General features: G+C 40.2%; 1 protein-coding gene across 1 annotated transcript; it reads left to right on the top strand.

The window, feature by feature from the left end:
* Positions 1 to 43,468: 43,468 nt before the first annotated feature.
* gria1a (glutamate receptor, ionotropic, AMPA 1a) lies at positions 43,469 to 113,844 on the top strand. The gene is given in 17 exon segments (XM_006781718.3): positions 43,469 to 43,782; positions 43,936 to 44,070; positions 61,947 to 62,186; positions 69,420 to 69,604; positions 73,991 to 74,044; positions 77,225 to 77,383; positions 77,644 to 77,811; positions 78,731 to 78,835; positions 79,597 to 79,704; positions 84,853 to 85,059; positions 85,740 to 86,185; positions 100,359 to 100,557; positions 101,293 to 101,540; positions 104,397 to 104,511; positions 111,491 to 111,625; positions 113,510 to 113,665; positions 113,667 to 113,844. Coding segments are annotated over 17 exon segments (2,793 nt in total). The 5' UTR covers positions 43,469 to 43,694; the 3' UTR covers positions 113,712 to 113,844.
* Positions 113,845 to 144,179: the final 30,335 nt, after the last annotated feature.

Here is a 144,179-nt window from a genome sequence, read left to right as displayed (position 1 = left end):
GCCATGGGAGACCCTACCAGGAGGCAAAAAGCCCCCTGAAAACATAGCCCCTTGGATCCCTGGAACACACAAACCCCTCCACACAAACCAGGGTAGCAATTCATGGAGGGAATACAAGGAGCGGAAAGGATGGCTGGCCTCTTCTTTAGAGATAGGTTGAGAAGCTCAGCCATTCGGGAGGGGCTCAGAGTAGAGCTGCTACTCCTCCACATCGAAAGGAGCCATTTGAGGTGGTTTGGGCATCTGATAAGGATGCTTCCTAGGCACCTCCTGGGGGAGATATTACGAGTATGTCCCACTGGGAGGAGGCCTCAGAGCAGACCCAGGACATGCTGGAGAGGTTATATCTCTCGGTTGGTCTTGAAACACCCAGAAAAGCAAGAGGAGGTGACTGAGGAAAGGGAGGTCTGGGCTTATGGGGTTCTTTGCTGCTGCCCCAGTGACCTGGATAAGTGGAAGAAAATGGATGGATATGTTTAGGTTGAGTTAACATTACATCATAGACAAAAAGAAAAGACGAACAAGGGTGAGTGTAAATGACAAACTAGAAATAAGCATATTATGGAATGGAGTCAGTATTGATAAACCAACAGAAGATTGCATTATAAAAGCCTGATGGCTAACATGCCTCTCAGGGAAAATAGTGAAATGAGTGATAACCTAAAAAGAGAGGACATCCTTCATTTTAGTCCCTTGGCACGCTAAGATAGGAGATAAATCTTTTTAATGTTTCAGTATTCACTCAGGTTCAACATCTGTCTTGTGAGAAGCCCTATTCCCTGGGGAAATTGTATTCATATAGAAGTAGCTAGAGCAATGTGTTGATTTAGAAGAAGAAGGACATAGTTTGAGCTTGGGCTTTTAAATACTCGTACTGTTCTAAACACAGAAAAAATTGTCAAAGAAAGAAAATCAAAGATCATGTACATTCACAGTAGTTAATGAAAAAAATCAATTTTTTTTCATGTTCATGGACACAAATTGTGCGTGTGTGTCAGTGAACATACATTTGTAAGGAATGCATTTCAGCAGGAAAAACATTTCATATCATAAGCACATCATTTTTGGAGACAAAATTACTTAAACTTGGGTCTCTGTCATTAATGTGTGAAGCTTTTGTGTCTTTTAATCACCTACATATGAGAAAGATGAATTGTTGCGTTCAGGGACAAAAAAAATCTATTTTGAGAAAGTTGGAAAAGACCCTGGAAATCCATATGCAGTTAGTATAATCATTAAATTAAACTTTGTTTCGAGTCTCGGGCAGGTTTGATTTACTTTAAAAAGTACTTTTCATTTTTACATCACAAAATTATTTAATCAAGTGAGATTTAAATTAAACATGGTTATAATTTTGACTGTAGCTCAGGTGGTAGAGCAGGTCATCTACTGATCGGAAAGTTGGTGGTTCGATTCCTGGCTTCGCCTAGTCTGCATGCCAAATATCCTTGGGCAAGATACTAACCCCAAATTGCTCTCCGATGCATCCATCGGAGTATGAATGTGTGTGAATGTTAGCTATAAAAGCACTTAGAGAGATGTGCTTGTGCGAATGGGTGTGAATGGGTGAATGCACAAGTTGTGTAAAGCGCTTTGAGTGCTCAGATGAGTAGAAAAGCGCTATATAAGAACCAGTCCATTTACCATTTACCATTTACCAATTTTAAGTGTGCAGTATTAAAATATTTGTTCTTTCTTCATTTCTTTGAATTTCTCACTTTATATCCAATGCTGGGAGTAACACAGTGGAATTACACACAAATATAGTTTAACTGGTTGACTATTATATTATACTGATTATTTACTCTTGTACAAAGAAAATCAAATCTTTTGCCCGAGTAAAAGTTCTGTGTTTTGAAGTGAGTTGCCAGAAGCAACGTATTTAATAAGCGCTAAACTAAATAAATACACAAAAAGCCAAAATAATGAACTCTTATTAATAATTAATCATGCTTACACAGCCACACACATTCCAACAGTATCTGGTTAAAGACTTTTGTGTACCCACCCTTGATGAGTCTGACTCATAAAAAGGGCTAATTATTTACCTTGAACTCTGACTTACTGCATTGCTGGCTCTTGAATTGACAATAATGCAATTTAAAACCCCTTCAAAAGGTTACCTCACTTAACCCTGAAAAAAAAAATCCACATTAGTTATCATTACAGTATATCAGCTTCACATAAAATTTTAACTGGTTGCTACTGACAGAAAATAAAATTGCAGTATGATATTGAGTAATATTCACAAACACCACAAAACAACGCTCTGGAAAAAAATGTCAATTTCTTTTTCTCTGTTTTCAGCTTTTGCTTCACCTTTGTTTCTTCTTTGTTCTGCCATTTCAATCTGATGGTATTTGGCGTTTTTCTTCTGTAATCAAACACACAGATTCATCTCTGTCATCCTCAGACACGACCTAAATCAATTTCCCAGCACTCTCACATCATGGAGGGTCGCTGTCAGGGATGGCACCTTGCAGCTGAGACACACCTATATCGATACACCTACACAGACACTTTCCATTTCATTCACATTCACCCACATGGTTGTTAAAGCACAGAGACAGGTACCTATCTATCCACATACACGCCACACACACACTCATACTGGTGATTCACCACATCACTGTTCTCTAATGTCTTACTTGCTTCATCTTTGCAACTTCCATTTGTCACTGCTGACAGGTCCTGGCAGCAACATCTATCCATCCTACCTTTATCCTTACTCTGTCAGCCCACACTGTTTCTCTCCACCGTGACCTCAGTCTCTTTCTTAACTTGGAGGAAGAATTGAGGCTAGTACACAAATACCACACTGATGCAAGGCCAGGGTGGTGATACCAGTCATTGTGTTTAATCCCAACATGGGGCTTTGTGTTGAGCTGTAAGCCAAGCGTCCAGTCGGCTGTGATCAGTGGCGCAGAGGAAAGCATGTGATGCATTAGCAAGGAGGACTCAGCATAGGATGGCACCTTGTTGAGAATCACTTAGACATGGTATCATGATTTGTGTGCGTGTGTGTAAGTGTGGTTTATAAGGGGCTATTGTGGAGCTTACAATACTGTGCAAAAGTATCGAGCCACCTCTCATTTCTGCATATTCTGCTAAAAAAAACGGGGAAATAAAAGATTTATTGAAAAGTACAAACATTAATGCAAATATAGTAAATCATTCAGAGTTCAATTCAGTTTGAGCTTGAAGTCAGTACTTGGTACGACTACCTTTATTGTTCAACACAGCTTGAACTCTCTTAGGAAAGCTTTCATGTCATTTTTTGAATATTTCTCAAGGTTTTTCTATCCAAGTATGCTTTTATTGTATTGGCTGTGTGTTGGGGATCATTGCCATCCTGAAAAATTCCACTGTTGCCAACCAGAAGCTTTCCAGACAGTTTTACATGGTAGATCAACATCTGATGGTACTTTGCTGCGTTCATAATTCCACCAATTAGGCAAGATCATCAACAACACTGACTAAGATGCAGCACAAACCATAGCAGAGATTTACAGATGTTTGTAGACAGTTGTATTTCTTTCCGGCGCACCTGCAGGAAGCAAAGATTTCAAATTTGCTTTCACCACTACAGAACACCTTTTTGATTTTCAATCTACTTCTGGCGTAACCTTTTCCCTTCCTTAAGATTGGGTTCTTGACAGAAACCCTTACCTTGAGACCATTTCTGCTGAGGCTTTGGGAAATGGAAGGGCCAGCGGCCTCTCTCAGGTCCTGTACCAGGTCTTTTTTCCAATTTCTTCTGGAGGTGACTTTGATACTGTTCATGTGCTGTAGATATCTAGCAATTCTATTGTCCTCCACCTGTTTGGTTTCCTTAAACTTATGAAAAATAGTTCCCCGAGGAAACACATTGTTAGTGTAAAACCACTCTTTTATAACTCTGTTATCATTGGTTATCTTTCATAGATTCAACTATAGAGAAATGGGAGCAAATTGTATGTTTACCAAACAAACTGCAAGTAACAAAGTGCCTAAAATACAGTTTAAAATTGATTCTCCACTAAGTTTACTTTTATGTGTAGACACAACACTGGTTTGTCCCTTAGGATTAAGACATTCCTCTGAAAATGGTAAAGGACAGGACTGAAAATGAAATAAGAAAGCATCTTTTTCTAGACAGGAAATGCAGATCTGATGAATCATGACATTTTATACCAACATTCATAATCTAAAATGAGGAATCTAGTCGCATATTCATATTCCCTTTAGGTTAACCAGTACCTTAACCCTTTAAACCGTAACTCGTCGCCAGTGATGGGTTAGAGTTTAAAGCACAGGCGAGCAACAGGCCTTGAGGGCCAGTGTCCTGCAGGTATTAGATATCACCCTGGGTCAACACACCTGAATCAAATGATTAGTTCATTACCAGGCCTCTGGAGAACTTCAAGACATGTTGAGGAGGTAATTAGGCCATTCAAATCAGCTGTGTTGGATCAAGGACACATCTAAAACCTGCAGGACACCGGCCCTCGAGGCCTGGAGTTGCCGACCCCTGCTTTAAATGGTAAATTAGGTTGGGGTTTAAAGGGTTAAGTGATTTATTTGCTTTTAATCTACTACACATCATGAAAGCCATCATTTTACTTTGTCCCTTACGTCAGTCTCTGAATAACAAACCAGCAAAAAGTGTATCATTGTCATCACCAGCACCTTTACTCTGTGTTAAGATTTAATTTTCAAATATTAGCACATTAAATGGATATGGTATCATTAGAATTGTCCTAAAGCATGCCAGGCCAACTCCAGGCCTCGAGTGCCGGTGTCCTGCAGGTTTTAGATGTGTCCTCGATCCAACACAGCTGATAAAATTTGCTAAATTACCTCCTCAACATGTCCTGAAGGTCTCCAGAGGCCTGGTAATGAACTAATCATTTGATTCAGGTGTGTTGACCTAGGGTGAGATCTAAAACCTGCAGGACACCAGCCCTCGAGGCCTGGACTTGGACACCCCTGATTTAGATCAAGCGTAGTAACTTTCAGGTGTGATGCAATCCAAGCAGTATGTCCATGTGCTTATGGCAACACAACAACAAGCACACGCCATACTTCAGAGCAGAAAACTTAACCACCCATTGCATGAACTGTTTTCAGAGCAGCTAGATAAATGAATTTGCATTTTAATGGGGGTACATTTTTTTTTAAATGACTTTCAGCTCTTTAAAATACAAAGTTTTAATTTATAGATCCCATGAGTTGTACGAAGTCATTAAAGTATTTGTTAATTAATGCATTGTATGGCTAAATGAATGACCTTATTACCATAGCTGATTAGGTATAATATATCATGCTGATTATGCCCGCACATTAATAAGATCAAAATACCTTGTTAGGGTCGTGTACAGGAGGTGCATGATCCTGGAGAAAATACTGTAAGCAGAGAGGGATTGTGTGAACAGATAGTGAAAGATGTTCAGTTATCTGCAGTCTGGACCTAAAGAGTAGTCCCTCTCTGCCAGCTCATCTATCTCTTCCTAGTTCTTCTGTTGTTTTCCCGTCACTGCCACAAACAGTGTGTGTGTGTTTGTGTGTGTCTGTGTGTCTGTGTGTGCGCGCGCGCATTTGTGTGTCTCCACTGATCCAGCTAGACTTCTTATAATCAAATATTGATCTGTAGATCAAAAGCAGAAGGAGGTAAAGTTATGGCTTTACCTATACTCATTCCATAAGTCAGCATCATGGGCAAATAAAAAATGTAATAGTTCCTTTTTACTTTTTCCTAGTCAGCAAGATAACAGATGCTGTATTTTCCTTTCAAGTTTTAATTCCATGTTCAGGCCTTTCTTGGCTTTTGGGTGTCATCTTTATTGATGTATGTTTGATTATTTACTGCTCTCCATAGTTCTTTGCAACGCTGGTGACAGTTGCTTTGTCTTGTGCCTTGCTAAGGTCCTTTTAAGTATACATGGAGGCAGTGTTGTGGTTATAGTTGCCCTCACAACTTTGAACAGTTTCAAATGTGTGGCATCAAAATTCACTTCAGTAAGCCAGTGAGTCATCACTGTGTGCTGAATGAAATCTGTCTACATGGCTTTTCAATTCTGCTCACGGTCATAATACTTGTCAACAGTGGGGCATTTAACAAAGGAGCCTTGCCTCTTTCTGACAGCAGGAACAACAACAGGGTACTATCTAGTCTTTCTGAACACACTGCTAGCCTGCTATGCAAATCAAATATATCATTTTTATATGAGAGCTGCTGCTTTTCGAATATATATGTCAGAGTTTTCATGTTGATTTGGATTGGACTGTATGGCGTCTAAAGGAAAAAGAAAAGCAAACATGTATTTAACCTGTCGAGGGATAGGCCACATGCAATGCAAAGTAACGGCCAGTTATTGTGGTAATCGTGTTGACAGTTATTGATAGCGATGTGTTGAGGCAAAGAAAAACCCATCAATCACATGTGACAGTAGTCATGGAGCATGGCTGAAAAACGCACAAGAATGAATGCATCTCATATCTTCAGATGCTGTTGGGCAGTGTGCTGTTTACCCTCTTTATTGCAAAATTGATCCTGTGACCCATGGAAGCTTTTTGGTACCAATCAACAGGAATCTCAGTTCTTGTTTTTTTGTGCTGATAGCCAGAAGTCTTGTAGCTCTGATGTCAGAAGTCTGTATTCTTCAGTGTCAACAAGAGAAAGGCGTTGTGAAGAGAGCACAATTCAGATTCAAATTGATGATTCATCCCGATGTTTTTTTCCTCTTTGGCAAAGAGGCTGGCAATTTAAGTAAGCACATATTTGTACTTATTGTTTATGTTTACAAACCTCAGATGGCTGGCAGATGAATTTCTCTCTGTGTGTATAGAGTCTCCTGTGTGGGAGAAGGATACACTTTTATCCTTGTTGTTAATGTAACAACAAGATTATCAAGAAGCGCTGTAGCGTACTCATGGCTCAGGGTGCCAATGTGGTCTATCCCTCCACGTGTGCTTTAAGATAAAAAAAAACTCACCAAACTCTATTCTACCTCACAATCCTCTCATCCCCTGTAAAGCTGTGTTCTGGAACAGTGATCAAGATAAGTCTGGCAATTTTACACAGCAACGCTCCAGCAGAGCCACAGGAGGATACATTTTTACATGTTGTCTGACCAATGTTCTCCAAAGACTGAGAGCTGAGGAAACTAAAAGACATCTGTGAATTAAGTATGCAGTTCTCTTTAACTTATTAGCTGAGGTTCAGGTCTAGGTTTTTATACAACAATAATATAAAGCACACAAAGAGCTTTTGTGGTGTGAGTGACAGCTCTCAGAGCTATATTTGTAGTGGTGACCTTGATGTGAGACTATTATTCTCTATTGTGACTGTATTTTAAAGGGCTCCAAAAGTTTTAATGCCTTAACATGCAACTGGTGCATGAAACCTTTCTCTTCAAAACCAGATGATGTGAAAATGCTGCCTCTTTATTATCAGCTTCTCCATTCATGGAATGGGACTTGTGTGCCTCATTGTATTGCATGGCAATAGACGTTCATGGGTAATTTCACACACTCATAAAAATGTTAATCTACAATGATAATACTGCAAATGGAGCTCAATAATTTGATGTGGCACAGTAAAACATCTTTATCTGCTCAGCCTTCCCTTCTGTCAGTTGGTGCACTCCACTGCTGGTTGCTGTCTTTTTCTCTCCTGTCATGTTCCCTTAAAAGAATGTTAAGGAAAATGCGTGAGGTTAATGTTTACCATGCTGCTTCCGGGTCCTCACCTGAGTCCCTCCCTGCTGATGGTGGCTGGTGTCCCTGTGTTTCATGTCACTGGCTGAAGTCTGAGTGTGGCAGCCAGTGGTTGCGCTCCAAGGCCTGAATAAGTTGCTTGAAGATACACATTGGGGCCTTTGGCCATTTTTGTGTGTGTCAGAATGTCACATGTTTCTGGCGGCGCTGATAGCCTTGCTTTGTTTGACTGTCTTTTTTATTAGCCTTATGTTTCTGGCTAGCTTGATTTTGGTTGTACCCCACTTTGATTTGTCATTTGTCCTCTACCCTATGTTACAGTGTCCAGAGGAAGCTTGTAGGGGAGAGCTGCCATTTTCTTTTGATAGCCACCCTTTCCCCCAGTTTTTCTTTGGTCAATAGGAAGTTGAGATGTAGGTTTGTAATCTTCTTTTTTGGCTAAGTTAATCAGTTGATGGAGTTTTGTTTTAAGTAAGAGCTGTTTTGTATGTTGTTTGCTGGCCTTGGCTCTCCCTGAAGTTAAGTATGCTTCCCTCTGATAACATCTCGGTGATAAAACCTTTCAAACAGACCCAAACAGCCTCCTTATATTTCTCTTTCCAGTTTTATTTTACTCCCCTCAACCCCTACACCTTGGTGGGGTTTAACATTTGGGACACAATGTTGCACAGAGGTCTGTGCAAATGAAAGGTCACTTACACAGACCTCTGTTGTGTATGAAATTACATTAGGTGTTAGCTGTTTCTTCCTGGCTGCTGCCAAGCTCCAGATGCATCAAATAGAAGCTTTTATGCAGAGTAACTTTAGGGTTTATTTAAGCTGTATATACAGGTTAGCCAGGTTCTAAACATGTGGCTTACAAGGGATGATGATCATAGAGAAATACTGTAAACACTCGAGGGCAGTCAAATAAATAAAATGTTGTTTACATTGTTTTCTACTAGTACACGCCTATGCTACAGACATTTAATCACAATGAGAAAAGTGTGAAACAATGCATGATATATGTTGTTTATACGCTAGAAATCATCAGTCAGGTCATTTTAGCCTGTTGCTAGATAGTTGCTTGGAAAGTATTATCTGGCTTTTGTGAATATAAATTAGATGCGGTTGCTCTGAAATTTAAACTATATGATTCTCTTATAAGTTGCTAAATAAATAAAGGCACAAAAGAGGTCATTTTAGTACATTGCTAGTCAAGTCAAGTCACTTTACTTGACTTGACTAGCAATGTACCGAAAAAAAGAAGATTTATTCATAACACACGTGAAAAGACCCAGGAAAACCGAGTTAACGATAAAAACGATAACAAAATAACGCTCAACTCTCGCGGCCCGGTACCAAACGACTCACGGACCGGTCCGAGGTCCGGGGGTTGGGGACCGCTGGTCTAGGAGACATTTGTGGGTAAAGAAATAAAGACACAGACAGAGACAGTAAGTAATATGATAAAAAAAATTGTCCTTTATATTTGGATAGTTTTTTAGAGACATTGAAAAGTTAGTGGATGATTATTGCATCGTTCATAGAGCAGTACAATGTATCTTTATGTGCAACATCTGGGATGTGGAATGTTCCGTGTCAAAGGGACCTAATGCTTTACTTCATACTTCAATCCTGCTCTCAACATTAGCGCTCTAGCCCATTGTTTCCCAACCACTGTGCCATCTGATTAGTACTTTAAGTGATCGGTGTGAGTAACGGCAGAACAATTACATTCTCTTCCACTAGGGGGCAGTACAACTACCTGCACTAATTAAATAAGTTGTCAATGCAAGTAAAGAAGATGAAGAACAAATTATATAATAGTCATGTTGTGAGATGACACAGTGCATAATAGCAATAGATAAATATTTGAAAAGAAAAACTAGTCAATCTGACCTGGGTCCTGGAGAAAATTCTGACCCTGATGAAGGCCCTAGCATGAGTAGTGGTCAGAAGAAAGCAAAAAAGGTATACTCGGGACAAACCGAGCCAATTCCACTATATCTGGTGCACGGGGAAAAATTATCAATATGCTTTTTGTGACATTTTTGTTTAGTGGTGTGCCATGTGATTTTTTCTAATGTGAAATATGTGCTGTGGCTCCAAAAGGTTGGGAAACACTGCTCTTTTCCAAAAGAAACAGTTCTCAAGCCCACCATATAAATATATGAGGGAAATAAAAACATGCAGCCATTTAATTTAGTTACACAATTTCTACTGTATTAAGTTCCAGGTTACCCAGTGTAGTATATTTTGGGCTACATCCAAATGTCATAATATATCTCAAATTTGGTCCATATAAGAGGTACCAGTGGCTAAGTGATATTAGCTTACTGTAGACTCACCTGGAGTTAATGTTATCAGTCAAAACCATATGTAGCCCAAACACTTGTATCTGAGTACTGTGTTTGAAGCTAGGTCAGTGGACCGATAGGGTATTCTGCATTATTTGCTCCTTTAGTGAGTTAATTCATTGTGACTCACAGCCAATGGCATCAAGTGAACAGCTCTATCGATTTACTTCCACAGAATAGCTTGACATAACTGAATTACCTAAGAGAATCTGTCCTCCTACTTTTAGACATTAGCAAACACTGTTGTTTATGTTGAGCACACGGACAGCACAAGGCAGCAGCACATTATGTGGTGTAATAGACAATGAATTGGCCCACCAACAACATGCTTTCATTCCCTGTGTTTGTGTCTGTAGATGAGTCAAATAGACACACAAGTTCTGCAGAGACTGAAGGCTGAGAAGCACATCCAGTCTATCCAAATAATGGCATTGTCTTTAGTCACAAAGCACAACAACAGAGGTAAACCGCACCTCTTTGGATTACACAGTAATGAGCTAATCAGGTTTTCTCTTAATTAATTATTTATTGTGCTTTTTTGACATCTATGCAGAGATTTATTTTCATGACATTGCTGTCACAGTCAGTTATTCGTTTAAATCACTGGTCCGTAAATGATAAATGAGCATAGGAACATACTGTAGAGCTACAAGTGAAAGAAAAGAAAAATGATGCTTCTCTGGTGATTTTGACATTAGATCACTGATTCATACATTGCTTGAGGAATGGTTGCACATCAATTGTATTATCTCAATAATATGTTAGGTATTCAGAAATAAGACATGGAAGATGACAGAAGAATTTGCTATTGCTGAACATTAAAGGCCGCAAGAAGGTCTTGGGTTCAATTCTAGGAAGGGGTCATTGTGTGTTGAGGTTTCATGCACTCCCCGTGTCTGTGTGTTCTCTCTGTCTTCCTCCAAAGACGTGCATGAGGTTAAGTTAACTCGTCATTTAAAATTGGCTGTAGATGTAAATGTGATCGTGAATGTTTGTCTGTCTCAATGTGTTAGTCCTGCGACACATTGGTGACCTGTCCATCTGTGCTGGGTATAACCCGCCTCTCACCCTATGAAAGCTGGAAAAAGCTCCAAGAATATGACCCAAGAATAGTTTTGCTATTCTTGGATCATATGATTCATCCATAAACTACGGACATGGATAAAGTCATTAGTCAGTGAGAAACTTTGAACTAGACAGTTGTGATACTGAAGAGATTATAAAGGGGGAAGATATTAGATGTTTTTCTGAATGCCAAATTTTAATTGGACTCGGGGAATTATTTACTGATATTTTCCTTTGGACCAAATGTTGTATAGAAGGACGCACTATGACTAAGTTTAGCCACAGAGTTGGCAGTCTCGTCATTTGTATCTTTTTTAAGTTCTCATGCATTACTGTGGGTAAGCCCTCATGTCTGAGATTGACTGAATTGAAATCTTTTCGTCTGGCCAAATATTGTATGACAGACTAAGATTGGCTGTGAGTAACCAAGCTGTCTTTCTTCCTGAGAGGTTGGGTTGCATTGCTTAATGAAAGCTTCTCCAGAACTCGGTGTCTAGAGCAGCAGCATGCCATAGAGTCACAGGTGTGTGACCCTGGCATACAGCGGACTTGTAACTTTGGCTTTCAAAAGGAAGAAATTAAGACTCATTTTCTCAAGACAAAAGAGGAGACGTGTAAAAAGAAACAAAAATACAAAAGTCAAGAATTGGAAATATTTTGCAAGAGATGATTGATGAGAGAAAGGATGAAGGACAGACAATATAAATTTTATCTCCTTCAGTCTGCCAGTGGCTTGCAGAAAAGAAGTGAAGCTACAGGGTTAAGGAGGTGAGAAGTCTCCCATTGTGACAAGAGTGCGGCTATTATCACGCAACAGCCATGGGTATTAAATTGAGTTATTTCTACCACGTCCAGCTGCCAGCTGGAGATAAGCACTGTTTGGATGAACCTGTGAACTCACCAGCAACTCTTGGAACCTGTTCTTACCATGTTAATTGATGTATCCACCTTCAGCACTGCTGCCTCATAATAGCGAATGGGCAAAATGTGATTTAAAGTCAAAGTGAATTACTGTAATGTATTGGTAATGCATATTAGGATGCACTGAGAATTTAAAAAATACAGACACAAGGAAAGAATCAGGCCTCCAAGCATTTTTGTGTGGCAAAATTGAAGATAATTGAAGGGTTTTTATTACTCTTGGAAAAATCCATGTACTTTATATCTACTTATTTGATGGGGCTGCTTACAGATTATATGTTTGCTAAAAGAGTATAATATATATACTCCTATATAAAAAGGATCAAAGGCGAGTCTGTGTTTTAACTGTTTAAACTGCTGATGTTACATGATGTTGAACAAAATATATACATACATGCTCATATTTAACACGTTAAAGTGAGTTATACTGTCTTTATGTTAATTATGCTATATGGAAATTTACATTTTTTTACTCCATAAAAACATGCCAACAAATAAGTATTGTGCAAAAGTCTTGAGGCACACATCAATCGTTTATAGTTTGCTTCAAAGGGGGGTGGGGGGGGGTGGGGGGGGGGGGGGGTTATTTAAGCACTCAACATTGACCTATGAATCATCCAAGCATAAAAAAGAAACCCAACCCAAGGGATGGACCCACATAACAGGCAACTTAGCAAAGAACTAATTTTAAATTGTATCTTTCAGCACTATGTTAGAAGTGGACTGTCACAAAAACATATAATTTGTTCTCATTTCTTTAGCTGAATCCATGAAAAATGCCAAAGATAACACAGTTTGACAAGCATAACACATAATTTTCAACCAACAAAGTGATTCCCAAAGAGCTATTAGCCAAAAACTTGGCATATCTTGGGATGGTGTGCAGCGTATCCTTAAAATTGAGGAAACTGGACAAAACTGAAGAAAAGTAGAATAAAAGCATACTTGGATAGAAAAGCATGTGATGGAATTATTGGTCATGGATTGGCCTCCCCAGCACCCGGACCTCCAAATTATTGATGCATTGTGGGAAACCAACATCCATCCATCGAACAATTCCTGAGGACTACTTAAAGAAATTATAAGAAAGCTTTAAATGTGTTGAAGAATAATTTTGGTAATACCAAATATTAGCTTTCAATAGAACTTGAGAAACTCTGTTTTTGCCCTATATGTTGTAATTTGGAACATGTTTTAATAAATCCCTGCACCTATTTCCCATTTCCCTAGAAAAATATCAACAAATTAAATTTGTTCGTTTAATACTGTATAAACTACAGTGTCTCCCTAATGCTGCTTAGGTAGTCTGCCAAAGATTTAATGAAAAATTTATGGTACGGTTATAGTTTGGTTATAGTTACATTACTCATTACTATAGTAATGAATGACAGGACTGAATGATTTAGGTGCTAAATTCCAACAATGTCAACACTGGGGGTGAGTCAACACAAGAATTGTGATGGTGAACCATCTATAATCTCAATAGCAATATCGAATTTTCAGTTAATTTTTTTTTAAAACTACTTTATATCCATCCAAAAGGTTTTGTATACTTGTGTTTACTAAGCTCTAAAGCATCACAGTTGATCTGCTAAACAGAGATGGGCAGTAACGCGTAATCCGATTACTTTTTTCAAGTAACGAGTAAAGTAAGGGATTACTATTGCAAAAACGGTAATTAGATTACCGTTACTTTCCCATAGGAACGCTGTGTTACTGCGTTACTAAAACCGTGAGTTTTTTGCGAGAATGTCTCATGACAGTGACGTAAGCGAGTGCGACATTCGTGACAACAGCTGTGTGCAGATCAACAATGGATCATATATCAAGTGCGGGAGAGAGTATGAGGTGCAGCATTTAATGCCTGAAAGTACTGATCTTACTTTGAGTTTGATTCCGTAAAAAGTGACAAAAACATTAGCGTCCGTTGTGCATGGGAAGAAAACTTCTCTTTACAGCGAAAAAACCCCCCTAAACTTCCAAACAAGCACTGAGTGCGCTACAACGTAATGGGAAATTCACAGAGAAACTCGCGGATTCTTCAACTGACCGCTGCGGCACACCTGCACCAGGGCAAACCTCCGCCTTTCCCACTCCTGCTTTACAGGTGAAAATAGAGCAACAGGACACTAGTCTTTGACTTTATTTATTTTCTGCTGTGTTTTACTTGCATCTATTTGAAAGAGTGAGTGTAAACACAAAAAAAATTCTATTTTATGTGCTGTCTGTGAAGGTTCTCAGTCATCCAGGTCATTGTAGTCAAAGGAGCTTGCAAAGAAAAGCGTCTGGACTTCTTTAAGTTGCTTGAAGACGTTTCACCTCTCATCCGAGAAGCTTCTTCAGTTCTAAGGTCAAATGGTGGAGAGTCCCAGATATAAACCTAGTGGGAGTATCCCCCCAAAGAGGGACAAAAGGACCCCCTAATGATCCAAACCATCTCTGATTGGACAGAGAGGACAGATGGTTTGAAAGAGGAGTGAAAGAAGCCATCTATGTCCACTGTGAGCGACCATCTTTGAACAGAGGCGGTGGTTTACGACACCAACTCTCTGCCATCTATAATCCAGTTTTGAGTTCCCTCCCCAGACGCCTGAACGCCCACTCACATCCTGGGCCATCTGACCTCAGGAATTCGCATGATAAGGTGGGGCCAGGTTTCACAATGAACTCACCCGAAACTCTGGCTGATTGGGACCCACACCCAGTTTCACACCTTGGCTCAGGCGATTAGAGGATCATCAGGGGGTCCTTTTGTCCCTCTTTGGGGGGATACTCCCACTAGGTTTATATCTGGGACTCTCCACCATTTGACCTTAGAACTGAAGAAGCTTCTCGGATGAGAGGTGAAACGTCTTCAAGCAACTTAAAGAAGTCCAGACGCTTTTCTTTGCAAGCTCCTTTGACTATTTTATGTGCTGGAATGTGCAGAAAATAGGTTTAAATATTAAACAAATTTCTTCCAGTCACAGAATGTTGCATATAATTAAATTTTTGCTTGATGCATAAAGTTAAAAGATTAAAACTAATAAAACAAGTTTTAAAAAGAGACTTTTTCATTTGATTACATTTTGTATGATGGATTATGCAGAAAAAGTAGAATTGGGCTGAAATATCTATCGCTTTATCACCTATTCAGGTTGTAAATCATGTTTTTAAAAAGTAACTAAGTAACAAAGTAATAAATTACTTTTTTGAATAAGTAATCAGTGAAGTAACGGGATTACTTTTTGGGGGAAGTAATCAGTAATTAGTTACTGATTACTTTTTTCAAGTAACTTGACCAACACTTCTGCTAAATACACTATATGTTACATGTGCAGTGTTTCCATCTGTTAATTTTTTGGGATAATGGTGTGCTACTGCCTACTGCTCTCACTTCTCAGAGTTACTGGTCTGTAGCAAGCAATGTGGATTAACTTAGTCATTACATTTTACAGATATGGTTCAGTGGAGAGTCCTGCGCTTCATGATACAGAGAATATAAACTCAGTTGTAAATTTACATCTAATTAAGGGGAATTGATTGATTGATTAATAGTTAGTCAATAGATGTAACAGTGTATGCACTTATGTTTGTGATTATCGATTATGAAACGCCATAAAAATAGAAAAGTAAGTGGTTTCATATATCAAAGTAACACTATTTTAGTAAAATCCCTTTGGCCTCCACCTCAGAACGTATCCTTGAGTGTCTGTTACTTTAAAGGCTACATGGCTTTTTAAAATGTAATGAGGCATTTATCCTTTCTGCCCTGATTCGTGTTATATTTCCTTGAGTTAGGCTGCACTTGATTTTCAAAGAGCCCCTTGTTAAAACGCTACACTCACTGGGTTATAACCTTCACTCCCTGTTGTCAGCCTTAGAAGACAGACATCAAAGTAACAGTTTTGTTTTTAATTTCCATTCTATTAAACACCCTCTTGATTGGCCCTGTACAACCAGCAATTACAGCCATGGCTTCAAATACTATTAACTATTTCATACTTGGTTAAGCCACAGGGAATAGGAATTTGTGAATACAGTTGGTAAGTAAAACAATTTACGCCTCAGATCTGTAATGTGTGCATATTTGAAATTATTCTTAAAATGGTTTGAGGAACAATGTTGCTTTTGAGGTTTGAGGCCAAGGCTAAGCCTCGGGATAAGCCAAGTCAAGATTGAGGATTTTCTTGAAAGCAAGCATAGCTATGAAGTTAGTAACCAAGGCTAGTTCAAATTAGAAGGGAGCAATTAGAAGCTAAAAATAACACTAATGATTATCAGGTTGAGTTTCAGCAATAGCAACATTAAACTTATTTATGGGCCGTCATCAAAAACACTACAGGGCCTAATAATATTTGGCAGTGAATTTTTGGCCTAAATGCTTGTTTTCTTGTTTTCCTCTGCACTTGAATAATATGCCAATAAAATGGTGTAAGTGTTGCTAAGCAATCTCTTGACCTTGATAAGGCAATGAGCCATGATGAGGGGCTAGAGGGGATTAAAACATCAGCTTATCTCAACAACTCACTACTGATGGTTTTCACAGAGCTAAGAAAGGAGGAAACAGAGAAAGGAACGCAAAAATAAACAAAAAAGTGTAAAAGGAAGCATAAAAAAATAAAAAAGAACACATCTGTGCATTTAAAAAGACAATGGAAAAACAAAGTCTGTGTCACTGCAAACGTTTATTAGCACTGTATTACACTTGCAATGTGCGATGTCAAAATTTGGGGAAAAAATAGAAGAGAAACAAAGAGAAAAGACTGAGGTATGCCAAATCACATAAAAAAATAAACCGAGAATCAATGGCAACAGCTCTTCTGGAGTGACAATCCAAATTAGAATAAAATAAAATATGTCAATATGTATAGAGCGAATCAGAAAAGAAGTAAAACAGTGAGCATCTTCAGTCATGTGTAGGGGGCTGCAAAAGATTGATGAATGTAATACCACATGAAATACAACTGACCCACATCTGATCTGATGATCACCAACACTCTGCCAATGCAGTATACATATATCTGGATAGAAAAATACACAATGGAACATTATGAGTTATGGACTGGCCTCACCAGAGTCCAGATTTCAACATTATTAAAACAGAGTGGGATAATCTTGACAAAACAGAATAAAAGGCATGTAACATCCATAAAGAGCTTTAACTGTCCTTAGAATTGTTGTACAAACTCTGTGTAATCCTAGTCATGACATGTAACACTTGTGGTGCTTGAGATTTGTTTTTATTAATACTGAACAGAGTTTTGTCTTCAACGTCGCTGTGGAGCAGCTTTCCAGCAGACTCCACACACACCTCTTGCTCCAGGCCCCGGTGTCACTGAAGGGGTAAGAGTGTGATTACTGGATGCAATGCAGCTGTCCTACCACCCTCCCTGGCACTGCCCCTCAAGCCTGCTGCACCAACCCTCCCCTGCAGTGGAGCCATAGACTACACCTCATGCCTTATTTACTGTTTTCCATGTTTGCACATTTCAATAAATCACTGCACTCCTTTCCCCATTTTCTTAGCACAGTATAAAGAAACGTGGGGTAACTCAACATGTTTGCACACTACTCTGTGTAATAGCATTAATACATCGTTTTTAAGAGTTCATTTGAAGTTATTTATTTTGTTTTTTGTTTGTATATGTTTGCACGTTTCAATAAATTTCTGCAAGTATATCTCATTTTTCTAGCAGAGTATAAAAATGAGGGGTGCTCAAGGCTATCGCACAGCACTGTATGTGTGAAAGTGATTTTCAGGAGTGTCTTCCTAAGGCATTCAGCATGGGCATTTTCTGGGTTGAAGTCTAAAACCTTTTCATGGCTCTTTTTCTTAGGTATGAAAAATATATATTTATTGGATTGTGTTATTATGTATTATGTATTATTATGCAAGAAGGTCCTGAGTTCAATTCCACCATCAGGCCGGAGTCTTTCTATGTGGAGTTTGCATGTTCACCCCGTGTTTGCGTGGGTTCCTTCCGGGTACTCTGGCTTCCTCCCACCGTCCAAAGACATGCAGTTTGTGGGGATAGGTTAATTGATTAATCCAAATTGCCCATAGGTGTGAATGTCTCTGTGTGTTAGCCCTGTGACAGACTGGTGACCTGTCCAGGGTGCACCCTGCCTCTCGCCCTATGACAGCTGGGATAGGCTCCAGCGCCCCCCGGGACCCTGAAAATGATAAGCAGAAGAGCTGAAAAGGATGGATGGATGGATTATGTTAATTAGCATCAGTGTATAGTAGCTGAAAATCCAGTAAAATCGCACCTAATTTATCAACATAAGAATTTCTGGGAATACAAGAAGACTAGGAATCTAGAACTGAAAACTCTTATATATCCTTCTTTATTACCAATTCCAGTGGCTTGGACACTGAAAGCACAAAAGAGACTAGACTTAAATGAAGTGTAATACACCTATACAAGCGACCAATGACCCTTTCAAGCTTGAGTGGCCTTCTGCTTTAGTAGCACTGTTGAAAAAAGGAGTGGACTGAGGGCTAGTGGCGGACAAATGGATCTCTATAGGAGGGAGAGAAGCTGTAGCTGTAGCTTTTTTTCATTCAAGCTGTAAAATAAATGTTCAGAACATCAGGACTTTTTATCCGCTCAAGGGCTGAACACTCGACATAAGAACCTTCAGAAGAAATAGATGTACTGAGAATTATTTAAATCTACTGGCACTTTCTGGTGGTTTATAGTTAAACTATACTAAACTTAGCAGTATAAATAGGGAATGAAGAAATCCTTCATACAGCTAAGTATCAGCATCATTACTCTACAACCAATGATTTAGAGAATTGTGTAGTATTAGTAGGCATCATAAGCCAGGAGCATTCCACAAACAGGACACCAATACAATCATATTAAACACTTTACTGTTGCTGAGACTAAAGCTGACCAAATATCATAAGCTCTTATAAAACAAAATGCAATAATCTATGACTGCCATATCATAATAAACTAAAAGGTTATCCTACACCAAATAAAATGAACTGGAAATCAATTTTTAACTATTATTCCAATTTCCCTCATCTGCTAAATACGTCAGGGATTTGGTAGGTAATTTGAATTAAACCTCCAATACTCTGTGAGACTGTGTAGGTTCTGAACATGCACGTGGCTAAAAGTAACCAGTATACAGCTTGTGCAAGTGTGTAAAATATTTGACAGTCATGGAGTAAAGCAAGAAACTAAACTGATGCACTGTGAAGTTAAATTAAGAATAAATGTGCATTTCTTGTTGCTTTCCCTTGAAATCATGTCCACATTACCACAAAACATTCATCCATCACTCTAGGAGGTGGTTGCATATCAACAGAATGCTTGTGGTTGGCAAATGAAATAAAAGTGTAAATGATGAGTTTGCAGAGAGACAGTGGCACAGGAATCTACAACATTTGCTCTTACAAACCCGCTGATAACATCTCTCGACTATTATCATATAACTGTGAGGCCATCAGTTTTATTCAAGCAACAGTGTTTTGTAGCTTCAAGACACAAACCATGAAAGATTTCTAGATGAAAATGATTGTTGCACACTAAGTTATCTTTATGTCATCTGATGGGGACATACCTTAATTGACAATTTTTGTATGTGTGGATTCATCTTATATACACTTATGGACACATTCAGCATTTCCTTATGTATGAAATGCTGTGTTTTTTATCCCATATTCTGCTTATACGTCCTCCACTGGTTTGTGATTCTTTTCCTCTGAGGCCCAGTGATATTATCCATCAATAGTGTGCTTTATCCAAACTATACATGTAATGGTAGCACCAACCCCCAAGAGAAAAGGCGATGAAACAACCCCCCTCTGCAGCTTAAAAGAGAACTGTAGTTTCCATAGGAACAGCTATAAAAGCAATTAGATATGATGTGCAAAAAAGAAGCTTGATGAGCCATCATTTAGAAATGGCCCTCAAAATTCCATCTGAGATGCACCAAATCCTACGCATCACTCCCCACCTTTAATTTCCCCCTCTTCACTATTCGTGTCTCCTTTCCCCTCTTCAACAGATGATAGTTTAAAGCACGCTTTCTGCAATGAATCTCATCTTTACATCATAAGAGGCCCTATTCATCTTTTGATCAGCCAGTTTGCCTGAAGAAGAAATCGATGACACAATCTCGCTTTCCGAAAAGAAGAATGGGAAGATTAGGATGGGCTGGAGAGGCAAACACAAGGATGTGTTTAGGTGGAGGTTAGGAAGCAAAGGAGAAAATTGAAAGAGATAGTGGGAAGGGAAGGTCACAAGCAAATTGGACAATGAGGCGGACAGAGAAAGAGTGGGATCGCTGGAAGAGGGAAAAGGAGAAAGAGGGGAGATGTGTTGATCGGTGACCCTATTAGGGCTGTAGTCCTGGGCCCATTGCAGCTCATCTCCATAATGTTCCTCCTGGCCTCATTAAAGATGAGTAGAGGTGCTGGCAACATTCTGCCAGACAATACAAGCGATACAATCTCCTCCTCCTTTCCTTCACCCTCTCACCTTATTCCACCGCTGCCTTCTATCTTCGCTTCTCGGCTCTCCCACCCTCCGACCTCCCTCCAATCTGCGTATCAAAAACGCATAAGAGAGAGAAAGGAAACATCTGACAGTCTGCAGTCCTCTGCACCTCTCATCCATCATACATAAATGCTTCCCTCCTCTCCTTTCCACCACCGAGCTGCCACCCCCTCCTCATTTGTTAGTACATGTTCTGCCTCCCTTTCTCTCCCCTTCAGCATATCTCTGCCTGCTTTGGGCTAAAGCATGAGTGCATGTCATCCACAGTTTAAAATACTACACATCTTTTCAGGAAGAAATAAATGGATTGCATCTCTATTTTTTGCCTATGTCAATCGCTCTTCCTGATTGGCTTAACGGAGAGCGACAACAGCTCTGGCACCAGCCTTAAAGGCCATTGCTAAATGGATAGCAAGTTGAAAAAAAAATGCATTTTTTTCTGTTAAAAAATCATTATTAACAAAAAAAATTGTGGACACAATCCAACACAAATTAACAGCCTCCAGTCAGCGAAAATCTGTATCGCATCAAACACCAACCATCACGCTCCTCTCCTTTATTTCCTTGAGTCTCTTGACTTAGAGAATAATGGCTGCTGTGGCAATCAATAGATTTCCTCACAACTAATGTCACTCTCTGTTCTGTTCTCTCCCACACACCTCCTCACTTGTTGAGGCTGGAAAGCGCAGCACGGATTTTTTCTCATTTTCCGCTCACACACTCCATTTGTTTTTACATCTTTGTACTTCTCCCCATCTCTGGTCCTTTTTTTGCTCTCTCCAATTATGTTGCCCCCTCCCCTTCTTTCTCTGCTTCCCTCTCTATCTGTGACAGCTGCTGTTGCTTTGCTGTGTTTGCAGCCTACGCCTTATCTGGGCATGAATTCATTTAGCTGCCATTAGATGCCTCCCTGCCCAGAGCTCTTCTAAAGGGGGGGAACCCATTTAAACAGCATAATTCATAACACAGAGAACAGTGGTACAGATGGAGGAGTAATGTGCTTTAATGCTGTCTACTGTGAGTCGACAAATAGCTGGTCGTTAACATCCATATCAGTGCACGAGGGGGGGAAAAAGTAGATGCTTCAGTATTGTTATCATTTACATATAATGTTTTACAGTAAGCGCTGTGTTTCTGACATCAAAATGTTCCCCCAGCAAAATGACACATTTCACTGGATTTGTGCTGAAATGTTGGGTCTTATTTTGCACCCACTGCCTACATATGCAAATTTTACTCAACTATTAAACCTTTTATCCAACTTCCCTGGATTCTCTGGCTCTCATGCATGCTGTCAGCATATTTCTCAAATCACCTATCCAGCTTTGTGCACCATATGTCCTGAAATCTGCATGCCTGTTTCTAGACTTACCCCCATTATTTCTCCACCTTCTCCTCCCTTTTGTTCTTTCTTCCACCATATTAAAAGAGAGACAAGGAAAGTGGGTGAGACTACATACCCCAGTGATCGTGTTAGATGGAGAGGAACTTTTACATGGCAATCAAGCTTTTAAAAGTTGCATGCAGAATTCCCCAAGGCTCAGTTTTTGGGCCTCTTCTGTTTAACATTTGCATGTTCCGAGTGACTTAGATTGGGTATAGCCGCTAAATATTTTACTATATTTATCACCAGCATCCGTAGTTAAACAAAGATGAAACAAATAACACATTTTATGATTAACTGTAGTCAAATCAGTAAAAAAAATCAAATCAATAGTATTCATTTATGCCTTCACACATTTCACGAGTAAGCTGTTATTTGTATTTCCCTCCTTTATCTTATTCTCTTGTTTTTATCCCCAGTAGGGATAACATTTGATCCCCAAACCCCTTCTGATTTTTAGTGCTGCATCGTGAAAGAGTCTACAGTGCAAAAACAATCAAATCATAAAATGGCTTTCACTTTCAATGCTGCAATCCTATGACAATAGAGATGACACCGTGTAGGGAGGGTGCAGGATCTGTTCTACTCCAACTTTTATTAAGCCACCGTGCCAGACTGAAAACTACTGTTATCGAAATAAAGGAGAAATCACAGTTTTTTCATAGCAGACCCATAATACAAATGTTTCAGCAAGTTGCCTCATTGTTGAAAACTCCATACAAAGGTGAGTTATGCAGCTCTTTCTTTCAAGTTGTTGAACTGCAGTTATGCACCAGGGCTGTCTGTGGCGTGCTGCTTTTAGAAACTCTTCCTATGAAGGATGTCTCTGAAAAATTACACGCACGGTTTGTTGGCTTTGCAAGCAATGATGCAGCTGCTGTTTTGGGATGATAGAAAGAAGCAGCCACACTTGTGTGTAAAACAGTATTTCCTAACCTGGCCATTATTCACTGCATCATTCACAAGTTAGAACTTGGTCCTAGAGGTTCTAACACTGTCATATTTAGTCATTTTCACAATGATTTATCAACTGTCAACTCCAAATGTCTGCTGTAGGGCTGATGTAGGTATCCTTTCATCCATTTTCTCTGCTTATGCAATTCAGGGTCATGGGGACACTGGGGCCTATAGGGTGAGGGCAGTGTACAGCTTGGACGGATCACCAATCTGTCCCAGGGAAAACACATAGAGACAAAGAATCACTCAAGCTCATATTCATACCTATGGCCCATTTATAATCACCAATTAACCGAACCCCATCCATGTCCCTGGACTGTGGGAGGACCTGGAGGCCATGAAACGGAGTACCTAGAAAGAGCCCGTGTAGATACAGGGAGAACATCTAACTACCACATGACAATGACACTAAAGCAGCGGTCCCCAACCCCCGGCCTCGGACCGGTACCGGTCCGTGAGTCGTTTGGTACCGGGCCGCGAGAGTAGAGGCTCAGGTGTGAAATGTATGGTTTTCAAGGTTTTTATCGGTTTTTAGCGTTACTTTGTTATCGTTTTTATCGTTAACTCGGTTTTCCTGGGTCTTTTCACGTGTGTTATGAATAAATCTTCTTTTTTTCGGTACCGGTACTAGTTTTATTTTGTTGTATTTATCCGCGACACCTTAAAGGCCGGTCCGTGAAAATATTGTCTGGCATAAACCGGTCCTTGGCGCAAAAACGGTTGGGGACCGCTGCACTAAAGTCTCAGCAGTTTCTTATGCATTAACTATTGAAGTTCAGCCCATTCTCACTCCTGCAATATACAGACGATTCAATATACCCCTAACTATAAAGGGAGACTGTGTGGAGAGGGTGGCAGACTTTCATTTTTTGGGAGTCCACATGGAGGAGAACTTCTCCTGGAGCATAAATACCTCTGAGTTACTGAAGAAGGCCCAAAAGAGACTGTACTTCCTGAGAATTCTCAGGAAGAGTAATATCACACAAAGACTGATGGTGTCCTTCTACAGAGCTACCATTGAGAGTGTACTTGTCATGGTCCGTGGGGGTACCTGGAGGGTGTCTCCTTCTGTGGCTGCTGTACCATCCCTTTGGGGCGGGGACTTCGGTGCTTCAACTGAGCCTCAGCTACGAGCAATCAGCTGGAGACCTACTTCAGCTGTCTCAACCGGCTCCTCCGTGCCAGTTTGTTCTACCCGTCTCGGTGGTAAATGACGTTTCCCTTTGTTGTTTTCCTTGTGTGACTTAGCTCTCGGAGTAATTTCTGTCTTCCCTTCGTACAGCGAAGTTCCTATCCTGCCTTTCACCTTACGGGGACAGTCCCCGCCTCCCAGCCAACCCCCACGCTTCAGCTTGGGACCCTCCGGACGCTTTCTACGGACCTCTCCCCTCCCCTCAGTGATTCTAACCCGGACTGGCACAGTAAGGCGAACAATTCTCCAGTTTCTAGTTACCTATGCTCCAGTTTTCCCTTCAGATTATAACTACCTCCTCCTTTGTTACAGAATATTTCCACGGCTCACTGACCTCCTCCCTGCAACTAGCCTGATTGGCCCCCCCTTGTCACGTTAGGTCACTTTTTCGATTAAAATTCACTTTAAGCATTCCTCGCCCGTGTTTGTCTGCATTTTTGGGTCCACTTTCCTGATCAAACCTGTTGGTTCATGACAGTATTAACTTATGGCATAGGCATTTGTTACGGCAGCTCAGAGGAAAGCACTCCACACTGGCTGCCCTCTCCCAATGCTGAAGGATTTACATGAAAGCCGTTGCTTGAAAAAAAATTCAGAACATCATTAAAGACACTTCTCACCCCGGCCATTCCCTGTTGAAACTGCTGCCCTCAGGCAAACGGTATAGGATTGTATTGGACAATCAAAGCAAGATTCGCATGTTTCCTCATTTTTCCGAACTCGTAATATAGGGACGTGTTGGGTGGCCGAAAGCGTAATATACTGATGATTTGTCACCTAGCATAAAATGTTATGCTTTGGTAGTGAGAACGTGGTGTGAAGTTAAACGGCACAGCAGGCCGAATAAGTGGAATGGGGATTTAATTCTGATGCATTAAACCATTTGTATTGTTGCGTTTCATTGCATCACCTGTGTCTGAAGAGAAAAACATGAAACCTAGAATACTGCATCTTATAACTTTTTTAAGTATATCATTAATATATTAAATATTCTTGTAAATGCTGCGTTTAAGTTCTGAACTTTACTTGAAGTTCATGTTTAATCCATTAACGTTACACTGACAGCAGTAATGACTACTCTAACAGGCATCAGGTTTTAATTTGACAAACTGCTTAGTGTCTTGGTCGCTAAATGTTCATCCATGAGAACGTCTCTCCTTTCACATGGCGCTCTTCCACCCAGCTGCCAGAGACATAAAACCCTTTTGTCATATAAAATAACAGTTAAATGGACATACAACTTTCTATGTCATTCCCAACCCAAATCATGTTGTTCAAGAGCACTGTAGAAATAAACTTGACTTACCTCGCCTTTGTCCTTGATCTTCAGTATCACTGGTGAAACCATTAATAGTATGGTCACTTCCCATTTAAACCGAGTCATCTGATAACTTTGTCACCTCTGCTCAGCTCCTTCTCAGGTCGACTCATACATATTAATTGGAAATCAAATTGAAGAAGCTCCTCTGATCCCCCTGTCACTTTTGCAGAGGTATTAATGGAAGCCATTAACCTGTTAATGACCAGCACGCTGTATTCATCATTTGCGTTTTTTTTTCCCCAAATTGTGTTTGAGAGTTGCTGCATTACCATTTTTTTTAAATGAAAAGGGAGACTTTTCATTTGCAAAAATGATGATATTGTTATTTGTAATTTATTGTGAGTTACAAGTACAATCTGAGAATGCATCTGTATGTGGGTGTGGGATGTGTGTCTTGACAAAACACTACACTTTTCTTTCTAGCAGGGAGGAAAAAAACGAAGCTGTTCTCCTCTGAGATTTTGCCCTAGTTGCTGTTGTCATCACTTCAAACTGCCGGGTCATTACTGCACCACAAGCAGCTTGCCTTAATGTCTTTTGACTTAACGCTAATGACTGGCTCCGCATCTGTCCCTGCGGGTAGGAGGGGAGACGGGAATGCTATGAAAAGTCATGCTAACTCTTATTTGCGACAATTAAGGCAGTTATTCACATTTCATCAGTTTTCTTAAAGTGCTTCCATGACGATAGTTTGGTTTTCATAACGAAAAAAAATTATGCCCCATTAGAGGGGAAGAGAGAAGACCTGAGGAGAAGAAAGTGAAGGAAACAAAAGGGAAAAGGAATTAAAGGAACAAGGAAGTAGGGGAATGGAAGTGGGAATTTCAGCTGTAGAACTTTAACAGACCAACCAGATGAGAGGAGAGTTGAAGAGCAGAAAGGCGATGAGAGGGGAGAAAAGGAAAAGACAGGATTTTTCAATCGTCTCCCTTCCTTACGTTCCTTTGTTCTCTCCTCCTCCTTTTTCCCCACTGTCACTCCTTTCCTCTTCTACCCCTTTTCCCCCACTCTATGTATGGTGTTGGATTATCCATGCATATTTAACATAGCTGCATCTTCAAAGCTATGAACTTATTCATTAGCATTTAGAGTGCTAATGAAAGCGTGCAGAGTGCTAGTACCCTCGCTGTTTCCCTGCACTTATTCTCAGCTCTCTTCATCCAACCATACACCACCCTCTGCATATTGCCACCCTCCCACAGCCCTTTTCTAAGACCCCTCTGTCTCCCTATGTCTCTCTTTTTAATTGTTTACAACACAAAATTCTATTACAGAATTAATAAACGTAAAAAGTTTAAACAGGAAGATGTGGGAGAGGTAGAAAAATCCCACAGGGTTTTTCTTCCTTCATCACCCACTACCACTACTTCCACTCAGCATTGCTCTATTCATATTTCACCCTTCTCTTTCTCTCCTCTTTCCTTTTGGTGCTTGTCTGGCCTGATGTGGAGGGAGGAGGAGATGCAAGGAGTTCCCAAGGGTCAGGAATGTGTGTTCTTTCACATGTCCTCATTCTCACAGTCTCTTTTCTAATTCTTTCTTTCTCTTTTATCCTCTTGCTACACTTTCACAAAAAAGACAGCAAGTGAAAAGTCACTTGGCTAATTGGACAAAAAAAAAGAAAAAACAGTGGCCCTATTCATGTAAATCGCGCATGCACAACATTCTCAAATCAGCAATTTATCAATATTTTTGTCCCAAAACACATTTGCAACAAATTTGTATATTACAGCTGATCATCCGTATAAAGAAAGGAACGCCTGGCTGTCTCACATGTAAACACGAGTCTTTAAAATGATTACTACTGCTACTAATTATTATTTGTATTATTATTTACAGTTTCCCCAAACACAATATGGCACAAAATGATCAGAATCACAATTAAATTTAAAAAAAAAAAACTACATTTAAAGAAAACAAAATATAAATGAAAATTGTCCCTTAAATTTATTCCTTATGTCTTAGATTATGTCATCTTTCTCTAAACTCAACTTATTGTTGGATGGATATCACTTACAGTTTAATTTCTTAGCATCACCACAGCTGTTTGAGAATCTGGGTTCTTTTTTTCATTGCAGTGAGTTTCTCGTCTCATCTGACAGATCACATGCACACGTCTCCACCTGTCGTTTTTTCATTTTCTTGTAGTCTGTTTGTTTCTTTTGTATCAGCTTTGATTGTTGTTTTACTACAGTTAGATTTTATTTTTATTACTCCACCAGAAACACTTTAAAAAGCTGCACCCCTTTCCTGGCTTCCTCTTTGGAAACAATTGCATTTCTCATGGTTTCTTGTCTCAGATGTTCAGGCTTCTCTTTTGGAACACTGGCACTACTTTTTCCATGCACCATGAAGCAAACATGTTTCCTTATATAGAAGAATAAAGGCATGTCAACATGCAGATTGTATACAGATTGCACAAGCCTTCTGGCTCAGAATGATTCTAATTTACAGTGGCAAGAACAAAATAGGCCCGTGTTGCATAAATCTGATGGTAATTTTATGTTTAAACTTGTTTTTCTGTATAGGGTAAAACATTTCCACACACATATTAATAAATGAGAGCAATATTCTCCTTATCCATTCCCTCCCACTCACTGAATGAAGTGAAAAGTGGGCGCCTTTTTCTCAGGGCCAAAAGCAGCTCCTGGCTTTGTCTTTTCTCAGCCTCTGGTCTCAGTCTTGGTCTGTCTCCTCAGTGTGTTCCTTGCATAGGCCTTACCTGAATAAAGAAGCTTTAAAGACCAAGGCTATTGACTCAAAATGGGGGTGCATCTCTACACCGCCTCCAGCTACAGATCCATCACTCTCCCACACAAATCCACAGCAGCCCATGTAGGTCTCTGATTGACAGAGAGCAAGAGAAAGACCGAGACTATACAGAAGCAATAAGGCCGGAACTGGAGAGAGTGATGAAGCCACGGAGAGGAGGGAGAGAGAGGCAGACGCTGGAGATAGTGGGTGTTTTGGTGAAAAGACGGAGCCTGGAATGAGAGAGTTAATCTGCAGAGGAACAGATTGGCTTCCCGTGCCTCCTTCCTTGTCCTTCAAAGCAAAGCACAAATTCTGCAGTCTGATATACACACATACACACGTGCGCGTGCATACACACAAATACACACTCATGGGAAACCACGCACAAAAGGAAAGAACTCCACATGGTGAACACTCAAGCATGCATCTCATGCTGTGAATGTGTGGATGCAAAATTTACAGAGATGCAAATAGTAAGAGAAAATGATCGAATTCCACTCTTATGGATAGGTACGGATGTGGAGCTGCATACTACCATTCAGTGGTCCATTTCTGGCCCTCAGACACTTGGGGGTGACCAGAGAATAGGGTTGGTGACTTGAAAGATATGGGTCAATAAAACACAAGGGACATTTTAGCTGAAAAGGAAATTGATTTCTCAGCGGCCAGAATGTGCTGTGACCTTCACAAACCTTTTTCTCATGACTTTATAAGGACTGGGCTTCATTTTGTCCTTGTTTGTTTCAAACAGGTCTGACTGCTGCAGCCGTGGCTCCATCAGCATTTCAGAGTACATTACATCAATATTCTGGACTCATAACCTTATTGAGCAGCTAAAATTGTTTCGACTGAAGTTAAAAACATGGCATTTGTATGCGTAGCCAGATAATCATGGACTTGATTTACTTGATTTACAGTAACCAACTAGTAAGAAACCCATGATCATTAATAATTCAAAGGATTTCAGTTAGAATTTTTATGTGGAAAATATATTCATGATTTGAAATGAATGTTATGTTTCAACAGCTTAACGCAGGACACAGGAGGCAGGTTGCACGATATCCAAATGATAGAACAAAAATATAGGAACAGATCTAAGCAAACTGAGAACACTGGAAGCATGATACAAGCAAGAAAGGTAAACTTAAAAGACACAAGCGGAAACAATGTGAATTAACAATGGAAGCATGGTCAAGAACAGGTGAAAATAGTCAGGCACAAGCAGACATCCGCTGAGGTGGGAACACATAGGCTGGACACTAAGCAGATGTTTTATGTTACTCATAGTTTACTGTGTGACATCAGGAAATATGCTCTATAATAATCACTGTAAAGCTTTGTAATTTGTGCCGTGCTCGTGGGCTAAGCTCACATGCTGTCTTACAGCAACACCCTTCTTGTTGTGCATTCACCCTTGGCCTGGGGGATGGCCTGATACTATGCCAGCTGTGTACCGTTGGTCACAGTCTTTGTTGCGATGGTGTTAGTTTTAATTAAAATATGAAGTTTGGAAAATAAAGTTTTGAACATGGCTCCTAAAATGTTCTTTTTTTCAGCCTTATAGTCAACAAATACTCTAAATTATTATAATTGCTATATTTTATACTATGTTTACATCGTATCCAGTGCTGTCACCTTAGTTGGCACTCAAAAAGTCATGTTGCAGTGTTTGTTTTGTTTTTTTGTTTTAATCAGTTTTGGAAACTTTTAATTTACAGTAGAATATTAAAAAAAATAGAGCATTTTCCATTCTGTTGTGGAATATAAGCATTTACACCATGCAAGTGCATTACATCATGTTAAAAATGTGTTATGTTACCTTATAGCATGACCTTCACAGAAAACGGACCATATTGCATATCTGTAATATTAATGCAAAGACACATAGTTAATCATGATATGTTTAACTATGTAGAGCATCCATGATCACATCAAGTACACTCTACATATCTCATACACCCAAATTAAATGCAGATTAGCTTAGAGGAGCAATGTCTTGTGATCTCAAAGATGAAGTTGAATATTGTGTGAGCAGTGTTGGGGAGTAACGGAATACATGTACCGCCGTTACGTATTTAAAATACAAAATATGAGTAACTGTATTCCGTTACAGTTACCGTTTAAAAAGGTGGTATTTAGAATACAGTTACTTTGTTGAAATAAATGGATTACACGGCGGTACTTCCCTGTTTCATATTGTGGCGGGTCAGGCCTGTTTGGGTTTTGTTTGACAGCTACGTTCTGTTGTTCCAGGCGGCAGCGTTACGGTTGCCATGGTTACAGGGTGACGCTCTCTCTCTGCGTGTTTCCTGGGTGAGAGAGGCCTTTTTGTTGTTGTTGTGCTAAGCTAATAGGCAGAATGCTACAGATATAGCTCTAAAGAATGTAGCCTCATGGGCAGTGTAGTCCGTGCTGCAGGGAGAATGGACTGCCATACCTGTTATGTGTCTGTGAGCGCAAGGAGGGAGAAAAAGGAAAAGTACGAGCTGTCATCAAAGCAAAAACGGGAGCTGGAAGCATGTAAATATAATAATAACCACTGCAGCCAAGAAGAGTGCCTGACGAGCCCAGTTGTAAGTACGCTATTAAGACTCGACTGTACACCGTGTTCGTGTTTTCCTCCAAAAACAATAAGTTCCTTTGGAGCAGCCTTTCAACGCCTCTCTCTGTCTCTCGCTAGCAAAGTTGACCCAGACAACAAAGTAAAGCTATTTTTCGGCTATGAGCCCGACACAGAACCCACCATATTAGCCAGAGGTCCCTTTACTACGGTTCAGAGCCGCGGACCTTCAGTAACAGTAATAAATCACAGCAATAGTACATTCACGTAGTTGTAAACAGCATGATAATACATTAAGTAATCCAAAGTATTCAGAATATGTTACTCTCATTGAGTAACGTAACGGAATACATTACAGAATACATTTCGGGGCATGTATTCTGTATTTTGTAATGGAATACATTTTAAAAGTAACCTTCCCAACACTGTGTGTGAGCAAGCAATTGGCAACAGTGGAAAGGAAAAACTCATTTTTAACAGGAAGAATCCTCCAGCAGAACCAGGCTCAGAGAAAGGCAGTCGTTTGCCATGACTGGCTGGGGCAGGTCAAGAAAAGGTAAATATACTCGCTAAGCGTACCTACAACCTCCATTATTAACGCTGTTTTACCCAGATCTTTCAATCTAACGTTTAATCTTTGAAAGGGATGACAAATAGCTTGCCTGAGTTTATAATAAAGGAAATGATCAGTGAGCTACAGTACATGTTATTCTTAGCTGTGGCAGTCACAAGAAAGAGGACATCCCAGTGCGCTTGTGTTTGTAAATGCACTAGGTGCGTCATTGTGTGTGACCTGGTTTGCTGACCCAGTAACTGTGGGCACATTCACCTGTATTACTCACACTTCTCTGATTTCCACATCTCGCGCTGCCCAACACCAGGCGGCTATCTATCGGGCTCACTACTGAATCATAACTCTGCATCCAAGCTGCAGGACACCTGGGAGCAAATGCTCTTTGACTATTGCTGTCAACAGTTCTGCAATGTGATCAAAGCAGAGCGATGCACACTGCTGGAGAGTGGTTTCAGTGTTTAACAGGCAACAAGCAAATGTGATTTTTTTTTCCATATGATTTCACTAAGAGTCAGGTTGTGGAGAATGTTGCTTCATAAAGTTTTCAGCTGAGAATAGGAGTGCTAAAGGTATGCGCCAGAGTTCAGACTTCATGAAATTCCTTTAGTTCTTCTGTTGTATTTACTGTGCTAAATCTCCTTTAGTCTCATCCACAACATCAGATCTGCCCTTTCCACCTTTGCTCCTCTTTCCAGTTTCCTCTGCGATAATAATGTCAGTCAGACTGCATCAGGTTGCCTTGGAGATCATTAGAGCTGCTGATTTAACATCTCGCAGCAACCTATGCAGAGGTACCATTAAAGGTTACGTTACTAACCTACACACACTAACAAATGTTCACACTGATTAGACTGGCACTGATTTCCCTGGGCAAATATGCAATGCATGATTACTTTCACAGGAAGGCGATGCCATCTCTGTTGCCTGCAATGTATACTGAAACACGTGAGTCATTATATTAAACTTCGTGTCTGTATCCGTGTGCGTATGAGACAGAGAGAAAGAAGGGAGCAGAGTGCTTATTCAAATGAACCTCAAAGGTTTCAAGGGGATTTCATGATTAGAAAATTAATTTAACTGCATTCAAATTCTTCCCATTTTTTTTTATTGAAGATTTTTGAGGGCCTTGGTGAATGCAACTGCTTAACATTCAGACCACTGATTCGGCAGCATGTAATAATAACGGTCAACTGTCAAAAAAAAATAATTTAACATTTTCAAGACTATATTCTCCCACCGGCTAAGTGACCACTAAAATTAACACATGCACTCGTTTTAGCCTGAAATGGCTATCCTATTAAAGGAGTTCACTATGAAACACAAGCTACTAAGCTTAAGATTGACTACTCAAGGCCCGTTAAGCATTCATTCTTCTCTAACTGCCTTTGAGTGTGTCCAATCTCATTTGAGCTGACCCTGGTAGCTGCTCAGAACATTAATTTGTTTTGATGGATCCTAAATGCTTATTAGCAAAGGCCGAATATTCACACAGAGACAGCAGCCTTGATATTCTAAATTATTAGGTAGTGAGGTAGTTGCGTAACATATCAATTTGCGCTGTACAAATTTACTGCTGTTCGTAGACATTCACCTGAAACATATCATCTGCCGTCATTAAAATAATGTGCAGTAAACAGCTCTGTTTATTGATTTTTTTTACTGATTAGTGTACCAGCAGATGGTGGAGTAAAAGGTATTAGTTTCTTCAGGTAGTGCGCAGTTAAGCAGTGTCTTTGTGTCAAGTTCCTAACTAGTTTGTGATATACATGTTTGGAGACTAAATAATGAGCCTTCTTTCTTTCTTGTCAGTATAACTCTGACATACGCTGCACATACAATGTGTAAACCCGACATTCATGTTCCTGATATTGTGCCCAATCTACTCAGGCTTAATCCCAACTGGAGACATTATAAGAGGGAAACATGGAATCAAACACAGAGCTGTTGTTCTGTGTCTCCAAACAAAAAGCCAGTCAACAACTGAACCAGGAAACATATACAGTCATGTGGAATATAAAGTATGTGTTTTGGTAGTGAGGTTAATGTACGCCTCATGAGGAATGATAAATAGGTGGTTTAGACTAGTGTGACTGATATACCAGCACGGCAGATATATTATCCAATATTAGCTGTTTGCTGATATATTGATATCTGCATTTAGAATGACAGGAGAAACACCCATTAACCATGTTATGAGTGTCAGTGCTATTTAGTTTGTCTACCAGACAGCACTCTGTTGTGTTGGCAACACACAGTCAGCTGATACAAGCATAGCATAAACCAGTAATCCACAACTTGTTAAGTAAAATAAATTACTATTTAAAATGTATTGTCATTTGATCTCATCAAGTACTCATAAATAACTCAACATAATAGATATTTAAAAAATCTGTTTATGCATCAAATGTCTAAAAGAAAAAGAGATACCGGCCGATGTGTCAGGGTTTAAAATTTAAAATCCAAAATCCGTTTGGTCTCCAGTTAAATTAATGAAAAAATCTGTGTTTGTTATTTCGCTTCATTTCCTTGTTTTGTACACACAGCACTCATCATCCATATTTCTTTATATAGAGTTTCTTCTGCAAAAGAAGAAAGCTATAAAAAATAAAAACAGATTTTTGGCTTTGATGGTTTTTCAGCTCTAGAACATAGTTTGTCGAGAAGTATAACCTTTTTAGTGGCCACTCAACACACTTGCTGCATATTAAATATCATATCTTAAGAGAAAACATTCTGGTTCTCACTCATTTCTAAGCTCTGTCTCTGTCCTTGGCAGGTTTTTAACTGACGCAAATGCAAGTCCAAACATCAGCACTGTGGCAGGACATTGAGACTCACAAGCATCAATGAACTCAAGCAACACTATGTCAAAAACTATTCAATCATATGGAAAATGAATACTTCAACTTATTGCTGCTAAAACTGGTTCTATAAGCTACTGAATCATGGGGTGCACTCAGTTTTTCACACACAGCTTCTGCATTTTTGTTTAGTTTTTGTTAAATAAATTATGACACTGTCTAATGTGTCATGTGTGAGTGTGAATTTACCTCATTTTAAACCAGGTAAATACTGGCTGATTTTTTTTATATTGTCCTGATCTTCTTTTGAAACATGTCTGTAAGCTCCTCTAGTTGGGAGTGGGAAGTGAATTTATTTGTTTCTTGCTTTTCTTATTCATAATTTGAGTTAGCACAGTTCTTGTTCAGTACTCTGTTGAATGAGCTGTAAAAAAAACCCATTAAAAACAAACAGAAGAAGCATCTCGGATGAGAGGTGAAACGTTTTCAAGCAACTTAAAGAAGTCCAGACCTGGATGACTGAGAACCTTCACAGACAAACAGAAGTAATGCCGTGCAATTCTTTGTAAGCCTTACTCGGAGACAAAGTGACCAACCTTTCAAGATTCTGCTAATCCTCCTTGGTAAATAACTAGCCATAGAAGTTATCAAGATGGTTGCTCATCATCATAAACTTTGCCACCACTCACAAAACCCAAAACTGATGTGATTCCAACATCCTGTTGCCAGAAACCACAAGACAATCCCATAATTCCCGTTATCCACCATTGCCCTATAATATTAATAACTTGATATTGGCATCTTATGCAACAATCCAACATTAGTCATGCTTTAATATCTCATTTAAGTTTCTTCACATGTAAACAAACTTGTATTTAGGTGATTCTGCAGTGTTCTTTATTTACTACACATTACTCTCTTTAATCTACTTTCTGGGTTGTGTGATGTAAGTGAGCAAGCTGTAAATGGATGTAGTAGAGATAACATGGACACACCATTTTTATGCTGAATTACTTCTGTGACCGTGATAACAATCCATAACTATTCTTCTTCCTCAAAGCTCACACTGAGCTCCCGTAAATCAAGAAGAGAACGCAGAGAGTGAAAATGATTTCTTAGCTAATCATAATGCAAAAAATCTGAATTTAAAATCTGTCTGATTAATCATCTGATACTCCTTCGAGCATTGTTCGGCAGCCCCAACCATGAATTTCCTTGTCGTCATCCTTCTCCCGTCTGTACAGCTAGACAATGGTTACAAAAGCACCCGGAGTCTGGTCTTATTGTAGAGCTCTATGTCCTCTATGAGTTCGTAGGTATTCACAATATTTCCATTTCCCCAGAGGGGATTAATCATGATGCGGGCTATTATAATTTGTTCCTCGAAATTTGTCATGTCTGTGTGTGGCGATGCTCGATGTTCTGGAACCGCACAAGTATCGACTCCATCAATCAGTATTACCACGGTAACGTTGTGAGAGCTTCACTTCCCCTGCGGCCAGTGGAGGGGAAAGGCAATTATGCAGGTACCATATGAGAGCGAGGGAGCTAGAGACAAAGTTAGTGAGAGAGAGCAAGAGAGCACCTGAATAGCAATAAACAGCAAAACAGGAGCGCATGTTTATTTCCCACACCACTTAATGTTTTTTTCTCTTTGCACTGTATACCTGATTGATAATTGCCATTATCTGATTGACTGTGTTCTTTTTGCATAAACAGCCTCTCTGGGTATACGAGGCTGAATGTTTCCAATATTAAGCGTGGCCATCTGCAGTTCCTTTCCATAGTTTGGTAACTGAAAACTGCACTGGGGAAGGTATTAAAGCAGCACACTACTTTCTCCGTGGTGCAGCTCAGTGACCACAATACACCTTGTTCCTGTGTGTTTATGTTGTCTTAGTATCAGTGTGATACCTAATGCTTTTATTTTATTTCCTTAATTGCTGTTTAATGATGTCAGCTGTTACGAGAATGTATCTTAGAAACGTTAATATCATGAAAATGAATAAAAAAGTGTGTCTTTAAATATGACAGGTAACCTTGATCTTAGGTAAAATGTGTAAGTTCTGAGAAAATGTGCCCCAATGTATGGAGTGTGAACATTTTCACCAATCTTCTCCTGTTAGAAAAGGTACGCTTCGTCTTTGGCATCCCTGGTAAATCAATTACCAGGGCAAGTAATTAAGCTACATGTCAATAACTCATTCCAATTAAAGTACAGAGCAGAAATCAGGTATGCACTGAGTCCAGGACAGTTTTCTTCCTATTGATTCTGTACTAATGCCAGGCAGTCATCCAAGGCTGGTGTAGTTCCACTGTGTCTGTCAGTCAACAAGTGCCAAGCAAAAACCATTGGAATGCATTACTGTGTTCTGTGTGTGACGTGAGGTCCAATCAGTGTTTCACAACTGGTAGAACTCATTGGGAGAGACAATTTTCACATTAGCACTTTATGAATTCTGTTCTACTGTGCTTTTTTTAAAAGGAAACAATCACACGCTTTATTTGTTTGCCTATTACATATCTGTTTAATGTTTTCAAGGGCAAATAGGATGAAAAATCTTGTGGGATTCATAAATGTCTTATGATAATCTAGATGTGCCTAAATTCATCTTCCTGTCTTTGCATACAGATGAGACCAGACGACTGGATTAACTGTTAAATCTTTATTTTGTTTATTTACAAAAAGAAAATATTCTACAGTTTTTGCCTCATGGAAATGTAAAATATGTTATGTTACTTAGAAAATCCCACAATGTTTAAAAAAATACTGTTTTTGAACATTAATTGTTAGACCAATAAAAATGAAGAAATTGAAAACCCCATGTGTCTCATCATTTGTCAGCAAGACAAATGCTGTGATACAGAAACACAGCACAACTGTTTTTATATATTAGATATTTTTTCTTTTGATTGAGAAAAGAAAAGTTTTGTTTAGTTCAAATAACAATAGCAACTCAAAGTGCTTAAGAAACATCAAAAATGTGGGCATGAATCAAGAATCAAATGAGGATGATGTCATTTGTATATAAATAATAAGATAAAGTAATAAATAGGTTTGATATCAACAAAGTCCCATGCAGGACAATCGTCCTGAGCTTTCTTTGTATTTTGCATCCAAGGAGTCAGACAGTATTAGGCCTTCTGAAGGTCTTTCAAAGTTTTTCTTTGCACACTAACTGCTTTTTCGCTCTTTTCAATACACACCTGACCATTTTCGGAGAGCTTTCTTTCTTTCTTTCTTTCTTTCTTTCTTTCTTTCTTTCTTTTTAAGCCTCTTAGAACTGACCTATGAATAATTCAAACATAAAATTGGTACCTAACCCAACAGACAACTTAGCAAAGAAGTCATTTTAAATGATATTTTAGACACTTGGTTACTAGCAGCCTGTTGCCAAAATCCATCATTTATTCCTTCTTTAGTGGAATCTACAAATTCTTTTTTGAAGATCACAGAGTTTGACAGGAATAAAACAGTATTTATAGAAACACACACACAAACTATCTACAGCAAATGAACAACATCTGAAAGTCATGCCCTTAAGAAATGAAAAAAAAAAATCAAGCAAAGACCTGACATATGACTTGAGAGATGCATGTGGCCCTTAAGGTGATCCACATACTCCTCCCTGAAGCCAAGGAGGGCCTCGGTGGAAGGGTGGCTGTCAAGAAGCCATTGTTAAGGAAGAAAAACAGGGAGGAAAGGATGAGGTATGCCACATAACACAAGAACTGGACTGAAAGTCAGCTGCAACAGGTCTTATGGAGTGACGAGTCCAATTTTGAAATTTTTGCTTCAAATGGTCAAAGTGTAGAGAGGATGTCAGGAGAGAGGTGACTATAGCTGCTGCATTGCAGCCAGTGGTCTTGTGGATCCTGTCAAAACTGATGAACTTTATTATTAATCCATCACACAACATCATCTGGAAACCTCTTGATTTCACCATGACAATGATCCCAAACACACTGCCAGTGCAGTAAAATCAAACATATAATATCACCAGACCTCAAAATTATTAAAGCAGTGTGTCATGCGGCAGCTGTGTGAAGGCAAGAGAGGACCCAAATGCACGGCTCTAGACACACGGGAATGAACTCAAAGGCAGGTCTTTATTAACAGGAACATAAGAAGACATACAAAACTATACAGGGAGAAACTAAAGCTGAGGCGCTGAGAAGACACGGGAAATGCACACAACCTAGAGGGACGACGCAACAAAGGGATACTTTGACATAAATACACAGAAAGTAATGAGAGAAGTGGGAACACACGGGGAACGCAGCTGAGGACAATTACTCGTGACAGAGCGGGGAGGACACGAACCTGAAAATACTGACACCAAGATGTGGCCCTTGAACACAACACAGTACACAGAGATGAGCACAGAGAGAGAGGCAGAGAACAAGGATGAATACACGAGGGGATGAGGAGAACACAGAACACAGAACACAAAGGATGGGAACACGGTACCAGAACAAACACCACAATAACAGCATGGACACAGGGGGGATCCAAATACCAAACCAAACAATCCAATGAACATAAGGAACAAAATACAAAACCACAGGAAAACTAAGAACACTGGGTCAAAATGACCCAGGACCATGACACAGTGTGAGATCATCTTGACAAAATCCAAAGCAAAGGGCAGCCGACATCCAAAGAAGAGCTTTGAATTACCTTCAAGAAGCCTGGAGAACTATTCCTGAAGTCTACTTAAACAAATGACAAGCTTGCATTAGAAGGTTCAGGCTGTGTTGAAGAATAACGGTGGTCACACCAAATATTGACTTTTAAGCTTGTTAGAATTGTAAAGACCTTTTTGTACTGCATTACCATTTATGGTTGCATATTTCAGTAAATCACTGCAGTCATTTCTCCATTTTCCTAATACAATATAAAGAAATGAGAGGTAACTCAAGATTTTTGCACATAATAGCATAATAGGTTTTGAGATTAGTGTAATAATCTCATTTGGATAGCTGTTAGAGATGCCAATAATACAGAGTCAGTCTCTCTAAATGTCTTCATTCTACTCTTTATTTAATATTTAAAAAACAAAAAAACAAAGTTAGAGGATCTCAGGAATCTAGGCTGAGCAGACTAACCAATGTGCTAATAACTGCTAACACTAATCTGAAGGTAGGTAGCATGCAATGCTCTACCTTGGGTTTGCTGATGAGAACTGCCTTTGGAGAGCGGTGAAAACTTTAATCATCGTGAAAATGTGAAAAAGCTTTGGCCAAAAAAAGTCACCCAAAATAAAAAAAAAAGTTTTTTCAAGCACTTTAACAAGACTTGGAAAAACACAAATATTGATTTGAGTGGAGTAGGCATTTAATCACTGGCATTTATACAGCCAGTGATAAAATTGTTATAGGAATATAATAGTCTGGCCATTTACTTTCTCATACCTTACCGGTGTTTTTGCCCTCGCTATCATTAGGTTCTGCGGTACCAGGAGAGAAGCAGGAGGTTGGCATTTTGATTGCTAACAACTACTATTTGTTCCCTTATCTTTTCTGCAACATTACGTTTTATAGTTTTGCCAGCAGCCGTGTGACGCACACAAGTTCTCAACAGCACAAGAGTGGTAGCTCAATTATAGGAATAACATGCAGGGAATTTTTCCTTTTTTCTCTCTCTCCCTCCACACTCAAACTGGAGTGGAACCATCAGATTTTGACAGATTAGGCCCATTATACTCTTCACATAGATTTCGATTAAAACCCTCCAGACAGACGCTCACATTATGATCTATGGTGAAGACGTCCTTAGGAACAAAAAGACAGTGTATGTCCTTTGTTCTGTTACACAGACTCTGTCGGATGGTAATATTTTTAACCTCGAACAACAAGCGATTCCATCTGTGATAGTTACTCCTCTACTTAGCACCATAGAATATTTAGCCATTGCTTATAATGCTTTTCTAAGATCTCTTTGCATTACTTCAAAAAAGACTGCCTGGCACTGATCACACTCGGGGCACCGCAGGCAAACACATTCACACAAAGAGAACAGAAACACTGACATGAACACTGTGATGCAAGATGGATATTGTGCATAAATCAGGCATCTTCTTGGTCATACCCAGAGTTAAAAAAAAAAAAAAAAAAAAAAAAAAGTAGTGGAATGAATGCCTGCACAACCATCCATGTTTGAGGTAACCCCTTATCATTTTGATCAAAGACAAGGAAAATCAGCCATTCTGCCTGTATCTATATAAAATCCATCACTCAGAAATTAGATAACCTTTCACTTCCTGCAATTCTATTTCTCAAGTGTTTCAAGCACAGCCAGAGGTAGTCAGCCACAGTCTTTTAAATAGAAAATGTTTCTCCTGATATGGAAACACTGGAAATCTAATTCAAGCAAGCTTCTAATCTTCTAAATATAATTTTCTGGGAGCGATATGCCTGCTTTCGTGTTATGGAAACAATAAGTAGCAAAATTGAGTTTAACTTAAGAAAGTAGCTGTACTTAGTGTGATAAATGGATACCTAATTTGCATGGTGTCAAAGCCAAGAAAAAACACTTCATTTTCTAAACAACTGCCTGGGCATCACAGCATAATGTGATTTACAATCCATCTCATGAGAACATCCCCAGTGTTGGTTAATATTTCAGTGTGTACAAAACAATACCTGACATACCTCTGACTTTAACAATGCATGGTTAAAGTCATAACCACTGTTGTACCAGTCCTGCACTATGTGTGTGTAAGTGCACTAGTGAATATTTCACACTCCCACATTCTTTATCATTTATTTATTATTAATAATAAGCAGCACATCCTACTAACTACTCATCCATCATCGAATACTTGAACATTAGTTTCACTTTTTTGTAGTAAAGTGTAGTAAAGAAAGTATCATACAAAGTGCCCAATATGTAATTCTTCATTTCTTCTGGATTACTTTACCTTTTAGTTTTGTTCTTTATGTCCTGAAGTAAAGTGAGACAATTATTCTTCATAATTGTCACAAACATTTCCATTATCGTAAATGTGAGAAGCATTGACAGCTATGCTATGACAGCTAGCAAAGAATCTAGTGGTTAAGAAGATAGATTGGAGACTGGAGACTGGATAATCATCAATAAAATATCCATAATATACATAAAAACATTAACATTGCAATACAGTAATAATATCCTAATATACTAAAACATCAGCCAGTCAGTGTATAAAAATTCTAATACCATCTAGCAGGTCATCACATTGTTACCAAAATATTACTCTGCTGTTACTAATTGTTTTGCCTCATAGGTATGTGTTTGTTTACACATTTGTACCCCTAGTCTGTAGTCTGATTTTACCCAGTTACATGACTTTTAGTGTAATATTACTCAACTATAACTAATGTTAACACAAATGATTACTTGTACATTATCTTGGTAATTAAGTAATAATAACTAGCCATATAACTTTTCATATAATTATATTATCATTCCCCCCTTGTCTCCAGCTTATTACCCCACTATTATCACAGTATCACCTGGCCGTAATAGAAAGAACTACCCATAAATGTTTGCATTCATTGTTTAACATTTGGGATGCAGGTGGCTTGTGATGCAATGCGCATATCTTAAGCTAAAGGATTTGATGTTTGATCGTTCTATCATAATATTGTTTGAATTTGGATTTTATTGTTTAAAAGTATTATATTTTGGTTAAAATATAATGTAACATATTATAATATTAACTATTCATACGTGAACTAAACTGGGTTTTATTACACACACAAACACACAAAAAAGAACTAATGTTGAAATAATCAATAATGAATGTGTAATTACTGCTTTGTGCTGCTCTGTGTTTGGATCACCTTAACTAGGAATGACTCACAAAGAAAGTTGCAGTATGAATAATTTATGGATAATTATGAACTAACCATTAGGTTACCTAATGATTCACTTATCTCTCAGCTGGTTCTTTTGCGAGTTGTCATTGTCTATTGTATGGTCCTGGATAGGGAAGTAAGTGATGCTAAAAAAAAAAAAAAAAAGAGTGTGTATTGTATATGTGAAAAGTTAATTAATCCTAAATTACCAACCAAGCAAAGTTGACTCACCTCACTTTCAAACCTCTAATTGTTCCTCCTCCAAATGTCATTTATTATAATGGTTTACAGTAACATGGTAATCAATGACAGCAAACGTCAGAGACTGTAATATGCTTCTGTAATTCTAACTATAGCCTACAGACAACATTGCTCCAGCTGAAAAAACACTTGTTAGCTGCATTGTCTTAGTACCCCATCAAAACACATATTATACACTAATACAGTGTCATCTTGTATTCATAACTGTACATACTGTAGAGCAGGCATGAAGTGATTTAACACGACTTCTTTAACAAAGTGAGGCTGTCAAAATAAAATGAAGTGCAAACAATGCTGAAAATGTCCTTTGTGGTTTTACGGAATATCATTTACAGAGTATCTTATAGAGTTACTATAGGGTTCAAGCTTCAACTATATGGCGAAGAAGATAAGAAAACAGCCTCACCAAAGTATTCATTAGCAGCGAGACTTCTTTACCATGCCACATGAGCTTGATCAGTGCAAGGACTTAACACTGTTTTACGATGTTACATGCTGAAATATCTTTTAAATTTAGGGACTTAAGGAATAACCAGTCATGTTATTTTAGGCTTCCTTTCCTTGTTAGACTGTATTCTTTAAAAAGCAGACAGATATCAAATAAACTTAATTCTTATTCGCATTCATCCAATTTAAACTTCATTTCTTAAATCTTTGAAATACGCTTGTTTTTAGATGTTATATTGGTTATACATTTACTTTTTAATGCAAATCTACAGGCACAAAAATTATTACAAAATAAAAGTGACATTACAAAAACACTGTCTTGTCAGTGTTGATATATTTGCTCCACAACGAAACGAACGAATATCTAAACCCCGTGCGCCTCTTGGGGCACCTGTGTGTGCGCTCCAAAGGCGCACACTGCAAAAAATATTTACCCGCAGGTCATTAGTCAAATAATGAGTGTGAAAATTTCCATTTTCTTTTCCAGCTGTAACATCCTCCTATCGAGTGACACATTGCTACTTGTTTCATGTCCAAAGCAGCCTTTTTTAAGTAATGCTCGCTTCTGTCCTTGTGTCATTTCCTTTACTATTGCGCGCTGCGCAGACTTGTTGCAGTGACACTTGCTCTCGAAATATTTCTTTGAAAAGCCAAAATTTGCTCTATATATCAAATAACTGAAGTTTTCTCGCTATATCGTGGAAGGGGGAAATCCTTGTTTAGGGTAAAAGGCAATACATTAAAATTGCCTTTAGGTTCAACAGTTTTTTAGGTTGTTGTTTTTTTTCCAAAACGGGTTTATTTTTTGCAGTGCGGCTAATGCTGAAGTCATTCTCCGTCTCATACAGCAGCAACCAAGGACAAGAGAGCATCAGCAGTGAGAGGGAAAAGAAGAGAGAGAAAGGTGCCTCCTCTCGCCATTGCGATAATTGTCTCGCTGTTGAATCGATGTCGGTGCAAATGCTGCTCTAAGGGGAGGCGATAGGAGTGGAGGAGAAGCGGGGGGATTTAACTTCACACACGGACAAAACCTATGCTTGGATTTCGGCTCTTTTTCCCTTCGCCAATGCAAAAGGAAATATGCAGCGAAGCTTCACCATCCTCTACACCAGTTTACTGGGGATGTGCTTGGGTTCAAGCTCAAGTTTTCCAAGTAACATCAATATAGGTGAGAATGGCGCACACACATCGTCACCTTTTGTCTGAGAGAAAAAAACATCAACCTCTGATTCAACTTAAGTCGGTGTCTCTTTTTTAATTTTTTTTCCTTTTCGTGTCCACTGTGTACTACATTAACTCCTCATTCTTTGCTTCTCAACAGGAGGATTGTTCCCAAGCGGATCGCACGAATATGAGGTTTTTCGGTTCGCCCTCTCTCACCACCAGGACATCCCCAAACTGGTGCCGCAGGTGGATATGGTCATGATGGGGAACAGCTTCTCCATGACATATGCCTGTAAGTATCTCAGTGGAAACTGATTACATACTAGTCCACGTAGTCCACCTATTGAACCTAAATCTTTAAATCCGTTTATTGACTTTGTAAAGAGCGCTTGCAACTCCATTTGTAAGAGAAGAGAAGAAGAAGGGGGGAAAAAGCCTGTGTAGGCTGTAATTGCTTTTAATACAGGCCTACTGCAAAGCGTGTGTTCGTAGGTTATCTTATTAACTGTTGCGTGGGACCGCGAAGGACTTGTTTCATCTACATGATTGCAGCGTGGTTTGCGCTCTGGGGAAGCCGCGGGGATTTGAAAGCAACCTATGCGACAGCGACAGCTTTCCTCCAGTCATGTAACAACAGGTTTTTTGTTTTTATGGCTCCTCGTATATGATTTTTAAAACGGCTGCCAATGATCCCAGTGCGCCTTGTGCTTCTTTTATAAAGAAAACAAGGAGTCAGCGCAGATCATGGCTCTCCAAACAATGGGGAGGGTAAAAAAATAAATAAATGAAAATACTCCAAATACATTTCTAATTAGTCACGGATCACAATCCGATTATCACACACAGACTATTAAACCCTCCCACCCTGAAAGCTTCACAAACACCAGCACACAAAATAAACGTTTTAACTTTTGGGACTTCACCCGCCTCCTTCTTTGTATTAATATGGATCTGGAACAGGCAAACCTATCCTCGGCTAACTCAAGTGAGAAACAGTGTGCCAGATTCTCTGACAATGGGATGCAGGATTTATGGTCATCAAGGAAGTTTAAAAGTCCTGCTGGTGAAACCCAATAGTCAGAGCAGTGTCAATGCTATTCTCCTGTTGGTGATAATGTGTGTCATTATGCCAGCACCAACAATTGCTCCGTGTCTGAGCTGTGCAAAAGAAATGTCAGTCTAAATTGTTTCATCTTTGTTAGCCCTGCTCTCATCCTTCCTTTGTATTCTGACAAGATTTTGTCGCCCTTGAGGCTCTTCAGCTGTGTTTTTCTCATTTCATCCTCGACTCCTCTGAATTTGCCCGTGGCTCACTCGCGCTCTCTGTTGTGAAGTCGCACACTTCCAGGAGATACCCTTTGACAACCCTGTCTGTCTGTCTGGCAGGTGTGTGACACTGCTTCATCCACAGACATTTACTCCTACTCCCACTTTGAGTCGTTGCGTTTTCACTCTGAACCCTCCCCGCGATTCAAAAACCGGTCTTTATGACTTCCCTGCCGGAATGTATGCAGCAATGATATAAATGAAGAGAAATTAATGTTGATTTATAAAGACACGAAATGCAAGTGTAATGGTATTCTGACTCAGAGTTTTAATGTAATGTGGTTGTAGTCGTTCTTATGAGATTCGGTTATGAGCTTAAAATTGGATTGGAAATAAAGCATTACTTGCAGCGGCACTCATATAGATTTATAGACATCAGGTGCTGGCTGCTGCTGAAAGCTGAACACAACCACTGAAAGGACATTTACCCTCATCTGTCAGAGTCTAACAAAATATATCATTAAGCTTCATGCTGTGACCTGCTCTCAAGACCACACGCTTTATGAATCACAAACTATACAGAGACATCCATCTGCAGCGTTTCCTGTGAGAAATACTGCAAAACCTGCAAAGTCCACAGCAGATATTTCAACCATCATCCCCCTGAACTCCCCCCACCCTTCAGCCATTTAGGCCACAGAGCCAGGGAGCGCTGTGTAATGAAATGTAAACACACCCAAGATGCCCTCATTAAAGAGACTGTCCTCTGCTCAGAAGGGAGCGTGATGTAAAATATAGGAGGGAGGCTGCTGTTGAATGTTTGCAGATTTCTCCAGTGGATCAAACATGGATCCTATCGCAGTAGGGAGGCTGCTGCTGGTGGTGGTGGTGTGGTACATTAACGTCTTTGTCACAGCGTGCAGCCAGTGGCGAGACATCAGCACAAAGAACAACTCAGATGGCTCTCGTCTGCCTTTTTTCTTAGAATTTCTTTCTTTTTAGTCTTTTTTTGACTATTTTTGCCAGAATTGCTTCCAGAAACCATTTGATTGTACATATTTTCTTAAAAATATATATCTTAAATATCCACAGACATCCTACCAAGCAACACACATACCCAGAGCTTAACGTTTTTGGTAATTTGGTGCTAATAATTCAGTCAAGGGTCATTGCTATTATCCAACTTTTCCCAGAGGTTGATTAGATCTATTCTCTTTTAGTTGCAGATGATGCACACAGACTTTCCTTTTCTTTTCTATCTACCCATCCTTTCCTGTCTTTGATGTTTAAATTTGACCCCCCTCCCACCTCCCATGTCATGCACATCATTGCAGTGCATGGGTATGATGATGGGCTACGGTACAAGCGTGTCAGAAAGATTCGCAGTGGAAGGAGATGACAAAAATGAAAATGACACCTCTTCCTGCTGTGTGTCACTTGCTCTCAAAAGTATTTGGATGTGAAGGCTATAGAGACATGTTTGAGAAGAAAAAGGAAAGGCTCCGGGGTTTGTTTATAATGAGTCAGATGAGAAACGCAGCCTATTCCTGGATTTCCATTTTGTGTGGTAACGTGGAGGAATTTTGGTTTGCGTGAATCTACATCTGGGTGCCCTTTCTATTTAGGATGTCTCGGGTGACTGACAGTTCACCTCTGTAAGCGTGCGACTGTGGGAATGTGCCCGGGGCTCTTGGGGTCTGTGAGTGTGAAAAGCAGAAGGGTGAATGGGCCCTTGTGCACGGGGATGAATGGAGCTCCGGATGAGGGTGATGCTCATCAGCTGGCTCTTATGACCAGCCACTTCCTCCAGAAGCAAGTCTACACAGCATCCACAAACACATGCTCTCTCTCTCACTCACTCACACACACACACACACACACACACACACACACACACACACACACACACACACTCGCTGGCACCTGCCTAAAGAGTAAAGAGCAAAGGAATAGGGGCGGGTGGCTGGAAGTAGGGCAAAGGTGACAGAGAAAATGTGAAGAGATAAAGAAAGCCATAAAACGCTGAATGTTATGGGCAAAGTGGTTCATTTTATTTCCTGCATGTGGAGTCATCGGGGTAGTAATAATAACGATGGCATCTCTGTCTGCATAATGTGAGGCTAATTTGCATTTCTCTCCTCTTCCATCTTACGTTGACAGGCAAAAGCGAGTCAAAAAGTAACAGAATTAGCAATATTGCCTTTTTACTGCAGTGTTTTCACATTTCCAGTAAAAGTGCTTGCTGGACTGTTTCCTTGTATACGTTTGCATCGTTTAAAATAGCTGCCAGGGATGCTCAGCATAGATAGAGAATGTTAGTCACCCATCAGTTAGATATCACATTACCATAATCTGCTACTGGTTTATAATGCAGATGTCACTGATTCACTAGCTTCATGTCAAAGTCTCTGCAGGCTCCCGCCTGTATGCTCTGTTTTTCACTTTGATGTGCGGTAAGACTTACAACTAATCTTTGGCTATTTTTGGTTGAAAATGTAAAAAGAAAAAAAGAGGGCAAAAAAATCAAATAAAAAATAAATGAATTAAAAACATTGCACTTAGCAGCAAAGCTAGACTGTGGAATTTCCAATAATATATGTTTCGCTTCAGCAGCACCTAACTTACATTTGATTTTGTGTCACGTTCAGCCATCTTGACAATAAACCTTTCTTTAGGACTAATTAGTGTTCATGGAAAACACGATATGTGTTGACAGTGTGATGTAGATAGCAGTATTTTCCCCAGCTCTCTGAGGGTCAGTTAAAAACCCAAAGAGAGTGAGTGTGAGGCGGCAATGATCAATGAAGTGAGCGCTCTGTGGAAGCCTGCCTAGCTGATCAATAGAGCGTAGATGGGGGTGTGGGTTTTGGGTGGTGGTTGGAGGGGGGGGGGGGGGGGGGGGGGACTGGTCGTGTGTTGCTTGTAAATCAAATAGTATCACATAGACAGTATCAGTGAGGATATGAGTTATGCGAAGAAACTAAACAGGTCGTGGAGTAACAGTCTGACATGTACATAATAAGGACTCACCAAACAAGCAAGTTTTAATTAACTGTAGCAACCACTCCTCAGAAAAAAACATCAAAAATTGGTGATTTATTATTTCTTTTATTGACTATTATTAGTTTATCCATAATCACTGGCTCTTCCACACCATATCTTTGCCCTGTCTTTCTCCTATCACCCCAAACTGGTCATGGCAGGTGAGTGCACCTCCCTGAGCATGGTTTGCTGGATGTTTCTTCCTGTTAAAAGGGAGTTTTTCCTTTCCACTTTTACCATTGGCTGGCTTAGAGGGGGTCATCTGATTGTTAGGGTTTCTCTGTATTGTTGCCTTATGACATAGTCGCACAACTGTTTATAGCTGTTGCTGTGACTTGGCACTATATCAATAAAATTGAACTAAAGTGGACTAAAACAAAAAGGAGGGCTGTTTTTGACTTCGTCTGGATAATTTCTTTTCATATGCCATAAGAAGTGAAAGCTTGTGAAATTTGTCACTATAGGAGCTTTAATGGAAGTGAGGCTGAGAGCTCTGGCATGGGAGGAAATATAGGTTGTCTGTCAGCCATAAAGAAAGCACGTCAAGTAAAACAAAAAGGAAAACTCCGAGTGTAGTAACCACTTCTAGTCACTGATTGAAATTTAGTGTGTGTTTTCACCGTTGTGCGGGTAAACATTTTTTGCCTCATTGCGAAATGCAAACTATGGAAATGCAGATCAATATCTCCCAAACATTTTGGCTTGTGACCCCTTAACTAAAAAGCAAATTAAAAGAATTAAAGTCTAACATGTGATCCAGAACACTGGGGCTACAATCCCATGTCAAACCGCTTATATCAATAGGAGTTACGTTCCAGTAACCAAACTGGTGGACAAAATCCTTTACCTTGAGATAACTTTTGCCATCATGTTGTGTTTTCTCATGTGTATGCGCTGCCACATTTACATGGCTCAAGTTTTCCCCATCAGTGTAGTACCATGGTCTGACTATAAAAAAGAAATGTGTGCGAGCATGTGAGACTGCTTTGTGAAATCCTCTGTTCACACCCTTGCGCGCACACACAATAGCTAACAAGAGACAGAGCTTGAGCAGATGCATTTAATGTATTATTCAATGCAGCACATCCAAAGCTATCACTCCGTGGAGTTATAAGCATAAATATGTAATAATAAGCCGACAGAAAAAAGAGAATTGAACCGACTCTGTTAAACACTATAATGCTTAGAAATGTTCGGCTTTCCATAGGAGAAACTTCAAAAAAGAAAAAGATGTCATCCTTCACTCTTTTCCATTTCTAGTTGCAAACCGACATGTTTCAGTTGGGGTGAAAGCAATGAGTGGAAGAGGGTGGTGGTGGGGGTGTAGGGAGTTAAGCTGCAATTTCAAGCCCGGTGGCTGGTGTCAGTGAAGCTCTGGCATGTTGTATTTGGGGGTTTTTTTTTCCCGTTGTAGCAATTGTATCAGTCGTTGAGGTCCATCTGTGGTGACTGACTTCCGCAGTGCATGCATGTTCAGAGGGATTACAGAGTATTCAATTTGCTATTGAAAATGGCAGACAAAAAGCAGATCACTGCTCCCTTCTGACTGTTTGGGACATCACAGTTATTTGTCAAGAAGAAAACAAAAGGAAAAAAACAAGAAAAAAAACTTGTGGCAGTTCTCTTGGGCTAGAGTCTGGCAGGTGCTGGTTTGATGAATGAGAAGACTCGGTTTTTTGGGGGGGTTTTCTTGCTACAGAGCACCGGGGATAGAGAAAGGCCCATAGCAATCAATGCAGATCAGCCAAAACCTCTCCCAGAGCAGCAGACTGATAGGATGCAGAGCAGGAGGGGGGTAGATTTTTTTCCCCATGTTCTGTGCGTGTGTGTGCGCTTGTGTTGCTTTGTACAAGGAAGACAGAGGGAATGTACACATGGGGCAGGGAGGCAAGAAGAGAGTAATGGCTGTGAAACAGAAAATAAGCAACCTGTCATTTAATATCTTCGCCCTCGTGTGACTTCTTCTAAGACAGACTTGCCACATGAAAGTGAACTGACCAACCAGTTGTGGCAATCCAAATTCTGTTGTGAAGACAAGACCACAGCCTTTATCACACATCTTATTTAGCCCAGAAACGCACACACGTTACTGATGATTGTGTCCACTCTGTTTCAGTTTGTCCCCCTCATTGTCTTTCAAAACCAACTCCAAATCCTCCTCTGTATTCATGCAAGCTCACCAAGTATTTAAAACAAATCTGTCGCCTCTGGAGGTAATGGGAGCTGGGACGTGGAGGTCTGAGCTGAGACATCTGGGGCTGGCAATTAGAAAACAATGTGTTCGCGGATGAGGACCAGGATTTGTGTTGCGGGGTGGAGGGACGAGCGCCTGATGATGGCAGCTGTCATGTTTTTGCAGCAAAGACAGAAGCGGAGTCCCTCTTTTGTCATACAGTGCATTATAGGAGCCTCTGTGTACTGTAATGAGGAACAAAGCCTACAAGCATATTAAGCAGTGTCGCACACTACAACTGCTGTTGTCGTTGGCACAGTTGCGCAGATTACACAAAAGTGACACAAGAACTGCAACAGTTGTTAAAAGTCGCAGAAGCAGAAAAGGCAAGAAATGAAACAGAAAACCATGCATCATCACATATTTTGCCTTACAGCTTAGACTGTGGTATATATTTCCTTATGTGTAGGCGCATTAACTTGTGTGCCTGAAGTGTTACAAATCAGACAGATAAATGCACTGCAATACTAGATTTAACTTTTGGCTAGCATAAATTATCATTATAACTGATACCTGGGTGGTCATCATGCGTGTCAGTCTTGGCTGTCAAACTTAGCCAAGCGTGAAAAACCCACAAGATAATGTAATTATAATTACGTATTAACATTACTAATTTTGATACTATGGATGTCAAACTTGATACTAAAATAAGTATCTAAATAAACAAATGACTCTAATAATTGCTACTGAAAATTACTGTTGGAATAGATATGCATTTGCAGCATTATTGATGCAAGTATTGATATCCACGCTGTCTTTGTCTCTTCCAGTTGACACACAGCTTTACACAGCAGACGGGCAGGCACATAGCCCCTCCCCTCACTAGCAGCTAAACACATGAAATGTGGTTGATATTCACAACGCTATTAACTATTAGCAATTATCCGATACAAATAACTATCTGTTATCATTATGTGGCAGCTAGCAGCTGTGACCGATAATAAGATTGTAACAGTAATGCTGGGGCTAGCGTTATATGTCCTGCACGTCTGTAACATTACAGTGTTGATTTAAAAGGATAAAAAAAAAATTGTGTATCTATCTATGTTTCTGTTAAAGTCTGAGATTTAATTCTGAGAAAAGCAATTAAATAGAAACATCTGCAGCACCATCTCAGAAAACATAGATAGATAGATGTGTAGAAGAGCATCATGAGAGATAGGTCCTTGATGAATAAGAAGTACAACAACATGATACCACTATTAATATTGATATAACCGAGCCTCTAGAAACTGCCAAACAAAGGCTCACAGCTCAAGCCAATAGGCTGAAGAGATATAGCAAGAGAAACAGAGGCCAAGAAAATAAATGCCTTGTTCTCCAAAGATCCGTCCAGGATGTACTCTCGCAGAGCTAGGTGGGTCTGCCTGCGTACTGCTGGAAGAACATCTGTGAGGAAAAGGTTCCATAATACCATTTCTAAGTGACTAGTGGACCTAAGAGCACACCATGAAAGCCTGGCAGCACAAATAAGGGACTTGCTAACAGCAGGTACTCATCCACTACTGGCTAACACAGGGCAAAACAATCTCCACAAGCATACAGTATCGTCAAACTATTGTCCAATTACCTGTCTCGCCACAACATGGAAGATCCTCTCAGGCATCATAATATCCAAGCTGAGTGAAGACATGAGCACAGCTCAGAACAGCATTGGAAATAATACCAGAGGGTCAAAGCACCAGCTGCTGGTTGACAGAGCAGTACACCAGGACTCTAAGACCAGCCAAACTAACCTGAGCACCACATGGCTACACATAATCCTATAACTCATTGCCCCACACATGGATACAGGAGTGCTTTGGAGTATACAAGGCTAATAGTGTGCCGGTAACATTCATCTAGAACTGTAAAGGGTGAATGATCATAATGTGCGGAATATACCAAGGTGATATGCTGTCCCCACTGCCATTTTGTCTTCAACCCCTTAAGTGAGCTCCTCACTAAGAGTTGATACAGATATAGAGTCAAGAGTGGAGTGGCCATCACCCACCTCCCGTACATGGATGACATCAAGCTGTAGGTGCAGTGCTGTCCTGGTAACAGCTAAGATACTGTGAAGTACTCTCAAATTCCCAGGTGAGCTTGAGGAACACACATACCCTTGAAAGGGAGATTTATATGTATATCACCCATCTATCCATCAATGGAAATTCCACAGAGAAAGGTGCGATAGTGCTAACCAATCATTTATATGTATATATACAAATATATACCATACAGTTAAATAACTTTATGTCAGGCAAAATAAAAATAATGTTATTTCTTGTATTTTTTTATCATTATAAAAGTGGCTCTTAACATTTTCCCCATGGTATGGCCTGTATTTGTATAGCGCTTTACTTGGTCCCTAAGGACCCCAAAGCACTTTACACATCCAGTCATCCATTCATTCACACACTGGTGATGGCAGCTACATTGTAGCCACAGTCACCCTGGGGCACACTGACAGAGGCAAGGCTGCCGGACACTGGCGCCACCGGGCGCTCTGACCACCACCAGTAGGCAACGGGTGAAGTGTCTTGCCCAAGGACACAACGACTGAGACTGTATGAGCCGGGGCTCGAACCGGCAACCTTCCGATTACAAGGCAAACTCCCAACTCTTGAGCCACGATCGCCCCACGATATCAAATTTGAAGTATTTTCCCGAGTATCTGTAGCAAGTTTAAAATTCCAATATTGTGACTAACACACACAATCACAACTTTATATTTCCTCAGTAATGACGTTACCTTATTTTTGTTAAGCACTGGAGTATCTCTAAATACTCGCGCATGAGCTGTCTAGCCTATACAAGCTCAAATTGCCATTTTACACAAGACTCACATGGTTCACATGGTAACATCAGACACAGCCACCACAATTTCTAAAAAAAAAAAAAATGCACATTTTAAAAGTAATAACCAACACAACACTTTACTCTGTGTAACTCTGCAATGCTTCCATTTGAGATGAGTTTGAGGTGTTCAAAACCTCTTTCAGAATTGCTTTTGGATGCCTGTTACTAGTCCTCAACCCCCCCCCCCCCCCCCCCCCCAGCTGATTCCTTTTTACACTTTCAAATTAATTCCTTGTGCTTTTGCTTGTGTATTCTTGTGTTAATAATAGAACTCATCTGTCAAACCTGTGAGCTGCATACATTCTGTAGTGTAACTGCATGTGCACACAGTTTCTCAAACGCCTGAGACTAATCCACTCTACGGAGTTATCGATATCAAGATTTAAATACACCAGGGTAGTGGATTTAATCCATGAATTATCCATAGGTGCCTTGTCCTGTACTGTTATTGATTGTCTCTAGTATCTGCAAGTTGGAGTCAATGGCTTAATTAGTTAACTGAGAAAAAACTGGCTATAACATTATTCATTTATCAAGCACTAACAGTCAAATGTTTGCTGGGTGTGGGTTTTTTTTTTTCAAATACATACATTTTCTACTTTTGCAGCTCTAGATAGAAATGATTTTTTGCAGTGCTCATAAATTCTGCTCAGTGACCACAATCATTTCCCGCGAGCTCGGCTGGAATCTGTTGAAGAAGGTTTTTAATACATACAGAGGTTCCTAATGAATTAGCTTGCAGGTTGTGAGTTTGGCTCTTCTTGCCCCTTATATCCACTTCCATCACTTCCCCTGTCAGAGAAATGAAAGCGTGTGAGCGGGACCGTCCCTCTGCACCTGTCGACACTGATACGCAGATGGGGAGATAATTGCGAAGGGATAATTGTTAAGTAGATAATTGGAGTTTCCATACCCCCTGACAGGAGCTGGTCTGGGCTATGTTTCTGACCCGTTGCCCAGGTAAGCATTTGTTCAGCAGGCGGCAGGGCTCCGCAGCAAACCAGATTGGAGACGTGGTGAGAAACAGTAAGAAGGAGAGACAATAGCTTGGCGTGAAAGGGTTAGAGAGTGAGACACCAGAAGAGAGAGAGATGTTCGGAGGGGAGTGCTTTCACACCCTCGATTACCCATTTAATGAGGCGATGCGGTGCCATTGTTTTATTACTTAGAGGAAATAGGAGAGATCTAGATTTCACTGTGTGGTCCCTTTATTTCCCACTGCTAGGCTGGCATCTGTTCTCTTTGTTCACAGCATTCTCCTTATCATTTCCTCTCACAGGCACCCGTGCTTCTCTTTTTTTGCCTTCTGTCTGCTGTCACCTACATTTTCAAGACTCACTTCATTTTTTGCTCATCCTTATTAACCTTCCGTGGCCCCGTTTTCAACTAATATAAACTCTCATGAGTATCCAGTGCGCCCCGACTTACAGTCTAAGTCCTGTTTGGTTGGTCAGCTGTTGGTCCCACATCTCCCCCAGAGTTCAGTATCTTCCTCTCTGGATTTAGTCGATGTTTTCCTTATTTTGCCCCCTTTCTTACTGCTTCAGCCACTCTTTTTTTTATCCTCTGTCTCAATTTCCCCTTTTTCTTTGTTGCAAAACACAATTTTATTGCTTTTGTTGAGGAAGTACATCTCTTTTGAGCTTGGGAAGGTAACGCTGTTTAACCTGGGAAACAACAAATCGCTGGAGCAACAAATTGCCGTCTGTCAAAAAACCAACGCCCTTTTTAAAACCTCTTGAACTGAGTTTTGACTCCCTTAACTCTTAAGTATAGATTTTCTGGAACATACATGGATCAAAGAATTACCACTACAATGCGCTATGACTAAAAATACTCGTTGGCAGATTTTTCAGGATTTTTAAGGCGATGCAACTGAAAACTGCTTTGACAGCGAAACCCTCCTACGCAGTCATGTCTGGAGACTTTCATGCAGATCCGGGTTGGTGCTGTGTTTTGGTCCCCTGGGTCCCTGTCCTCTGCGCAGAAGGAGATTGATTGCACTGTGTGAGTCATGCTGTGTTGGAGGGCTCGCAGAGTAGGCCACCTCCACCCCATCACCTGAGGGGTTCTTTACAAGCACGATCTGTGTGTGATACGCTGTCTTGTCAAACCCAGTGAGACATTATTGTTATTTTTTATTTTTGAGCTAGAGCTTAACGTTTATGAAGGGGTATTGTGTTTTACCCTTAAAAGAAAAATCAGGTCTGAATGCTTGCATACAAATGTGCGGTCTGATTGAATCGGTTATTGACTTCTTTTGCTCGTCCTTTCATTAACATAGCTGATTAGCTCTCCTGAAGATGGATGAGACCAGAGGGACCACAACATGCTCTCTGTTTTTATTACATGCATTATCTGGCAGTTATTAGCCATGGGTGGCTGAGTGGAGGATAACTGTGGGCCGAGCAGTGTCTGGTGTCAGATGTGTTTATCTCCCCTCAAAGTGCTCTGTGGTTGATTGAGTGACCCTTCACCCTTGTGAAGGTGGTGTATTTTGCTGCCTCATGTGACAGCTGCCTTCCTGCTGGTGTCATTCCACTCATGTTTCCAAAGGCTACTTTAAACTAAGTGCAGAAAAGTACCAAACCTTAGGATTATCAGTGTAAGCCAGCCAAGTAAAGGAAGTGTACATTTCTGAAAACAAAAAACGTTTTTTATATAGATTTTTCGTTATTTTGTGAGGAATTTAAGGCTTTCGTTACAGAACCAGGAGCAGAAAAATGACAGGAAATGGTATCCAACTAGCCTCTCTGTTGCTTTAGCTACTAGGTTCATACCTACACTGCAACCAATACATTCACTTGTAAAAAGAAATGTTTGACAGCCTAGTGGATTGCTGCTGATTTTGTCCCCCCTAAATTTTAGATGAAGTCCTATAAAATCTATTACATGACAGTTCAAGAATCAAAAAAGTATCTTCGCTTCCAGTAATAAACAGTGTAAGAAAGATAAGAAAGACATCAACCTGCTAGAATCATTTGGGTAGTGACTGTGCCATGCTGTACATATCTCAACAATAGTTTTACCGCAGCCTAACACCTGCTGTTAGAAATGATAGAATGGGATATTTGGTATTTCGTACTAAACAAAAAGTCCACAGGACAGTGATGAATTGTGCAGGTGCTTGGCAGGATTAGAACCTATTGTAGACACTGAAACTATACTTGAGGTTTTCAGTTATGTAATGTTGTTTTTACCTGACATAAATAGGACTATTGAAAGATCATTCCACTGTCTCGAGTGTTGAGAACCACTTTGTATCACTTGGAAAAATAGGCCAAATAAGCAGTGTGTCCCAGGGCTAATTATAAAAGCGTCTCATTATCATCATCAGGATTTTATGTATAAAGACATTTTAAATGAAAATATATTTAAATATAAAGGATCTGAGGATTTCATTTTGTGTTGATATGAACGATACATGTAGGAATCTTACCCGTAGTTGTCATTTTGGGAGGCAGGATTGGAAGCATAAGATCCACAAGAAACTTGACTTACCTTGAATTTTGCGTACCGTTTCTATAAAATGGTGCTACAGGTTCACAGCCGCTGGTCACTGTGCATTCATTTATAAAATGTAACTGTGCTGATTAATCAATCAAAGCTTAATAGCTTCATTGGAACTACAGGAAATCTGCAGTTCCATATCCGTGCAGTAGTTCCGGAGCTCTTTTGTAACAGATCTCAATGTTCATCCCTTGATTTTATAATGTTGCTCCAGGGTTGTGAGGAAAAAAAATTAGACAGGACCTTTAAATTTCTCACACTGGGCATTTTTTGTTTCCTAATTTCTTATTTTTTTAATTTCCTTTTTCAAGAAGTCATGAATAATTGAATAATGTGTTTGGTTTTCCTCGTTCTATAGGCTGAAAAGGGACTAGTTGGAAAATCGTGATGACGTAAAGGTGTAGGATTGGGTGAAATGACTTTATGAATCAGTCTAGCAACAGTATGCTGAGCTAGAAGAAAGCTGGATTTAGCAGCTCACAGCGCTCAGTCTTAGTCTAGTGATGCCCGCAGGAAAAATTCATGATTTCAGAGCATTTGAAACAGATTTCTTTGAAGTTTCACAGAAAATAATGCACCGAACTGAGAACGGTATACGGTCGACCAGAGGATAAGATGAGCAACCAAATCGGATGTCCTATTTTATGGAGTCATCTGGCATGTCACTCCTCAGTAGTGAGGCTCTATCAAAAAAAAGATCTTTATGGATGACTGAACAAGAACTCTCCAATCAGTATGCTCCCTCCAGCTAAACCCAGCTTCCTGTTGCTGTGAAATTTCCTGTCTACCGCTGACCTTAATGTTGCACATTATAATAGCATGTATGACCCAAGGGAGGAAAATAGTAGATACGTGTGTCCCTCCTGTGTGTGTCTGTGATTCTGATACACGTATCAGAATTTGTGGTTTTTCTATGGTCTCCGTAAACCTGTGAGTCCAGATTACATCAATTACTGATTTAGCATTAGGCACAGCACTCAAATGACATTTGTTACACAGTATTGATTCTTTCAAACCTGTTTGTGTGAAGCCCTAAAAATACATTTGTGAGGGCTCTTGGTACAATTCAATTCAGCTGCATTGATTTTTTTTTTCTTATTTATTTCTTTTTGGCATGTCAAGCAAACCCGGACTATTGAAAAAAAGAATCACATACACCCACACAAAGAAGCAATTTTTTAATACCGCGTTTCTGTACACAGGTTAGGGAACAGCTGATGTGGAGCTGCTGGGAGGCAGGCATGCGCAAGGGCACCTTGACACCTCTGACTTATATATCAGATATATATATATATATTTCCGGCGAATACTGACATATCCTTAAATTAATTTCTTTTGTTTTCCCCAAAATCTGTCGAATATATTTTTTTCCTATCCATCAATACTAACAGGATGCTGTTTTAATACTTAAAGTGTACTTTTTTCAGCCATCAAGTCGTCTATCCATATTTCTATCGTAAAGCGTTATGGTCACTATTAAGGAGGCACCTTTTCCAAACACCGGTCCAATAGCCCTTCAGATGCAGGAGCAACTGTCACAAACATCCCTCTTTCATGCAGCCAGCACAGACACGTCTGTCATTTAAAATTTGGCTCATGCTAAGCAGAAGAACAGCTGCAGGGCATAGGAAACAGAGAACAGGGAAGACGTGAGTGCGTGAGTTGTTTCTGACAGTTCCTCCTGTTGCGTGAGTATCAGCCCCTTTAGGAATTGAGTTTCTCTCTCTCTCTTTCTCTCTTTCTTTCTCTCCTTTTTTCTGCCGCCCAAAGCTCTTTGGCCACAACAAATGCAAATCAACATCTTGTTCATTCATAGGAAAAGCCTGGTATGGATAAAAATGACAGCTCAGTTCCAATGAGCTTTCCTGCAGCTGTATGCAGTAAAGGCTGCTATCATACACCACAGGTAATTTGTCACAGTTTTACAGTTAAATCATTTGTTACATGGATGCTCGGCTTATACACGCCTGTTGAAATATTATAATTTTAGTGTTAGTAGTGGTGGGCAGCCGATCAGGAGCACAGAGCCTTAAATTCTTTTGAACAGTTAACTTCACGAGCACTTCACGAGAAAAAAGTCACAAATATTTCTCACTCGCATAGTATGATCCCTGGCACACAGGAGCTCACTGTCTAACTGCTTTTATGCAGACAAGGCCAAAAAGGATGAAAAGGAAAGATGAAGCAGAGAGAAAAGTATCCTTTAGTGTTTTTGTTTTTTGTAGTTTAGTTACTTTTTCAGATGTACCATCCCTCACAGTAAAATTTTTTTTACCATACCAACCCCAGTGTCAAGATGACTGTGTAGCTCAGCCAGGGAGATTCAGAGAGACCAGTTTTTTTTAAAACGGGCCCTGGCAAAGTTATGAGTAAACACAAATCATTGTGATATCTGCTAGCTAAACTCACACACCGGTGGCTACTGACAGCTCAGAAAAAGCAATGGCTAGCTTTTAGTGTGGCTAAAGATGTCAGTCTCTTATTGGTGCTGTGGTGGAGGAAATGCTACCAGTGTCAGCTTGATATGAAACGAGTTAAAGTTAATACATGGCATAGATGATAGGATATACTCTCACTGAAACTGCAAAACCTGACGTAAACAGTGTTCATTTTTGATAAGGCAAAAATATGTTAATGAGTAATTTTCTGCAGGTAAGGCTGTAATGTGTATTATCATTTGCAGTTGATTTTTAATGCCAGTAAACTTGTAAATTAACAAGTTTCCATTTTAATGACAATAATTTTCTGTTATTACAAGTTCATTTTTAATGGACCTCATAATGTAACAAGATCCATTTCAATAACAGTAAACTTTTGTTTCATGTTTATTTTTAATGGCATAAATGTATTAATGTTACAAATGTCCTTTAAATGGCAGTAATTTTGCAATTTTGGGTGTTTTTTAGTGTTATAATGTCACAAAACACTTCTAAAAGTAACATTATTATAAGGAAGTGTAACAAGTAGAACTTGGATTTCTGGGTGCTGGTGTTTCTAAATTGCTTTCCCCCCGGCATTAATTTGTATGTATAGAGAGCCTGAGCTGAGCTAAGCTGGAGATGTTGGAACTGGGGTTATTTATATAACCAATAATAACAACCTTAAAAAATGATAAATAGCTTCTAAATGAGAATCAGCAGAGCTTTGCCTCGCAGTTATAGCAAGTCAGAATTTGTTGGGCATTATCCCTTTCTCGTTTTGAGTGATAATAAAAATGGGATGCAGTGAAGCCCTACTGTCTTTCATTATTTCAGAAATTATCTAAGGATTTTGCAAAACCAAGTCACTTTTGCAAATTTGCTAATTCCTCGAGGTGAAAACCCTAATTATGACAAAATGTCCAAACACTCCACAATTCCCACTCCATCTTACGAAAGTCCTTTAGCAGCTCTGAGCTACTGTAATCCCTGCCAGAGAAACAGACTGTTGCCAGGGCAACCCCAGTCCTGCCACCATGGCAGCTGTAACTGTGGCGAGGAGATACGCAGTGCCAGAGTGGACAGGTGTTGCCGGGGTCTTAGAGATCAGTTTAGGTCTCTCGGCCCTGCGTCCAGTGCCGTTACACATGTGGAGCAACACTAACAAGCTGCTCACACACAAACAGACTCAACATGCTACCGGTGTGTACTGCTATCAAGACTCGGACTGCTGAGCTACGCTAATGCTTATGTCGAATTAGACAGGCGCATGGTTGTCTTGCCAACTCGGAGCAGGAGGTCTCTGTCACATGGTTTTTGGGGTTTTTTTTATCCAAACGCACACACTGAAGTGATGAGAAATGACTCATATTCTGTGAAACATTGTAACCTGCTGTAGGGCAGAGTAATGGGGCACTGCACAAAAAGTCAAACAAGCTCCCGTTACCTTTTATTCAAGCAGAACATGGAGGACACCGCATCAAATTGGTCCTAGAAAATTGTAAGGGGATATATATAATGTGTGCTAGTGGAAAGCAGTAGCTGAGAGAGTGTCCATTTATTAGCAAGAGCATGAAGAAAAGATAGTTCTGTTACTGAGTCAGTGTGGCGAGGCGCAAAATGTCTATTTCAGGGCTTGCTTTAAGTAGGGTGACTCACCAGGCTTTGGAGCACTAGAGGCTGCATATGTGTGTGCATGTTCATGGCGTGTACGCGCATGTATTTTTCTGTGATATCCCTGTTTTTTCTCCCACTCTTGGTTCCTCACTCTCCCTCTATCTCCGTCACACACACGTGCCTGACCGGAGGGTGCAGGTCTGTGACAGGTTAGGCATTTTGGGTATGGGCCATCCTCGCTCTCTGTCTTTCCCTCAGCTCCTAGCTGCAAGCTGGCCTTCATGTGGGTACAGGCACCGTCTTCAATCTGTTTGGTAAATACTGAGATAAGTAAGGCCCACCCATCGCCATAGCAGAAAATAGCCCAGACCAGACCTGGAAGGGCAAAGATACCATGCTCTACTGAGAGCACGGTGAGGATATAAAGTGCAGAGAGAAGATCACGAACATAAATTAGCTATTTTAAGAATTTAGGGGGTGTGAAAGAAATCAGAGTGACAGACAGACAATGAGAGAGAGAAAAATGAAGGGACTGAGGGAGAAAGGCAAATGAGAGCTGGAAACCGCCTCCTGCTGCTAGTAAAATGTCAGTGGAACCCTGGGGATGCATTGATTAACCTCTCTACACCTAATCTGCCTCCACCACCTCCACCTTTCACTGAAGGCAAAACACACAGATTAATGCTATGCAGCTGGACCAGCAGATGAGCCCTGCATAAAATGCTATTGAGTACTAGTTAATAGCTCAGGCTCTAAAGACTTCACAGCACCCGGCATGCCACAGATACTTATTTCCTCTTTCTCTCTATCCTCCCACTTTAAAAACCAAAATTAAATCCAAACCATGGATTAAATTGATTTTAATTCAGACAAAATTCTGTTGTGGGATGTGGTTAGTTCAGTTTGACTAACCACATCCAGTGAAATTATTATTTTTTCAATTAGCCTGATCTTTTCTCAATTTCCTGGATATTCATCTAACTATAACCTTAGACTCAGAAAAGCTGCAGATCTGCACACGATAGCTCTACAGGCTAATTGCGATAATTGCCTATTGGACCATATCACTCTTATCCTACTAGCAGATGTAGGCAGGATGGCAACAAAGTTTAATTTGACGCTTAATAGACGCTGTGTAAAAGAAAAGATAATTAGATTGATGTTTTTGCTGATTTCATTGTTCAAAAGTTTAAAGACTAACACCCTGTATATCTGCTTGTTTTTCTGTTCTGTCCCTTGCAGTTTGCTCCCAGTTCTCCAAAGGTGTGTATGCCATCATTGGCCTCTATGACAGGAAGACAGTCAACATGCTCATGTCCTTCTGTGGAGCGCTGCATGTCTGCTTTGTGACACCATCCTTCCCCATTGAAACAGCCAACCAATTTGTGATCCAGCTCAGGCCCGAGCTCCAGGATGCGCTGGTGGGAGTTATCGAACACTATGGATGGTCCAAGTTTGTCTACATGTACAGTTCCAACTCAGGTAGGAAAGCTGCTGGCTCTCTGTTTGACTTAATGTTTAGGCTTGCCTCCAAAAAGAAGGATGTCAGAATCTGAATTTCTCTCATGAAAACAAGCATGCGTGCAGACGAAGACAGCCAGTACCAGTCGTTAGACCAGCTACCAGTTGTCATCTTTATATTGCCATGGCGACAGCAGTAGGGTCAATTTTAGTCATTGTGCAGCAACAAGCAGTCATCAGAACGCTTATTTTAGACCACCACTTTTTTACAGACAGGGAACACCGAAAAGAAATATTGACCTGCCCTGACTATCAGATAAATCGCACAATGGTACGAAAGATTAAGCTTTTTATTGAGCGCTCCTCAACAGAGACCAGGGTTGCTGCAGTTCCTTTGTCCGTCCGATGAAAGAAAAAACGAGTGCTGCAGCATTTAAATTGAACATTTTAATGACACTCCTGCATAGTCAGACAAAAATAAAGTAGCACACCTGTCAGCCTCCTGCTTCTTCCTCTCCATCTCCCCCAAAGCCAAACAGCTATAGCTTTCCCCATAATGCCAGGCCATCTGTCCCAGGTGTTGTGGGTTTTGGAGCATGACCATGATTTGTGTATTTTTTTTGTGTATGCCCAAAAGCAGGCGCACTTCAATACATTTAGGCTGTATGACAGCTTATTGCAGCTTGTATCTGCTTATGTGTTTGACTTGTGTGTGACAAATAGCAGATTTAAGTCAGCTTTAAAAGACAGATGCCATTATGTCATTTCACACAGCACACAATCAAGCAGTGACAGTAGAGATTTCACAGCAGTCTTTGGCCTGTCAATGCATGATGACCGTAGCGGCCACACATGCCCCTCAGATTTATTTTTTTTTATCTTCTGTGATCCATTTATTAACTACTCACGAATTCTGTGTATGCCTGTGTGTGTGTGTGTGTGTGTGTGTATATTTGTGTCTGAGAGGTCACCCCTGTGAGTAGAGGGATGGAGCCAGCAGAATCCATATCAGTCGTATCTGTTGCTTGGATACTACACTGCAGTCACTCTTCCTACATGGTTATTTAAAGCCTTTAAAAGAAATCGTATTTAGTTTGATCAGTTTGTGTAGTATGGTATAGAGTGGCTGTGTTTGCCTCTTCTAAATGTTTCATCAAACTATCATTTATTAGGTACACTGCATCAGTTAAGTTGACAGTGCCTTCAGGAGACTGTTGTGAATTGGCACTATATAAATAAAACTATATTGAATTGAATTGAACTGAATTGAATTTGCTAGCATAAAACTCTCGTACACTCTACAGTGTATCTCTTGTGAGTTACAACAACATATTATGGTACAGTACAATTTAAAATATAAGGTTTACCATAACCATACAAAACTATTTGTCATCATTTGTCTGTACTCTGTCTTAAAATTCATTATGAGGAACAAAATGCAACCATATGTTGATAGTCTATGGACCCTAAACTCTGTGTCCTTTTTTTTTGGAGCTATAACAAGATCTCAGCTTTTGTAAGAATGACCTCTACATGAAACAACACTGAGTATGAACACTGGCCAGAACCTTTACTTTGTTTCAGGAGCTTTGGCCACTTCTAGCTAAAGATTAACATAGCTTAAAAGGGCTAGCCATCATAGCATAGGCTGTAGCGGTCAGCACTGTGTGTGAACTTTCTGTGAGGAGGAGCCACAGTGTATTTTTTTCTGTGATTTTCTCCTTTTTCTTATGCCAACAAACAAACAAACAAACAAAAATGCTAGATTATTGTTGCCTACAATGACCCAGGACACAAAAAACTAATTTTGTGAAGTTTCACTTGCTGGTTTAAAAAAGTTCAGTTATTGGCCAGGAATCAAAGTTGAAACACAGCATAGCTAATTTAACATTTTAACACTATTAAATTGAGAATTTAAAAAAAAATACAGTATTTTACTGTAAACTTGGTGTGTTGCTCACTTAGTAGATGTACTTTCAGACCAGACTGTTACTGTGTAAACCTGCATTTTTCTGATTTAAAAGACCAAAAGCTCTCTAATTTGTAGTCTAATACATTCATATTCAATGTCTATCTATGTTAGCATTTTTTTTCAGTGTTTAATCCATTATCCAAAGCAGTCAAGGACATACAAATATATCACATGCATTATCATCCTCCTGCCACCTCAGAGGCTTTAGTATTTCCCCCCTTTTCTATTACCATTTGTCTTGCTCTCTTACAACATCCCCTAATAAATGTGCCTCTCATTTTTATTTTCAGAAGCCAAGAATGGGAAAACAAATTTGATAGCCCATTAAACCTATCATAAACAATATTCAGGAAATAGTTTGCTAAAGTGTTATTTTCTCTGTTCTTGATTGTCTGTTGCCCTGGTCGCCCATGTACTGCCTCTGGCCAAAAGGGTGCTTACGACAGCCAGATTCCATTATGATATCATTCTCCCTCAGTATGCCTTTGAGGGAACATTTTTGTGAGTTCTCCTGTCAGACCGACTTTGATTTAGAGGAGTGCATCAAGCACATTTAAAAATGCGAGATGATATTTGAGGTAAATCAGTCGGTCAGGGAGGCAAGCAATCAATACTTATGTAACAAAACAAATGAAAAATAAAGAAAACATTAGAATCCATTAATGAGATTCAAATACTAATTTTAGCACACCTTAACTGCTAACCAGCTGTATTCCAATGTAAAATCAGATTAAGAACTAAATAATAGGGGTGCAACGATACACAAAATTCACAGTTCGGTTCGATACTTTGGTGTCACAGTTCAATATTTTTACGATACAAAAAATGTTCATTCCTTTTTAATTTATCATTTATTAATATTTTTTATTATAATATTATTATTAATAATTAAAATTATACATATATATTTAAACTCAAAATTACAGTTTTTAAATTTAATGTTGCTGAAAAAACAAAATAAAATAAAAAATCTATCTGATCGAGAAATCACTCATCTTTGGAAAAGAGAGTTTTTTACAGAGACATGTCTCTTTCCAAAATAAAAGCTATACTATACGCTTCTTCTGGGCTATATTCTCAGCAGCATATTAAACATATCAGGTCCCCATAAGGAGAATCATGTGCTAACGGCTGTCTAAACGACTCGGGTAAAGTTTGCAGCATGCGTGCTTGTTGTTTTTGTCTGCTTCCACTTGTCTTTGCACTAGGATGATGTCAGCGTAAATGTGCTGTCATAATCGTTGTGTTCCCACTAGTGCTGTCAGCGTTAATCTAGTTAAAATGACATTAACGCCATAACACAGCAAATCTCTGTTAAGAAGTTACCGCGGATCGCCCCGTGCGTGGGGCTGGAAGGCGTCAACTAGAGCTGGGCGATATAAGATTTTTTCATATCACAATATGTGTTTTTCATTTCAGGCGATAACGATATATATCACGATATAAGCCAAATAACTATATTTGTAAGATTTAAATGTGCCGTTGCTCACAAGTAAAATGTGAAATAATCAGCAGCTTGTTTTTATTTTATATATTTATTTCCCATAATAAGTTCAACAGGGTAGATGTACTTAAGGAACATGAGACTTTTTCAGATAAATAAAGGCAAATATTGCAAACTACACAAAAGGCAGCCGCTAAAGCATTTAAGTTTCAAAACAGAACAAACAAAACAGACTACTAAATTGTCAATTCCACTTAGAAACAAAATATTAATTCTAAAAATAAATCTTAGTTTGTGTTACAGAAGAACAGACAAAATTGACTAACTTTTGTCAATATCAAATAAACTGAGAACTAAAAGGAAATTCTCAATCTCTCCTTGTTGTATAGCTTAGCTTTTCAAACAGTTTTAAAAGTTACTTTAGTCTGACAAAAGCCGAATGACGAATTAGCACTTCCAGTCAGAGATTGAGAATGCACTGGTTTATTGTATTTCCAGACTTGCTTTCGGCACAATTTACAGTGCGCGCTACTCTGTTTTTTTGTCAGACTTGAAATAGCCAAAATACCTTCACACTACGGAACTTCTATGGCTCATCCGTTCGACAATCTCTCCGGCATTGCATCATCTGTTTTCTCTTCGGTAACCTTCGGTCATGCTCTCGGTTGATTTTTCTCTAGTCGGCACACTCATTTCCTCCATTACCCGGGCGGCACGGTGGCTGGCTGCTTCCCAAACAAATACACATGCTTGGCACTTGTGCTGTACGTAACAAGTCACGTGACGTGACGCTACGGCTGTGATTGGTTCGGCTCTGCGCTACTTAATTTGGATTGGCTATTTTTTTTTTTTTTAAGAGGACAAGAGCGGCGAGGTCTATCGCAATAGTTTAATTTTTCTATCGAGAAAAAGTTATTTCGCAATACATATCGTTATCGTTCTATCGCCCAGCTCTAGCGTCAACAGGTTAACAAGCTAACTGCGCTAACACAAATTGAGCATTGTGTGGCACATCCGACATACTGTTTTACTTTAGTCCATGACTCGCTTACCATCAGGGTCATGCTTCACATGAAAACCAAGATAGATCCAAACGGCAGATCTGAATGAGGGTGGTGGAGGTTCATTTTCAGGTAGCGTTGAGGCAGTTGCCATGTTGCAACAAGCTTAGCTTCTGTCTTGCTAGCTTGCGCTGCGCTCAGTGGATCTGCACTCGACAGTGCAGCCTAGGGGAACGCAGATCCACTGAGCGCTCAACACAGACAGCATTGTCATAAGAAAAGTTGATAAAATAAATAAAAAATGTTGCATTGTTCGATATGCGTACCGAACCGAAAGCACTGTATCGAACGGTTCAATATCGATACGAGTATCGTTGCACCCCTACTAAATAAGTATATTAGGTTTTTAAAAGAAATAGAAGAATTTAAAATAAATAGCAAAAGAATGAAAAGATGAAAATTAATGAACTTCTGGGTCCGTGTTCACAATGTGTCCCAGTACTAAAAGTAGCTGCTAATGAAAATAATGAGTAAATTCACAGAGCTTCTCTTGAAGTCAGGATTATACAAAGGTTTTACACAGTGGCTGATGGAAATAGGTAAAGCTAGAAATGGTGTGACTTTTGGAGCTAGTGTAACTAAGTATTTAAATTTCCCACCATAATAACAGTGACTGCATAATAATAATAAATTGTGCATTTGCATGTGTGTCAATTCCAAATGCTGAGCTAAGATAATGTTTGTTGTTGATCTCATTTAAAATTCACTCACATCTTCCAGCCAACGCAATAACACTGAACTGAAAAAAAAGAAAAAGAGCGCAGCAGTGCAGCAGTGCAGCAGTGATGAGTTTGGTTGGTCCAGCTTTCATCAGCCGAGTGATCACACAAACAATTACAGCTCTTCCACAGTCTCGTATTATGATTCAGTTCATTTTATTTTTCACATCTCAGACGTGCAAAAGCATTCACAGACATGGCGAACTTCCCGACGTTGTAGGTGTAATTTGTAAAAGCTGAATAATTTTCACTGTTAATAATTAAGCGCAAAATATGCCAACATAATAAACTGGTAGGTCCGTGTTTTCAAATATTTCGTAGACTAAAGTATGGCTTCAGATTTATGCAACTAACTTATTTATTACAATTTTATATTCATGTTTAAACCATTTCCAGAGTAAATTATATGATTAGGTCTGCCGATTTTGCCCATCATTTTCACTGAACCAAGCACAACTTTTGAGAGAATGAGTTATACCTGGCGACAGGGTCACCATTTTTCTGTCTTTTGAGCTGACTCAGTCTTAAGCTGGAACTCTTTGCTTATAGTTTTATTTACAGCTTTCTTTATAGTTTTTGATGAGCTCTCTGGGAGGATTATCATATTTGGGAACACGGGTCCTGGTTACAATGAGTGGTGCTGTCCATGGTGTCCAAACACTTACTAGCGCCACAGCTCGATTCCATTAAAGTACAGCCGGCCTCGTGACTTTATTCACAGCTCACTATCTCCTGTCTCCCCGTGCTCATCACGCTATCGTTCATTTCTTCTGTTAAATGTGTCGGCACCATGAGGTAAAAAGGAATAGCCATGTACCAACCCCTCTGTATCAGTCCCATTCAGCATTCTCACATTTGTCTGGTTCCCTAATTTATTTACATGTGCTATATTGTGGTCATATATAGAGGTGAAACACCATCCATCTTTTTATTTCTTAATGACCTGTTGTCAAAAAAAGCAGCGTGAATTGCCTGGAGAGCAGCTGGTGTGCATTCTAATAAGACCAAGCAATCATCTTTCAGACGCTGTGACTTCATTTCTCATTCTTCTTTTGACAGGGTCTGTGTTGTTGCTGCTGTTGCTGTTGTTGTGGGAAAGCCAGTATTTGCGTGCATTTATCGTAGAATATATGTAAACCGCGTGATGTGCGGAAAGAAGGAGTCTTTAACAGCGCTTGCCAGCTAAGTAATATAGAAGCAAACACAACTACGTCGTGTATCAGTTTGCAATTCAACATTTTGTAATTGCTATAATTCATTTGGGTAATGGCTGCCAGTCTGCCGTGGGTGAAATTACTTTATTTACTCTGTGGAACAACTGCGGCTGCCAGCTTGAGAGGAATCTGATTGGTCTGCTGCCAGCAGCAAAGAAGTACAACAGTGACTCAGATTGTAAATCAGAGCTCAAGATCAATGTGTTCCATAATCACCTTTTATATCCTGTCTTAGCATGAGCCTTTAGCTTTTTGGCTGCTCTACCTGCTTCTCTGTGATGCTCGAATGAGTCAGCAGGGTATTGGTGACAGTGTAATTGAGTAGAGCCACCTGTAATTGGGGCTTGGAGGACTTAAAGCTTACTGTGAGTGTGTCGTCTAGCTGATTGTTTGTTACCATAAAAATGGTGATTATTTAGCCCGGCGGTGTGCGAGTTGGAAATGTGCACCTGTATATGTCAGTGTGCTTAATGGACTATCGCATTCGTTACACTTTATCACCAGAGCTACAGGGGAGATTCTGATGGATAAGCTTATCTGGGGCAGTTTGGGTTTCTGTGCAGCTTCTGTTTGGCTCACAAGTTGTCTTAATTTATCTTGCAGTTCATAATATAACTACACAAAGCATGAGGTTACCCCGCATGTAATTTATTTCGCATGCTGTCTAATAAGATGTAGACACTGTTGGATTGCTCCCAGTAGATGAATACCAACTAGTCATTCATCATCTTTGCAGAAGTTCTGTTACAGGTGCCCACACAGTTACCTCCAGAGCTTTCTTTGCGCATTTCAGTTATTCCGTACACTTGGCAAAAACACATGTTCTCATTTGCTTGTCTTCCAGGTCTGTCTGTGCTGCAGAAGGTTCTTGACACGGCAGCAGAGAGGAATTGGCTGGTGACCTCAGTCAATGTGGAGACCATATCGAGTAATGCCTTTGCGAAGGTGTTCCAGGATTTGGACAAGCGAAAGGAGGGCCAGATTATCATTGACTGTGAGACAGAGAGACTCAACAACATACTGCAAATGGTAAAAACATTCACTCTTTTTTATGTTTTCACAATGTATAATCTAATTTTAGCATAAACATCATAACACAACAAAAGCATACAGCTGTTCTTTTAGACACATGTCAAGCTAAGTATTAGTTATGTATGTGGCTTAAATTTAAAAGAATTCGTCATACATACAAAAAAAGGCACAAACATTTCAGGACAAATTTATACACATTTTTATCAGATAAAGAAAGGAGGGGATATAAATTTAATGTGGTGGCTGGCTGTTTGTCTATTGTGATGTCTCGTCTGCTGGAGCATCAAGGACAGTAAAAGATAAATAACACAGCTTTGGCATTTGAAGCCAGCAGTTCTCCCATGATAGGATCATCACTTTCTCACCTCCGCATTGTTAAAAGGAAAATGATCCTATCATCACAATTGACTGTTCACAGCCCCTTCCATCAAACACAGACTGTCCAATCATAGCTTAGCAACTGTATCTAGGCACAGTGGGCCCCTTGAACTCCAGATTATATCATGAAGGCAGTGTCTCTTTGTTGTTACCTTTATAAAGGATTATTAAAAACACAACAGGGAGATAATATGAAGAAAATGGTTCTGACTAATTATTCACAAACAGTATTTTGGCTAAAGGAAGATATCACAGTAACCACCGCAGTTTACACATGATCCAGTACTAGGATGTTATGTTGGCAGTTTCCTTAGCAACTGCTAAAAATAGTGTTTAAAAATATGAAAAGTGAATGTTTATACGCTTGTAAGAATATTGTGATGGACACAGACACTGTGTCATCACCCACTGGTTGTTTAGGTTGTTTGGAGCCATAAATGAATATAGCTGGATGAGAGGGAACAGCGCTACATTATGGGCTAATGCTAGCTAGCTTTATTAGCATAGTCCACAGACAGCTGTATGGGTGCATTTCACCGACAGTAGCTACAGTTTGTTTTTCTCTAGTTTAAATCACTAATTTGTTAGTCATTTAACCAAGAGAAAAAAGTTAGACTAGTGTAAAAGATCCTAAGAAAACATTTAAACTGAGTCCACATTACAGCAAATATGTTATGTGTGTTACAGGAACAATATGAAACTGTCAATCGTGTTCCTTGTTCAATATTATTTGGAGGCCGCTGAAATGTGGGCCATTTTTTGTCCTTTATAAAGTTGCAAACACACAGCATCAGATTAGATGGCAGAGTATGTCTAACCTTTGTGATACTAACAGCAGCCGCCCATTATCTTGCTAGCATTCACATCCAGAACATGATTACACCTGGCTTTGGATGCTTGGTTATGTTCCTGTTATTCTCCAGGTTTTATACACCAGTGCTAGTTAAGACAGCTGTCATCAGTTTATTTTTCCCCAGCTTGTTTCCACTGGTAGAAAGAACGTGAGTAGGGTGCTGGCTGTGTGTCAGGGCTGTAGCCCCAGGTAGTCGCCAGTGGTGTCATCTTTGAACCATCTTTGAGCGAGTAACTGCCTTTCTGCATTAATTAAAGAAAAATAATACATTTAACGGACTATTCTTTCTGACACAGACTAGCAAATTTGGCAAACATTCAAACATCTAGCTGACTAGTCAGGCTCATCCCTCTTCCCGAGGTCCCATTTGGTTATTGGAATTAGCTCAAATGCAGCCTAGCAGACTGTGAACAGGCTTCCATAACAATGTTAATTCAACTCAATGTAGTTTTAGCTTTATAACGCCAAATCAGTGGTGCTGTGAAGGGGCTGTTATAGTGTACAGTGTTTTACATTTAGCATTGTTAAAATCTGCTAAAAAGACCAGAAACTTTTTGTAAAAGGATGTGAACATTTTTATGCTGTAAAGTTTCAAATTTTAATACTTAAGGGGATTAGTTGCTTTTGGAGACAGCCTCAGGTGACAGTTTAACTCTTAAGGTTGTAAGGGCAGATTATTGAGTGTTGTTAATAAGAAACAGTAGATACATTAAACCAATAATTTAGGATACAACATCTACACTTTATTACTAAACTGTTACATTTCTTCTATTTATTAGTCTTCCACATTAAACATCACCTCTGTGGATGCCCTGCCATGGACAGTCTTTTATCATGCACATTATCATGAATGAAGTACTTAGGTTCAAGAGACCCTTTTCACAGGGTTCTCAGTTTAAAATGAGCAAACTGGAAACATTAAAATATATTTTTCATCTAACTCATGTACAGTACCCGAGTTTAATTACCAGGCTGCTAAGGAAAGCTGTCTTTCAATCAGCAAAATCAGTGGTTGCTGACTCAAAATGAGCTGCTTTTATTCAACCGCTGTCTGAAACCAAGAACCCGTTATTTCAAAAACTTTTTTTCACTTTGTTGTTTTTTCTGGGGTTTTTTTTTACTGCCTTTTACAAGCAGGCATTCTGGCATAATATGAAGGCACCAAGGTGTAATTTGTTTTGCTTGTTGATTCCACGCATGTTATGATTTTCAGTCTGACTGTCATAGTTCTTTATGTTTGTTCCAGAGAAGAAAAAGTGCACACACATCCCCATGTGTATTTGTAGGCTATCACTGCTCTGTGTGAATGTTATTGATGGCCTGGTGTCTACAGTTAAGGTTATTGCATCAGTTCTCACCAGTTTACAGAAGCTGAGCCCGAGAAGTTCTCCATTCAGACAGCCACCATCAATCACCGACATCTGCTCCCTGCCTCCACGCTGCCCTGCCTGTGCACCCATCCAGCGAGAAACACATATATACACAACACCTCTGCTTGGTTTGCCCTTTAAACTCACAACTGATCGCATCTAATTCATCTCATACTGTACAGATATTGTCTTACAATACAGCCGCTGACAGTATATCACACAAACCGAGTGTAGAGGCAGTTTCATAGAAAAGCCACCGCAGAGATGTTTCAGTGGGTCTGCCAACAGAGAGACAAAAAGGGTGACCTGCTCTTTTTGGGCTGAACTCTGAATGACTCTTAAAATCTGCATGCATAATTTAAAAAAAGCTACTCAAAGCCAAAACTTTTCCATTTGACAGTCCAGTGTGGCTGTGTGTTTCCCCCTGTTGCACGGTGTATTGGTGTCAGTACTGGTTCGTGTCTCTCCTCCCTCCTTCTTGTTTTTCCTTGCCTGAGGCTTGGCCGCCGGGCTCCCCTCGTGTTGAGGTCATCATTAATAACAAATGCCACCTTCTGTCATGACCTACGGCATCATTAGACGCACACGCGAACACCACGCAAACAAATGAGTGCACTTTGCACTGTATACACAAAGCAAAACGCTTGCAAAGAGAAAGAGAAAGGAGAAAACATGTTTACCACACTGCCTGCATGGAGAGCATGAAGCAAACTTCATATCCACCGGGTTAAGGCTGTTATTAAGCTTTAAATTAATGCTGCTCACTTGACCTTATTTTATGCGACTGTTGTCAGGACACACACACACACGCACACAACCAAATTTGCTGTAGCTATACAAAACAGCAGGCTCGTTATTTAGCCAAGAAAAAAAAAGAATTTAGCCACCAGCTAAGCGTGACATTTTTTTCTTTTTAATCATATACTTAATCTACATTTAGATTTAAGTAAAAGTGACGCTCGGTTTACCTGCTCCACTCATAATATAAATAAACCATCTCTTAAAGTGTACTGGCCCTTTGTGATTGGCCGACCTGCGACGCCTGCAGTGAAAGAATTATGACAGCGCAGGCAGGACAGAGATGCAGAGTGTAAGCGTGGGAGAAGGGCTGGCACAGTTCATCACTAACAGCCTGCATTATTTCATGGTATTGTTAGACCTTGATGGAGTTCCAGGGAAGTAGAACTCTGTAAAATATTTAAATATCAGATCAAAGATCAAACCAGAGCTCACAAGGGAACAATACTGAGAGCAGAGAGAAGACTAGTAAGATTAGGAAGAGTGTGCCTCATGTCTTAAACTGTGTAAATTTTCAGTCTTTGCTTCTTTTTTTTAATATTTAATTTTTAACTTGTTCCCTCTTCGGGTTATGTATCAAAATTTTCTGTTGATACATTTTGCTTGGTAGATATTGTGCCATTTACTTTGGAACAAATATCTGCATAAAGACAGCAGTGCTGTAAGAACACTTCTTCCACAGCAGAACCATTCATCACTGGAAGGAAAGGGAGGAAAGGACATTCTTTGACTCCAGAACTGTCATTTTCTCAAAGCCAACATGTTCAAAGGCCAATCCCTTTGCTCTGATTTCCTGTTAACCTACTTTCTGCCTGTCCTGCACAAGATCAAATGCTTTACACTGTCCTGTCTGTGGTGTGATGCCGAGAGAGTGTCATATCCTTCCCCTCACTTTCTCACACATGAATATATTCGAAACAACCTTGTGTGCTCATGTGTGTGGCATGCATTTTACTTTATGTCTCTTTTGATCTTATCTTTCAGATTGTAGATCAAGGAAAGAATGCAAAGAGCTACCACTATATTCTGGCTAATCTGGTAAGAAAGACTATTTTCATTTTTTTTTTAAATTTCTTAATAACCACCAATAACCAATTGTCAATAGTTCTCTAGCATTTCCGAAGTTCTTTGGTTGCTTTTTCACCCATTTTCAGTCCCCTTCCTGTACCTGACCCTTTCCAAATATTTTTAACCAATGAATCATCTAATCATATTTGCCAACACAGAACAGACACTTTAGCAAAGAATCTATTTTAAATCAAGTCTTTCAACAGTTTATTACTAGCAGTCTGTCACAAAAACATGTCATTTGTTTCCATTTCTTTAGTTGAATCTACAAAAATGCCAACGATAAAACACTTTGACAAGCATAAAATAGCATTTTTCCTCCAACATGTTGATTCTTTAAGACTTACTAACTGAAAACTATCTGGGCACTGTTTACTTTAAAAAGTTGAGGACAACAGAAGAAGTGGCAGGTCTTAAAAAATACTATCTATAGCAAATGAGCGGTATCCATGTCCTTAAAAAACAGGGGAACAAAACCAACAAAGACCTGACACAGGAGCTGAGAGATGCCTTAGTTGGTCCATTTACTGTTCAATGGATATTGATCGGAAATTATCTAAGTAGACGGGTTAACAACCATCCGTAAAACACAGTGGAAGCTCTATCATGATTTGGGGCTCCATTATAAATGCAGAAAAGTACCAGATTTTGATGTAATATTATTTGGAAAGCATCTGACTGGAAACAACGTAACATTTCAGCACAACAGTGATCCCAAACACGCTGCCAATGCAGTAAATCATACTTGGATAGAAAAATACAGAATGGAATACAATCAGGCATGAAGACCACTTAAAATGAAGTTACAAGAAAGCTTGTGTTAAAGAGTTCAGGTTCTGTTGAAGAATAAAGGTTCATATATGTTGGCAGATTTCAGTAACTCACTGTGCCTATTTCTCATTTTCTAAGAGAAATCGAGAAATCGGGGGTGGCTCAGGACTTTTTGCACGGCACTATTCTTCTCTGCATTCACACTTTATTTGAATTTATATAAATTTATGTAAATTGTATCTTTTGTCTTATATTTCATTTCAGAACTGGATTCCAAACTTTCAGTAGTTTATTACCAATTCAGTAGTTGTGTTTACCCAATAGAATTATCTGGTTTTACCCTCATTCCATCTGCAGCTCAGCTAAGTCAAATATCCTTTCACTGCCACAGCTATAGAAATCACAGCAACACAAGTGGGAGACCTGCGACAGTGACAGAAAGCTGTGCAGACTCACAGCAACAGAAAAAGGTCAGGCAGCCAGTGTATGAAAGCATACATCCATTAGCTCTCTTTGTCTGCGGCCTTTTCCTCGCCACACACATGTTATGCAGACCCCGACAACACTCGATAAATGCGGCCAAATGAAAAGAAAACTGGCATCAACAGAAGCTGTGGTAATAACAACATTAATATGCAGCTTGTGGCTTGAACAGTTTCTCACTGCTGGCGTTTTAGATTGACTCAATCTCCCTTTTCCGACCGGTTTGCCAGATTTAATTTTAAATGATAAAGCTTGGACAGTAATAACAGGTGATATGCAAAGTGGCCACAGTCATTTATAATGGGCCCGTTAAAATGTTGGACCAAAAAAACGGGAAAAAAAGAAAGAAAATGACTTTATACGTCCTTGGACCTTTTAGTTATTTTACTTACCTCAGTGCACATGTGTGCTTGTGTGTGTTGATTCTGAGCACAGACTGAATTTCAGTAAGTACTTAAATTGTGGTTACAATTCTGTCGGGAACACCCCCCATCTACGTCCTGTGTTAGCAAAGGCTAGTTTCTATAGTAACCTCCTCAGCTGACTGCACAGCATTAGCTCATTCATGGAGCAGAAAAAAGACATAAGTCTGTCTGTTGAGCTGAGAAATATGGACACCTGGCAACACATACAGGTACATTAAAGGAAATGCGGCTGTTAAAGCAGACTGAATGCTGCTCCTCTTGGTTGCCCACATATGTTTGGGGTATTTTTCCTCTTCTCTTAAATAAAAAAGGGCAAAAAAACAATTCTAGATAACTTTAGGCAAGGGAACAGCAAGTCCTCTTTGTTTTTCTTCAGTTCTTTTGACTGTATGAAAATCAAAACACAGTAAACAAGCGCGAATTCAGAACGGATGTGATAAAAAGAGCCAAGGCTTCAAATGGCACGATAAAAAACAACAACAACATCAGAGCAGAGAAGAAAGAAAACGGATGGTACGCTGGAGACAATCCAGAGAGAGGCACCTTTTCTCCTCATCAGTCAAAACTTTGCTTTTAAACCTCAGACAAATCACAGACAAATCTTTTCTCCTCCTCTGTCTCCACTCCCACCCGGTCTCTCTTGTCTACCTCCTCCTCTCCCCACGCTGACAGGCAGCCTGCTGAGAGACTGAAACTGTCTTTCCTACTTTCTACCTCTGAAAAACAGCCCTCTCCACATAATAGTCGGGGGGGGGGGAATACAAGAAGGAAATACCATTACAGTAAATCGTTCTTCCTCCATTCTTCTTTGCCTGAGGCTCGCCTTGCATTGTTCACAGTAGCCTATAAGGTTTTGATCCTGCTGTTGTTAACAGTGGCCTATGACGACTCCGTCTATCACAGATTAGTGCCGGACTGCTCCTTCCATGTAATGAGGTTTTCTATTTTCTTTCTCACTACTTCTGTCCCTCAGGAAGACCTAAATGAAGTCTGCTCAATGGGATGATCACCCTATGTAAAAACGAAAGATTTTTTTTCTTCATTAAGAAATTAAAACCTGAACTTGTGATGGCACAGTTAAAGCAGTACTTAAAATGTAATAAAGTTGGCTAAATTACCCAACCAGCGGCACCTAATGTTAGGTGCCCTGCTGCTGGTTCCAAAACCTTTTTGGACAGTGTTCTTACAAAATGCTCACCTGCTTGAAACCCTTTGATGCAGTTTTAAACAAGTTATGATAATTGATCCATTCATCCATCTGCTTATAAGCTAAACTGCTTATGAAGCTCAAAAGTAGAGGCGAGATCCATTTTACATGTTTTTTTCTTGTGACCCCTGGATAATCAGAACCCCCGTTTGCAATCCACTGCTGTAGAAGAACATATCAGCTGGATTTCACAGGGAGTTGACATATCCTCTGTACCTGTGTGAGTATGTGTGTGTAATCTGTTTCTGTCTGGTTTCCTCTCAGGGTTTTCTGGACATCGATCTGACAGATCTGAGGAAAGGCGGGGCAAACATAACCGGCTTTCAGCTCGTCAACAACTCAGAGCCGAGTGTGAGCCGCATCGTCCAGCAGTGGATGGAGTTTGATAATAAGGACTCCAAAGTGCCCAAGCCTGGACTCAAAGTACTACCCCTTAAATTTCTGAGTTACTTTCTTCTTCTTCCATAAGTCTCTAAGCCTAGTGTCTATATAATAGGTAACTCTTATCTGAATATGCTTTTTGGATTTTGGATTTCTGCTATAGCAATTATTTATCTATACCGAGCTGAGAGTGATACCATATCAAGGTATTTGTGTAATGAAATGAAGTTTCTGATGTTTAAGCAAAGCGCTTCTAGTGTTTGTGACATGAAATGTAATTGACTTAAACTTGCTCTCTGCAGTACACAGGTGCTCTAACATATGACGGGGTGAAAGTCATGTCCACAGCCTTTCAGAATTTAAGGAGACAGAGGATAGACATATCTCGCAGGGGCAACGCTGGAGAATGCCTAGCCAACCCACCAGCTCCCTGGGGACAGGGCATAGACATCCAGAGAGCCCTGCAGCAGGTCTGCACACGTGGAGAGGAACACGCTAATGCACACACGCATAAATACATAGATCCTCGTGCACACTCACACAATTTCTTGAGTGGCACATTGGCTAACAGCTCCTGAGTTTGGGCTGGCTGAACAAATTAGGTCTCATTCTGTCGTGTAAAGTTCACATTAAGTCGTTGGAGAGCTCTCCAGTATCAAATGTGACATCATAGCTAGTAAACACAACCTGCAGGCAATAACACTCGACTGTGATTATCATGAAATATGACATCAGCAATTGAGTTTAGAAATGTAATATTTGGCGATGAAAATGCTGGACTGGCTGTGAGACTCCTTAATGTCACAGAGACACACGAACGCCGACCCGCATGTGCATCGAGGAACACGGACAGTTATTTGGATTAAATTTAGAACACTAATAAAAAAAAAAAGGAAAAAAAGTTCAAGCCATTCAACACCATTCACGCAAAGTATGGAAACATAAAAACTGCTTTTGTGTTCATGAGGAATTGCGTACAGTACAAGTGCGTGTGTGAGTGTGCTGCCCAAGGCTCTGTCTGCAGAGTGGCTGCGCAGAGGCCTGTTCTGAATCAGTCTCGCCATCTGCCTGCAGATAGACTGGAGATTGAAGCCGTTCGTGTTCGCTCAATTAATTCCATCACACAGCCAAGACAAACACGGTGCACTCTGCACACATACGTGCACACCGTCTGTCATTTATGTCCACAGGGACGCGCGGACACTCACAAATGAAAACGACACAAAACATGAGAGTTGCGCTTAGAATGCATGTCATGTTAGCATGATGTGCGAGTGCTTGCTCCTAGCACTGAAACGCTGGTTGAATATCACGCTACGTGGCAGCCGTACCAGCCAGGGAAGTGAGAGGATCTGAATTACTTATTCAATATCTTTGACTCCATTACAGGTCCGTATAGATGGATTGACTGGTCACATTCAGTTTAATGAGAAAGGCCGCAGAACCAACTACACTGTTAGTGTCATGGAACTGGCCCCCTCTGGACCCAAGAAGGTGAGCCTGAGGGTCCGATTTAAAATATTCATTCTTGCCCAAGGGCCCCCTTTCTAAAAAGAAAATATGTATGCAGTCTTATTACATGTGTCTGACTAACCCTGTAGCTTATTTTAAAACCTTGTACTGTAGTCAAACGAGTGAATGCTCCAAAGAGCCAGTTTCTAATTTAAAAAGTTAAGATTCACATTTAACAAGAAATCTCCTACTACCTTCAGTGAAGTGTATGAGTAGCTTTTTACTCTCACACCTCACTGAGCAGCTCCCAAATGAGTACATCATTACTGCTGTAAATACCTTAAGGGTGAAAGGTAAATTAGAGACATGGATTTACCTTACTTCTTGGTATGTTTTCAGTCTTGCAAATGCAACTGAATGTTTATTTGAAATAGCAGGAAATTCATATTTTCCTCTTGCGCTGGAGAAGCTACCCAGTGAGGAGACTTAAGTACTTGAATTTATCTGAAATGCCTGATAAATTATACATTTTTATTAAATACAGCTCATCATTTCAATTAAATTTTGTGCACTCCACATACATGTCTCTTTTGGGATTTCAGTCATTCACAGTAAGAGCTGCTAAACCAGCTTGATAGGTCATTGGGCTGGACTTAAATATAAGCTGAAATATGATAAACTGCCTTTAAGCTCGAGTCTTTGAGTGGGAGTAAAAGTTATTTTTCTCTCATATAGTCAGAGTTTCACTTTAGGCAGTTAATTAAACACGGGCCCTACTTTGTGACACATTCTCCTTGCCTTAGGTCGGCTACTGGAATGAAGATGAGAAGTACGTGACCACAGCCAGCCTGAGAGGGAGCAACGAGACTTACCCACTGCTGAACAGAACTTACATAGTCACCACTATCTTGGTAAGTATGAGTTAAAAACAAAACTCAAAACTCAAACAAACAGAGGTTAAGGGCTTTTTTTAGGGGACGGGGGTGTTTAATTTGAGAGACTGAAACAGATAAAGTAACAGTAACATATTTTCTATCATGATAGAGTTCCTTAAATTTCACTCCCCTGAAAGAATTCAGCAGGCGTCCGTGATTGTATCTTGCTCTCTTGTTTCTTTTCCCAGCTACATTTTCTAACTGCTCTCATTCTGACTGAAGCCTGCTCAGAATAACAATGAGTATCAGTATAACTTTATCTGTACATCTGAAGTGCAGAATCTTATGCCTGACATACAGTGTTGATGACTGTTAGAGTTGGTATAGTACACATTTATTGCACTTTTAAAAGCTCACAAAAGGTCAACATAATCTCTGTGGTAATGTCAACACACATAAAAAAACAGGCAGACTAGAAAGAACCAGCAGAAGTGTCTGTGCAGCATTAGAACTTCTCATGAAACAGTCAAAGTAACTGTTATATATGAGGCTGTGGTATGTCAGTGCATCCTTTAAATTTCTTTAATTTTTTTTTACCATAAATGTCATCATTAATTCATTCAACATGTCTTGTGTTGTATTTGTTGGCAGTAACACAGATGGTCTGCAAGTGAGGTCACATATCGACCTGATCCATTCTTGTGACACGTATCATTATATTTTGTAATCATAGCTGATAATATCTGACTATAGTACAGTAGAGGATATTAAAGTTAGTTAGTACAATATATCCCTGGAGGTACAGGATGTTAGCTATGGGCCCCAGCAGGGCAACAAGCTGGTCTCGATGAATATGGCTGTGGAACACCATAACTTCAGATTTTTTCTCATTTAAAATGAGAGAATTATCTGACAGCCAATCTTTAACCTCTCTCAGGCAATCGTACAGGGAGTTCAGTGATGCTGACAAATCATCAGTCAGTTGACAATAGATTTGAATGTCATTAGTGTAAAAGTGATAAGAAATATTGTATTTTTCAAATATGGAGCCCAAGGGTAGCATATACAAAGAGAATAATAAAGGGCCCAATACAGACCCCTGGGGCACACCACAACACAGAGGGGCAACAGAGGAAGAGTATCCTCCCATCACAACAGAGAAGGATCTATCTGTGAGGTAAGAATTAAACCAGTTAAGGGCAGAACCCTTGATGCCTACAACATGCTCTAGCCTCCTCAAGAGTATATTATGATCAACCATGCCAGAGGCTGAAGACAGATCCAATAAAACTAAAACGGCAGGGCGACCAGAGTCAGCAAATACAAGAAGATCATTATAGACTCTTAGTACGGCCGTTTCAGTGCTATGGTGTGGCTTAAAGCCAGACTGGTATTTGTCAGTGATATTATTTGCAACTAAGTAAGCCTGTATTTGGAGAAAGACGGCTTTCTCCAAAAAAATTTGATAAAAACTGAAGTTTTGAGAATGGCCTATAATTGGCAGGGTCTTTCTGATCGAAATTACTTTTTTTAAGAACAGGATGCACTACCGCATGTTTAAAAGCAGTCGGGACACAGCCCACTAACAATGATAAATTCATTAAAAATAAGATGCAAGGCCCAAATTCCTCAAAACTTTCCTTGATAATTCGGGATGGAAGGATATCATGCACAGAATTTGAGTTTCTCAATTGTTCAATTATTCCCTTAAGAGCGGGGAGTGATAACAGCTCAAAGTGAGAAAAGGTGGACACGCATCCTAAAACCGGAACAGGATTCAGCACAAGAGAGTGAGAGTGTGAAGCCTTCAGTAATAAAACTTTTCCACTAAAACGAATAAGAAATTGCTCACAGAGAGCCTGAGAGGCCGAGCTCGAAGAGTCCGGACAGGGATTTATCACTGAATTAAAAATTTTGAATAACATTCGGGGGTTGTGGCTATTAGTCTCAATAATATCTGATAGGAAAGCTGCTTTAGCTGCCTTTACGGAGTTCTGGTATAGAAAGACTGCATGACTGTGGGATTTTTGTGGGACACATGAATTCTGCTGTGTGCGCCTTCCTTCAGATGGCTTCAGTGCTCACAAGATTCTTAGTGGAGCTGATGAAAGCAAGAAACAATGTAGAATAACAGAAAAAACATGAGTACACATCAACCTGTGCACTTTTTTTAGAGGCATTGGCTGCATATATAGACATCACTGCCAGTGAGAGGAGAAAAACTCTTCCAGTCAGCCTCCAAGTTGTAATTAAGATAAAGAAATTTTCAGAAGCCAACTATCTCTGCCACTTAGCAGATATAATTATGTTTAAACAAACTGGTGCAAAATGGCTGCAGTAGTCAGTTCAGCTTAAATGAAGCCCAAAGTGAACCCTAATGCAATCCATTCAGCTGCGAGAAAAGGAGATTGATAGCTTACATGGTTTATTTTGTACCCAGTTTTCAAGCCTTTAGGCTATTTTTCAGAAAAACAGATTGCATAATCTCAGAGATTAGACATAGTTAACTAAACACATTCTTTGTTTGAAAGTAACTCTCCAACACTCCGGGAGAGAGAGGCCAGAGGGAAGCCACTTGGAGTTTGCCAAAAGGCACCTAAAGGACTCTCAAATATCGAGAAATAATTCTCTGTTCTGATGAAATAAAGATTGAATTCTGTGGCCTGATTGCCGTGCGTCATCGGCAACATCATGCTCTGGAGATGTTTTTTAGCAGTAAGAATAGGGAGTCTAGTCAGGGTCGAGGGAAAGATGAATGCAGCAACGTATCCTTGATTATAACAAGCTCCAGAATGCTCTGGTTCAGCCCCAGTTTTCCAACAGGACAACGACCCTATGCACACAGCCAAAGTAACAAAGGAGCATCAGGACCACTCTGTGAATGTCTTAGAGTGTCACAGCCAGAGCCCAGACTTGAGATCTGAAAATGGCTGTGCACAGACGCTTCCCATCCAACCTGACATAGCTTGAGAGAAGATTGAAATATTGAGCCAGGGCTGTCAATGCTTATGTAGTTGTCATATTTTAGTTTTAAATTTTTACTACATTTTCAAGAATTTCAAGAAAACTTTGTCTTTATGGGGTAATATGTTTATAATTTGAGGTAAAAATGAATTGAATCCTTTGTGGAATGAGGCCGTAACATAACACAACGTGGAACATGTGAAGTGCCGGGAATACATTCTGCATGCATGTAGCTTCTGCCACTTCAGCTGTCTGCAGTACAACTGGAAGACCAGAGATCCTGTTAGAATCATTTTCACTGAAAAGCCAATCAAGTTGTTGTTGTAGTATTACTATAATAAGATTACTGAGTTAAATATAAGAAAGTAGCCACTAATGTAGCTGCAAAGGCAAATCCTGACATGTAGTCTATTGACATCTACTTTCGAAAGTATGCCTAAAATCCTTATTTAAACCCAAGAGTTGGAGTCTCCGGAGTAAGCCCCCAAAATAACTCTCTGACATAATCTCCTATCAGTGTCCTTTTCTCCGGGAAGATAAATTAGTTTTCTGTCTTGGAAGCTAAGAGAAGAGATAAGGTGTGAGGAGCACAGGCGCAGGAGTTTTTACACCTTCTAACTTCTGTGCTCTCTGATTCGTTGCCTACGGGTGGGTGTTGTTTTGCTGCTGTGTTGATATCACATAGTTCTTCACTGTAGTCCCTGCTGTCCAAGCCTGTGCCCACAGACTAGGCCTGGAGATGTGGAGAAATGAGGCACAGCTGGTTTAATGGGGCATCAAAGCTTCCTTTGCTGATGACTGCGGCTTTGCACTGAAACCAGACAAAGAGTGAAATGTGTCTAATCTTAGCATGCCTGATTTTTGTGTTATTGTCGCCTTGAGTGTGTATAACTCTTAAAATATATTGGGTAATTTCAGCACACAAGAGAAAATGATTGAATTTTTAAAACATATGAAAAATATGAACTCCTACATGTGTAGTCGCTTTTGTTCAGGTGCACAAGTGCTCTTGTGTATATAAATGTGCAGCGAATGTGTCTGAGTATTGCATTTAATGTGGTTGAGTGACAGCAGATCTCAGTGGAGCTGTTCGAGGTCAATGTGATTCAGTCCTGCAGGACCTTTTGTATGCCTTGCCACATCTCCATGTGCACATTTGTACATGTGTGTGTGTATTTCTGTGTGTGTGTGTGTGTAGCGGGCGTGCTCACAGTTGCGTGTGCCCTGTCTTTGTCTATGACTGCGTGCGCCAGTGCGTACACTGTGAAAGCGCTGCACGCCGGTCCTTTCTCTTCACTGCCTCCCCAGGGTGCCATTTGTCTACCAGCCTCAAGTTATGTGCAACAATGATTACCTTCACCTGGATCATAAAGAGCGGGAGAACACAGATAGCTGTAACACATATAGGAAACCCTCTCCTCCCTACACCCCGCCTCCTTATCCAGACTCTGGTGAACACGATGGAAGGATTTTCTAAGCTCAGCAGAAAACTCTCGCTTAAAACAGGAACACATAACAACTTGTGGGAATTGAGGCCTTCTAAGTGCTGCTGGACAATATATACTGAGGCGACTTTAATTCTGTATGAAATACATATTTCTGAAAGTGGAGCCCCAGGTGTCGTGTCAGCTGCAGTTTCTCAGGCAAGTCAATCAGTGTGAGATGTGCAGTAGTCGATGTAACAAGAAGAACAATGTGGCCCCGGAGCAGAGGTTATCCTGGTTTCAGAGAGCTGTCAGCTTCATTGTCTTCATGCACGCACTTACACAGGTGTTCGTTTGAATCATACCTCATGTCTCTTCGGCTCTAACAATGCTGCCCAATTCCTGTTTTCTTGCTGCATGCTATGTGCTTTTCAGTGCACGATCCAGTCGCAATCATCCTACTTAGAGGGTCTTTGTAGATGAATTACATACCTACCTTCAGGGAACAAAGCTAAAATAATGCCTTGTAGTTCCATTTAATTTTCTTTTCTTCTCAACCTTTAAACCTACAATTATATCCGGGGGCCAGTGTTGTTGTTTGTTTTCCTTTTTTTTGCCCTAAGCCTCGGTTTAGAACAAGAGATAGCACTTCATTTTCAAAATGCACACTAATTTCGGGGAAATCATTTCAGAAGCTGTTGAGTGAGTTCCTGTAAATGATTTTTAAAACTTTAGGAAAATAAAAAGAAACAAATAAAAAATCTGTTTTTACTCATGGCTGCCCCACATCCAACAGGAGTCTCCATACGTGATGCTGAAGAAGAACCACGAACAGCTTGTGGGGAATGATAAGTACGAGGGCTACATCGTGGAGCTGGCTGCAGAGATAGCAAAGCATGTGGGCTACCAGTACAAACTGAAGATCGTCTCAGATGGCAAGTACGGAGCCCGAGATCCCGAAACCAAGATGTGGAATGGCATGGTCGGAGAGCTGGTGTATGGGGTGAGTCGGTGGAGCTTCTTCTAAGATTTTCTTTTTGTTTTCCCCACAGTCAAAGCTGGAAAATTAACTTTTAAATGTCTTTTGTGAATACTGATTATTGAAGGTCTTGACACATTGAAAACCTCACTGGCCCCAAGCCTGTTAAGGATGATTACCTATTTTGCTTTCTTTTTATTAGTATTCGGCACTGCTTATTTAATTATAATTTTAATATGTTAGACTTTGGGCAAGGTTCACTTTGCAAGAAACAAATCCTTACAGTTTGCTGCTAGAATAATTTGTGATTATATGATTACTAAAGGTTCCTCTGAATTGCCATTTTGACAGTCTAACAACTTTGTTCTTCAGAAGTCTGAAATTGTGCTGTGTTTTTAATTTGACCTGGATCGTTACCAACTAACTTTTGCTGTGTGTACCAACTGTGTTGTGATAAGGGGGAGGAAGATAAAGACACCATCTTAAAACTGAAAGAACTGGTCTTTCATTTGCTTTCTCGTAGTGCAATACACTTGGATAATGATCAAGAATACATTTATAACTAGACACGGTGTAGTGCACTTTCGGTGGTTGCGGTGATCCTCTCAGACCTTTGCTGCAAACAAGGAAACACAAGTATCATTCCACCTCAGAATTTCAATGAAATGCTACTTTATCCAGCAACGTTTGTGCTCTTTCCTCAGAAAGCAGACGTGGCTGTGGCTCCGCTCACTATCACCCTGGTCCGTGAAGAGGTGATTGACTTCTCCAAGCCCTTCATGTCTCTGGGTATCTCTATAATGATCAAGAAACCAACCAAATCCAAGCCTGGCGTGTTTTCCTTCCTGGACCCGCTGGCTTACGAGATCTGGATGTGCATTGTGTTTGCCTACATTGGCGTCAGCGTCGTCCTCTTCCTGGTCAGTCGATTCAGCCCGTATGAGTGGCACGCCGAAGACTACGAGGAGGGAGCCGAGCCGCAGACTCCCACCCAAGCGGCGGCTTCCAACGGGGTGCAGCAGGGCCAGACACCGACGCAGCAGAACACCACCCAGCAGAGTCCAGAACAAACCAATGAATTTGGCATCTTCAATTCCCTTTGGTTTTCACTTGGCGCCTTCATGCAGCAAGGCTGTGATATTTCACCACGGTAAGAAGCTAAGGCCACAAATTTTGAAGCTTTATACTCCTCTGAGTCTCTGCTTTTATTTGTTGGTACACAAAGAGACATTCAGTACCACCTACGTGTAGTACATATCTATCTGCCACACCAACGCCTCAGCATGCTGACCTGCTTTCTTTTTCAGCTCACTTGAGTTTTGTTTATTGAGATTTTGTTGTGTTTTTCTTAGCCGCTTGTCGTACAAAGAAGTGATAAAACTTTGATGAAGGGCAGAAGAGCCAGTTTATGATGTGGTCATGTTGCAGACTGTTGTGGTCTCATTCAGTTTCCAGATAATTCCCATAGTGCGAAAAACATGGCACAAATCTAGGACAGTCAAAACTGGTAGTCAGTAGAAAGCTTTAGTATTTTATAAAATTAAAAATTCAAATCCAACTGTCAGTCTGCCGGCCTGCCATTCTGCATCTCACAAGTGATTAGCCAGTCGGTTGTGTGAATATCAGAGCCTTAAGAAGCTGCTATGAAGGATCCTGGTGTGAGTATTGAGTGGTATATGTTGGCTTCCCTCAAGTGCTCTCATGAGCTGTGGTATGAAACCGTTCTCAAAAGGTCACCAATTAAAAATCTCATTAAGTGTCTGAAATTAGAGACACTGAGGTCGACTTTCTGAGCTCTCCAGAGGAGCTAACAGGAGGAGATGAGAAGATAACGTCAGTGTTATCACTGTAAGCTCTGAACTAGCAGAGACAGGTTAGGTCACTCGAAGACAGAGCTTCTTGCCTCTTTAAACATTAAGCTGCATATACATTATGTAGCAGCTAGCGTGAAGTTGGAGATCCCAGCGCTCTGTCTTGAAAGGGTAATCGTAAGCATCGTTGCGTTCCATCTCGACTTCCTTCTTGTGGCAAATGAAAGGGTGTATTTTCACTTTGGCCTCACCCTGCACAAATAACAGAAGGGAAAAAACAAAACAACTTTGCAACCCACGGGCCTGCATGCGGCACATAGGTGCTCAGCAGTACATAATGTAGGTAGTGAATTCCTCCTCCCACAGGCCTTCATCTGACATTTACTGTTTTCTGCCTGCAGACTGTGCTGTGCTTCATGCGAGATGAAGCCTATTGTCCAAATGCTCTTCTCTTACAGGCAGAAAATGCATTTGGAATAACTATTGATTTTCTTGTATGCCACACAAAGAGAGAAGGCCAGGGAATGTCACGGTGCTTCCTTAAAATTGTCCCTTCCTTCTGTATGCACAGCCATCCTTGCACAGTGTGTGTGGAATGGTGTGTACTTTGCAATTTAAAAAAGAGTATTGAGTATTTGCATTTCTTTTGCTCGAGGAGCGAGGGGGACGACCTCTGCCGATGCAAGACCGTTCATTGACTTCGGCTAAAAGGACAAAACAGGCCATTCCTCTCTACTTTCTTATGTTCTCTGTAAAATAGGTTTGAGGTGGAACCGAATTTTATTAGTGTTATTAGTGAGGTTGGGCTTTAAGGGCGCTTGTCCTCTAAGGACTTCAGTCAAATACCTCTCTTTGTCTTGGAGTGTCCTTTCAAGGTGAGTCTGAGTGTTCATTTTTGGTTCTTGGTAAAAGATTTTTTTGGGGGGGGGGACGTCAGGGGAATTCACAGACTTTTTTTTTTCTAAAAAGAAAAAACTGCACATGTCACAGCGTGTGCAGCAGGACATGCTGTAGCGATCGGCACGGCCTGCTTGGAGTCTTGAAAAACCAACACAGTGAATGTTTCACCCCGCTGAATACTAGCCTGAAGGAAACATCTTCCCCTTGAAAATTTGGGTGACCTAGTTGCTCTAGTTAGCGCAGCGCATATTCACACACACTGGTGCATGCTGATGTGTCTCCTAAAGCATTATGAGTTCTTCTGCTAGAGTTAAAGGACATACTGTTGCAGCTACGGTTTGTCAGATGAAAGCAACAGTGCTTGTAACATCACAAATTCACAAGAACAGAGTATTACACAGCGTACGCAGTTTTACTTTTATCAAAAAAAAATCTTTCTTGAGAAGGTTTTGTTCTTGTATGTAAGGTAGTGTTTGACCATCTTCTTTAATTTTTTTTCTTTTCTCTCCTAGCTGCTGCCTGTCTTTCTTTTTCCACTTTATTGATAGACTGAATATGTCCTGTCGGTGTGAAAAGGGAAGCTAGTGCGGCTGTGCCTAAAACCTCCATACTTCTCTCTCTGGATTGCAAAAAGAAGGCGTATTACAGGGACGTCCTCAGTAAAAACTCTCTTAACAGTTTATATTCTAAGGCACTACCTTCAGGTCTTTTTCAATATGGCGTTATGTTCATTTTGTATGTTATGGTCCCATTTAGAGAGAAAGAGACAATAAAATAGAGTGTGCTTTAAAGCGAGGATACCTTGTCAGGAACAAGTCACTTTTTTAACATTTTGTATATTCAAAACTTTGCTAAAGTACAAAATAACACTTCTCACTCAGAATTGTGTACTGTATTTTTTGGAGCAATGTTATTGATGTCTTAGCAAATACTGCTTATGAAATCCTAGATAGTCACTTGTTGGTTATTATGTAAGCACATGAGCTATCCTTGCTGATTGGCTGATCTTAGGTTATTTTTTTTTAAAGCATCAACTAATATTGATTTGTCTGATGTTGTAGCTCTAACTAGTTAATTAAGAACTTGTTAATTTGGTAGCAGCTGATATACAAAGTGACTATGTGGATATATATGACTATGTGAAATAATATTTGACATAAAGCAGATTAGGGTCCGTGTTGACATATTACGTCACACAGTTGCTGCAGCTGTGTTGGTTGTACATCCATGATATAAGTGTGCTGTTTAACCACGTTCCAAAGGTGATCTGTTGAACGGATATGATTTGTATGACTATCAAGGCCTTGTGAGCACAAGGAACACATTGTAATGTTAGCAAAGATTTGAGCTTTTCGACACGGTGCGTTATCCTGCTGCAAGCAGCCATCAGAAGATGGGCTGTGGTCATAAAGCGATGGGCATCGTCCCCAACAATACTCAGTTTGGCTGTAGCCTCAGTTTCCTGTTCGTAGCTGACAGGAGGGGTACCTAGATCCTCTCCTGCATGGCTTGGTTGTAACAAGTTTAATAACAGAGTTGCTGTTCCCGTTCTATCAGCTCAAAGCAGTCTGGATATTCTCTTCTAACCTCTGACATCAACAAGGTATTTTCACCCAGAGAACTGCCGCTCAATGGATATTTTCTCTTTTTTTAGACCATGCTCTGTAAACCCTAGATGTGGTTATGAGAAAATTACAGTAGCTTTTGAAATACTCAGACGAGCCCGTCGTCTTGACCACTTCTACATGCCTAAATGTAGGGTTGATAGATAGATAGATAGATAGATAGATAGATAGATAGATAGATAGATAGATAGATAGATAGATAGATAGATGGTTAATTAATACATTTCAGAATAAAACTGCGTAAAAGACATTATGTTTCTGAATTTGCTGACATTTCCCAGTCAGTGCCTGTAAACCTCTCATCGCTGTGCCTTTATTACTAATAGGTGAGAACAGATTGTTCTAGAGGTGCATTCAGCTCTGTGGTAGGCAGCCTGAGGCACTTCTCTCTTCATACTTCTCCATTTAATCAGAGACAAAAGGCCAAGGAACAACACTGATGATCCACTCTGTCCTGGATTAATCAGTAGGCGTGTTTAATTTTCTCGTCAGCCTGTGTGTGTGTGTGTGTGTGTAGCCTGGTTCTATTAAAAGCAAACACTTATTGCCATTTTCTTTGTCAGCGCTCTAATAGTAGGCTATCAGATTGGAACAGTCTACGGTGTACCTGTGCATCAAGGTGTACATGCAGCTCTGTTTCTCTGTGCACATGCATAGACTCACTTGTATTCATTTATGCTTCAAACTGATGCGATGCATTAATGCGTACAGTACGTGATTGTGTGTGTATTGGCCAAACTGCTCCCCCTGCTATTTATTCTGTGCAAGGCCATGTTTACTGTGCTCTTTCTAAATGTCAGCACTGTCAGTCAGGCCCTCCCATAAGCCCCAGTCTGTGCTGTTGGGCCCTTCTTGTGTTTATCTCTGCAGACAGGTGGATTCCAAGGCTACGTCCACACGTACACGGGTATTTTTGAAAACGGAGATTTTCCATTTTCATTTTAAAAAATAATCCCGTCCACACATAAAGGCAGAAATGAAGGAAAACGCTGCGAGGAACATGCCAAAGTAACAGGCGGCGATATATTCCTAACCGTGCAGAAATGTTGGCCAATCAGAAGTCTAGAAGCCTCGGTGGGAAAAGTAAACAAAGCTGGGGCATAGAAGCAGAACCGAGTCGTATGTGTGGAGGGACAGTAACTGTGTGTGTATATGTAAGCATTTAAACACTGCAGAGAGTACAATTAACAGTAACAGTATTGTAGAAATTCATTTCACCGAAACAATAACGTGGCGCACAGTGTGACGTCAAAAAATGCGCACACCTTTGACGCTGCGTTTTCGCCATTTTTCTCGTCCACACGTAAATGCAAAAACGGAGTTTTCAAAAATATCCACCCTGGCTGGAGTTTTTAAAAATCTCCGTTTTCAGTGACAAAAAACGCCATTTACGTGTGGACAAAAGGTGCAAACGCATAGAAAAATCTGCGTTTTCAAAAATACCTGGGTACGTGTGGATGTAACCCAAGAGTGACCCTCACCCCCACCACACACAAACACACACACAAACATAAACACCCAAAATATTCTCCATTCATCTGTTCACCCGTTAACTTCCTCGTTCTTTACGTCTTCTCAGTCCTAGCATTCGCTAATCAACTCTGTTCTTTGTTCTTCAGAGGTGAAAAACCCTCACCTCTCTCATCCTAAACAGTCGCACATCCATAAAATGTGAATAAAACACAGGGCTTTGGTTAACCCTGTAGTTGTCTGCCTTCTGCGAACACAATCAAACTAGCTAATCGCATCAACATTGAGCTGTAGTATTGTTGCAAGGCTTGGCCCTCACTCTTCATATGAACCCTGCCAAAGTAATGGAGGCTTAAGTTAACACATCGCAGGCAGAAAGTCAAAATCTCAACAGATGATCCAAATAATCCATGGAAGGCACGGAAATAATGAACACTATACTTGTGTTACAGTGAAGAGCTAGTTTTTTCCTTGTACTACATTTTAAGCGCAGCAGGGAAGATGCAATGAGGGAAATATTGAGTGGATTTGAGTAAAAGAGCGTAGTGTTCTTCAGGTGAATGTGTTTGGATATGTTTAAGTCGGCATCTGTCGTCCGTGTCTCCTCATAGGTGCGCGTTTGTCTGAAATGCATGGCCCCGTGGAGTTCACTCTGGTCCTCAGGTGTCTGCATTCCCTCCGTTATATGACTGTAGACTGAAATAAATCAGCCCTGTCACTCACACCCTTCCTGCCAGCAACAATGTCTCAGGCTGGCGCTCAGAATCATTCAACAATGGATTGTATACGAGGCGTATAATGTAACCCCAGCAGGGTCAGTATTTTTTTTTTTTTTTGCTACAGCACTAAAAAGGAGAAGTTAAACACTCAGTTTTCTCAGGGAATTTTTGATTTCTCTGTTCTGCATTTCTCCAGGATTACGTGAAGCAAAAACATAACAGTAAAATTTTCAGATCTAGTACTATGTGTAACACAAGCATAGTGTTCATTATTTCCCTGCTTTCCGTGGATTATCGGGATCATCTGTTGAGATGTTGGCTTTCTGCCGTCAATGTGCCAACTTAAGCCTCCATTACTTATTTATTTGTTGACTTATGTAAGCACAGACAACTTTTATCAGAGTCTCATTGAAACCCGACCCAGATCGCAAACAATAATTGAAAATATGTTAAATCAAAGTTTTAGTGTCAACCTGAATTCTACCTTTGAGTCTTGATCATTTTTGCAGTTTAATACTGAGACATTGTTGAATTTATGACTTCTAATCAACTGAACTTCTGTGGTATTTATATAAAATCCACCACATTTCAATATAGTTTCCCGGTCAGCTATAAATCCATGACTTTTCAAACTCATTGTCACCTGATAAACTATAGAAAGATCATCATCGATCAATTATATTATTGTGTTCTTTTAATGTCATTACTATTACATCGTCAGGTTTTAACATTGTTGTAACATTGACTCAACATTTATTTTGCATTGGGTCACATTTTCCCAGAACATTTAGGATGTGATCACCTTATTTGTTTAGATATAGATACCCTATTGGTTTGTCTTCATTCCATTTTGAGAAAAGCTTTCAAAATGGCTCACGCTTCAAACTGAATATTGTACGTGTTCCTTTCCTCTTCCTTTGAACCAAAACACAGACTCACCCATAGCACACTGCACTTGAAATTAAAGGTTTCCTACATAATGCAGGCACACCCATTATTTCTGACATGAAAGCTATTGTTCGGCAGCTAACCAAACCCTCAGTGACAAACCAGGTGAACTCTTGTGATCAAGGGAATTATTGATCTTGCACAGGGATCAAGCGGGATGTCACACTGTGTTTATTGTTGTTATTAATGTTGCGAGCACTGAGAAAATACACTGTGTTACACGCCACCGAGTTACATAATTGTGGAATAAGTTAGCTGCTATAAAGCAGTTTTTTGGAGAGAATGGGGGGGGGGTTCAGGAAGGGATGATTTATTCATAAAGATACGGCTCAGTTTAGTTCACGGCACAACTTATGTTTTATTTATTCGGAGATCGCATGAAGGCAACTTTTTGATCTTACATGCATGCACACTCGCCAACAGAAACCACCGAGGCACACGCGCGCACGAGCCCATATACACTCCCCACTGGCGTATCACACTTTGTACCACAGACAAAGGCACCATCGCCTCTGAGGCGTTTTACTCTGTCACATCAGTCACACATACATTTCCACATGCAGAGAGGGCTGTTTTTTTTTTTCTTTTTGCTGTAATCAAGCTGTGACAGTATACGGATATATTTCTTGCAACCATGAATAATACACCGAGCTCGAGGCCACATGGGAAATCTACCTGGGCCAGCGTAAACACTGCCAGTTATTTGACTGGAAAGATGCGATGCTGTGAGGGTTATGAGAGGGCCTGCGAGTTGAAAAGAGCCCACTCTACTATATGTGTGGATGCCCTTATATATGTAGTGAGAGGAAAAAGAGTGAGAGGAGGAGGAGTGAGAAGACTAAAATCTCTCTCAGCTCAGCTGTACTGTTTGGAGTGCAGAGTGTGTCACCATGGCAACCATAAAGAGATTTTTTTTTTTTTTTTTAAATCATAGCAGTTTCCCTTCAAGTCTCTCTGATGTGCAGAACTTCACTCAAATGCACACATACAGCATCTCCTCTTTTTTTTCTCTTTTTTCTTTTTTGTATTAATGCTCAGAACGCCCGAACGCACTGTCAGTCCGCTTACACGCGTGTTGATGGCATTGATTTGCAGGAAACAGTTGTGATGTATTTGCCTGTTTTTCTAGCTGGAGTGACTAAGAGGCTTTGCGTATGTGTGTGGGCGCAGAGCTGAGCGCTCTCACAGATTGCCAGAACTGTCTTTTCTCAGGTTACTTGAGGCTAAGACAGCAATCCGCAGCATCATTCAGCAAACAAGTGTGCGGACACAGATATAACGATTAGAGTTGCATCTCAATTATATCGATTCCCCTGCAGCGGCAGCGTGCGGTGGCTGCAAGCTGAAGTTTTGTTTTGTTTTGCGTTCACGCACAACCGCTCCAAAATGAGCCATATGTTGCAAAGCAGCCTGTTGACTTCACTGCTTCTTATTGAAAGAAACATGCATTAAATAATTACGAAGCGTTTGAAATCAAAATGCTTTTGTCAGTGTTGTTTTGTTTTTTTCCCATAGTCTACTTGAATGAGTATAATTACAAGCTTGTGGTGTGTTTGCTTCAGGCTGGTAACATTACCATAATATTCTCTTTTCAGCTCAATGGCATGGTAATGCTGACCTTTAGATGGAGAGAGAAGCTTTAATAAATCATTATTTTTTGTGCTCCATGCTTAAAGCTCACATGTAGTTTGGCCTTGGAGATGAAAGTGCTCTCAAATAATACAGACTTAACAACTGGGAGGTCTTTGCAACAAAAGCGCAAGCACACAAAAGCAAAACCTGCGGCTTTGCAACAATATTGGCCGTAGTGTGTTGCTGTTCCCCCGAGGCTCCTTTGGCAATATCAAGAACACACTAAAAGCGTCAGACAAGTGTGCGTCTGTTGTCTTTCTGTGCACTAAAAGCATTGTGTGTGGCACATCAAGCCAAAGTCGCCACGCCTGCTCTGAGCTCTGAACCCGTGACCGGGGTCGTGCATGTGTTTTCTGCAACTGCAGCGACCTATATTGAGGCAGCTTCACATAAAAAAGTTCATCACTCATAAATATACTATTCTGGTTAATTATCCCAGCATACCTGTGCAATTAGGCATGATTTGAACCGCCTGTTTTGTTTTTTTTTTTTAATTTGCTGAAGAGACTGTGGAGAAAGCTTAAATAAAAATTTATCAACCCATAACATTTACAAGCAGTGGAGGCATAGTTGGGGAAAAGGCTCATTAACAAAAGCCCTGTGATATGCAGTAAGTGAGTAGAAGGACTCTTTGAGGAAATATAAGTAGAATCATTTAATCCTCCAAATAAAAGAATAAATTATGGAGTTGTTATTTTTCTTCTTCTTCTCTAATTTCATTCAAATGTAATGCAGGCCATCATCCTGTGCCAGCACTGTGTGACAAACGCATCAAGTAAGGTATTAAAAATGATTCACCTCAGTTCTCACGGCCTCTTCAAACCTTCAGCTCCTTCAAAACAGAATACAAATAATGTTTACACACAACTCGGAATTATGACTGTAGAGCCCTGTGTGCTATATTATGCTAGAATAACTAATGGAGTAACCCTTGACTTGGTTGTTGCACCACACACACACGCACGGACACTTTATCTTCTGCAGTCTTATTGTGTTGATTGAATAGTGGTCCTTTCTTGTCTATACTGCTTTCTTCATTTCCACGTCTAATGAGTTGTTTTTGCTAAGGATGTTTTTCGCAGTTCACCAGAGCAGGGGATGATTAGCTCAGATATAATCACTCTATCTCGGATTATATCTATGTATATATTTCTGCTTAGTGGCGCAATAACCTCACCAGTTCCACTTTGCTACTCTCTCACTCCCTTTTTGCCATTTCTGTTGTTTCATGCCATTGCATGTAAGAAGGCTCGCCTGTGGAAACACACTGGGAGTGGCCGTTCCCAGTCATTGAGAACATACGGCTACTAATTTATAAGAAGGAAACAAGGAAAAAAAGCTGCGGATCAGAAAACTCCTGTACCATCCCTGATTTGTCTTAGAATCACACCATAATTAGAGACCATTTTCTTTCTCATTTAAACCTCTGTAATTCCTAATCCATTGTAATGTGGCCATTACTGGCTCATTTTTTACACTTGCTAAAGTCATTAGTCATTGCTAATTACCATATCGAAAAGAGGAGGCCAGCCAGGGGAATTCTAATGAGAGTTTAGCGCTATAGCAGATTCCCAGGGAACTGTGGGTGGAGATCGCGTAGGAAACGTCAAAGCCAGAGATCTGGTCTGCCATGTGTAGCTTTTTAAGATGATTTTTTTTTCTAACAAGAGAGTTTAACATCTGCTTTCTAAAGGTAAATACTGTACGTGAGGTCACAGCCCAGTCCTCTTCCAACCACTGCAAGCCAAACCTGAGGGACCCCATCACTGTAAGCAAGAAGCTGATTTAGGGAATGCTAAACTTGGGTAGGTGTCGGGTGGTGAGTCCTGGTGGCCGAGGGGGCTTTAAGAAGGTGTGTAATCACTGTTCAGCGGTGCAGTTCTTGATTGCATGACATGTTTTCTCTCCATCACTATGAAGCTGAAGCAAAACGCTCCAGGAAAGACTTTAATGAAATACACAAACACAACGAAAGGCTCATTTGGATTTGATACTGAATTTAACAACACCAATGAGACCTGTTTCCTTTTTCTGCTTCTAAAATACTTATTATATTATTTGGTTACTGTATTTTTTTATTTATTTAAATTTCATATTTAAAGTGATGGTGAGAGAAGCCAAAGAAAGTAACTAGATCTTTAAGGTTAAGAGAGTTTGGTAGGTAAGTGTGCGCTATATTTGCTCGATCACATGTCAGTGGCTGGACACTTTGATTGATCGTTTAATCATTTCAGCACTAACGATGTGCATACACACGAGTATTGTATTTCTGCCTGTGCCGCTGCGGTTGAGCCTGTGCTTCTGCTGCTGCTTCCATTAACATTCATTTTCTTCTCAATACAATAAAAAAAATTAAAGGCGGAGTGAATAATTGATTAATCGTTGCCTTAACATGACTATGAAATTACAGTGCTGCTCGGAAGATTTCCTTTACTGTAATAGGACAGCTTAGTTAATCTTTTACTGAGGCGCCAAGGTTGGCTGCTGTGCAATAATGTATGAGGGGCGGAAAGGAGGCTCAAAGGAAAGCAGTTCAAAAGGAAACAAACAGAGACAAACAGGTCTGTGTTTGCCAGTCACTTTGCTCAAATGGGGAGGACTGCTGCAAGAGGCCCAACACACACCCACTCACACTCTCACACACACACACACACTGAGGTGCACAAACGACCCTCACATCCACGCATGCACACACACAGCCCTTTTCTCTTCGTCCAAATGGTGACCCCTTTGTTCCCTTGCTCAGACACACACACACACTCATGCCAGTAAACCATGCCCAGGAAGGCAGCAAATGCACATGTGGGTCATATGTGTGTTGTGTGTGCACGCACTTCTGTGTGTTTTCGTGCATACTTGAATTTGTCAGCATCAGTGCCAAGGTGTGGGGTATTGTTGTCTCGGGCCAAACCTCTGTCACCACACCTCTCTCTCCCCCCCCCCTCAATCGCATCCCTCTCAGCACATGAAGAGACAGGCAGGCGTGCACAGCGGAGATGGAGGGTGAACGGAGAGGAAAGGGAAAAGAGAGGAAGAGAGGAGGCGAGAGAAAGAAAAACGAAAGGAGAAAAAAAAGGGCAACTGAGGGGGAAGGATTAGACAGCTGTTTACTGCCATCTCTGGAGGCCAGCAGCAGTCAAAGCTAAGGAGTTTGTCTGCCTCTGGTGGTACTATCCAGTTTACTTTCATCTTCTATGCCATTTGTCCCCCCCACACACACACACACACACACCTTCCTCCTTCGTTTCACTTGTTTCAGCCTAGAATAACAGACTTAACTTCTTCTTTTCACCATAAAATGTGTGCCGTGTAGTTTGAATGCTAACATAAAGGATTGAAAATAACTTATTTCTACAAGGACTCTGAAATTCTTGAACATTATTCTCATCATTTCTGCTCTTTATGCTCTTCACCTCTATGTTGTCACGAATAATAGCAGATGGCCAGTTTTATAGGTATTGGGTGGATCCCGGCAAAGCATAATCTAGAGCTTTCATTTATTTTAAAGAAAACGGCTGATTGGGAACATATTGGTGGAATATTAGATCTTGAATATATTTGTTAGCGGGCTTATTTGAGATTTGTACTTTCTTGTTTTATCAATTAATTTTTTTAGACCGTACTGATCTGCCTTTTTAACCTATACAAATAGGAAATAGTAATACATTGCTCGAGATATAACACCTATTTAGTTAGACTTCTGGGATATTGATCTGGTCAGTTAAGTATCAGAGGGGGCTGTTAATCAGTTTAAGCTGCTTTGGTGTTGATGAAATTAACAACAGGTGCACTAGAGGGGCAACAATGAGACAACCCCCAAAACAGGAATGACTTACAGGTGGAGGACACTGACATTTCCCCCCCTCCTCATCTTTTCTCACTGTTTTTTCCACTAGTTTTGCATTTGGCTAGTGTCAGTGTCACTACTGAGGTGATACCCAAAGCCCACAGAGGTAGCATAGTTAGTCACACAATCAATACATGGCATTGCCAGATTCCAGGAGACATCGAGTTAATCCATGAGAGCTGGACTGGGCTGTAGATGGTCATTAACAAATCAGAAAGAACTGGTATCTGCTCCTTCATGCACAGAGGAACAGGATGAGCACTACTGGAGCTACAAAATGACCTCCAGTAGGCCACTGCTGTGAATGTCTCTGACCAAAAAATCAGAAACAGACATCAACTGATTCTGGCTTCTGTTTGACACCCCTGCTTCTTTTTTTTCTAAGCAATATATTTCATACAATGGCAACATTTGAGCTTTCTGGAAGGCTTAATAAAAAATAAATAAAAGTAAACATTTTCTTGTGAAAATTCAAAAAGATCTTATAGGAATCATACAGACACTTCAGTAACCATAATGTGATGTATGGATGCTGGCTGGCTTGCTTCTTGACTAATGTATAAATGACAAAAGGGTTGTTCACTTCTATGAATATCACCTGAAGAACCTTAGCATATTATTGTAGGAGGATTATTTGCAGATGTGCAGAAAGTTATATATCTGTATCTCAATATTTGTGTGTATTGTGTATGTTAAATATATGAGTGTGTTGACATATCTGTAAATCATAAAAATAGGCATCCATCATCGCTTCCATTTTCTCCTGCTTATTTGGTAGCAGCAGTTTGAGCTTTAATACCCAGACCTCTCTCTTCCACCTCCATTAGCTCTTCTAGGGTGACACTGAGGCATCCGTAAGCTGTACCTAGATATATCCCAAAATTCCCACACAGTCGGACATGCCTAAAACAGCTCCATGCAAGCACATCAGCCAGCTGCTTTCAATGTGGAGGAACTGCAGCTCTCTATTTATGACCACATTCCTCACCTTTTCTCGAAGGATAAGCCCAGATACCCTTCAGAGGAAGCTCATTGCTTTCTTGTATCCATAATTCTTTGGGTCAGTACCCACACGCTGTGGCCACAAGTGAGGTTAGGAAAATAGATCAGCCGGTAAATGGACAGCTTTGCCTTCATGCTCAGCTTTCTCCCCATCAGGACAGACCGGCATAGCATCACATCTGCATCGCTGCAGACACTGCAGCAATCTGTCAGTCTTCCACGCCACTCTTCACCTCGTGAATGAGACCCTGACATACTTGAACCCCTTCACTTGAAGGCAGCAACCCTGAGCGAGCAATCTGCCCTTTTCTGTCTGAGAACCATTGCCTCAGGTTGAGAGGGGGTTATTCTTGTCCCCAACTCACCTAGGTACAAGTGTGTGTATATATATATATATATACATATATAGCCCTGCAGTCAAAGTTTAACCTCACCTACACCCATATGATCTTTGAGCAGTGAGCAAGTCAAAACACACACACACCACACACACACAGACAGCCTCCCGACTGAGTTTTCAAAGGCTCTGCAACCGTTCTGTGTTTGCTCTCGGCTCGCTCCATGGCTGCTCTTTCATCATCTGCCCGTCATCTAAAAAGCATCTTAAATGATTATGTTTCGGCTTCTCTCCCTGTCTCTTTCTTTCCCTCCATACTTAATCTTGCCTTCATGTTCATGCTCCATTTGAGTCGTGGGTACAAAGGTGAATCACGAAAGCCTTTTATTTTTTGTTTCAGATTTGTGTCATTTTCACTGCACAAGCTCTGCCACCCTGTGCCTCAGTGATTTTTTGGGAGGGGGTCTGATATGTAATGCAACATGATTTTTGCTGCTGCTGTTCAAACTGGGTTCTCTTGTGGTGAAGAGATACAAGGAAACGAACTGCACAGTGCAGGCATTTGAATTTGGCTTTTTTTTTTTTTATTGGAAGTGCAATTAGAGCAGTGGCTAAGTGTTCTTGTCTGCCTCTTAATCCTCAACAATTAATGTGTATGGCATAAACCATATTGGCGACTTTCTTAAAGTGAGATTAATTTGGCAGGGAGAAAGCTGAGTGGGCCTTTGTGGAGCTGGTTATCTTTCCTTAGCAGACCGGGGTATGATCTCCAAGCCTAGTGGAAAGAGGAATGATACAGTGAGTGTGATGTAATGTGGATCATTTGAATGGCGCGAACATCACCGGGTTCTTTTAGATAGCTCTTCTTGATTGCGTGCAGAATTTTCCATAAAGAGAAAGATGGATGCCACCTATTTATTTCTCCCCCACCTTAATGCATAATTGGCTCTGTCTGTGAAAGATATGTGTGAACAGCATCTTTTGCATACCTATTTTTGACAGACTAACAACATCCTGTCCTTCTCTTTTTAGCTCTCTGTCAGGCCGCATTGTTGGAGGCGTCTGGTGGTTCTTCACTCTCATCATCATCTCATCCTATACTGCGAATCTGGCTGCTTTCCTGACTGTGGAGAGGATGGTGTCTCCTATAGAGAGTGCCGAGGATCTGGCCAAGCAGACAGAGATTGCATATGGAACGCTGGACGCTGGCTCCACCAAAGAATTCTTCAGGGTGAGGAACAAAACCTGGCACACCTGGGGTTTAAACATTTTCATTGTGAGCTAGCGGCATTTGGGAAGTATAAGTTATTTTAAAGTGTTATAAGAGCACAGTAAATGTAGAATCGCAAAAACACAGCTGTGGACTCTGCCAGCAATCTAACAGTGAGTAACTACTGACGAAGCAACACAGTATCACGGCAAAACGTGTCACAGACACGCCGGTCCACTGTGTCCATTTCACGCTTTGCCTCTCTAAAACGTGAAATGTACACGCTTACCAGCAGGGGGGGGATAATATATTTAAAGGCACAAAGTCGGTAGTGAGAAAAAAAACTGTATGAAGGACATTCCAGGGTCCTTAATCACCAGAAACAATTAAGCTAGGCAGCTAATGTGTACATACATGTAAATGTGTTACTAATGTCTGTTAAAACGCTTTCCCGTGATTATTTTCACTCCCAGTGCTGGTAGTGCAGCAACGTCTGCGTGTGTGTCCATTTCATGTTTTGGAGAGGCAAAATGTGAAATGGACACAGTGGACCTGCGTCTGTTACACATTTTGCAGTGTTATTGGGTTGGATGAAAAGAGCATAAATAGCTAAATCGGGAGTAAAGTCCTGACATTTTTTAAGGATTTTAACATTTACCTTTAACACTCTAAAGATAGATAATAAAGTATTTATATACTGACAGTCCCTTTCCCTGTACTTCCATCCCTTTTCTTATTAACATTTCTGGCTGTCAGAGGTCTAAGATCGCCGTGTTTGAGAAGATGTGGTCTTACATGAAGGCGGCCGACCCGTCTGTGTTTGTCAAAACGACAGACGAGGGTGTCATGAGAGTCAGGAAGTCCAAGGGCAAATATGCCTACCTGCTGGAGTCCACTATGAATGAGTACATAGAGCAGAGGAAACCCTGTGACACTATGAAGGTGGGAGGCAACCTGGACTCCAAAGGTTATGGAATTGCCACACCAAAGGGCTCCCATCTCAGGTAAACCTTTGCCACTGCAGTGGTTGGATAAAAGCCTTCATGTGCTTTTATTGGTGCCTGTGCATGAGCGTTACCCCTCACCTGTTTATTTGGAGGTCTGTATTTGCTCATTTATGAACATATTTATATGCTTAGGTTGATTTTTTTTTTTGGTGCCATTTCATGCATTCTGAATGCTTTGTGCACGCACTACCAGATTAACTTATAAGTATAAATGCTCTGATCAGATATAGAAGGCATCTCATTATTGTCACGGTCATCCTCCAACTTTTTGCACATATTGCACTGGCATTTACAGCTCGATCCCTCCCATTTTCAATTCTGATCATCTTTATTTGTGTCTGCACATCTACGTACACAGCTAGATTATTCCCAGCTGACTTGTGAGCACTAGCAGAAGTATAAAGCAGGACGATGAGATCTCTTATCCTCTTTAAGGAGCACTTTGCTTCCTTGCTGCCTTCCAATTATATTTCAAACTCTCTTTATATTCTTCAAATCATCCCCCTTAAACACAAACACACACGCAAAAAATAGAAACGTGCCAATCATAAAAATCCGAGCCCCTAAAGCAATTTTACAACTTAAAGAATCCCGCATAGCTGCTTTACCACTTAAGCCAGAGCTCACACCTTGAATGTGAAGTCAGCAGAGTGGAATTTGTATTTTGCGACATTTAATGTGATAATTGACATAATGAAGGATAATTCATCCCGGATTTACTCCTGCCATCGATGTCCAAGAGCAACAGCTGTCATTTCACATTACATTAACACCTTAACCAACTTCCCATTTAAATTTCTCCCGCAACTACAGAGAGAGTGCAGAAGCTGGTGGCATCTGAAGCTTTTAATCTATTTCTAATAGGCCTCATTCATTTTAATGAAAGGAGCCATATGGGAAGATTTTATTCAAACTCGCTGCGGATTCATATGGCTTTCCTCCTTGGTTGACAGCCAGAGGTCAGAATGCTGAGTAGAACTGCTTCTAAAGCCTCGATCAGAAGCTCCTTTTAAAAATTTAATACAAATTCGATTCCACAAATGAAGTTTAATGCTGCATGAACGATAAGACAAGAGGTTGATTGGCCCAGACCACAACATAGCAGTGGGACAGAGTGGTGAACAGCTAAGGGTGGCCCCCGTTTGATCTCGCTCTCTTTGTGTTAATTATTTACCTAGCGATGTACCTTATTCCCAAGTTGTCATTGTGGTCACAGATGTCTGATATGGAGTTCCATTAACAGATAACAAACATTTGCGATTGCATGAGTGGTATTAAAGCATGGCAATTAGAATGACTCACGGATTTTTTGGGTTTTAAGGAGGAAATTTCAAATGTATTCAGCTCATCCGGAATGGGACATGAATGAGTTACCCATGAATTTAAAGAGCTGAGTCCAATCGCACCTGCAATGCATGGATAATGAATCAGTTTGCACGGACGACTGGATATTAGAGAAGCTTTAATCTGACTTTTTTTTTCTCATCGTGTTTAAATTTGATAGAGTATCTGTGCAGAACTACAGAACTGATACCCGTTCCAATAGAAGTTCCTAATTAGACATTTATATACTGTCATTCTTTTTAGATTTTTTGCATAAGTAGAGATTTCTTTTCTACACAGTAAATGAGACTAATAGTGCTGATAGCGCTAATATTGCATTGCAGGCCTGATTGAAAACAGAACTTTTGAGGAAAAAAAACCTAAAATAACTCTTCATTTTGCAGGAATGTCTTCAGAGATCACTTTCTTGTCAATTGTTCTGACGTTCTGTGTAAATTCTGATCTTCATTTCTGACATATACAATCTTCAGGGTCTGTACCATCTCGCTAACATTCAGTAACCTCCCTGACATCTGCTCACGCTGAACCAACCAAACCATGGCTCTCCACAACATCCATGTCCACTTTACTTCTTCTCGTGACTTCTTTCTTTTTTGTCTGAGTCTGCCAGGCTAAGAAAGAATTTAGAGGTTTTACCAGCTCCAAAAAAACTGTCTTCCCTACAGCTGTGTGATGTCCTCCAGGTTGGGGGTAGAGACTCTTCTGTGTTCAGTGATGAGAAAGGCAGGATGCCGACAAACTAAATTGTTCCTGTGCAGAAGAATTGGTGCTGATTTGAGCAAAAAAAAAAAAGGCAATCACGTAAAGGCTGTAATCTTTACTTTTATATGCAAATTCTGATTGCAGATTCTGGCATTCTTGTGATTTGTGGATGGATAGTCTTTGTCCTCAACCTTGCAGCTATAGGAAATACACAGTGACCAGAGAGAGACAGAGCTACCCATGGGGAGGTGCTTTGGGTGATGTGTCTGCAGTTGGTCAGGCAACATCTTTTTCAGCCAGTTAGAGAAATAAAGCTATCGTGAAAGTGATCGTAGCAGTTAAAACCGTCGAAGCCTCTGCTGGAATTTGTTTCTGCTGTTATTTATAAATTAATCAGCATCAGCTTCTATTCACAAGAATGCTGTTATGGCTTGAATATTGATAGGTTTGTTGCCATAGCAATTTGTATGCTGGTGCAGCTGAAAGGAAATTACCATCTGTAGTCAGACTTCCGCATCCAAAAGCATCTCCATTTATAGTGTTTGCTCTGCCTCTCTCTGAGACAAGCCCCTCCTTGGTAAAACCCACTGTATTGGCACTCAGTGTTTAAGCCCCATTGCAGGTATGTGACTAACACGTGCATCCTAAAGCCAGTGCTCCTGCTTAACACCAGTAGCCAAATGCAGGAGTGTTTCCAATTCTAAGTCAGCATTTCATTATCACCACCACCACCACCATACGACCAATCTCTTTATATCTGTCCCATAGAGTGTCTCCTAATGGTTATCGTTTTATATTATTTTCAAGAAACCCAGTAAACCTGGCAGTGTTAAAACTGAACGAGCAGGGCCTCTTGGACAAATTGAAAAACAAGTGGTGGTACGACAAGGGAGAGTGCGGCAGCGGGGGCGGGGACTCCAAGGTCAGAGCCAGTTTGATAAACCCTGCGGGTAAACCCACCACCACTGAGAGTGGGGGGTGGGGAGTGGGGGAAGGGGAAGAGAGGGGTAACCGGCAAGCCCACGCTGCACCACCACTCCAGCAACACTTAATCTCTCTGTGTGGTGTGGGGAAGAGCAAAGGGAAAGGACTGAGGGGGGTGATTGCTTGGCCGACAGGGGATGAATTTGAAATCCATGGAGAGGGGAATTTTTGCATCATGTCTCCCTGCTCAAACAAAATAGCACTGATTTAAAATTGATCAGTGCTAATTAAAACGGCAAAGTTATTTGTGTTGTGGCTCCCACGCATCCATTCTGGGACTATAAGTTTAGCTGTACAACATGGTTGATTTCGAATAGGAAAAGATCAAATTAAGAAAGCCTTGTGGCATAAGTGAGTGCAAGCAGTATGCCGGTTACCCAAAGTGATATAGTAATACACATCTACTGCCTTAGGGAGCAAACTAACCGAGCTAGATGGAGTATTAATTCATATCACTTTGACTGATGTTTCTAATGATGTTTCTGCAATATATTTGTGTGCACGTGGGTGTGGTTTGTGTGACATTTTTCTTTTGTTTTGTTTTTTTTGCCAACAAGCAAATCCAGGCATGTGTATCTATTTGCTGCTCTTTATGTCTCTGAATTAATAACATAAAATAACATGGTATAATATGTTATTTATGTTATTCCCTTATGGTTGGAAGAATCCCAGTAAACCTAGCGGTGTTGAAGCTCAATGAGCAAGCCGTCTTAGACAAACTGAAAAACAAATGGTGGTACGATAAAGGGGAGTGTGGCAGCAAGGACTCCGGAAGAAAGGTTAGTCTCCAACCCGAACCTGGCACCTCACAGCACCTCGCAGCACAACCCTCCTTTAATACTAGACCAGCCCAAAGTGCGCTGCACTTAGCAGCACTCCCCATGTGGCTCTGGCAGCTCTACTGTATTGGCCCAAATATAAGATGATAATTAAGGATAACTCTCACCTGTTTATGGTTGAAAAATGCATTAAAATAGACAAACAAAATTTTCTTATCAATGTTTTTCCATGCATCATTACCTTTAAAGAAGAATATAATAAATCTCAGTTCAGCCTGAAAGAATTGTTATTGCAATCTCTCTACAGAAACAAAATATTTGGATTTAATTACCTTAATTTTGAATTAATAAGAAACCAATAAAAATGCACAAATCAAAGTGAATGAAAGCCACTTTTTCTAAAGTTTATCTACTTCAGCTTTCACTCTGGAGAATGAATTCTAAACACTTTGCTACTATGTAAGTACACAGCGAAGAGATTGTTACATCTGTCCATCCATTCATTTTCTTCCAGCTAAACTGTTACATTTGTAGTTTAATAATATCTAACAATGTCTTTATGGGCTGTCCGCGATCAAAAGAGGCACCACTTGACCGCCTGTCCAATCCACTTCTACTCTAACATTAACATTAACCTTTGCCAGCAAAGAAAGATTGTACTATTTAAAGTAAGCCTGTGCACATATATGAATGGCAGGGAAATGGCATGGTAATTTTAATGTCACAAAAGGGTCATAAAGTCTGCAGTGTGAGTCATTAACATTGGTTCACAGCATTATCTATTAGACTTTTGCTCCACTTAAAAAAAAAACATGGCGTAAATGTTAATGTAAAGGTGTATCCAGGAGGACAAGATGACTTCATTTTATGTGCATTAACTGATCAGATCTTTTTTAGACCATATGAAAATTTATTAGCTACACTATACAGACAAAAGTACTGGGCCACCATGAGCTGGAAACCCATACCATGAAGCTCCTGGCACACAGCGTTTGTGCAGTTAAATAACTGCAGCATTACAGTTACATTACAGTTGTGGATCTAGGAGGGATAAGATTTCATGAATGGACTTATTGCAAAAGTGGTCTCCTATTACAGTACCACACTGCATGGCTAGGTACTTGATTTTATGCACCTGTTGCAAAGGTACTGAGAACAGGTGATTTCAAAGATTAAGAGGTGTGGCCCAATACTTTTGTAAATATTTTATGAATTCCTGTTTGGACTAGTTTTACAATAGTCATCAATTTATGATAATTATACATATATAATGACAGCTCCCCAGACTGCCATCAGAGACCACCTTGTGGTCTTGCTACTAAGTTTACTGGATTGATCAAAAGTTTTGTTTATTGCATAAAACACATTTGATTACCAAGGGAGAAATGAGTTTATTTTTGTTTGTTTCAAAATGTACATATTTTCACTTTGAAACAGGCCGGCTGGGGTGTTGATCAATACTAGCAGATATATGCCGAGGGATAATTTCAATCTCGCTTTCTCAGCAACACCAAAGCAAATGAACTCAATGCAGCTTACTGTGCAAGTGCATCGACAGTTCCATTATTCAAAGAAAAAAAACATCTGCTGTTTTGATTACGAAAAGTAAATCTTCAAATGCGAAAAGACCCCCCCACCACCACCACCACTTTGAAAAATGTACTTACCAGAAATACTGTCTTATAATTGGGCCAGTACTCTGATGGTACTCTGCTGTTTATTTCTTCCCTCTGATGAGATTGTGTTGTCAGAGATTTATTGTTCGTTCCCAGTGTGTAAATAAACAATGTGTGGTGGATTAGCAAGGACTGTTAAAATTAATTGTTAAACATTTGGATCTGGGTAGAAGGAATCCTTATAAAACGATTTGTCCAATCCTGAAAACAAATGTACACACACAAAGTGTTAGGATAACATTATATTTGTGCAGTAGATCAAATATGAATTACTCAAGCAGGCTTTTTGAACATAAATCTTTTCTGTCGAAAGGAATGAGAAACACAAAAGGGCATGAAGTGAGAAAGATGAAACAAGAGCTATTGGCCTTTGCCTTTATATATTAGCCTTTATAATAATCCTGGCATAACGCTTTTAATTTAAGGTATGCATATATGGATGCCATGTCAATTCATATTAACCCGGAGTTGTATCAAGTCTGCCCACTGCACTTGCATGCATTAGAATTTTGTTATCTACTGTAAAAAAAAGAAAAAAGAAAGGAGTTTCTCCCGACAGAAAAGCTTTAGCGCATTACTTCAGATACCTCTTTATGTACCTCTGTGTGGCCCACTGAACTCTGCCATTGCTTGTACCGACAGTTCTATTGGTAGTTTATGCAGAAGTGTCAAACTATGTGCCATGAAGAGCTCAGTCTACAAGGAGCATGTTACAAACAAAGTAAAAACTGTTCTGATGGAATTATAGGTTCAGTCGATAGTTTAAAGTCATATTAAATACACCATTGGGATCCATTCGTTTTCTTAGATGCTTATATGCTAGTCATCGTCCAGGTGAATGATCAATCAGGGTATGCTACCTTTTTGTTGCAAGCCTATGTTCATCCAGTTCCTCTGTCAAATGTCAATATATGCACATATGTACTTAAATTAAGTGATCAAGTTTTTTTGCTTGATCGAATTCAGTGATTAGTTTGATGCTGCTCTCAGATCTGTATGCTAACAATGTAGCAAGAGCTAACAGCAGTTAAGCTAGCACTCTCTTTCCAAAGCTAACAATCCTAGTAGCACCCAGAGGGATTTCTAACTAACCACATCACACTTTAATTGTTTTCTGTGGCCACAAAATAACCTGGAGTGGTCCAGTGTTAATTATTTAGCATTATCTCTATACAGCATACTTGTAGTAAAATTTTCTTCCAGTTTTAATATAACAAAACTAATAAATTGGAAGACTTTCAAATTCAGCTGACTGAACACAAATTCAAGATTTAGTCTAGTGTGTTTGGGGAATAAAACAGCAGATTCAGTCCTCCGTAGCACATAGTTTAGCACACGTCACCTGTTATAGAGTATATCTAAATATTTGGACAGACTTTAAACTCAGTTTTGCACTTTGGTTTAAAGTCAGTTTATCTGAGCAAACAAATTAATGCCTCGGTTTTATTTAGTTGCTAAAAACCACTCAACAAAACATTCCCCACATAATTTCATGAAAAAGAATATTTAATATACAGAAAATATCAGTGTAGTAGGTTCACTGATTCAAGCCTTAATAATTAATGTCCTCTGTATATCATCAGCAGACATAGATGTAACGTTAGGGGCACTTGCAGCAGAGATAAACAAATCATAATATGAAATAATGTCAAACTAAAAACTTGTTTGTGCTGTTGTCACATGAATGCATGTGTTATGGGGCGTGTTTGTGTGTTTATCTATACCCATTTCCTCACAACAAAAAGTTATCATTTAAAAAGAAAACTGTAATTTGTATGTTTTTGACTTCACATTGTGTAAAATGTAAGTCAGTGTTAAACGCTATCTGGGGCCTGCCACACAAAGCGAGTCGCACATAGTCTTTATCTTTATTTTGATTGAAAATTTGGGGTCAGATGCTGGAACATGACTTAATACGGTCTGGTGTTTACGCGAGGATGCACGTGCACTTAATCAGAGCAGAGTGACATGCAGAAGAAATGAAAATGTCACACATGCCTCAGTGGCTATCTTATTGTAGCATACGATTGATCAGCTACCCGCTGCGTCCCCACTCTTGGTTCATTTACGTCATAACAGAGAACATGTGCAGGAAAAGAAAACGAGAAAGTGAACATTACGTGATGAAATTCTACTTTCTGATTGGTTTTTGAAGAGGCGTAATCAGTTCCACCTGCTTATTCTGAGCTTTTTCTTTATTCAGATTTTTCCTTAATAGAATCAGAATATTAGCCTCCATATAAAGAAAAGCCTCTAATATGGTTAACGTTAATTAAAAGTTAAATTCAGCCCAGTAAACAGTGGATAAACAGCAAAGTTTTGTTACAGAGCACATGCAAGAGGTGGGATTTCACGCAAACAGCCACTTACAATTTAATAAAAGTGTGAAATTTGACTTGACGTTAGCACAAAGTGGCAGGAAGTGAATTAGAGATACACGGCACTTGAAGGCAGGTAGAGTATGAAATACTATAAAAAGAATATACACGTGTGTGTATATTCTTTTTATTTCACTACACTTATGATATTAAACAGGGTTCAATATCATTGCTGACATTTTAATGTGCTATGTAAGTCTGTTGTGGGAAATAATAATTTTGCCTTCCTCTCTCATGAAGACAACAATAAATCCCAACTTAGTCTAAGACAGAGCATAATCTCAACGTGTTTTATTATGACGTCTCTGTAAAGTTTGATTTCTTTTTTTTTTAACTTAAGGCTTTTTTCAGTTTGTCTGCTGTATATGATAGTGTCATCAGATGTTACAGTTTAGCCTCAAATGTTCTGTTCCTGTAGCGACAGAATAAGTAAGTTATGTAAATCTAAGCAGTCACTAAAAGCTCATCATTGTAGTTAACTTGCAACGGCAGATTTTGTTTGTGGCTTTTGGAAGCACTGGCTTTGAGAGAAGACTAGCTGCACTACAAATTATTCATGATATCCTTTTTATAGGGACAGGTGATAAAATGAGCCAAATGTTGAGGGAGCGTTCCTAAGCCCGATTCATGCTTAAGGATGTTTTGATGAATCATTGGAGCCTGCAGTGGGCATCAGTCTGTGCCAACATAAATTCACTTGGGCCTTTTGACTGGAACACTATTCTCTAACTTTGACTCATCGTACCTTCAAACTGCCTTTTGAGTCCTACCTTCGCATGCCGAACATTTTTTTTTTTTTTGTAGTACCTCCCGTTTGTAAGAGCTTCTGTTTTGTAACCGCGCACACAAAGATCTTTCAAATATTTATGAGTTAACTTTCTCAGAAAGGCAAAGTCACTGAACCAGTTTCACAGAATAACTCTGTGCCCTTTGCACTTATCGTTTTAACACTTGCAGTATTTACTGCTGCTGCTTGTATCTTATAAGAAGGTTCCCACCTCCCCTCTTAGGTCTCCTCACCAAGTTCACCAAGATAAGAAAGCCAAAGTGACTGAGAACCTTCACAGACCCAAAGTTAGATCCAAAGTTAAAAACTGCTTTGTGAGCCAGGCCTCTGAAATATATTGTTATCCCTGCTATTTTCTTGTTGTGTGGTTATGTGTGTCTTAGCTTGTCGACTTTTATGTTAACTTGTCTTCATGTGCCTTAATAGTTGAGGCGTTTTCTTTACAATGTGGGTTGCTACTGGTTTGGATTAGTGTGGGTTAAACAGTACTGTGCAAAAAAATCTCGAGCCACCCTCATTTCTTAACATTTTATTTCCAAGAAACAAGATTATTGTTCAGACTTCCTGGCCAATGGTTCTTCAGGCTTTTTTCTTCCTTTCTTTCACTCATTTTCAATCTATTGCTAGTTCCTGAAGCTGCTGAACAGTGATCTATGAATGATTCAAGCATAAAAAGACACCAAAGTCCCGGGTTGAACCAATGTTTTGTCTACATACAACGGTCAGCTTATCAAAGAACTACTTTAGCCAAAACACATAATCTATTTCCAATTCTTTACCTGAATCTACAAAAAATGTCAAATATAACACAGTTTGACAGGCAAAAAAAATTAATTTATAATAATCAGCAAAGTGATTCTCAAAACCTTGGAATATCTTGACATGCAGAAAAGAAAAGTAGATTACATTCCACTGTGCAATGTCATCTTTTGTTTTTTTCTTTTAGCATGATAATGATACCAAACACACTGCAAATGTAATATATATAGTATTTCAACGTGTGGTTCCACAAGTTTCAATAAATTATTGCACAATTTGTTCAGTTTTACTAAGAATATTGTAAAGAAGTCAGCGGTGGCTCAATATTTTTGTCTATAGTTGTCATTTTGCTGTACATGTACTCCATTTGAGTCGTTTCACTTATGATTTCTGTCTGTGAAACTAGTTTGTAGCTAAATTTGTCTGTGTGTGTGTGAGAGAGAGAGAGAGCGAGAGAGAGAGAAAGAGTCCAATTATATGTCATATACTGCTGCCGCTATTGCCTCCTCACGACTTCTCTCCGCCCTCCTTCCCCCAGGACAAGACCAGCGCTCTGAGCCTCAGCAATGTGGCGGGAGTCTTCTACATCCTGATTGGAGGCCTGGGCCTGGCCATGCTGGTGGCACTGGTGGAGTTCTGCTACAAGTCCAGGACCGAGTCGCGCCGAATGAAGGTGTCCACCGCGCGAGCTGCTGCTGCCTCAGCCGCTCAGGCCTTTCACTGCTCAGCCTTAGACAGTGGTGCTAGCGCCCCCTACACAGAGCTGCAGAGCTACGGCCTGTACGCCAACAACACTGTTAAGATATAAGGGCAGAGCACAGCCACGGGGTAGGAAACGCTGTGATCAAGCCATGATGATGATGATGATGATGATGATGATGATGACATCTGCCTCCACACCCCCTCCCCGCCCATCTAACCGTGATCACAGTAGGGCCTCCCACGGCTTCCAGTGCAAACGCTCTCCTGTACTTCTCTCTACCTCTGCCGCTCCCTCGCTCAGTCTTTATGTCACTGATCTCCTGCAGTGTTGTTCAATCACTTGATTCCAAAATTGCCCTTATGCCTGTTTCGTCACGTTCGAGAAGTAAGTTTTCAGAGCAGTTGCTTAGAGTTTCATGTGTTAATGTGGCAGGATTGTTAGCATGTAGCATTTTTTTTTATGTAGTTAGTTTTTGCCTTTGAATTTACATGTAGATGGATTATTTGTCACTATATGTTGTTCTCTAATTAATATTTCCTTCTTGACTGTGTGGTTAAGTACACATGTTGCTTTTCGATGTCACACTGCACAATGTTCCTCACAGGCCTTTTGTTAAAACCCATTACTTAACCCATTACAATAATCTACCACAGCACAGGTATAAAGGCAATTTGAATCACAGTGGTACATCTATCTACTTCTGTCGCTCTGAGCAATTCTCTGCCCTACTCCTTCTTCTCTTTTTGCTGACTGTCTCGCTAACGCAGGCCCCATTGTGGTGAACATCGTTTATATGTATACCATAAGGCAGACGTCGTGCGGCTCGCATGTCTTCCATCACTGCTTTGATCTCAAAAAGTCTTAACTCAAACTGCTGTTATGTTCACAGATCTAAAATGCAGGACTTGTTGCTTTATACTTTACTGGTAGATGTGAGGTTTGGTCTTCAGCAGCTGTTAGTTATCAGCTTCGTGGATCAATTTACAACAAACAGCCTCTGATTTATTCTTCCAGCTTCAAAGCCCCCCCAGGGGGGCGCACTGATATCGTTTTCATGTAAACAAAAAAAAAAGGCAGGCCGAATGCGAGGAGTGATCGTCTACATGAAATCTCTTATGTTTTAATCAGCCCACAAAGGGGCCACCTGATCAGTATGCTGAAGAGAATGGCGAGGAGCCTATTAGTCCAGCGGTGCCTTTATGCTGTTTGACTTGAAAGAAACAACAACACCATTCCAATTAGAGGCCGGTGTAATTCTCCAACCCCCGTGCAGCACTTACTGGTCGCTCCAGATCGCACTGGCTTTGCCCGATTTAATCAGCTATAGAATGCGGACAGATAGCGAAGTGGCACGCATGGGCACGTGCACGCACACACACAAGCATCACACATCATTAAGTCAGCATTCGAGCCCAGTGGGTTTTATTGCGCTAGACTGGAGAATGAAGCTATTAAACCAATGAGTGAAGCCTCAGCTCCCTCTCTGCCCACCCTTCACTCGGCTCCTCCTGCTACAAATTGGGACATTCGATGCACAATGTCTGGTACCCCAATTTTAACACCGGCAAATATAACTGATAAGGAATGTTTAACAGTTTACTTGCTCCAGATTTTTTTTGGCGTGCCCAACATTCAAAAAGGAACATACGTACATGCAGCAGACTCTTTTGTGCGTGTATTAACGTAAAACAAACAAAAAAACTGGAAAAAAGTCGAACTTCTCTGCAGACATTAGCTGTGTGCTGCTAGCTCAAACTGTTGCATTCACCGTTTTGATTACAAGATATCGCATGTGTGCACAAATACACCGAAATCTGATCTGTGGGCTAATTGCGATGTTTTTGCTTCCAACAGCAATCCATCAACGACGCCATGCACTGCTCCACCCTGACCAGGATGAGTGGCAACGGGAGCGGCGGAGAGAACGGACGAATCCTCACCCACGACTTCCCCAAGACCGTTCAGACACTGCCCTGCATGAGCCACACCGCCAGCATGGGACTGGGTGCCTCCGGCATGTGATCATCATATTACTGTGCTGGCGGCGAGGGGATAGGCAGGGTGGGGCAGAAGAAGAAGAGCACAGGACTCTAATAACCTCAAAAAAAACCATAACAAAACCCATGGCTGTCCGGTTTGACCCATCTATTCTCCCGGCTTTCCCAACTTGAACAAAAACTTACTGCCAAAACGGACTCTTAAAAACCGCTCCTCGCAAATGATGAACAGAGAATCGCAACTTTTTTTTTCTTTTTTTTAGTAAGTGGGTGTTTGAAAAATAGATATCGAAAAAAAGAAGGGAAACGTGCTGCAATAAAGAAGTCGTCAACTGGGCGTGTTTTTGGACTTTTTTTTTTTACCGTGTTCATTTATGTGGAAAAAAAAGAGTTTTATTCTTCAGTGTGACGCCTGCGCTGTGCCATTTCGATGGAGCTGTTGACGTTAGTCTGCTTGTGCAATATCTTCACCTCCACTGCTGACCTTGTACTACCTAGATGCTTTCCGATGGCTGATGGATCATGTCTTTGCACAGATGTGGCAGAGGAGGACAAACACTTGTGACTGCTACGATAATATGATGTTGTTTTCGGGATGTCCCCACCTTCCTTCACTCTTACATTTATACTCCATTTTTGAAGGACTAAGTGCTCAGAGTAGCATAGCCAATTTTTGTGAGATAGTGGTTTACGCTAGATTGATAGCGCAGATTAGTTCGTCTCACGTATTTTTGATTTGACTTACGTTTCGATGACGGTTAATGATGTTCAAATCAGAAGTTGTCCAGGCTACGACAAACAAGCATTGCTGCTAGACGTCATTGAACACATCATGCCTTGTCTTAGTGCCACATGACCATTTAAATGCGGAACATTGTACACAGATTGAGTTTGAGTACTTACATCGATCATCAAAGCAGTCATTGGGCACATTCATAAATGCTCACCTCAACCTGCGTCAAAAAGAGAATGGAGATGACACAATGACACATTATCCTGTATGTACAATACTGAGTGACCTTAAACTGTATTCTGCTGTTGTGACATTCATAGCATAATCACTGATACACTGGACAGTCTTTTTGAAGACAAATTTAGAGTTTATCTACAGTTGTTGCAGCATTGATATGTTTTGTTCAGTACTAAGCGAAAAAGCCAGAAAGCCGGCTTCCTCGCTGTTGCTAGCTAGCACAGCAAGGAGGGGGTGCGATTGATACACTCGATGTGACTGACAGATTTGGAGTTAGTATTGCTATTGGAAGTCAAGGTTATGGTGATCACTGCGCTGCTTGGCTCTCCCGAGTTCTCCCTTTCAGATCACATCAAGTATCGAGGAATCAGAGTGACAGGCCTGGGACATTAGAGGGCAGATGTGACAACGGGCAGACATCCTAGGTTTGGCATTTAGGCCCTAAAGTAAGATTCCATACCAGAGCATTTCAGTACATTTAACATAAAACGACCGTCGGTGATGCACTTTGCATTTCTTGGGCCCATTTTGTCACACACCATGGTAATTTATATTCTTATGCATTCTTATGCAAGTGGCCAACGGCAGAAAACAAACCTTTAGCTAATTCTGTGATTTAAAACGGAAAGATGATGTAACAGGAGGGAAAACGAGAAACACTGGCATGATTCTATAATTTTATTTTTTTCGTTTATTGACAATAATTCCAGAGATGCGAGGATACCAACAATTTTCGCTTTTGGTTTTTTTTCATTAGAACAATTTGAGTGTTTTGCTGCTGTCTGTACTAGTTTACATGTTTGATATAGCCAGGAGAAATGTGTTGTCACATATTTCAGTATGAAGATGTTTTAATCAAAACACGATGACAATGTTGACCCCCGTCGCTCTCACAAGGCTCTGATCATCAATAAATCACAACGGGCCGAAACAGCTTTTGCTTAAATCCCGTCTGTCCTCAAACCAACATTTTACACACAAGTAAGATATTCATGAATATTCTCATGACAGTAGCAGTTATAATAACAGCGCACATTTGTTTTCGTGTATGAAAATAGTTTTCATATATGCAAACCAATGAATTGCCTCCAACCATGTACCAACAAATGACAGTCAGCTGTAATTTTTTTCACAAAGTGCATCACATATTAAAACCTAATTTATATGTATTTTTTAAAGGTTTATTAGGAAATAATCCTTAAAGCAGTACATTCATTAATAATGTGGCTTTCCCACTTATCCAGTAACTACGGGGAATCACGTGTCCTTTTTTAAGCTTTCACCTCAGACAGTAATATTTCAATTTTATTTTTTTGAACAACTTCTACACTTTTTCTATGATAGCCCTCTCTGCATTTTCTTTACATAGAAATAGATAGAAATAATTGGTAGCACTATGCTGACTGCAAATAGCGGGAGGACCTGTTATTTTAGAAAAACTGAGAACATACACATGGTGATAAGAAATGTATTGGATGTTGCGCTCTTATCATAAATGCACAAAAGCATATAAGTGGATAGGGTCCAGTGCTTTAGCTTTTTCCTTTTTTTCCTCCCCAGGCTTGCACATTTTGCGACAAATGCATAATGCCTTGATCATCCTTAGGAATTTTGTGTTTTGCCAGCCTCTCTGAAGCATTCAGTCCCAGTTTCTGGGTATTATTGCAGAAAAGGTGCAGGATAAAGTGAAGGAAATATGCAGTATTCTGATTTGTTGTATCGAAATGAAATTTCAGCAGGGTCAGGTGACTCACTGAAATTTTTTTAGGTAGTATCAGAGCAATAAGTTACAGTATCAGACTTTGACTAGTTCATTTTTGTTTTGAAAGAAATCTTAGCTGGTTTTGTTCCTTTCATTGGATTTGTCAACAATAATATATATATATATATATATATATATATATATATATATATATATATAGACTATTGCCAAACTGATTGTTTAAATGGAGTAGTCGTACAGCTGAAAAATGTGCCAGGAGAGAAATCACTCAGTTTTTTTTTTTCATAACACATCAGAGCCTGGAGCTATGTAAAGGATGCATTATGTGCCTTCAGCCAGCATGAACATCTTTTCCTCTTACATAGCTATCACTCCACCTCAGTCCACCTCCACAAATATTCCACTGCAGAGTACAGCAATTTCACATACCCAAATTGTTAAAAGGCTTTCAAGTAAATATAGGAAATGCCGAAGTTTAAGCAGAGGGAGCAAGTTGAGGGAAATGTGAGTAAAAATTAAAGTTTTTTTTAAAAGTGGTTCAAAATTATAGTCATTGAAAAGAGAAGTCCTGAAATGCATCAACCATCACCACTAGCTTGATATCTGCGTGTCTTTAACAGTGTCCAAAGGGGAGAGTTTAGTCTAAGGTGACTGGAAGGTCGAAGCGCTTGAAATGGGATTTTCACTGCTGTTGGATGCCAGAGGTCAGCTTTGGATTATGTACTGCAGAATCTAGCTGACCTCTTATTTTACAGCCAAGCGCCTGTACAAAGGCAGCACTCATCCTCTGCTTCCACAAATGGATGTGCTTTTATTTTTATTCCTGAGTTTGTATCCTTTTTTTTTTTTTCCTTTTTCAAGGGTACCAAATCTAATGTGGAACCTCTCTTTCCGCCATTCCGCCATAAGTGGGCAAGCAAAAATCATACATATCTCCACATTGTTATGTATATAAAAGGATTTTTCTCTTCCCCAGTGAAAATGTTTGTTCTCCTTTAAATCAAGCCTCAGTGTACCAGAATTAGTTACCTGCCGTGTGAATACTTTTTTCTTTCCTCCTTCATATGCGTCTTCTTTTTTCTGATGATGTATTAATTACTACGACAGCACAGCACTCTTCTGTGGAGGCTTTATCTTGGGAAATATGTTTTATATGGCAAAACAGGATTTGTAAAAAAAAAAAAAAAAAAAAATTAAACAAAATGAAAAAGTTTGTTTTTTTTTTAAAAAAAAGGGACATTCAGTGTTTGTATTGTAAAGGAGAATTAGGTTGCACTTTGAAGGCTATGAAAAAAGTAAACAACACACTGATGTTAATTAATCTGCAAACGCTTTTTGTTGTTCAAAGCCAGTTTAGAGTTGATTTTAATTTAATCTCCTGTTGTTTTTCTTTCTTTTTTTTTGAAGTGCTTAAAATCTATCACCATGTGAATATTTCTTTTTTTTTTTCATGGTACGTTTACTACTGGAATCTAATCACCAGAAACACTGTCATGTTTTTTTTTAACTCTACAAATGTTAAAATTGAGTTTTAAAATTCAAAGTTCAATAAATGGGTTCAAAGTTTTAAACTAAATAAATATAAAAGAATACAGAACACTGTTAGGAGTCAGACTTTTGAGAAATCTTCTTTTTTTTCTAACCAAAGTGTCCTGGAAAGAAGTCATCATGCTTTTGTAACTGAATAAAGGAATAAACTATGGATATTTGTTCAGTTTTATTTCCACTGGAGTCATAAATCTCACTCCGTGCCTTAGGCAAATGGTATATGACTTTAGATATTACAAGCAGAGAAGGATAAAGCGTTGCCCGGGTCTGAAAGGAGTGCGCCGTTCCAAAATAATAATAATAATCTGAGGTAGTCTGTTTTATTTGAAAGCGGACGAAGAAAGACGGTGTTACATAAGCTGCTAGACAACTGAACAGAAACAATCAGGGTCATCGAGATTAGTGAGTACAGACACTTAATCAAGCAGCAACTCAGTGTGCAACTCACTTGAATTAATTGGGATTTTGTAATATGCATCATTTCCTGTACAAAAACAGGCAAGTGCATATGCATTACCAAACAGCACAGTGTGTGTGTGTGTGTGTATCAGTAGATGTAATGGGAAGTAAGAGGAGTGTAAAACGGTGATGGCATGCTGTTCATTCTACTGACATGGCAGTCATTTTTCCCATTGTAGATATTTAATCTATAACAGCTCTTTTTTTATTAACACACTTTATTAGGCCAGCAGTCAGATAGTATTTTTTTTTTGTTCCATGCACCTTTGTTATTTTTCTTACATGAAGTACCTGCGTTATGTTGTTATCATTCCTGCCCCACACGGTAGTACTCCAACCTGTTCAGCTGTTGTTATGTGAATTAATTCAATTCAGTCAGGAAGCTCGCTTAGAACGAAGCTATTGTGTGAAAGCGGTCTATGTTCTTTGTTTGGCTCATCTCACCTCATCACTCCCCAACAAAAACAGCATGATCAGCACAGCAGGGGAGTCATGGTAATAGCGTTCCCCCTTCCCAATGGTGAATGAAAACCCGGAGCGTACAGGTGGATGCTGATTGGAAGCACTTTTTGAGAAATTCTATATGAACAGTCATAACAAGTGTTACCATAGCTTTCGAAGGAGACAGCGCTGCGGTAAAAGATCCAGCAGAGCGCTGACGGCTTTAATACTCCGCAGTGATTAGCCCCTAAAGCCTTAACCTATTTTCTGAAATGTTCTCTTCAAAATGCATCCCAAAATCTGTCAATGAGAGCTCAACAACTTTGAACAACCTTGGAATGATATGCCCAAGGGACGCTTTGCAATACAATAGATCCCTGTCACCAAGCTTGTGGGAGATTTTATTACTTCAATTCTGCTAAATTAGGTACTAAGCTTGTCTTATAATAAAAAGCAGTAGTCGTTCTAAAAAGCAGAAACTGTTCATTTTTACCAGGGGCCAACTTTATTGAATGCCCAGAAATCTTCTAAAAACCTGCTTTTCAAGGACTTCCATGGGTATTGTGTACCTGTGTGCACATTTAGAGAATAAGATTAAAACAAATGAAAAACAAATCACACTCACCAGACACTTCACTGTGTACATCTGTTCTTCTGCTTGTTAATACAAATATCTGATGAGCCAATCATATGGCAGCAACTCAGTTAAAACTGAACCAGAATAGAGGCGAAAGTTGATTTAAGTGACTTAGAACGTAGCATGGTTGTTGGTCTAACAGGTTTTTCTGTCTGAAAAAGAGAAAATATCCATTATTTTCAATATTCAGTTCTCTAGAAGAAAATGTCTTGTTTATGTCAGAGGTCACAGGACAATGGCCAAACCGCTTCAAGCTGATAGGAAGGAAACAATAACCACATGCTGCGGTATGCAGAAGTACATCTCTGAATCCATAACACGTCAAACCTTGAAGCAGATGGGCCACAGCAGCAGAAGACCACATCAGGCTCCAGTCCTGTCAGCTAAGAACAGGAAACTGAAGCTACAGTTCACACAGGCTCACTGGAATTGGACAACAGAACATTGGAAAAATGTTGCTTGATCTCAAGAGTCTCAAGAATTTATTCCAAAACAGATAAAAGCATGGTTCCATCCTGCCTTGTATCGACAGTTCAGGCTGGTGGAGAGGGATGGGACAGCGTTTATGTGAGGGACTAGCATGGTGAACCTACTTTACCTAATTACCTAAAATAACTGACAGATAACTGCCAAGTCAGGCTTATGTGCTTTTATAATTAGCAGCAAGTGACCAAGTATGCATGATTTCATCGTTCAACTAGAACTATCTTTCAATTAGAACACATAATTCTTACTGAGAAGTGTCATTTTTGAAAGTTTATGTACTCTTGACAACAAATACTTCTACACTTTAGCAAAGTTTTGAATGTGCAAAAGGAAAAACGCCCTAATACATCCTGTGTTGCCTATATTTTATTGACACGAAACTCACATCATCTCAAACGGGCTTCTTGAACATCACAGTGAGTCCTCCGTACCCCAATGGCCTCTACAGTCACCAGACCTCATGCTGTGTCAGTGAAGCTGCTGATGGTTGGGTACAAATCGAACCCCTTGACGATTCAAATTCTTTTTAGCGCACTAATTAATCTATTTCCCCGGGTATGTTGCATATATTTAGACTTGATGCATCATCCTTTTGATGCATAAGGGGTGAAAACAAAAAAAGAAGAAGAAATAGTTTTCATTTCTTGGGATAAACATTTCATGCAACACCCGCTTCTCATATCACTGTTCAGCCTGGAAGAAGAAATTATTATTATAATGAAGATACAAATATAGAATGTACCAGCGTGCGCTGCGCCGAGCACACGCGCCTTTGAGTGTATGTGCGTTTGAGTTTGTGTGTGTGCGCACTTGTGTGTTACATTAGAGATAGCAGGGTGTCATGCTGTGTCACACCCCATGATTAGTGGCATCAACCGTCGGAGAGGCCCCACTCTTTTTCACTCTGACAGCCAGCGGCCTACTGTATAATTAACATCTCTTTTGTCTCTCTTTCTGCCGCTCTCTCCTTTTTTTTCCTGAGTGAGGTGTTTTCAGCAGTCACAGGATTTTTGCAGTTTTGTTTACCTCCTCTGACCTGGCAACTTTCTAAATTCTTGTTGTGACTTTGAAATAGGGCTGTTTGAAGAAACTTGTCTGACATCTCAGTGTGATTTCCTGCGCCACGGGCCCGAACTAACCACCTGTATTCACTAGGTCTGATATGTGACTGTTAATGTCTAATAGGCATAAAGAGTCTGACAGCTCAAATGAACTTTATCTAAGGAGAATGAAATCATATCCCTAGGTTTCAAGAGCCCAAACAGTCAGACTTTATCTAAAATTAAATCTGGAGGTGCCACCTGTCCTGGATATCGGAGGATGGGTAAATAACATAATTTAGGCTGTCCTGTAAAGCTTTACTTTACTTTCTTCATAAGTGCACTATAAAAAAAAATGCCCTTCAACATCAAATTGATGAAGTTCTCAGAGAAAACTTGCAGATAAAAGAAAGCAGTCATATTATGTATGGGTAAAGAAAAAAGTTTGATAAGAAAGAAGTAGACATTCGAACGTAGGGGGCAGGGAGAATATCTTGTTCCATCCTGGAGAGTCATTGAAAGTGAATGCTAGCTAATTGTGTCCAGGTGCAGATTCCCCACACTTTCTATCCCTCATTAGAGAACTGTTGATGAGCAGCAGCTGAATCATACCTACACAAGTGGACACACAAACGCACGCATACTCACACTAATAAGCATATTCACAGATTTTCTAATAGGGATGGTTGATTAGCAGTGGGGCCATTTGCCAAGAGACCAAGGCAAACGCAGATGTGGACACACAAACACAGGCTCGCGAAATAGTTCAGCTTTGTAGATGAATGTGTCTGACATGTCACTCAAAGTATTTTTTTTCCTTGTAAGAGAATATTTACAGAAGCACTAAAATGCCTGAGGTTACTTTTTTAAAGAAATGTCCCAGGTTAAAAAGGACCAAAAAAACAACAACTGAGGATATAGTACAGCAGGGTGTACAACTAAAAGGCACAAGTTGGTTGGAAAAGCACAAAGAAGTAGTTCACAAGTGATCAGAGGACAAAGTCTCTAGTTTGAGAAACAGATGCTTCAAAGATCCTCAGGTACCAGTAAGAGCCTGATGTTCTGGTTTGTTAAGGGAGTAGTAAGCCTGCACATTACTGCTTTTTAAATGCACATGTGTTAAACATAAGGCCTGGGAGGCCAGGATCGAGCCAGCAAAGACTCCAATCCAGCCCTCTGGACGGCTCTGGAAAACGTGAAAGAGTGCCAAGGTCTTGAACTTTTAACAGTGCAGTCATTAGTTTTACAGCTGATGATAAAGAATCCCTCCTCAATAGCTGTTCAGACTAGATCGAAGTAATGAAGTAATAAACTATTAAATGTCAGAATTTCACTACTATATTCATTTGATTTTTACTGTGGGTTTACAGAAAAAGGATTATATATTTTTTTAACTTAAATTCAAAGTAACCTGTATGTGGCCCATGTTGTAAAATGAGTTTGATATCCCTGCTTTAGGACTGCATCCTTCAGTCCTTTACCTTACACTTCCCTGAAGTCCAGTCTTGGTGGCAGCAGACTAAGCAGTGTACTCCAAATGTCCTTCTTCCCAGCAACACTTTCTAGTTCCTTTTGGGGAATCCTGAGATGCTGCCAGGCAAGATGAGATGTATACTGTAATCTCTCCAGGAGGTTTTTCTTTCTTCTTCAGTGTGTCATGATTTATGAGACGAATTATCATCAATTTGCAAAATCTAAATGCATTTTAATGACCAACTAAATCACTGTGGGTTTTGATTTCCACAATAATTAGTGAACACAAGGAAGCACACATTTCAGCTTCTGTATTTTGAGACCAGGTTTTTGGAGACCTGGAATGTAATTGCACATGTGTCTAAGGTGCTTCTGTTGTGTAATTGTGCTATTGGATATAAATAAAATAGACCTCATAGTCAGCACAACACATGGTGCATGTTTGAGGTATATTCTCATGGTTCCTGGTTCTTCTGGATTGTTTGTCGTTGTTTCTCCTTCGCTCCTCACCTGTGCACCCTACTCACCTGCCACTTATCACAAATTATTACTTACCCGCCATCCATCATCAATGACTGCTCCCATGCTACTTAAGGTCTCAGTGCAGACTGATTCCTCACTGGAAATCACCTAGCGATATCCTTGTGTTCTCCTAGTGCTCCTCACCAATGTTCCCTCTAAGCTGCACGCGTGCAAAATCACGCACTGCTGGCACAGTCTCTGCGCAGAAAAAATCTGTGTTGCGCACAAAAAAAAAATCTAACCTGAATTGAAATTTAAATAAATACGTTAACAATTCTGTTTTGCAGTGTGAGTCAGTAAGTGACTGGCTGCTCCAGCCAATGATGCGATTCACATTCGTATATAAGACGTCGTTGACAGGCTATGATGTGGAGTGAAGCCACGTTAATGACAACGTGTACAACCATTGGAGATGTGAGGACAGACGGAACAATTGACGGAAAAAGTGTGGACTTTGTACCAGTTTTTAAATTGTGTTGATCGGCCACATAAAACCAGAGGTATGATAAAAAATATATGCAGTGTTTGTTTTTTTCTGAATACTATCGTTGTTTATATTTACTGCTGGAAGAAACGGTAAACACGGCGTTTTATAAGGAAAGGGCTCGAAAGCACTCCCCGCCTGTGAGCAAAACCAAAACCAAAAAACCCTACTGTTTCCTATTGGTGGAAAAATGTACCATGTCGACCAATCAAAAAATGATATGGCAACATGGCATTTAGTTGTTTAGGAAGGGGGGAAGTTTTAGCAGTGACGGCGGTGTTTTGAGATGAGAGAGATTTGCGACATTTAGCGTGTTTGGAGTCTAAAGTTAATGTGTTGTCTTGTGTAGTTAGTGTGTAATGTAGATTTGTTGTGTGTGTCAGAACAGTGAGGCGACTACTGAATGTTACAGGAGTATCAGGCTGTTGTTCTCCTTTATCTCATAGTGGACATATTTTTGGAGTGGCACAAATAATTTGTGTGGCATCAGATTTGATGCAGAACAGCTGATTGTTCTGTTAATAGTTTGAAATCTAAGCTGCATTTTTAGGTAAACAGCTGCAAAAAACTTTGTTGTATGCAAAACTTAAAAGTTACTTTTTTGAAGAAGTAACTATATAGTTAATTGCCCAACATTGGTCATTACATACTGTATTGACCAATGCAGACAGGGAGTTACAGGACTCTCTCCCAGACCAAAGACTCAGACTCATAATACAAGTCAGAGCTTTATTTAAAAAAAGAAAAGAAGTTGTGTTTTCAAAATTGGAGTTTAAGTTATTTTTACTTTTACAAGATTTTTTTTAAATTTCCCTTGTAAGTGGGCTAAAGCACTTAATTAAAAGTAGTCTAACATAAATGCTGTAATTTGGTTATTAAATAAACCATGTAACTTGGATGGATTTGATGCTGGCGGGACCACAGTGCACATTGTCTAATGTTGCTCACAGGGGTCCAAGGGACCGCTCAGGGAGTTTGTGTGTTTGCTCAGACACACAAAAAATTAGAGGGAACATTGCTCCTCACTAATGTCAGCCTCTCTTCTTGTGTATAGATTTCCCTTCCCCGTGGATCCCGAGTGCATGAGCATGTGTGAGAGCGAGTTTGGACTGGATTAGTGTGCGGATTGTCGTGAGTCACAAACTGTGTGAAGAAGAGTTTGGACCTTCCCTTGTCACCTTGTGACACTTGTGTAAATAAACCACCTTTTGACTTTTCATTCAGATTGATTCCTGCGTTTGAGTCCAGCACTCGTAATCATGACATATTTTTATCATCTCTAAAATAAATAATGTATTTACCACAGTTCTGTGGTCTACATAGTAAACTTGGAGGATAGAAACAAAGTATCAGTCCAATACCAGTGTTGGTATCAATACTATCAAGTACTTGTTCTTGGAAAACCTCCAAGGAGAAGTGCCCAGAAGGAATTCTAACCAGATGCCTGAAACACCTCAATTGGCTCCTTTTGATATAAAAGAGCAGCAGGTCTAGTCTAAGAACTCCAAAACTCTCTAAAACTCCTTTTAGCCGCTTCTATTTGTGACCTTACTTTTTTGCTAATTATCCAGACTTCAGACTAAAAGTGAAGATTGGAATATAGGTGGGTTCATGAGTTCAATAGCTGTGATAGTAAATATCAAATCCACTGACTTTTGCTCTTAGATTTATGGTTTTTGGAATTGTGCCGTTCCATTCTTCCAGGATATAGACACATCAAAATAGCTGTATAATAACTGTTTGGGGTAAGGATTTAGCAAAGGGCCAATCAAATATTTTCTGTTTTATTTGTCAAAATCATTTGGGGGATTTGGTTAAAAATACACAGGTGGGCTTGTGTCTTGTATATGGCCTAAAAATAATAGACTGTACAGCTACAATCACTGTAAAGGCATCAACATTTCAATAACCACCCTCTATACTCCTAGTAGATGCTACCTGTTCTCCTGCTCATGAGAATATTTTTAATTCAATCATAACTTATGTTGGTTGAATGTGTTGCATTTGTGTGTAACGTTGATGCTGTGTGTGTTTTGTTTTTGAAATCGGGTTTTGTTCGGGCGTCTTCTCCTGGCGTGTGAGCCATGTTTTTCCAAATAGAAAAAGAAAGGAAATCAATAGCGGTGAAGACGATGCTGTCAGCCCATGTTGGAGGGACGGAGTAAAGTCTCGCAGCCATCGAGGAGGCAACGCTTGTTCCTCATTGGCGCAGCTTTAATAAACTGACTCTGTCTCTAATAAAAGGGCACCGTCACACACAGCTTCACGCCTGTTGCCTCATCCACATTATCTTTACCTTTCATGTCACTTGTAATTCACCTGTTTCTCTATTTGCCCCTCTTGGACCTGTCCACTGTTTCTTCGTGTGTGCTGTTCCTACACCCACAAGCAGCTGCAGGCAGTGACTGCACACATTTCTGTGTGGGAGTTCTCTCTCTCTCTGCTTTTATCCATGAGCAAAGACACACAGACATGGACACGGGTGCATATAAACCCGAGCAAGCGCACATGCACACAAGCTACACCCACAAAGATGCTGCAAGACTGAAGCCCTGTTATAGCATGTAGCACATCTCGTCTTTCATCCATCTAGCCCTCCGGCCCTTTCTTTCATTTGAGTGACTGACACTTACACCATGACGGAATCTGAAGGAAATCTGAAGAAAACATCTAATGACACGTTGACAATACAACAGCCCTTGGGTGGACTTAGTTAACACGAACGTATAACGCATAAAAACGTGCATGCTTTCTTTTTATCGTTGCAATCACACATGCAATATTTTAGCCATTTTGGATCCTTTTTCTGATTAAATCCTTCAGTGGTTAGGTACACTTTACTTTTCACTTGCATCAGAAGAAGCTGCAAAATTTAAATGATTTCAGCTACTGCACAGATTTGGAAGGCCATTATCTGCATGCCTACCTGAGATAATGTCTCGAAATCAAAGACCGTGCCAGTAATTGATTGACTGATCATTACAATTTCTGCAGCCACCAAAGTGGTGAATGTTTTTATATCTTTTGTGGAGGAAGACAGATTAATCAAAAAGCATGGAACATTAAGTAAGGAAATAGTTGATTTAGGTCCGCAGTAAGATTCTTGCTGCATTCATTAGATACAGTGTCAGCAATCTCAATTTAAGGAAGCAGGGAAAAAAAGAAAAGAAAGAATAGATACAGATAGATAGCTCTGTATATGTGTATAAAAATTTCCCTCTCACCCCTGCGGGTGGTCTATCCTTCAAGCTCGGGTCCTCTAACAGAGGCATATTTTTTTTCTTTTATGTGTGTATATATAATTTTATATATAGAGAGAAGTCTTTTTTTAATTATCTAGCATACCTTATACACACAAACTCTCACACACACTACTATATGATGAAGAAAGTCTGAACCAGCAGTTTAAGATGATAAATCATATAGTGGGTATTCTTTGGCAGACTTCCTGATAACAATAATTTCACTCTTATTAAGATTCAAGTCATATCCAGAAATCTTGCAGAAATATTCAACAGACTCCGTGAAAGAGATAAGCTGGAGATAAGAAGGGTCACATACAAAAGGACTGCAAAAAAAAGTCAAAAGAAAAAGATGGGTGTTCTATCAGAGTGGCAAATAGAATAGTTATTGTCGTTATACAAAGAAAATGTAGGTGCTCCACACCAACTGTGCTGAAATAAAATAACCCTGAACTCACGGGACATCCTTGTCTAGCCGAATGATAAAAATGGAAACAATCTACAAGTATGCTGTTGGCCCTAACAAAGGCTAATTATTTCTTGGAATAAAGTCGTTTATTCCAAGAAATATTTTTCCCCCAAAGCCAAATTTCTCTAGAGTGAAGAAAAGATTTTCCACTGTATCAAATGCTTCCTCAGAGTCTAAAGATATCAAAGCCTCAGGAAATGTTGATGGGAGCTGTAAATGATGTTAAATACTCGCCTGAGATTAAAAAAAAAAGAAAAAAAAAAAAGTGCCTGCTATGAATAAACCCCATTTGATCCAGGGACATAACAGATAGAAGGATGATTTCAGGACTCTTGGCCAGTAGCTTCAACAATAATTTAAAATCAACATTTGAGAGGATTATAGGACGATATGAACCACACAGCAGGGAATCTTTGCCTTTCTTCAAAAGCAAAGAATTGGACATCTCGGCCAAAATCATAGGCTTGAACAAATCCATCTGCCAATAACAGACAAACCGTTTTTCTTAAAGGTGTCAAACTTTTTACACTCTGTTGAGATCAAGCTGCTGCTTTAAGTTCTGCAGCTATGATTGGATGCCCTAATTTCCTACCAGCGTTTTGCTCGGTAATCAAATGAGTGGTTATTAAGGTTTTCCACATCAGTTTTATTGGAAAAACGTTCAGACCAAATTTAGCACTTATCTCCAAAAAGAATGTAGAGGGGTTGTAATGACCTGATTTAAGGCAATGATGTATATATGAGTCTTACATATTTAAGATGTGTTAACTTAAGATGTGCACACTTACTTTATAAGAAAACTACAATAAAGAAAGAAAGGACTCCAAGTAAAAGAATAAGGCCAAAACTTTAGAGCCAGGAAAACAGCAACAACAAAAGGAGTGGGTTTTTTTTTTATGGCAACATATGAGCAAAGAAATATGCTGGCCTGAGGGAGGATACCGTTAAATATTACTTAAGCACTTCAGTGGTCAGTACGCACATCAAGGCTAACAGTCTGAAGCTCCACTTATCCCATTAGCCTTTGATTTATTACTGGTAATGTGGTTATATTGCTCTGCAAATGAAAACGTATGAGGTTATGATGAGTTATTATCCAGTTGGAGTTTTATTGGTCCTCTCACATCTCTGTGGTGTTGAGGGTCACTCAGGGACTGGCTGCAAGGGACAGTCAATCACAACAGAGCCTGTTAGTCTGATGCTCTTAAGATTAACTGTCCCTGTTCGAGTCGTCTCTCATTGTTGTCGGAACAGGAAAGTTGCTCTGCTGCCAGACCCACTGAAGTTAGGAGGAAACTGACACCCTGGACCTTGTTTCTTGTACTGCCTTTCCCAACTGTCCATTTTTAACGGACAAAAGTAGACGCTGGCCTTGTGGGGAAGATGGATGGCCGTAGTAAACAGGCACTGGAGATGGAAGGAACAGGAGTGCAAAGGGGAGGGAGTGAGGGAGAGATGTATGGTAGCCCACATCGCCTCAGACAGAATGACAGATGATAGGATTATGGAGCATGGCTACTTTCCACAGTGATCAAAGTTAGGTGGCCTCCCTTTACAACCAGGTATAGTCCGAGCCAATCGCTTTGGTGGATAGGGTCAAAAAAGAAGAGAAGCAGGAAATAACCCTCCCATTTCAATGTAATATTTCACTCCATAGTGCAAAATTCCCTGCTTAAGTCCCTGCACTGCAAAGCAATACTTCGATTGCTGTTTCCATTATTTGCAAAAGAACTGCTCTCCTGAAATACCAGGTATTTTTCATTCTCCCAGTCAGTGCATGGTGTAGCTGCTTGCTTCGAGTTGCAAGTGGGCAATCTCTTTCTCTTTTCATTCTCAATGTTAAAGTTCATTCTAAAGACACTCTTATAAACACTGCTAACTCTAAATTACAGTCTCCCCCCCACCCCCGTCCTCCAAGCCCAATGCATATTTAGCAGGTGCACAAATGAAATTTTACCATAACAGTCACATTATCTAAAAAGCATTACTGTGGTAATGGCAAATTTCTTCTCATGCACTTATTTAAATAACTGCTTATATGAAACAGCTGCAGAGAGCATGCGTGTATGCACGTATAGCCCACATATGCGAGTGCGTGCGCAGGTTAGCGCACATTGGCGTGTGAAGCAGGTGGGATTGTAATTTTGGTAAACACATGGTGTGAAGTAAAGCCTGAATAATGGATTCAGCCACGGTAAGAGTAATCAGTGAACCCTGAGCTCAGCCTATTGAAGTTTAATAACATTCTGAATGTCAGAACACATGACAGCAGAGAAACATAATCCCCTCTCCCTGTAGAGAGAGGCCCAAACGCACTCTACCTCTCTCTCTCTTTCTATCCCCTTCCCTACTCTCTCTCTCTCTCTGTCACACACCGCACGCACACACACACACACACACACACACACACCAACGTTGGTAAAGCCTTTTCAGATTAGCTGGTGTGATTTAAACAGCATTTAAAGAGAAGTAAATAAGGGGAGAGTTCCAGTTCACCAGAGTTCACATATCCCCATCCCCGCAGGGTTCTGTCACCTTATCACACTCAGGTTCTCTCTGTTTGATCATTAGAATTAAAGTTACACAGTGCCCCGCATGGCTTCTTTTCTGTTTCCAGCTCATGTGACCCATTCTGTTTGCGGGGCTTTTCTGCTGTGAAATCACCACTTGTTGATACAGTAGCTGATACTTTGAAATGCTTCTCAGATTTTCATTAAGATCTTGAGTTAAGCGAAAAGAAAAGGGCTTTAGGCTTATCAGCTGGCCAGAAACACAATGCCTAATGAATGATAATGCTGCTCTGTCTGCTGGATGTGTAAATAAGCATCTATTTCCTTAAGTGTGCTTGACTTGAAGTCTATAGGATAATGATGTGCTTCCAGTTCCCTTTCCACTGGCCCAAGTTAGTGCTGTGCGATACTGTAAATTTTGGTATCGATTCAATGCCGATACGTTTAACCTATAAAATCAGGTTATGTAGAGCAGCGGTCCCCAACCTTTTTTGCGCCACGGAAATTGCCCGACAATATTTTCATGGACCGGCCTTTAAGGTGTCGCAGATAAATACAACAAAATAAAACTAGTACCGGTACCAAAAAAAAGAAAATTTATTCATAACACACGTGAAAAGACCAAGGAAAACCGAGTAAACGATAAAAACGATAACAAAATAACGCTGAAAACTGATAAAAACCCTGAAAACTATACATTTCACACCTGAGCCTCAACTCTCGCGGCCGGTACGAAACGACTCACGGACCTGTACCGGTCTGAGGCCTGGGGGTTGGGGACCGCTGATGTAGAGGACAGCAGTGTGTCATGTTTTATGAGTTGAAGCATCATCAATTTTGAAATTCTGAACAAATTTTAATGACCACTAAATCAGTGTCTTTTTTTTTTTACATTGTGCAATAATTAGTTAATACATAAAAGCACACCTTTCAACTTTTCATGTATTTTGAAACTGTTTGTTTGGGGGGTTTTGGCGACCTGGAATGTAAATGTGCCTGTCTTTAAAGGACAAATTTATTTTGTTAAATGTGCTTTTAAAAAAAATAGACATGACAGTCAACACATTTATAGTGCATGTCTGCGGTCTATTTTTTCATTTCCAAAGAAATTAAATCAATATTTAACACAATTCAGTGGGCTACATATTCAAGTTAATACGAACAAAGTATCGATTCTATCGGGCTAGTATTGGTCCAATACTAACACCAGCGTTAGTATCGATACTGGATACTTGGATCGATCCAGCCACTTCTAGCCCAAGTGGCTGAAAAAACAAACCACTTAATGCGATTGTGTCGCCTTGTTCAGCAAGTGGATGTACAAACCTAAATGTCGCATTAACATACAGCAATTTTTAGGAAACCTAAATCAAAGGTTTTATGATATTTACCCCACCCACTCTGCTGTTTTCTATAATGAAACTCAAGGCCAGTAGCTGATTGTCGATGTTAAATAGGGAGCATGCAAATAAAGTGTACACGGAAAGAAAGGGATTGTGAAATCATGATAGCTAATGATGTTGCTTGTATCTGAATGCCTCATTATCATTCATTAGCATGAATTCAGTACTTGAATGCCTCTTTATCTCTCTCCATTGCTCCCTCTGCCTCTCTCCATCCGTCTCTTCCCCATGCCCTCTCACTCTCTCTCTGGCATCTATCACATCGTCTCTCCACACAGTTCCCCCCCCCCCACCCCGACCCCATCGTCACATTTTGTCAAAGTCCCTCTCTAATCTGTAAAACCGCACATTTGGCTCGGTACAGAGAGCGATGAGAGGAAATGTCACATTCCAGCGCAAAGCAACGGACCATCACACTGGAATGTCAATTGGCCAAGTGGTGTTGGAGGTGGAGGGAAGAGGTGGTAGCGGTGGTGGGGGGACGGCTGGATGAATGGGCGGAGGAGTGGAGGATGACAGGAGCAGCCCCATTCTATTGTGCGTTTTTTAAAGACATGGCGGTTTTTTAATGATTATTCTAATCCCACCGAGGACCTCTCAGCCAGAACTGGGTGCCTTATCTGCCCTCCACAGTCATTCTCTCATTAAAACACAATCACAGGCCACCAACTCTAATAAACCTTCAACTTCCTCTTTGAAAGAGGGAAGGGTGGGGGGGGGGGGGTCGTGCAGATTACAGTAGGTCTGTCTGCCAGCGCCTCTGTACGTGACACGTGGAACAGGAATCCTGCTTCCAATCACTTCTTGTGCAAAAAAGGCTATTTAAAAAAAATCATTGGATTTGGTGATTTTTTTTTTATATCCACAATGAGAAAGGTCACTCTTTAATAAAGACTATAAGGATTATGGAGTGCCAAGTGGGATTTGGCTGGCGTGTACCTCGATTGTTTTTGATTGCCTTAGAGAAGTGACTTGGTGCACACTTTTCAAGTCACTGTTCTCTTGGAGTTGTCCAAAGTTAAAATCAAGCCAAACACTTCCAGGCATTGATGCTGCAGCCCACAATCTATTTTGACTACCATATCCCCCCCACTTTCACTCTCTCTCTCTCTTTTTCTCTCTCTCTGTGACAAACATACATACACAAACACACACTCCAGACAGGGTTTTAAACCCTCTTTAATCATCAGCTCAAGTGAATATATCAACCTCTGCAGCTTGGCTTTAATTCAGACATGATGCAGTGAAGTGGGCCAGTTTTGTCAGCTGCTTAACAGCTTCAGTATTTAAGCATATATATAAATATGTGTGTGTAGGACTGGGTAATAAATCAGATTTACTGACAATAAGAATCTCTAACCGATCTAAATGTACTTTTACAGTTTTCAGTAAAACTAAAGGCTTTTAACTTGCAATATAGCAAACACATTCAGATAAACAAAAGTAAGCCATATTTCATTTGTGTGACTCTATAAACTGTGCAAAGTTTTCAGGAACTTTAGATATTTGGCTCTATTGCCGTCAGGGAAGGAGGCATTACCTGGCAAACAAAGGCCAATTCTTGGCACTATATTGAGAAGTGGTCTCATTTTATCTTTACTGTGCACTGTTGTAATTGCAACAATGTAAACCCTGGAAAAAATGAGGCACATGAAAGGATAGAAAAACTTTTGCTTATGTTAGATTTGTATTGTTGATTGTCATTTATGCTTAGAAATATCTACTTATATATACTTAGAGTGTTATAATCAATGTCATGTTGGTAGAGGTTTGATCCTTAATAGTCTGCAAAGGCTTTGTGTGCATTCCAGAGTGTTCTGGCATTCACACCCACATCCTGGGAGCATGGGAGAGGTCGTACCTTCTCTTATTGTTAATGGTAGGTTAAACGTAGCTATGTCAGTTTTAGGCTAAGTGCCTTTTGTTTAGATGAACTGCTGGACTTCCAGACCAGCAGGTTTAGGGAAGTCATTATGGGGTCACACTCTGACCCCCGACACACACACACACACACTTACACAACGCACAGGCAACTCTTTGTTTGTATGTATACGTCATATGTTAATGAACCTATGTATAGTCATGTAACCTCAATAAAAGAGCAGTGTTATGGGGGAGCGGACGAGAGCGACTGGGGTCAAGCGAAGGAACGGCGCGGTTCTCTCCCTCATGCATGAGTAACGCGAAGAACTTTGCCTACTTGGTGTTCAATGCTTTTTGCTGTGCAGTTGAATTGTCCTTAACGTTCCAGCGAATAGGTTTATGCTACAAACCTATCAGCTTAGCTTAGCATCTCCTTGTAAAGGACTGCTGCTGGCTTAATGATGACAGGATGAAGAAAAGAATAGGCATTGTTTCCCACTAGTGATGATTAAGCAAATGGAAATAATGATGAGAACAGAAAAAAAGATATTTTTCTCAATGACTGTGAAAAGGAAGACGCCACAGTAGCTGGGATAATATCTTTTCTGTTAAAGGTTACATGCACAGCTGCTCCTATCTGACTCGTCCTGGACCTCTGCAATGCACCACCTTTTTGTTTCTGTTTCCTCCCTTCTCCCCTCCAACCCTTTCCGCTAAACCTTCCCTCTGAAACATTCTGATCACCACTAGCTATATCTGAGTGGAAAACAGAAAGAGACTGTCTGCCACTCTCAACAGAGTATTAGTGATCTAAGTCAGATTCTTCTGTAATGTTCCACTTTCATCTACACGAACACTGCTATGATATTTATTTCCAGTCCACCTCCCTCCCACGTCTTCCTGATACATTTTGACAAAAGGTAAACCGCTATGGAGTTTAAGTGCTTCAAGAAATCTTAAGGCCACTGCTTCGGTCGAATTCCAAGTGCTTTGCTGACTTGTCCTTCAGGCCATAGCCCCTGCTTGCATGTCAGATTTGGCATTATGTCCTTTGCATCTGGACACAGCTTAGAGATGTAAGGGGAAGAATTTATGGAAATAATATGCATTAAAAAAGATGAGAGAGGAGCTAAAGTCAGAGCAGGCACCTGTCATTGGTAGTGATTCAGAGGTCTATGAGGCCTCTCACTTTACTCCTAAATTATTCATGCAATCTGTCAATGCTGCTGTCTAGGCAGACTCCTCTCCCCATGTGTTCAATGATGACAGAAATCCTGCGCTATGTTCACTGCTATCTTCTGCAAATCCCTCACCGTAGACATCCACACTCGCAAAACTTCAGCACATGCTTTCGTGTGTATGCGCGTCTGCGAGTTTTGATGAGGGTGCATGTGCACATGTAGATATTAGTGTGCTCCCGCTTGGTACTGATAAATATGGCTACACGTGTGCTTGGGTGTCTCCTCTTGAGAATTTCAGTAACTTTAGAATCATTTTTCATCGTTGCGCTCTTTGTGAACGTTGCCTTATGTCTCTGTAATGATGCATTATGCATATTAGATGCAAAACGCACTGTGGAATATGAATCCAGGCACAGATGTGCACATGCAAGCGTCACAAACACATATGAAGAAGGAGCTCCTTTGTTCTTTCCCATCTTGGTGAGAAGTAGCTCTGCAGCAAATTTACATCTCTTTGTGGGAGACTAAGAAAAAAAAAAGACAAACATCCCTCAGATCTTGCAAAAGAGTATATTGTGGAAACACAAGCATCCCCAACATTGTAAAAGTCTTAATATCAAAAACAAAGGGTGCAGGATGCACCGATGATGAGCCTTGAATGATTTTTCACACTGCACTGCAGTCTTCTCTTTAAATTGTATGATCTTGTGAGCAAATGAAATAGAGCTTTAACGTTTTGCCAGTTTTTTTTAATCTGTCTTGGTTTTAAAAGTGTGGGCCACACTGTTAAAACCAAGACAGACGCGGCCGTAGATCGTAGTGGTCCAGGCTACTGTCGCTCAGCATTAAGATGGATCATGTCTCATCTTTAAGGCATTACTACTTAGACTGTTGACACTTTGGTTTTTAAAGCAGTCTTGGTGTCACAGTGGACCTTTTTCTTTCATATTCTATTAAAGAAACTGCTTCTGTGTTCTTACACCGTGTTTTGCCAGAAGCCTTAGAGATGATATAAGCAGCTGAATAAACAGACTAATAGAAGGATGCAGAGTTAGAGACACTAATATATTTGTATGAACACACTTAAAATATTGTGCCTGAATACACAGGATGTCTGCTTCCAGCAGTGATTTCTAATTAAGAAATACTCACTGAGAATATTATCAGTGTAACACAAACCATGGTTAACAGCTTTACCTCCATGGCAACTAAACATAAAATTCTCAGAAACTCCCTGCCTAACTCTCTGAGCAGTTAGCCATTGTTTCATTAAACCTGTAGGTGCCAACTCTTTACTAAAACACTACAGTTTTTTCCCCTTCATTTCCATTTCATCACATCTGACGTTTCACCTCGTTGTGTTGTTGCATATTGTCACAGGACTTGTTACGGGACTTACTGCAATGATAAGATAAGACCTGAAGGCTCAACAGTAAATACGTTCACATCGACTGAGGGCTTTGCCTTTTGCCATTCCTGTTTAGACGATCCTTTATCTCCCAGAGACATCTCTCCTTGCAACAAGCTTAACTTCCAAATTTTGCGGGGGTTGGGAATGCTTTCCTGTGATCACGTCATGGCGTCTTGTAGCTGGTTAAATTATGACCACGAGGTGATGGGATCAAATAGAATAATCAAATCGATCATGGGTGTATTTTTTGATAATATAAACCAATGTCTTGGATGTTACTGATGATCTTTGGCAAGAGTGCATTAAGAATATATATTGTAGTTCTATAAATGCTAGACATTGTCTGATCCAATTTAAGGTTGTGCATAGGTTGCATTTTTCTACCCTGTCTTAACATTTATGTATGCTGTATTACCACCTTATTGACTTGCCGTCCACCTTCTATTGTGTTCTTTTGAAGGTGATTGTTGTATACTGCTCAATTATAAAATCAATAAAAATATATTGAAAAAAAATATATAAACCAATGTCTGTATCTGTTATATCAAAGTGGTCGCCAAATCACTTTTTCCCCCATGTCTGTCTTTTCTAAGTCAGAAGTATAGCAACTTCTTTCTTCCTTTCCTCATCTTTATGGTGATCATTATCCCCTCCATTGTCTTGGACCTTGTTGTAGATATGATCTGTCACACTGTTTTTCATTATTCAGATGGTTGTTAGTCAAACGTTATCTCTCCCATAAGTCTCCTACCATCCTGACACTTCTTTAAGCAGAAATATCTGTCTTTTGCCTTCACTGAAAGCTAAGCCTTGTGATCCCAGTCGGACTTTTGTTCTGCTTCATAGTGCCTTTGGAACTTGTTTCTCCGAGGATTGTTTTTTAAATACGGTTTAAGTGCTGTTAATGCATGGGCTGTTATGGCGGAGACGCCGGAGGGAGAGGGTAGACCCAAATTGCAGAGTTAACGTGGCTTGGACATGAAAACATTATTACACAAAACTCAATACTCAGTGATACTAAATATGACGAGAAAGCCGTGGTTGGAATCCGGTGCTTGCAACTAAGAACAGATAAACAGGCAATGGGTCGTGGTTCCGGGAACAGAGTCACTGAAACAGAGGGAAAGAGGAGTCAGGCAGTTCGTTGGTGAGAGGTCCGATATATTATTTGTCCACAGTCCGGTCATGGCGTGGGGGGAGAAGCTGATGGCAAGGTCCGGGTGAGTGCTTGTTAATCCTGAGAGTCCAGTGGATCTGAGAGATGGAGGCAGGGAGGCAGGCAGGTGAAACAGCAAACCAGATTAGCAAGGACAGTGGCTGTGGTGGATTGCAAGTCCAGCGTCCAGGTGAGCGTTACCAACGGTCAAACGTGGAAGGATGATCCGAGGAAAGCTAAAGCACAGGACAGTTAATTAACAGTTCAATAAGTTAAATAACAGTTAATTCACTAGAGTCTTATAACTTTACAAGAACCTGAATTTGGTGGCCTGGCACTAACGAGTGTTAGCAGATAATCTGGGGACGATTTATTTACAACGCTGGACAATTCCGTATTTACAACCACAGAATTTGCGACAGGTGTGTCGAGGGGCTGCTGAGGCTTCACCCGTAGGCGGAGAAACACAGCCGCTCACCCGGAACATGACATGGGCAGGTTCTTACTGTTGTCAGACATTTGTTTCTTTAAACACCATTTTCCCATTAGTCCACATTTTGCCCACTTTGGTCATCAATCATCAGTTATCAGTTTATAAGCTTCTAATGTTTATTTAGTTAAGGTATTAACAATTTTTCTAACTTTATGTAGGCAAATATGTACTGATTTGTGGTTGGTTTCCAGTGAACTGTTGGATATACAATATTCACTCTGGTTTCTCAGAGTTTTCTGTTTTCATTTTCACTAAATCCTAAGAAAAAGCTTATTGCTTATTAGCTGCCGAGTGTATTTTTCTTAATCAACTATTTGCCATTTGCTCCTGGGCGTGCAGGTTTTAGTTGATATCATCCCATTCCTTTAACTTTAGGTATTATACTTCTGTGATCTGTACACCACCACAGTGCATTTTAAAGTCAACAAGTCACTGAAGTGCAGACTTTCAGATTTTATTCCATGGGTTTCACAAAAGTATGGCATTAACAGGGTTTTTGACAAAACCCTTAAATTAAAGTTTAAATTAAAGTCTGCTTGATTTAAAATCCACAACAGTGGTGTACATGGACAAAAAGAAATATGTTCGGACCTAATTGTTTAAGGAAGGGCTGGAGAGCAATGAACCTAAGCTTCTCCTAATCCTACATTAGCAACCAGAACAACCAGAACACTGTCGCGCTTTCAGGACAGGAGAAAATATTGGTGTCTGGAACATGCAAGTCTGTCAGCAGATATCCTCATAGTAATAATAATAATAATAATAATAATAATGGATTGGATTTATATGCGCTTTTCAAGGCACCCAAAGCGCTTTACAATGCCACTATTCATTCACTCTCACACACTGGTGGAGGCAGCTACAGTTGTAGCCACAGCTGCCCTGCCCTGGGGCAGACTGACAGAAGCGAGGCTGCCATATCGCGCCATCAGCCCCTCTGGCCATCACCAGTAGGCGGTAGGGTCTTGCCCAAGGACACAACGACCAGGACAGAGAGCCCGGGGATCGAACCGGCGACCTTCCGGTTACAGATGCGCTCCCAACCCCCTGAGCCACGGTCGCCCTGGTGTCATATTTCACTTCTCTGAAGTCAAAATCCAAACAGATGAGATGGAGGATATGGATTCAAACGGTGAACGCTCCACATAAAGCTGAATCCATCAAAGATGAATAATAACTCCCTCATTTACCAGAATGTGAGATGTTATGTAAAGCTTTTAGCTCAGTTGTTAGCACTAGGTTAGCAGCAAAGAAGGACAGCTGAATGTTAATTATAATGTAATGTATTATGAGAGCCGATATATGAATAAAAGGCAGCGGTGTAGCCGAATGGACTGCTTTAACTAAGCTGGAAAACCGGATAATTTACCTTAATTTGTTTGGTTGATTCTTTCTTTGTTGTTCTTGGTTCAGTAAATCTTATACTGTTGGAAAGTCTGTTTATTTCCCATTAAATGATGTCACATTTAAAGGGAAATACATTTATCAGTTGGGCAGCAGAGTTTAGTATGTGAGTTGTACCCATGAAAAACTTGCCAAATCTTCTTTCCCAATGCCAAACAGCTTATTTTGCTATTGACTCTTGTTTGTTGTCATGTATTGGATTTAATCATTGAAGTCTGAAGAAACAATATACAGATATACTGGCAATTTAACAATTTATTAATGTAACAAACTGGGGTCTCAGTAACATGTGGAAGAATCATACACATTCCCAACAGCCTGGCATCTCCTCCTCATGCTGGTCATCACCTTGGTCACACACTGCTGGGCGATGGCATCCCATTCTTGAACCAGTGTTTGTCGCAAGACAGCCAGTGTGGTTATGTCGGTCACTCTGGAATGAACAGCACGGCCAGGCTGATCTCACAAGTGTTCAGTAGGGTTTAGTTCAGGACTTCAGGTAGGCCATTCTATCCTCTCAAGTCCCAAATTCTGGAAGAAGTGTCTGAGTTTTTCCCCCTCACTGTGGAGATATGGGATTGGTTGCAGAATCTCAGCTCAGTATCTGCCAGCACTGAGATTGCCTCCAGTGATGACAAGTCTTGTTTTTCCAGTGAGAGCTATGCCATCCCACACCATCATACTGCCTCCAACAAAGGCTATTACCCTATCAGTACAGCAATCAGCATAGTGTTCTCCGCGTCTTCTCCACACTTTGACCCTACACTCATATTGCTGTAGGCAAAATCAGGACTACTTTATGAACATAAAGTTACCCCACACATTCAGATTCCAGTGTGCATGAAGCACAATCAGGCCTGATGATAAAGGAAGTCATGGCAGGCCTCTTGGCAGTCATATGAAACCAGAGATTCGCTGTGTGCAGTCAATCTGGATTGTCTGTGTAGAGAGCCGTCGGCCATATCATGCTGCAAACCTTGACTTAGAAATCTGTAGAAGACTACCTACGCTTTACAAGTGCTGGTAGGGTAAGGAAACAGTCTTTTGGTGGTGTCATCTTCTTGAGATGCCCACTTCGTAGCCTGTTTCTGATTTGCACCGTTATATGGAACTTGGCACTCCAACTTGGAGACTGTACTAGGCCTCACCCCAAATAAGTCTGCAACTTGGTTTTGTGGAACACCAGCTTGAAGTTGTCCTAAGGCATGGGCACTATCCAGATCAATCAAACGTATCATGCTTGGAGCAGACACCGACTGACCGTTGCAGCAGGGTCCATGCTCACAGGTGCAGCTAATCAGATTCCAATTGGGCACCTGATTATCAGCACCTGGCGTACCAGAAGCTCAAAATAAGATTCAAGAAGAGACTAAGTTGTTTGGCACTGGCAGAGAAGATCTGGCATGTTTTTCATAGGTACAACTCACACACTAAACTCTGCTGCTCAACCCACAAATGTATTTTCCTTATAGATCTGACACCATTTAAGGGGACATAAAAGGGATTTCCAACTGTGTAAGATTTATTGCCAAGAAGCATAATCGACCAAACACAAATGTCTTTACTGTACTATAATCAAGGTAGGGATATATGCAACTTCTATCTGTTTAAACTGAACACAGCCTTGAGTGCATGCCAGACTGACATCGTTGAAGTGGCTGAGACTTTGCATGTTCAGCACGCACGATCTGATATCGTCGTGTTGGTGTTGTTGCCAGATCATCATGAAAATGTTGTTCAAGGATCAACATTGCAAGTGACCAATCCGAATGTTCTGACGTCATACTTTTGCGACTTTGGGAAAAACCGCCATAAAACAAAAAAATGTACTTAAGCTGCAAGAAACCACCTCTGTCCGTCGATCAACGGACCCTGACCCTAACCCTAACCGTAACCCTTTAATAAACTGTAAGCAGAATTGATATTGTCCTTGCAACATTGGAATTTCATAAATGCAGGAATGGCTTAGCGCGCAAAAGAATAACGTCACAACAATGTGATTGGTCACTTGCAATGTTGAACCTGGAACAACATTTTCATGATGATCTGGGAACAACACCAACACGACAATATCAGATCATCCGTTCAGCACACACTTATTTAGTGACACTTGGATGTCCATCTATTACATTCCTTCAAAGTCCTCACAATAAATAATTTTGATATAATGCACATGGCTGTTTTGTGTATTTTAGGTTAACCAGATAATGGAAGCAAATATAAGCATGGAGTTTATAGCAACAACCTTCGATCAAATAGGAATATTACATGTTTCTTATGAATCATTTTTAAATCCAGTTGCCATTCTATTGTATATATTAATCGGCATCTGTGGGTGGACAACAAAGAAAGAATTTCATTGCACAGAGAAATGCCTTTTTCTCTTGTGACACATGACAATAAACACTTTGAATCTTGAATCTGTTCCTATATAATTCTTTAATCTAATCTATAATATAAAGTAATGAGGATTTGAACAGTGTCTGGCTATACATCGAAAGTTTGTACAGGCAAGGTTCAACTCTTTACCCCTTGAAAGCTGACCAAGAGTCACCACTGCAGGTCTTTTCTCAGCGGTTTGTGTCATATTTCAGGCCTGCTTATTAAATAAAATGACTGGATGTGCATCAAAAAAGAGGTTTATTGATATATACTTAGGTGTCAAAATTAATATTTAAATGTTAGTGGCCAGTTCATCAAATGCATTCTTTATATAGAAAGAGTTCAGGAATTTTAAACATCCACACAGCAGAGTAGTCAAGCTGGGCTGAACTTCTTCTGACATGCTCATGCTGGTATAGCAAAAACACAGTGTAGCCCAGCTTCCCAGTAGCTTCCACAAAAACAGTCATTAACCTTACCTTGGAGCAAGCAGCTGGCCTTTGACCCTCAAATACAATTCTGAACATCTATTCACATAATGCCGGTGGAAAATCAACCACGAACACATTCATATACCTATTAATTCCACCCGTCCCCTAGAACAACCTCTTGTTATTATATTCAGCTCTCCCTTTTCTTTGTTCTCGTACACCAGCAACGCGCCGTGCATGCAGACCATACAAAAGCAGCCCCACAGCCAGGTGTGTGACTCTGTGGGGGTTAGCTCTACAAATCAGTGAGCCAGTTCCATGACATCACATCTCCTGTGGTGCCCCAACCATTTCCTGTTTCTCCTGTCCTTCATCTGCCAGCAGGTGATCCCAATCTGCTTCATTTGGATTGTATTTTTTTTTTCCTATGAAGTGTGTAAAGAACACACAACAATAAAACCAACTCAATCTGAGCCAGTGTTTCCTTAGAGATGTACAGTGGCACCGAGGGGTATCTAATCCATCTTCATTTTTTTGACATGTTAGCATCCACTCATACAACATCCAAAGTCAAATTCTCTTGTTCTTATCACAAATCACAAGTTTAGGCCTTGACTCATAAGGTGTCGTAGAAAGCAGAGTGTGGCTGGTTAACCTTATGGCGCGATGCTCCTTTCCAGGCTGTCTCTCGCTTGTTCTTTTATTTTTTAAATCTTGTGTTTCTCTCCACCAAAGTATTTAATATGTGCCTTGGGGGAGGGTGGTAGCCAATATGTTTACCTTGGCTCTCGCAGCCACTGACACACAACAGTGTACTCATGGGTTTGTCATCGTGTAGACACTCAAGAGGATTATACAAAGACAGAAACAAGCTAAGTTTATCAGCTTCAGCCCGACAAGAAAGCATGAGTACACACACACACACACACTAAAAAACTAATCTTACAGCAAGAAAACACAAACACACACAAATTTCTCCCACTCCCCTTCAAGCTGCTTCAATTCACTGCACTTATATCTGAAGGAATTAGCTCCCTGCGTGTTGTCTTTCATGCTGTGTAAGGTACACAAAAATGCTTTTCTCTTCAAAGAGAAAGTTTCTTTACTTCCTAATTGATAATCCTGCTCTTAACATGTTGGTTTTCCAGGCTGGGTTTTGTTCCCAGGACAACAAAAGCATGCATGCGTTCTCTGATGCTCTTTTTCTGCTCTTGTTCCATATTGTATGGCTATGTCTATTTTAGTAGAAGCCCCTGCGGGTTGTTCCACAATCACGGAGGATAATTATTAAGGAGTCGTGCGCATACAAACTTGTTTGTATCAATATTGTTTCTCGGGGCCTTGACTTTACCTCTATCTGTCGCGTTGCACCGAGACCCTTACCTAACAGAAAATTCCAACTTTTATATATTATAATCTAACCAAAATATCCAGGGGATTCTCTTTTCCCCGTCAAGAAATGTTGATTCTCTTAACAGCAGAAATACTAGCACGCACACACACGCACAGAGTCAGAGCGAGTTCTCCCCTTTGCGATAACTCCTACAAAACGCCTGTCATCCTTACTCAGTCATACACAAGCGGGGAGTCAGCGCAAGCCGATGGATCAATTTAGTAGAGAAAAGCTGTGGCATTCTTCAAATGTAATGGGCTTTGATGTCGACGCTGAGCTGCATTACAGAACCTCACTGAAGCCAGTGAAACCTCTTTTTATCTGTCTGTTTCCTATGCAGAGGACGTCGGCAGGAAATATACCTCACTTCTGCTGCACAGATGCTTTTTTCCCCCTTATTATTGTTCAAAGACATCTACATTCATCTTCTTGTATTAACGCCTCTGTATTGGAGAATCTCACGCTGACCCTATTTTCGTGGACGTGATCAGTTTGGGACTGAGATTATAATGAGAAAAATAAAATATAATAACAGTCTTGTGAAGTGTGACTCCATGCCTTAGTCTTTAGCAGGTATAGACTGCCCCCTGGTGGAACCTTGATTCATTACATATATGTAGGCTATTGCAGGTTTAGAGTTTATGTAAAACAACAACAAAAACATGTATTAACATATTTTTGATTGTGCTGCTGCAGTCACTTCCTTCAATTTAACACATAAGGTCTGGGTTGGATTAAAAATAACCAACTTTGAATTATGCACCATTAATAAAAGAAATGCCTGAAGGTTGTGAGTCATCATAACCCCTGCAATTTCTTTAGAGCTGGTGTAGTTAATCTAGAAATAGCTTCCAATTGGACATTCACAGGGAATACCCATTCAACCTCTTCTAATTTAAATTTCTATCCACAAGAGGAAATCATGGACTCCTTTCACACTGCAGCAGCTGCAGCACTTCACAGATCTCTCAGTAATTATAACAGTTTCCCTGCCAAAGTGTGTTATTATCAGTATGTGAGGCATGTTTTGCTCCCATCAATTCTTCCTATGTGTCGGTTTCTGTCATGCTGTGAATTGTAATAGACCCTGGCGCTCCCATTTGGCGTGAAATGTAGCCAGAAAAACTGGCAGCGTGACATTCAAATCACTCAGACACAAAATTAAAGGAAGATAACGCAGAATGTGAGAATTTTTTTTATTTATAACAACATTTAAAAAGTTCAATCTGGGAGGGAGGGGGTGGGGTGGGCAAGCAGGTAAGAAATATTCAGATCAAGATCATTCGCTGCTCTTGGCTTGAAGGGTGGGGGGATTTAAAAGCAAATCCGTCATCTGGCGCACATTGTTCTCGCTTTCGGCAGATTTGCATGCGTGCTGACAGAGTGGTACTAAAACAGGCATGTCT

Source organism: Neolamprologus brichardi, chromosome 2 (assembly GCF_056152115.1).
Source record: "Neolamprologus brichardi isolate AB-2024 chromosome 2, ASM5615211v1, whole genome shotgun sequence".
Taxonomy (NCBI): domain Eukaryota; kingdom Metazoa; phylum Chordata; class Actinopteri; order Cichliformes; family Cichlidae; genus Neolamprologus; species Neolamprologus brichardi.
Note: the sequence above shows the minus strand (reverse complement) of the source record. Positions and strands in the feature narration are given on the sequence as shown.